Below are 140,606 nucleotides of genomic sequence, written 5' to 3'. Positions count from 1 at the left end.
CCACTCTGCGCTGGCATAAATGCTAGATTCTGGAAATTGGGGGGGGATAGGGGGTGATAGCTGCTGATTTTCTTGTGACCTACCTCTGGGAGGGCTGACAAAACGGAGATCCTGTTAAGTGAACACCGAGTTAATGTTCCAAGGTTCACGGCTGTGACCGATGGCCCTAGGCCCAGGGCAATGAGACTGGCTCTTTAAACAAACACCCTGATGCTTCTACAAACTTAGTGTCCTCAAAGTTCTATACAAACACCCGAAGGCTAAGAACACGAACTTTGGAACCAGGCAGTCTTGGGTGTGATCCTACTAGCAAGTTACTGAACTTCTCTAAGCCTTCCCCTCAAGTGTCAATACGGGTGTACTTATACCCACGTCACACCAAGTAGCTGTGCAATTAAATGAGAGTAAGATTGAAAGTGCCTCTCGCCCAGTGCCCTGGCACGTAGTAGGTACCCAGTAAATGGTCTTCATAATTACCCCATTATCGGTAAACATTAAGTAATGGGAAGAAAGAATCTTCCCATTACTTAATGGCAGAAGGGAGGAAGGGAGGAAGCCGAAGAGTGAAGAAGGAAGTGATAAGAGGCCAAGTCCAAAGCTGGCTTAACGACTTTTGGCTGCCAGGGAGCTTACCTTTAACTGCCTCGGGTGTCGGAACCTGGAACTGAGTCCTGGGAACACGGCTGCTGACAGGGTCCAGACTTTCCTTCTAGGAGAGTCAGTTCTCCACACTCCAGACAGAAGTGGGTTCCTGGACCTTTAGGCTGAACCCTGCTCTCAAGTTTGTTCTGGGGTGACTTCTGCCATTCCAGAAAGCATTTAAAAATATTTGTAAATGATACACAGGAAACTGATGTGAAAACATTTAAGGGAAACAACTCCCACAGTGAATTTAACAGGGTAGTTTAATCCTCCAGCGAAAGTTATGAATGGCAAAACTACATACACTGCCATCAGCTTAGAAAAACTGGTGAGAACGGATCACCTTCTCAGGTTTCATCCATTCAAAGCCCACTCGATTGTTAAACTTACCAAGCACCAGACTCTACCTTAACGCTTAATGCTCCTCTTATTTTCCCCTTCTGTATGTGAACTGTCCATGCCCTTTTACCCTGAGAACATTCCTAATCGCTTCTCAAGATCAGGGTACTGACAGCCTCTAGAAAGACCTAAAGACTAGGTCATTGGGGTAAAAAAGGAAGTACCTAGGATATTTTGAAGACAATTCCTCCAATAATAATAGTCAAAATATTAAGCTCTCATTGGGGTACCGTGTAAGAGTGGAAGGGGAAGGCAGGGCACCCACCAGGACAGCTGGCACAGAGGTTCTTGACCTGAAACTATGGATGAGTTTCCTTATTCACAGCCCTTTCCCCCCAAATCGTACACAAAATTGTCTATCTGTGCATTTTTATGGGCAGAGAAATCGTGCTTTCATCAACCAGTCAAAAGAACTCAGTAATTCAAGAAACGTTAAGAACCACCAAGCTGGGCTTCCCTGGTGGCGCAGTGGTTAAGAGTCCACCTGTCAATGCAGGAGATGCGTGTTCGAGCCCTGGCCCGGGAGGATCCCACACGCCGCGGGGCAACTAAGCCCGTGAGCCACAACTACTGAGCTCACGTGCCACAACTACTGAAGCCCTGGCGCCCAGAGCCCGTGCTCCGCAACAAGAGCAGCCACGACAATGAGAAGCCCGTGCACCGCAACGAAGAGTAGCCCCCGCTCGCCACAACTAGAGAAAGCCCGCGCGCAGCAACGAAGACCCAATGCAGCCAAAATAAATAAATAAATTTATATTAAAAAAAAAAAAAGAACCACCGAGCTGGAAACACCAGCACCGAGCACGGATGTCCCATCTGTAGCGCATACATCGTAGACCCACCCCCACTGCTGTCCACACTCTCCCCCTCCCTAACCCAAACTGAGATGGAATAGAGTCCAATGCCAGCCCTTCAGGTCACTTCTTGAATAACCAATGGCTTAAAGAAAAAAAAAAATCTTTAATGGAATCTGTGCTCAAATGATATGTTACAACAAAAATATACACAATATACACAATATAAAAATATTTCGAAACAAACATTGCAGCTTGTGTTTTTTGTTTCCACTTACTCACGTCCTGGGCAGAGGAAGATCAGTGTTGGGCAGTTTTTTAAGGCAGAGGAGTTTCAGAGCTTTCCAGCCAGCACTGGGAGCAACATGAATGATGTCAGGAAAGGGTTTCCACTGCACCTGGGAATCATCATTATTTGCAAACTAAATTGGACACTGGGGAAAGAAGATCCAGGCTTGGCGAGCAGCAACTCCCCTAATCCTCTGGGCAAGAATGATCCTCATGGAAGTTGAGAATCCCATTAGCTGTCAAAAGCGTCTCATTAGGGAGCTTTTCCTAATTAAAAAAATGAATGATGAATGGTGTCATTAAAACGAAATTTCTCCTCTGAAGGTTTGTTTTCCTTTCCCCAGTTTCCGTGATTCCTCTTGCATTTAGGGAGGGAGGGAGTGAGTCTAGGGCTGCTGTTTGGGGAAGCTCAGCTTTCAATCTCTGGAGCCTGCGGATGAAAGGCAACTGGCCTCCACAGCCTGAAGATTCACTCTACCCTCTGCTTCCCAGCACCCTGGCCAGGTGGCCATACTAGAGGAGGGAGGACGGAGGACGACGGGGACGTGCTGCTGGCAGGTGCTGGGAGCTCGGGAACAGAGGGACTTGCCGGGGAAAAAGCCAGACTCCAAAAGTAAAGCCTTCTTACCGGACAGCTGTCTCCCGGCCCTGGGTTGGAGACCTGAGTGGTGTGGAGTGACTGCCGTCATCACTGGGCAGTCTTGCTTGGAGCGATGGTTGGGAGAGGTGGTGCAGGTGGGCGTTAAGCACAGCAAAGAACTTCAGGGCTGTTTTTGGACAGGGAGCAGCTGGGGCTGGAGGCCTGAGGTGTGGAGGAGGCTCCCTCAGCGCATCCCAGACCTTGCAGGGCAGACTTAACAGGATGGGAGACAGGACCTCCGCCTCAGGCAGTCCGTCTCGGTAACAGGCTTCCATCTGAAACTCTGAAGGAACTGGGTACTTCTCTGAGGGCTTTCTAGACTCTTCTGGTTCACAGTCTTCTTGCCCCTCTCCAGGCCGCACCAAACAAGAAGGCCCCTCTCTGCCCCCTCCACCCACATCCCAGAGCTCTCAGGTGCCAGGGTCTGGAGGGGAAGCCCCTGCCTTGCAGCCAGGCACCAGCAGCTTCTGTCCCTCCAGGAAAGGACAGCGCCACTCAGGGTTAGCAGTGGCGGCAGCCCAGGGCTGAGGCCCCCCACCCCGATCCTCACCCGAGCCTCTTGGCCCCCATTCCAGCTCAGAGTCTCCTAAGAAGCAGACTCTTCCAGCTACACCTGTCTCTCAGGAGGGCAGAGAGTGGCTGGCAGGGCACAGACTGGCACAGCTCAGCCACACCCAGGCTCATCCCCCACCCTGGGGCTGGCAGTCCTCAGCACAGCGTTGGCACAAGTGCAGCAGGACCTCGGGAGCCAGACGCGGGGACCAGAACCATCTATTGTTGGGCAAAGCCAGGGAAGGGCTTGGCATGGCTTGGGGGTGTCCCTGGCTAGGAAGACCCTGACCATTTATGTGCGACCACAATGGCCCAAGACCCCCAAATGCTTGGCTTGGCTGACTCTGGACCTTGGTATATTTAAGGGCTCTGACAGGCATGTGGCTGCCCCATTCCTGCACGAGCGCAGCCTCCTGGGCTGTCAGTGGCTGTGAGTTCCCAGAGCGGTATAAAGGGAATGGCGTAGTTTGTCAAACGCCATCCTCCCCACACCCTCCCCTCAGGGTGGGCACAAGCTTCTATCAGGGGTCGTTGCCTCAGCCTTGTTTTGCCACTTGTGTAATGGGTGGGGGGATGGATTTGATCATCTCCGTATTCCCTCCCAGCTCTGAGCATCTGAGTCTACGGGCTGCCCTCACCTCTGACACTCACCCAAGCACCCTACAGTTCTTCTCCAGTAGTTTTCCATCTGAATTGAGTTCCTTTTATGTAGCCTCCTGTGCCCTCAACTCAAAAGGGCACTTGGCCTCAACATTCCTGCTCCAGCCTCTCCTGCGCCCCCAAGGCTCCTAAGGGAGATACAACAGAACCTTTTCAGATAGGGAGTCTATTCTAGATGGGAATTGGAGCAGAACTTGGCAAAGGCGAGGAAAACCTCAGCATCCTGAGGGTCCCTGGAAAGGCCCGAGGTCTCCCTCCACCACGGCAAGTCTCCCACGGTCAGTGATTCTCAGAGAGGCTCCCGGGAGCCTCTCTGAGAAAGGCAAGAAAGCCCAGTAGCCTCTCTGAGGAAAGCAAGAAAGAAGGGGGCAAGCTTTTTCCCATCTCTCAGCACCCTCCTTCCTCTCATGCAAACTCCCGCCCCATCCCCCTCTGCCCCTCACAGCCTCCTCTGCTGCCTCCAACTGGCCTCACGTTGTCTTTCCCATCCCACGTGCATCCGCCCACCAGACCACACACACACACACACACACACACACTCACGCATGCACACACGTATCAGAACACTGGCTCTATAAACAAAGGACAGGCACATTGGGGGGTCAGGGCAGTGGAAGGGGAGGAAAAGGCCCTGAACTTAAGGGTATGGATGCTGGGGCACTGGTGTGAGATGTCAGCACCCAGGAGACACCCAAAGTGGATACCCTTCCTCGGGGGGGAACTTGGAACAAAGTTTATTCCCTCCCACTTGGGTTCCTCTCGCTGGGTACCTGCAGGGCAAAGGTGGGGCCTGGAGTTACAGAATCGGCCTCCTCTGCCCACCCCAGGCACTAGAGGCCACATCCCAGCACCCACTGACATGCATGGGAGGGCCCCCTGGGCCCCCCAGACCAAAGTCGACATGTCCTCCACCACCAGGCTCCCTTCCACTCTAGAGCTCCAGACCCAACAGCTATGGAGGGAACACTTCCTGGCCCACAGTGACCTCTGGGCTGGACAAGGGCCTGCCTGGCTACTACAGACTCAGGCCCTCCTTACGCGCTTAGGTGTCTCAGGGTGGCGATGAGTGAGAAGGCTGGTGCCCAGTCTATGACAAGGGAGGGGACCCCTGTACACATGGGACACGCCCAGCCCAAGGGGACGGCCACTCTCATCTCACCCCAGGCCTTCACCCTGGCCCGAGGTTTTCAGAACAATCTAGAAAAACTACAGAAGCCACATCCAAACCCTCCAACAGGTGCCTTTCAGAAAAATGCCTCCACTCTGTTCAAACCGGAACACAAATATTGCAGCGGCCCAGCGTCTCTTGTCCTCGCCTCCCTGGCCTCACTGAGCTGGTGATGAGAAAAAGAACACGGCTGCTCCTTGCCCGACTGCTTCTCCCTCCCCTCCCCGACCAAGGTCCTCCAGGCCCTTAGGGGGGCGGCGGCAGCTTTAAGTCCAGCAGGGTGTAGGCAAAGATGTTCCAGAAGACAGCGAACAGCACAAAGACGGTGTACATGGCCACAAAAATCCACCACAGCGACTGGTCCTGCAGCCTCTGCTCGTAGTTCCTCAGGATCACCACGCCCAGGGTGATGCCTACAGCCACGCCACCCAAGTGCGCCACGAAGCTCGGGTGAGGGCACGGGGGATAGGCTGATGGGTGGAATCGCAGCCACACGGCCCGCCCAAACTCCATACTCACTGCAAGGGGAGGAAGCACAAAGAAGTCACAGGAGGGCCACGGGGCGGGGGCTGAGCAGGAAGCCTTGCAGTCCATCCATTCATCCAGCCGTCCACCCACTAATGCATTCACTGCCCATCAGGCCAAGCACTGTTTGCTCTGTGCACTGGAAATATAATCGTGAAGATAACACACAAACCTCTGTCCTCCTAGAGCTTACAGGGTCTGGAGATGGACCAGCATATAGTTACGTATGTAAGATAATTTCAGTAAAAGAAATTCTATGGGGAAAAAAATAGGTGATTTAAAATCAAGGCCACATTTAAGGAGGGGGATTCTTTAGTTTGGGGAATCAGGACAGATCTTCCTAAAGGACTGACATCTGAATATCAAGAGAAGACCCTAAGAAGAGCGTTCCAGGCAGAGGGGACAGCTCTGTGCAGAAGCCCAAAGGCCCTTGCACCCCTGCAGGTGTGAGTCCTGCAGGTTCAGTTTCCCCATCTGTATCAAGTCTCAGCCTCTAGGTACCAGGCTGCACGGCCGGGACATTGATAACAACCTCAATACGTGCTAGCCCTTTACATTTTATAAAGTGTCTTCATGTACTAGTTCAAAACCCTTAAAGAACCCTCAGAACCACTGCTTCTGTGGTTGGAAGGAAGGGATGGAGGGAAAGAAGGGCAAAGAAGGAATGGAAATAAACAATTCCAACAAAGTGCTGGAATTTAACCTTAACGGATTCTAAAACGCCCCCATCCCGCTCTCCAATCCATCGTTCTTGCACGAACTTCTTGGGTTGGCCAGTCCAATGGGGATGTACTCTCTTGAAAGGATAGGTGCTGGGAAATTGTGCCATTTCATTACCTACCACCCAAAAAACACCAAGTGTGGGGATTCTTATCCCCATTTGACAGACTAAAGCCTTTGAGGGGAATTTTCTACTTATTCGTTACCAGTTAATTAACCAGGGCACCTCTCTCCACACTAACCGTCCCAGAGATGCCAGCACCTCGAGGGACGATCCTTCCCCAGGGGAATTGCCCAGCCTCCTGGCCTGGACCCTGCAACTCCAGGGGTGGCCAATAGATGGCGGAAAAGGAGTGGCGAGGGACGCCCACAGTGCCCTCCCACACGCCTCCCCAGGCCCTGGGGCATCTTCCTGCCTTTGCTTCACAGGCCCTGCGGTCCGCAAACGAGGTTTGAATGGCATTGGTTCCAGCTCCAAAACCACATTTCAGTTTTTATGCTGCTTGGAGTTGGATTCTTCTAAACAGCAAGACATCATTCTGTTCCTTTCCTTGCAAACAGACAAACTCAGTCTGAGCAAACTGGAGGCTATGCTCCCCAACTGCTCCCAGCCCACTGCCCCCCCCACGGCCCACCATGGCCCCGGCTCAAAGATTCTGTGAGTTTTAGGGCTGGAAGTTCCTCTCTGGGATTAGAGATCCTCCAACCCCATCCAGGAAACGGAGACCAGAGGGCCCTGAACGCCACGGGTACAAGGGATGTAAAAGTGGATTTAAGTGGAGCCCACCCAGGCCCCTGCTCCTTTGTTCTGGCTCAGTCTTCCTCCTCCCCACACAGCAAGTAGCTGACCCAGGCACAGACAGTCCAGGAGCTCCTGCCCAGCCTGGCTAAAGTGTGGGGCATTAGAGATGACACAGGCTGGCTCTGAACACTGGCTCCACCACCTCTAGGGCGGGTGACCCCAGGCAAGGAACTTCACGCTCTGAGCCTGTAAATTAAGCCTGACAATAATCCACTCTTCATAGCCATGTTCTGGGGACTGAATGAGAGTCTGTGTGTCCCTCTTCTCTCCTCTGTTCAGACTCATCTTTTCCCATCTCACAATGAGCCTCTTGGCCTCTGGTCTCATCCCCCTCACTCAACGTCCTCTTCATCCTGCAGCCTGATGAGTGACTGCAAACTCAAAACTGTCAGTCTCTCTCTTGTTTAAAGGCCTCCAGTGGCCTCCCAGTACATTCAAAATGAAGCCCAATTTTTCTCTTTGCATTTAAATCCCTCCATGATCTGACTCCAATGACCTCTTACATAATCACACACAGTCCTGAACCTCATGGGGCAGTTTTGTTAACTGACTTGCCAGCCATGACCCTTCACCCACCCCTGTCTTTGTCCCTGCTGCGCCTGAAGTGTCCTCTTGCATCCTGTCTATCTGGCAAACACCTGCCTGTCTTTCACACTCAAAATGCAGGTAGGCTGACTTCTCCCAACTAAGGCCCCCATGGCACCTGTTCACGGGGGTTCATGGATTAGCTACAGTTTGTGAACCTGCTGAACTGCGAGTTTTAGAGTGTGTGTATGTGTGTGTGTGCGCGCGCGCGCGTGCATACAGGCACTTTTCTGGAAAGGAATCCTGAGCTTCCAAGGAGATCTCAAAGGATCAACTCCAAGACCCAAAAGGTTAAGAAGTTATTTTTCTCACAAGGAAAAAATATTTTTTTCCATTTCTTTAATTCTTTATCTGTATGAGATGACGGATGTTCGCTAAACTGATTGTACTAGTCATTTCATGATGTATGTAAGTCAGATCATCATGCTGTACACCTGAAACTTACACAGGGCTGTATGTCAATTATATCTCAATAAAGCTGGAAGGAAAAACATTTTTTTAAATAAAAATACTAAAACCAGAAATTTTTTTGAAATAAAAAGAAATAAAAGCCAAAAAAGGTTATTCTTCTTGATCTGACCATCGAGCTGGACACTAATCCTGCATGCCCTTTCTCGTTGGCAGATTATATATCAGTGAAAAGTTGAAGAAAGGTTAGGTAGCAGCATCGTAGGCCAGACCCTCTCGTAACATCCCCACTGTGTTGCACATTGTGGACACGTCTCCCTTTTCTTTTTGACCACAAGTCCCAGAAGGGCAGGGACTGTGCCGTCTCTACATCTCCCAGGCCCAGTACAGGGCTCCCCTCCCCCAGCCTGCCCAGTCAGAACTTACTACAGATCAAGGCCACAGCCATCCGAAGCAGCTTGAATTGACACTTCATGCCTGACCAGTTCTAGGGAAAAAGGAGAGAGAGTTCCATTAGTTCCAGATCAGACCACTCCTCTGCAGAGGTAACCCGCTTAGGAAAATCTGACATTTAAAAAAATCATCTCCATTAAATCCTGAATGAGCCGGTTGTGGTTTTGTCCCAGATCACACCAGCATGGCTTTGAGATTTCAGGCAATGGTAAGTTTACTAGTGTCATAAAAGCTCTCAAGCTGCACGAACAGAGGAAGAGAATCTAGATCCTGGGAGATGACAGTCCTTGTTTCCCTCACACAGATGTCTTGACGGTTGCCTCAACTGCTGGGTCCCACGGTTGCAAGGGGATGCAGGACAGCAAAGCAAGCCAAGTTAAAGCAGAGCCATCAGGATGATAAAAGAACTCAAAATCCTCCATCTGAGGAACGAATGAGGAGACGACTCAGGGGTCAAGTTCATTGCCGTCAAGTATGAAGTGAGTCAACGCGGGAAAGGGCATATTCAGTGTAACCTGTAAGCGGAAGACTCAATGGATGAAAACTTCAGAGACTTTTTTTTTAAGCTCAGGATAAGCTTTCATTTCTAATAAGCTGAGCTGTCCAAACAAAGATGAAGTGATCCATGGGATGGTGAGTTTCCCAACATCGAGGGGTTCAATGGGGGCTTCGCATCACTCAGAGGGGATGCTCAAGAGAATCAGGCATTGGAAATGGGGTGGGCCAGATGGCCTTCAGACAAATCCCTCTTTCCCCTGAGAATCTCTGAAACTCTGAACCTCCAAAGCAGATAATCGAGTACAATTACTCACTTTACAAAAGGACTATTCAATTTACAAAAGACTGCGCCACAGGGCTCCTTTGAGGGGCACTCCTGCAGCGCTTTCAAAGCTCGATTCCATTTACCCAGAAGCAGAAATGAGCCTGGAATCTTCCTGGAACACATCAGTCCTAGGGTAGGAGGCAAGTGGGGACAGCGAGGGCTTCTGTTCCCTCCCACCCACCTCCCCTGCTTCTGCTGCCTGGCCCAGGCCCAGCTCAGGGGCACGTCTTGAACTCCTTTGACATTGGGGGACCCATGCGTGAAACTTGACAGAGGCCCTGAACACTGGCATGTACAATAATGTCTATGGAAGCTTCACTGGACCAAGCAGGATGCCGGGAAGCTGCCAAAAGACAGAGAAATCCTGCCACATTCGGCTTCTTGCCCTTTGCCTCCCTGTTATTCCCTATTATTCCTCAATGACCTGAACCTCACAAAAGGCAAGGTGAGTGACACGCGGCCCCTCTTTAGGTGGGGGAGTCTAACCTCTGCTTGCTGACATGTTCTGTGCTAAAGGAGCAGACGGCAGGACAACACTGTCACCTGCTGGCATCTGCCCCCAGGGGACCCTCGCTGGGAGACAGGCAACAAAACGGGAGTTGGTGCCCTCCACCGGATCTGGCCACCTAACCCGAGCTAGCTCATTTGGCCGAAGGTCAGTGGCCCCTCAGCTCCTCTCCAAGATGAAGCCCAAGGATGGGAGGGTCCTTGGGAGTCACCTGATGGGCCATCTCCACCCAAAGGGACACCCCTGCCAACAAGCTGACAAGATGGCCCTCCAGCCCCTGTGACCGGGAACTCACCACGTCCTGAAGCAGCCCCGTGAAGGAGCTCCACTCACTGAAAAGTTCTTCCTGCTATTGTCCAGGCAGGCTTTGTCTCCCTGTGAGGTCCACCCATGGGTTGTCATTCTCCCTTAAATGTGACACCCATGTTCACAGCAGTGTTATTCACAACAGCCAAAAAAGTGGAAGCCAGCCAAGCGTCCATGGATGGATGAATATAGAAACAGAAGGTGGTGTATCCACACAATGGAATAGTACTCAGCCTTCAAAAGGAAGGAAATCAAGACACATGCTACAACTTGAATGAAACTCGAAGACATTACGCTAAGTGAAATAAGCCACTCACAAAAAGACAAATAGTGTTTGATTCCACTTGTACGAGGTACAGACTACAGAGGTAGTCAAATTCATGGAGACAGAAAGTAGAATAGGGGTTTCCAGGAGCTGGGGGAGGGAGGAATGGAAGTTGTTAAATGGGTACAGAGTTTTTGTTTTGCAAAATAGAAAGAGTTCTGTGGACAGATGGCGATTCATATGGATATGGAACACTTCTAAGATCCCTTTTCCTCATAAAAACCCTCTGAAGGGGCTTCCCTGGTGGTGCAGTGGTTGAGAGTCCGCCTGCCGATGCAGGGAACACGGGTTCGTGCCCCGGTCCGGGAGGATCCCACATGCCGCGGAGCGGCTGGGCCCGTGAGCCATGGCCGCTGAGCCTGCACGTCCGGAGCCTGTGCTCCACAACGGGAGAGGCCGCAACAGTGAGAGGCCCGCGTACCGCAAAAAAAAAAAAAAAAAAAAAAAAAACCCTCTGAATATTTTACCTGAAGTCTCTTTCACTGTGTTCTGAGTGACAGTATCAGGCAGAGTTAAGTCTAGAATGTATTGGCCGCTCTCTCCTTCAGCTGAGGTCCAGGTCCCTCTGGGCCCTATCTGGGATCTGTCTAAAAAAGCACTGTCTGTATTTTTGGTCTGGCAAGACCACTGGTGTTGTGGCTCAGAATTCCTTTTTTCTAGTGTCCTCATTTGTAAATCTGAGATAACAACAGTACCTAACTCATTACCCACCTCATGGTTTGTTGCGAAGGTGAAATGAATTAATATGTGTAAAGAAGAACACTGTCTGGCACGTGGTAAGAGTCATCTATGCCTGATAGTATCTGGACCTGGGGCCAAGATGGTGAGTTTGCCCTGCAGAGCGGCTTCAAAACTTCAGAATCTCTGCTAAGTCAGACAGAGAAAGACAAATACTGTATGATATCACCTACATGTGGAATCTAAAAAAATTCAACAAACTAGTGAATATAACACAGAGAACAAATGAGTGGTTACCAGTGAGGGGGGAGGGGAAATATAGGGATGGGGGAGTGGAAGGTACAAACTATTAGGGGGTAAGACAGGCTCAAGGATGTATTGTATAATATAGCCGATATTTTGTTATAACTGTAAATGGAAAGTAACCTTTAAAAATTGTATAAAAATAAAAGAAGCTTCAGACTCTCAATGACCTTGGAGGAGGCCGGGGGGCTCCAGTTTTGCAACATGGCTCCCAGGACCAGCTTCATCTACCATACCTGCCGAGCCCTGGAAGGCTCTGAAGTTTGCCAAGCTGATCTAGTCATCCCACTCTGATCTGCACTTGAGGGTCCAGGTGGGCAAGTGCAAGGTCACAGTGAGTTAATGTCAAGCTTGACAGGGTTCCCAGTCCAGGGCTCTGTCCGCCCACACTTCCAAGGCAGGGTCACATTCTGTCTGTCCATGCTGGCTGCCCCCAGAGCTGAGCAAACATCAGTAAATGAGCAGCCTCCCAGCAGCTGAGGGGTTAAACTAGAAAGTCACTCCTTTCCACCAGCTGCCTCATCTCCCCCCCTCCTCCCCATTATTCCCTCCAATAAAATAAGCACAGTGAAACAACAGGAGAGAAGGAAAAAAATCTCACACAGAGCCAGCGCTGCTGCTGCTATAAATGTTGAAAAGCCTGCAGGCCCCTGGGGAATATAAACTTTTTTCAGGTCCTTTAATTTCATTCTCTACCAGAGCCTCACAGGGTGAGATGGTAACTCACCAACGACAAACAAGGCAGTAACCAGTCCCCTAGGCATCTTGCTCACCCAGTCAGTCAAGAGCTCAGAGGCTGAAACCCAGGAGAGGTTCTGTTCTCAGACGGCTTTACATAACCCCAGTGGAAACAATTTCTTGTCAAATCACTTCAAGAAAACCCAACACAGGAAACAAGGAAAGCGTGACACAGATAAAAAAGAAAGCACGACACAGATAAAATTACATTTTATTAAGTAAAAATCCTACAGAAGGATTTTTACTTAATAAAATGAACCTTATAACAGAAATCTTCTGTGACTTTTTGACAACAATCTTTCCTTGTGCTTTGACAGTATGGTTCCATTTGCAAAAATTTAGATCTCAAATGTTTTAGAAAAACATCTATCATATGGGGCAAAGTTAAAGAAAATATCTTGTATATTTAAAAATGAGGGCTACCCTGGTGGCACAGTGGTTAAGAATCCGCCTGCCAATGCAGGGGACATGGGTTTGAGCCCTGGTCTGGGAAGATCCCACATACCACGGAGCAACTAAGCCCGTGCGCTACAACTACTGAGCCTGCACTTTAGAGTCTGCGAGCCACAACTACTGAGCCCGTGTGCCGCAACTACTGAAGCCCACGAGCCTAGAGCCCGTGCTCCACAACAAGAGAAGCCACCGCAATGAGAAGCCTGCGCACCACAACGAAGAGTAGCCCCCGCTCGCCGCAACTAGAGAAAGCCCATGCGCAGCAACAAAGACCCAATGCAGCCAAAAATAAATAATAAAATAAAATAAATAAATTTTTAAAAATTAAAAATAAATAAATAAAAATGAAACTCTGTTCTATGGGCCCCAGCAAAAGGCAATTAATAAATTATTCAATTATGTGTGCCTTTACACTGCTAGAATTTAAAATAAGAAGTCCTGATTACAGGTCTTTAATGCCATCCAGATCATTTGCTGAAATATTTTTTAGATTTATTCCCTTGATGTAAACAAGCGTTTTGAAACTCAGAGTGTTTTTTATGAAAAATAAGACATACTTTAATTTAAGGCAGAATCTCTCACTTAAACAGAGTCCTGAGAACAGAAGTGTTCAACATTTTTCTGTTATGTATCTGAAGCATAAAGGACACGTTTTCAGATTATTCTCTGTACAGATATCAGGTGGAATTTATAAAGATAAAGAATTATATGTATAAAAATATATAGGGCTTCCCCTGGTGGCGCAGTGGTTGAGAGTCCGCCTGCCGATGCAGGGGACACGGGTTCGTGCCCCGGTCCGGGAGGATCCCACATGCCGCGGAGCGGCTGGGCCCGTGAACCATGGCCGCTGAGCCTGCGCGTCCGGAGCCTGTGCTCCGCAACGGGAGAGGCCACAACAGTGAGAGGCCCGCATACCGCCAAAAAAAAAAAATATATATATATATATATATAAATACACACATATACATACAGGGTCTCCCAGCTGTCTGGTGATTTGTCACATGAAAAACATTTTCACATCCAATTTTTTCATGTCTTTCTCACAACTACCTTGTGAAGAAGGGATTACAGATGACAGAACAGAGTCCCTGAGAAGTTAAGGGACTCAGAGCTATCAAAATGGTGATACCAGTCCTCAAATCCAGATTTCCTGGATGTCAAGTGCATGTTCTTTTTCCTTTTTGTTCTGATGAGGTGCTTTATTGGGACACACAGACAAGTCTTCATTTTGGAATTAAAAATCAATAGTCTAGGGCTTCCCTGGTGGCGCAGTGGCTGAGAGTCCGCCTGCCGATGCAGGGGACGCGGGTTCGTGCCCCGGTCCGGGAAGATCCCACATGCCGCAGAGCGGCTGGGCCCGTGAGCCATGGCCGCTGAGCCTGCGCGTCCGGAGCCTGTGCTCCACAGTGGGGGAGGCCGCGGCAGTGAGAGGCCAGCGTACCGCAAAAAAAAAAAAACAAAAAACAATAGTCTAAACATATACACACTACTATATATAAAATAGATAATGAACAAGGACCTACTGTATAGCACAGGGAACTCTACTCAATATTTTGTAATAACCTATATGGGAAAAGAAACTGAAAAAGAATAGATATATGTATATGTATAACTAAGTCACTTTGCTATACTCTTTTTTTTGTTTTGGCCGAGTGGAATGTGGGATCTTAATTTCCCGAGCAGGGATCGAACCCCTGGCCCCTGCAGTGGAAGTGCAGAGTCTTAACCACTGGACAGCCAGGGAAGTCCCTGCTGTACTCCTGAAACTAATACAACACTGTAAATCAACTATACTCCAATATAAAATAAAAATTAAAAAAAAAAAAGAACTCTCCCCATACATTTGCTAACATTCTGGGGAAAAACAAATCGATAGTCTATCTATTAGGTTGAACCACATGAAATTGCCAATGCTCAAATGCTTCTGACCCACAGAAACAGCAATTTCATATGGTGTGTCCTAATGTATCTCTGAATTGCTGGGCACTGAGCTAGCTTGGGTAAAGGCAGCCTCTTGATGAATGGAAACTGACCTAAAGAGGAAGTGAGTGTTTTTCACTGTCCAATAAGCACCACACAACTTTCTAAGGGAAAGGCTACCTTATGTCACACTCCAGGGGACCCCAAAGCTCCCCGTTGGTCAGGGAAAGCCACGTCCTTCTGTAAGACTGCTGGGCTCTTGGGTGGGACAGCTCATCTGCACAGCCACAGGCTACTTGCAGAAAGAAACATAAACTGGAAGAAAACTGCTCTCACACCCCCCTCCTCAACCCCATGCCCCAGCCCTCGGTCCGGGTCCTAGAGGTGGTCTGCCCTCACCACAGGAACTTCTGGGGCATCGGGGCTGCTTCCCAGGCGGTGGGAAGGGGTGGAAAAGGTCATCGTTATGAAGTCCTGTTTGCCTCTTCTTTCTTAGTTGTGTTGGCTCATCCCCTTCATACACAGATGCACCTTGGGGGGAAGGGGAAGGGGAGGGTGGCCTTTCCTCCCCCTGCAGAAAGGAATTGGGGCAGGGGGAGGGGGGAGTGGCAGAAGCAGAATTCAGAGGAAAAGCTGTATCTGGGGAAAGCTGTGGCACTGATACAGAATGACCCATTTAAAGAGCCATGTGAGGCGGCCCTGGGCTCCCAGGTGTTTAGCAGACCAAGCCAAGCACCCCGTGTGTAAACATACTGTCACACACCCACCCGCCCCTGCTGTAGCTCTCTTTCTCTCTCAGTGTACAAAGGGGACTTTGGCGCAAAGAAAGGGGATGGTGCTGAGGAGCAGGCTAGGTGACAGTGGCAATAATAATGAAGAAATGGGGGTGGGACTTCCCTGGAGGTCCAGTGGTTAAGACTTGTGTTTCCAAGACCTCCATAAACTGCTGTCACTGAGCATTCACACATCTGCCATGTGGGTGACGACAGTGATGGAGGAGAGAGGTGAGAGCAAGAAGACCCCAAAGAGAAGCTACTCCTTTCCTGACAGTCCCTCTTGCCCTCCCTCCGGTCCTTCTCTCCCTCCTTCCCCCCAATTTAGTGGGCACCCTCTGCCATGTGTCCAGCCCTATTCCAGGCACTGGGGAAAAGATGAGTAAGATCTGGGCTCTGCCTGGAGGCTCCTGGGCAAGTGGGGGCATCAGACAGGGTGAGCCAAGCACTGCCAGTGACTCCTCTTTCAGCCTCCAAACTTCAGACTGCTTCTAAAACAAGGAAGCCGTTTTGACCTCCTCTGAGACTATTAGGTGGCTTCCAATTGCTTGCCTCGAAGACCCTGTCTCTATTCTGAGTGTACCCCGGCCTCTTCCGTGGGGAGTCAGGAATTAAGTTCACACTTACACTGAGTGGTCATTTTCACTTTATGTCATTGATTCCATCTCATCCCATTTCACAGATGTAGACACTGAGGCACAAAGCAGTAAAGTCATTTGCCCAAGGTCACTCTTTAGGAAGTGGGTAGCTGGGATTCAGATCTAGGAGGAATAACAGCTCCTGCTCTTAGCTAGTTACACTAGATTGCTTTTCAGGAAAAGGCAAGGAAGAGCATGAGAAATGGAATGACGGCGTCCAGTCGCTTTGAAGGGCTGGTGGAGGAGAGCGACACTAGAATGACTGCCAGGAGATGTGGGTTCAAGTCCCCATTTTGCCACAGATTTGATTGTGGCTTTGGACAAATCACTTAACCTCTCAGAGCCTTCTTTCCTGTTTGGGACTTTTGATGAGATCATCTCTAAGATCCCTTTACTTTTTTTTTTTAATTTTTGGCTGCGTTGGGTCTTTGTTGCTGCAAGCGGGCTTTCTCTAGTTGTGGTGAGTGGGGGTTACTCTTCGTTGTGGTGCGCGGGCTTCTCATTGCTGTGGCTTCTCTTGTTGTGAAGCATGGGCTCTCGGCGCGCGGGCTTCAGTAGCTGTGGCATGCAGGCTCAGTAGTTGTGGCTCACGGGCTCTAGAGCGCAGGCTCAGTAGTTGTGGCACACGGGCTTAGTTGCTCTGAGGCATGTGGGATCTTCCCGGACCCGGGCTCAAACCCGTGTCCCCTGCATTGGCAGGCGGATTCTTAACCACTGCACCACCAGGGAAGTCCCTAAGATCCCCTTACTTTTAACAGCCAATGACAAACAACAAGTTACAATTACAACGCATGCTAGTGGTCAAGGATTTAAAGTCACTGAGTAGCAAACAGTTGGAATAGGAAGATGGGCAAAGCCATGGCTGGAGAAAATATGAATCATATATGGAAGGGTCCCACTGGAAGTATCCCGGCAGAGGGCGAGGAGTGTCCTTAAACTCAGCTACTGGCCAAGGCCACCTGGTGCTTGCCAAGCCCGGGCTGGAGCGTGAAGGAGGATCTAAACCCCAGCTCCAACAGATTAACGCCAGGCCCAGTAACAGCAGAGGGGAGGCCAAGAGAGGGCTGCTGGGACAGGGGGTGCTCACCATCACGATGTTGGCCAGATGGGCAGAGACAAGCGCATACACCCCTCCAGAGGAGCCCACCACTGGTGCGGTCATGTCAGCCACAGACACCGCCAAGGACCCTGGTACAGAGAGAGATGGAGAACTCAAGGATGCTGGAGTCGGCTCCCCACCCCAGTCCCAGGCCCTCGGATGCTGCAGCCTCGGGGCTGAGACCCCAGAGCAAGAGGCTCGCTCTCTTCCTCCCTTGATCGCATGTCACCTCGGAGCTTCCTAGAAGATTCATTTATGGCTGAAAGAACCATTTGGTTCAAACTTCTCCTTTTACAGCTGGGAAGCAAAGCCTCAAGGAGAGAAGTGACTTGCCCAAAGTAGAACTCTGCCACCCAGATCATCTTGCCTGGCAATCCAGCCTCCCCTTGTGCTATCTCAGGGTTCTGAGCAACGACAAAAATAGTAGCAGTAGTTCTTGCAGAAACAGCCACCCCTTATGGGGCACTGTGTGTCAGACACCGGCCAAGCATTTTACAGACATCCTTCCCTTTGACCCTCAGGCCCACCCTCTGAGGCAGGCACTAGTAGCCTCACTGCAGAGATGAGGCTGAGCCCAGAGTCACCTGGTAGGAAGGGCTGGAGCCAGGATATGAGTCCAGGTCTGCCTGACACAAAGCCCGTGTGCTCTCGGCCTCTCTAGCAGCCACTCCCCAAAATGGGTCAGAGGTCAACCTCCACCCTCTACCCTCCCTCTCCTCAACAGCATCCAAAAACCTGCCTAGCATCACCTCCAACCGAGTGAAATGACAACAGGCCAACAGGATCTCCAGAGCGGGGCTTCTTTGGAGGAAAAACGTCCTTGAGAAGTCCCGGGGAAGAGAGAAAGATGATGTCATACCCTCTGGGGGAAAGGAATGGTAGAGACTCTTGGTCTGGGGGATGATAAACTTTCATCCTGGGAGGGAAGCTGGGCAGAGAAGAAGATGGGAAATGTGTTGTTCTGGTCTCATTTAAGTGTGATCAATGCTTTGGCTTTCAGGGAAGGACACAGGAGACTAAAAATAACTGGGAGTTAGAACCCAGGGCTCAGAGGATGAGAGGTGGCTGGCCTGGGTGAGTGTGCAGAAATCACCACTGGAAAATGCCCGCAGGCTCAGAAGCCAATTAGCTGCTGCCTGGGTGGAGAGAAGAGGGACAGGCAGAAGGCCAAACTCTGCAGGCCCTACAGGGCTGGAGGGTTCACTACTTAGCAGGAGGCAAGGCCCGGCCCGGGAACCAGCGTGCCTGACACCCTGGGCGTGGAGAGGCCCCTGCAACGTCATGTGCCTTCTCCCTGGCTTGCCGTCACCCCCAGACCACTCTCAAGGCTTCTTGTCTCACTGAGATCCTTGGAGGAAGAGATCCCCACAACAGATTCTTAGTCTCAAGGGGAATGTCATCTCTCAGGAAAATACAAACCATCATGAACTAAGGACACCCAAGTCCTTCTCCCCTCCCAGGGCAACTATAAATCTTTCTTCTCCCCTTTCATGCTTTCCCTCTGGCTTTAATTAGGTATTGATCTATTGTCAGATAACTTTCTTTTTTTTTTTTTAACTGCCTAGCCATGGGGTCAGCCCTATATAACAGGAAAAAGAAAAAAAAAAAAAAATCCCAGGGTGGCCAACGGGCAGGCAGTGGGATCTGCATGACAAAGGATTCCCACGCTCTCACTCTCCCTGGCGGCAGGGCTGGCCGCAAAGGCTGCACTGCAGGGCTGCACAGGGCTGGCTGCCCATTAATTACCGTCTGGACAGAGGAAGCCCCAGCCTCCTCGGGGCTGGCCTCTCTCCTCCACGTGAGTCCCCACAAACCGGGCCAGATTCTGCTCCCTCGGCCTCCCTGGTGGGATCCACCAGGACAGGGAGGCGGCAGGGAAGCCCCCAGGGTCCAGCTTCCGTGCACTGACCTTTCCCTCACCCTAAGGATGGATGAGAGTCCTGACCCCAGGACCAGAGGTCAGTCTGGATTGGGGCAGGATTATGGGATGGGGGCGTGACTGGTTACTTGTGTGACCCTGGGCACAGCTCCTGAATTCTTTGGGCTTCAGTTTTCATATCTGTGAAATGAGGAGGTTAGTCTGAGGCTTTCTAAGTTTTGAACAGTGAGACACTGTTTTCAAAGAAACCTGACTCACACCCCTACCCCACGGTGCAGAGAGCTGCTCTGGCTGAATGGGGATGGGACCTTGGGAGTAAAGTCTGCCACCCACTGGAGGGCATCTCAAGGGTTCCTTCCAGATCAGAAATACAATAATCCAAGTCTTGGCCTAAGATCCAGGGTCTGAGGTTCGGATCCTGGTTCTAGAATCTGGAAGGTGACAATCTGGATCCACCTGCCCTCCATTTGTGGTAGAAAGACTTTCCTTGGGCTTCCCTGGTGGCGCAGTGGTTGAGAGTCCGCCTGCCGATGCAGGGGACGCGGGTTCGTGCCCCGGTCCGGGAAGATCCCACGTGCCGCGGAGCGGCTGGGCCCGTGAGCCATGGCCGCTGAGCCTGCGCGTCCGGAGCCTGTGCTCCGCAACGGGAGAGGCCACAACAGTGAGAGGCCCGCGTACCGCAAAAAAAAAAAAGAAAGACTTTCCTTAAGTGACTGCAGATTAGACCTGGACTATAGGGACTAAGAGAGGTCAAGTATAAATGTACGTATGCATATCAATAAAGTAAGACACGTCATCCCAGGACAGAAAGCCAGGGCCAGGCAGGATTCCCGATGAACGGAATGGATCACAGTTCAATAAAGGCCAGTGTGAACTCCTGGAGGTCATGGGGGCAGAGGACGGGGAGAGAAAGGCGAGCCGGAGTGACACGCCACACCTGTACACAGCAGCAAATCAAAGGATCAGCGCTAGTCAGGGCTATGAATTTTCCCCCAAAACCCTGGGTCCATGCCAGCACGGGGATGAATTGGTGACTTTGCCATAATGCACAGCTGCGATAATTTTAGCCTGGAAAATTTAAAGCAGGTGTTCTCCAGCATCTCCCTTAGCCGTTAAAAAAAACCCCAAACAAATCCAAATAAAAACTGGCAGAACATCTACCTTTAAGCAGTACAACTTTATTTATGTATGTACTCTTTCACTTAGTTTACAAATATTTGTTGCTTACCATGTACCAAACCCTGTGCTAGGCTCTGGGGATGCATCCATCGCTTCTGATCTATATAATCTATCATAAAGCTGGGCAGAGCAGCGAAGAGACTGGATCTTAAAGCATTTAAACTCAGCCCTGTAATCATTAGCCAGAAGTGAGATGCACGTTGGCTTTCAAGCATTGGCTAGAAGCACCGGGCGGAGGAAGGGTTTCCACTCCAGTCCTAGGGCTTCTTGGCTGAGCAAATAGAGTCATTTTACCTCTTTGAACTGCCTATAAAATGGGGGTGTCAGCACCTACCTCATAGGATGTTGTGACGAGAAGAGCAGATAACATACGTGTGAACCATTTATCACATACCTGGACTACCAGACACGCTCAGCAGGGGTTAGTTATTATTGTTACAAAATGCGATGGCCTTGGATTTGGAATATTTTCATTGGGCAGGAATTAGAGAGCAGGGGTCAATGTCTATTAAGACCTCCCTTGGTTTCTGACAAATTATGTGCATAAAGGATAAGGCCTGCCTTTTAATTCTCGTAACACTGTGATAGTGTTAGAGCACAGCCTTTGAGGTCAGGTAGCCTGGATTAGAGCCCAGCTCCACCACTTATGACTGTATCTTCTTAGGCAAGTCACTTAGCGTCCCTAAGTCTCGGTTTCTGTATCTGTAACAGATGGAGAGTTAACAGTTCCTGCCTCATGGAGTTGTCGTGGGGATTAAAAACAGCCTGCACAGGACAGGGACCTGATAAGTATTGGCTATCCGGTCAGGGTCTGGCTGTCTGAACAGGACCCCCTCTCTGAGGAGGGATGCACACAGAGCAGAGAGGGAGGAAGGGGTACAGGCAGGTCAATCAACTCAATCCTGGAGATCAGTGACTTGATGTGCGGTGACCAGAATGCCCTCTGCTCTGAATCAATGACTCAGATAGAACAGCACATGTAGTTTGCTTTGCAATACAGCCCCACACCCTCAGGTTTAGTTGGAAAGCCCCCGTCTGCCTTTACACCATCTCCTTCTGCACTGGCATCACTGGGAAGTGATACCTGCACTGTCTTCCCGCTGCGTGTCATCTGGTTTGGGCGAGGACTGAGTCATCTTGAATCTATGTCTGTCTTCTAGGTTACTGGCACTCCCATCTAATTAACTACCAACTGCAAGTGTTACGAGCATCTTTCCTGTTCCTCGCCATTAACCATCTGGGTCTCTGAGTATGTCGGCATGGAAAATGTGGCTCTAAATCCCCAGATGTCGACACTCAGGGGTGTGTCAGTGGCTAAGTAAGTCTGGCACACAGAGATGTTCATCAGACCTTTTTTCAAGGATGCAGACGGTGCTGGATTCTGGGAGAAGCTGGTGTGAGTGCTGTCCAAGGTGGCCAAGTTCTTAACCTCAGCACGGGAGTGAAGGAGACGGCACTGGGCCAATCTCCCAGGCTGAGGGTTCACGAACTAGCAGACCAGCCTCTCATGGGATGGGGGTGTGTGGTGGGACCCTTCCCTCTTTGATTCCTGAAGTCATTCCACTTACTTCCAGGGTCCCTGCCTGACCACTGTTTACAAAGCTGACTCTGCCCTGCTCTCCTGATGACAACTTCAATGCCACTCAGAAAGGATTAAGATCTTACTTAAACGTACACACAAAGCTCCCCTGGGTACAGCTGTCAGGGGGGAAGAGCTGAGGCGGCAAACCTTGTAAAGAGAAAAGCCAGCGATAAAGGTGGAAACATCACGAGGGAGATCCCTCTGTTCAGAGGCCCAGTTGGTGCAGACTTTTCCTGCAGAAATCTGCTCCGCTCTCCCCACCTCATCCCAGTGCACCTCCCCTGCCACTGGGGAGGGGATAGGGGGCTGGCCACTACCCTCAAGCCCACAGTGATTACTATCATCACCAGCCACGTGTGCTGAGCCAGCCAGGGCCCCAGACTCCTCCAGCTGGCACGAGTGCCCACTGCCTCCTAGGCCAGACTCTCTCCGGCCAGCCGTGGGTCAATCAAGGGCCAGCCCGGGCAGAGGCAAGATCCCCCTTAGGGTACAGGTGCTGGCCTGGCCAGGGGAGGTACCTGGCTCCAGCCACTCCTTGGATGTCCCCACAGGGATCTCACCTCCCTTGCACGGTTTATTTCATACTTCACCTCACTCCACCCTCCTCACGCACGCCTGGCAGGCAGATCTCATCAGTTCCCTCTTAAAGCTTAACAGGGCCAAGAGAAGGTAAGGCATGTCCCCAAGTTCACACAGCTGCAACACGGCAGTGTGAAGACTGAAACTCCGGTCAGTCTGCCTGTTCCAAATGCTGTGCTCTCCCCTCCTTTGTCACCACATGCCTCCCTCTCTGGGTGGCAGTTCCCAGTATCCCCAGGGAAGTGGGGAGATTTGCCTGGAGGCCAAGCCTAGTAGTCAGGAGCCTGGATGGTGAGGGTCCTCTGGAAGTTGGGGCTTGCTTGACCTCATGGGGTCTCCTAGCCGCCCTGGGGAGGTTCACCCCTGGGGACACGGGGCCCACCTGCCTACCTGCCACGACACCAGCCACATAGACAAGCGCAATGCGGGTTGCTCCGTGCACCATCTCCAGGGGTACCCCCACCAGGAGCTGCAGCACCACGTTGAGTCCCAGGTGTTCTATCCTGTACAGAGAGATCACATTCATTCATCCATTCATTTAGCATGCCACGATGCTGGGGATCCAGTAGTGAACAAGACCCTATAGCTGGGAGACCTGGTGGTCTAGTGGTTAGGACTCAGTGCTTTCACTGCTGTAGCCCGGGTTCAATCCCTGGTTGGGGAACTGTGATCCCACAAGCCGCGCTGCATGGCCAAAATTAAATTAAAAAAAAAAAAAGACCCTATAGCTGCCTTTGAGGAGCTCACAGTCTAGGGGGTGGAGAGGAAGGAATTACAATGCAGACAGACCATTTTAGAGTGTTCCTTCCACCCTCCCTGCCAGCTGGGACAGGAACACAGGTACAGGGCTGGGGGGTGACTGGCAGTGTCTGCACTTGCCAATGAGGGGCTAACAACCGTCAAGATCCAGCAACTCTAGGGAGGGTGGGAGGGAGGGAGATGCAAGAGGGAAGAGATATGGCAACATATGTATATGTATAACTGATTCACTTTGTTATAAAGCAGAAACTAACACACCATTGTAAAGCAATTATACCCCAATAAAGATGTAAAAAAAAAAAAAAAAAAGATCCAGCAGCTCCATCAGTTGACACAAGAGAAGCTGAGGCTGTGTGACTTAAAGTCACACAGCTGGTTAGTGGTCAGGCTGGGACCACGGCCCTGGTCTCTCATGTGCGGGACCTGGTCCATTATCCAGGCTACTCAGTCGCTCCGGCTCGCTATTGTATTTGTAAGACCTACTGATATTTAAAGAGAAACAGGTTTTCCAAACAAGTGCAAGCACGAAAGACATCTGTTAGAGCTTAGTATATCAAAGTTATCCTCCAGTTCCTGTGGTGTCCAGATCTTCGCTCATGAGGAGACTGAAGCATGAAGTGCCTCCCCGACCCTGCTCCTCAGCCTGTGAAGCTGAAGCTGGGACACAGCAGGCAAGGCATCCATCCGCTCAGGCTCAGAGTGGAGACATCCATCAACAACCATCCAGAAGTCTCCTCACGCCAAAGCACCCTTCCCAGCACGTGCAGCCCGTTAGGGGGTGGCTCTTGTGCCCCCTTTAGCGGCTCAGCAGGAAGGGAGGCTCACAGTGGAGCTTCCTCTTGGCCACTGTGGGTCTTTCTGCCAAGGAAAGAGCCATGGGGGCCGGGATAATCCTCTCCCCATTGGCAATCCCAGGGACAGGCACCCACAGGGCTTTCCCATCACTTCTCTAGAAGAGTCTGTAGAAGACACCGCAGAGGTCTGGTGTCTGGGGACTCTGATTTCCCAACTCCATGCTTCTACTATGTAAAAACAGTCTCCAGCCAAGACCATGCTCTTCAAGGGACTTGGACCTGGGTGGTCGCCTGGTCCTTATCATGGGGTAGGAGGTACCAGTGAGAACTGATTGCACTCCAGGCCCCAAAAAAGGCCACACGGCTCTACAAACAGAAACTTTAAGTATTGCCAGAGTTCCTCAAGAAGACTCATGCCACCATATTGCGAGACCTCCTTTCAATAAATCTGTCCTTTATTTCACTTATGGGGCACTCACACACATGGTTTATGGACAATGAACCTGGCGGCGGACCACATTTCCCTCTTTGCTTTGGCCGCTAGGAAGTTCAGAATAAATTTATAACCCACTTACAGCAAGTACATAGCATCACATGCTGTGTATATGCTGAAAAGCTCTCTGCTGGCTTTTTAGCATTTTCCTCTCTCTATTTTCCCTTTCCCATACACTTTTTTTTTAAATAAATTTATTTACTTTATTTATTTATTTTTTGGCTGCCTTGGGTCTCCGTTGCTGTGCACAAGCTTTCTCTAGTTGCAGCGAGTGGGGGCTGCTCTTCATTGCGGTGCACATGCTTCTCATTGCGGTGGCTTCTCTGGTTGAGGAGCACAGGCTCTAGGCACGCGGGATTCAGTAGTTGTGGCACACGGGCTCAGGAGTTGCAGCTCGCAGGCTCTAGAGAGCAGGCTCAGTAGTAGTGGCGCACGGGCTTAGTTGCTCTGCGGCATGTGGGATCTTCCCAGACTAGGGCTCAAACCTGTGTCCCCTGCATCGGCAGGCGGACTCCCAACCACTGCGCCACCAGGGAAGCCCCTCCCATACACTCTTAATAATTTACTCATACAGTTTGGTATTAGATAAGTTTCAAGAAGCCACCTCAAATCCTGTGTCCAGGTAGATAAAAATAAAAAATATATTTCAATCCAGGCTCTCTGGACCAGTTATTTTCCCACAGGGACTCTTGATAGAGTGTACTCACCCCGCATGCATGAAGATGTAGGTCAGGTAACGCCAAGCCTGTGCTCGGAGCTGTGGATGGTAAACCAGTGAGTTCTTCAGGTATCGTGGATGGGTTACCTGCAGCACAAATTGGTCCAGCGACACCCCATTATAGAGGAAAAAGGCAACCTGGATGAGAGCACAGAATGAAGAGAGCCTGTTACTAGATGTGAAACTGCCCAGGAACCCCTCTTGTGCTGACCTTTGGAATCCCTACGGAAGGAGGGACATCCCTACGACCAGAGCCAAGCTAGCTCTGCACCATCTCTTACCCCACTTCTGTTCGATTATTTTGTTAAATGTTCACAAAATGGTCTCTGCTCACATTTCCTCGGTGTTAAGCAGGAAGGGTTTGTAGGATTTTAAACTTTAATTCAGATAATAACTCACATACCCACTTGGGGGCTGAGGCAATTCCACATAAGTTGATTAAGAAAAAAAAAACTGTGGTAAAATACACATAAGGTAAAATTTACCATCTTAACCATTTTAAGTGTACGGTTCAGTGGTATTACATACATTCATAATGTGCAACCATCACCAACATCCATTTACAGCATTCTTTTCATCTCGTAAAACTGAAAGAAACTCTATACCCATTAAACATTAATTCCCATTCCCTGCCTCCCAGCCCCTGGCAATCACCATTCTGCTTTCTGTTTCTATGAGTTTGACTACTCCAGGGACTGCATATAAGTGGAATCATACAGTATTTGTCTTTTGTGGTTGGTTTATTTCACTCAGCATAACGCCATCAAGGTATAGCCCTGTTGTAACACATGTCAGAATTTCCTTCCTAATAATCCTCTGTATGTATCTACCACATTTTGTTTATCCATTCATCTGTCAATGGACACTTGGGTTGCTTCCACCTTTTAGCTATTGTGAACAATGCTGCTATGAACATGGGTGTACAAATATCTCTTTGAACCCCTGTTTTCAATTCTTTTGGGTATACACCCAGAAGTGGAATTGCTGGACCATGTGATTCTGTTTAATTTTTTTGAGGAACTGCCATACTGTTTCCCACAGTGGCTGTACCATTTTCCATTCCCACCAACAGTACACAAGTGTTTCAATTTCTTTGAATTCTCACCAACACCTCACATAATTGTTCTTTTTTTTTTTTTGGCTGCACTGTGTGTCATGCAGAACTTCCCCGACCAGGGATTGAACCTGTGCCCCCTGCAGTGGAAGCGTGGAGTCTTAACCACTGGACCGCTGGGTAAGTCCCACATAAGTTAATTTTAAAGATGACTGATGTGTACTTGTTTAAGCCCTAAGAGAGTATTTATTTGAACTATTTTTTCCTGGAACTCTTTTTCTTTCTTTAAATATTATTTATTTATTTGGTTGCGCTGGGTCTTAGTTGCAGCAGGTGGGCTCCTTAGTTGCGGCTCGCCAGCTCCTTAGCTGTGGCATGTGAACTCTTAGTTGCGGCATGTATGTGGGATCTAGTTCCCTGACGAGGGATAAAAACCAGACCCCCTTCACTGGGAGCATGCCACCAGGGAAGTCCCCTGGAACTCTTTCTAGAATGCAAAATTCACGTCCCTTAATTTTAAGGATGTCTCAGGTATTGATCTGGGCTATAGAAGTGATGTCTTCTCCAGTAACTGATAGGGGTTTTGCTCCTATACTAAATGGTCCCAAATTCTTGTGTTTCTTTACGACTCAGGTTTGCTTTTACATTTTCTTTTGTCCTCTCCCGCAATGCCTGGGTGTCAGCATGTTGTTGACCAGGTACTACAACAAGGTTCTTACTTCCTATTGTTGGTTGGTAGGGGGACCCTTCTAGTAGCTTCCCACCATGTTCACTCTGTTATGGACTCAGAAAACCAGGTTACTAGAACTGTATGTAAAACAAAAACCTTGGGCTTTAGTATAAGGACTCTGAAACAGTTATTTCATCATTTTCCAGTTTCTTCTAGATTGGTGGCTCGAGATTACACAGCTGAGGTTTCTGAAAATCTGAAACCAATCTGGACACAAGATCTGACTCCTCTGGATGACCTTGGGCAAATTATTTTAATTTACTGGTCCTCAGTTTCCCCATCTGCAAATGGGGATACTAATTCTTACACTTCCACGGTGATCGTGAGGTTTAAAAACGATAAAGTACGTGAGGAGCAGGCATGCACTGAGGGAAGGCAGCTGTAATTAGTGTGTGGCTAAGCCCTCCCAGGCTGAGCCTGGGAATGGCTCAGGCCTCCCAGCAGCTGGACTCCCGGGGCTCTCTGGGAGCCGTTCTGTCCACCTAACACCATGAGTACAGGTGGCCTGGGAGCAAATACAGCTTCCAAGACAGCTTGTTATTATTGGTCCTCAAATAGAAGTTAATAAATAAATAGACCAACACAGTAAGTGCTTGGAAAACAAGTCCAAGAATATCTCAGAAAAATCACAACTTCCACATGTACTTGGATGAAGCCAGAACAACACAGGAGCTCTAGCCTGCAGTCCAGATATTATGACTTAGAAAAAAAGAAGAGCGACGCCATGAAGCTTAATGATCCTGCGGTTTGATTCAGCAGGAACTTTACAAGAACATATGCAGGGGCGGTAAGTAGGCCCCTGGTTCTGGAAGAGAAACGATGGAGATTATAAAACGCCCAAGGGAAGCCAAGCATTGGTTCGTTCAAGACCTGGGGTTGGGAGGCCCGCTGGTTCTTGGGCTGAGGAGCGCAAAGCATTCAGAGCTCCTCATACAGGAGCGCTGATGCAGGTGGTGCTTTGGATTCTGCGGCATAAGCATGAGACTTTTAGAATAACAATAGGTATGGATGATTTCCTAAGGGGAGAATGTTCTTGCAAAATACGTGAAGCCCACATCTACCTGTTCATATAGGCTCCCTCCCATATGTATTTGTGCAATGCTTTTGTGTTCAGAAAGCACCACCTGCCGTTCTCTGGCTCTAAATAGGGGAGTCCTGTGGGAAAAGGAGGGCAGGTCTGGTTATTCCTACTTTACAGGTGTCCCAGGGGAGCACATGACTCGTCCGGGTTACTCACTCCAGGAGGAACTAAAAGAAGGTGTCTTCATGAGTTAGCCTGGCTAAATCCCCCGAATCAATGAACTAGTGACATTGTTTTTGCTGCTGTTGGTGGAGGTGGTCACACGGGGATTTTGCTGCAGGGTAATGATCTCTGTAATCTCTCTATGGTCCAGGGGTTATAACAACACTTGCGTGCCCTGTAACAGGGCCTGACTTGCAGTAACTTGCCCTTCCCCTCGTGATCTCAGATATCCTCTTGACCCTCCGGCAGCCCCTTCCCCACCCTCGTCCTTGCCTCCAGCAGCGTTACTGTGATCATGAACCAGGGCGGTGGGCAGCAGGTGTAGCTGTCGTAGTACCACTTCCGGTCAATCTCCCGGGGCAGGGTCTCGTATGCCACGTGGCGGATCAGTCGCTGGGAGAAGTTCAGCCCCTTCTCCTCCAGCAGGGCCTTGCTGCAGAGCCTGCGGTTGCCCTGCAAGATGGCCTGGCGGAAGCTGTTGGACCGCTTGTTGCTCATCTACACAGGAAACAGGGCAGGGGAGGGGGGTCAGAACCGGAGTCTCAGGGGAGCCCCATCCCGTTTTCCCAGCCAGCACATTCCTTAGACCAACCAGGCCTGATTCTACCTTCCTCTTTCTTCTGTAATAATAGTTAACAAGAAGTTAAATGTAATAGTTAACAAGAAGCAATATTCACTGAGCTCTTATGTGTCAGGGGCTGTTCTAAGCACACCACAGCTTGGCTCATTGATGCAACTAGTCTGCCTGCTAGATAAAGACCATGAATATCCCCATTCCACCAGACAGGAGACCAAAGCACAGAGAGTTTTAGGAATCCATCAAGTTCAAACCCAGTAGGGCTCCAGAGCCTGTATTCATATCCACTATACCTCCCTTCCACCCACTTGTCCATTATCCATCACAATTTCCTGAGCAACTACTAAGCATCAGGTGTTGCCAGATATGGGGATACAGTGGTGCTCAAGACAGATAAGTAACCAGCAATAAGTAACGGTTCAGAGTGAAGGCTGCTGCGGGAGCACACGGGAAAGAGTCCAACCCGGTCCCAAGGTAGTCAGGGAGGGCTTCCTGAAGGAGGTGGCATGAGTGAGAACTGAAGGATAAGTAGGGGTCAGCATCCTTGGTCCCCGGAACCAGAACCCAAAGCTGTGCTTTTGGAAGATCATCAGCCCTGAGTGCCTCCAAGGGAACTGTGATGCTCAGGGAGCCCCAGGACTGGCCCCTCCCCAGGCAGAGTCCTGGCTGCCTCACCCAGCCGTCAGCCTGACCCCCAGAGATCAGAGGCGGTCCTACTGACTTCCAGCCTCCCAAGGCTTCTGTTATCTCCCACCCACCCTCCACGTCCACACTCTAGACCCTTCCTACGGGGAGATGTCCTAAAGACACAGCTCTCCCAACCCCAGAGCTCACAGTGCCACCCAGGGGCTGCTCTGTGGTTGCTGGGTGGGGATTATCAACATATTCCTGGGACTGTGGGCCCAGCAGGGACATCAGGTTAAAACTGAAGCCAGGAGTCCAGACAGGGCTGGGGAGGTGAGCCAGCCCAACCAAGGCACATGGGTTTGAAGCCCTGTCAGGGGGCAGGGAGCTGGGGAGGATCTGGGTTCAGACCAGGCCAGGTGGAACAAGCCTCCATCTGCAGTGCCCCGTCCCCTCTCCTGGGTTCGGCACACACCTGAAAAATCTGGCTTAAGCCTCCCCCATCCAGCAGGCCTTCCTGGATGAACCCCTTCCAACGATGCCCTATTCCCATCCCCTCCACGCCTGCAAAGCTTGGGTCTGGTTCTTACTGGCTTGGCGGTTCTGTAAATGCGGATAGGACTTGGGGCTCCATGATCACTACAAGCCCAAGATAAGACCATGTCATCAAATTAGTTTGTAGCCGTCCTCTCCCCCAATCCCTGGATGTGTACATGCACATGTGCGTGTACCACACATATACTCACAAACAATACATCTGCAAGACCCGTGGTGGGAAGGAGCTCAGCATAAATACAGGAGAAGCAGTGTGTACACACATACACACTCACCATTCAGCTGTGCCCCGATGTGCCTAGAACTGTGCCGGGCACAGCAGCAGCCATGGTCTCTGGCCTCACGGAGCATACAGGAGAGACAGATGCATAAACGGCAGCAAAAGAGGATGTCATCTTCATCATTTGGTGCGTAGTATTATCCCCACGTTATAAAGACGGGGATGAGAGCTCGGAGAGCGTAAGTAATTTCCTCAAGGACCCACAGTTAGTAAATCACAGAGTCAGGATTCAAATCCAGATCTGCCTGACTCTGGAGCCCATGCTGGCTCATGTGGAGCTTTTGTGCCAATTAGATAAGGGAGCCTCTCCTTCCAGGTGGATGTACCCATTCCAGGCCTTGCTGAACAAAGCCCAGGCCAGATTTCAGTCCCCATTCCTCTCTCTGCCCGGCATCCTTGTGCAGTCCACAACCTGCACACCCATACATGACAACCCTGGCCACTCAGCTGTAATGCAATGTGGTCTGTGCTATAAGACAGGCCTGTGCAAAGCACTGCGGGGGCTCTGGGTAAGGTTGGTTCATTCTGCCTGGGTTGGGGTGGGAAAAGGCTCACAAAGGATGCAGAGGAGTTAACCTGGTGGAAGAACATTAGAGGCAACAAAAACTTTCGAACGCTTCTTCTTATTTAATCCTTGCCACAACCCTGAAGAGGGTCTCCTTTGGCTTCATTTTACAAATGGGAAAACCGGGGCTCAGTTTCGCCACTGAGTGGCAAAGGCAGAGCCTGTCGCAGGACCCAGGCCCACCTGACTCCAGCCCCTGAGCTCTCTGCCCTGCCCAGAGCTTCTCCCCTGAGGAACCCCTTCTTAGTCTTGGCCTCCAGGGCAGCCCTGCTCACAAGAATCCAGGCTATGGCTGGCTGCTCCAGCTCAGAATTCAAATAGAGAAATCTCGATGGTAACAAGTAATCTGCTGTTGTGAATTCACACGGACGACTCCACGAACCCCCAGCTGGAGAGAAGCAGCTCCCCTGGCCCAGCCATGCCCTCACTCTGCCCTGGGCTGAGCAGGGCATGCAGCAAACATGCTGGCGCTGGGGCTGTGGACGAGCCGATGCAGGCTCAACTCCGTGGCCTGGTCTTTGCTGGCACTGCTGGGTTCCCAGTCATGGGGCTCACCTCCATGGCCCATCCCATGAATCCCAACTGTCCCCAACTCCCCTGCTTATCTGAGCTCTGCACCCCCGCCCTCTGGGAGATCTGCTCCCTGGGTCCACTCTGAACAGCAGGTTTCTTCACCACTAAAAGCCCTACAGCTGCTCCCTGCAATCACGCTAACCTCTGGGCAAAGGCAGGTCCTTATATCAAGAAGCAATTAAAACAATGCCAAAGCCCACGCATCCACATCAGAGAGCAAACCTGGCACGATGGCAGGTCCTGGCTCCTCCATCACTGATACTTTTGAATTCCAAGAGCCTGGGGACTTCACACCAGTCATTTCATGGGTGACAAGAAGAGGGGCGACTGTTTCCATTTCACCAATAGGGAAACCAAGTGGGGCCTTCCAGCCTCGTGTTCACGCTGCTAGTTCATGCAGCTTCTACTCATGTGCCATCCTCCCCACAGAGGGATCCTTCCTGCTTAACCCCACTGAACCCCACTCCAATCCCGCCATAGTAGCCCCTGGGACAGCACAGCAGTAACCCCAGTGAGGAGGAAGTCCGGACTCCAAGACACCAGACCACTGGGCAGGACTCACGGACCTCCCGTCTCCAGCCCCTCCGACAACCCAGGACAGCTGCCGGCAGGTCTGAGGAGCTCCGGCCTTCACCCATGCGCCCCGTTGCTCCCGAAGGGTCTGCCCTGATCCTCCCAACATCCACTCCCCAGCTCCTCTCCTGCCAACGATAACCTCCCACCTCCCACTCCAAATCCTTCCTTTCCATGGAAATGACCCCACTCCCAGCTCCACGGGTGGACACTGATTGGTTTGATTCAATCAGCACAACCCACTGACCCAATCTAGGCCAACTGGAGGAAGGAAATCCCAGGCCTCACGTGGGAGCTACCACACGAAAAGTCCCTCTCCTCCCCTGCGTGGTGAGGCCTGAGGGCATGAAGGCTGGAACAGCTGCAGCCACTTTGCTGCCACGATGGTAGGGTCTGGAATTGCCTGGGGCTTTTTTGAGTAGTGCTGACACTGCAGAAAGCAGAACTGACAGATAAAGAGAAATTGGGTCTTTGGTGATTTCCTTTCACCTGCTGAAGCCTGGACTTTTTCAGTGCTGCAGACCAACAGATCCCATTAATTATCCAAAAGGATCCTCTAAGCCACACCCCCAAACAGGCCTCTCCCAGTGGCGAGGGGCCCAGAGCGCTCACCAGGTTGACAAAATCCTGGTAGCAGATCTGCCCATCGGCATGGCTGTCGGCGAGAGCCAGCAGCACCTCCCTCTTGTGCGGGTCCAGCTTGGAGCTTTGGCTCTCCAGGAGGCTCCGGAACTTACATGTGCTGATGTAGCCCGTGTTCCCAGGGTCAAACTGAGGGAGAAGCACACACACCAGCGGGGTCAGCAGGGCTCCGTCTCCCTCTCCACACTGCCCCGGGTGCCCCATCACCGTCACCACCCACGGCTCCTGTCTCCGGCCCTCTGCTGACAGAGGGCTAGGCGGCATCTGGGATGTTTCCAAGGCCCCCAGGGGAAACACCCAAATAGGGCGGACAACCACTTACAACCCTAGAAGGCCCTGGAGACCTCTGAGATCGCCCAGCGCAGCCCTGTGGTGCGTGGAGAAGGGAAACGGAGGTTCAGAGAGGTTATTACTCTCTGCCCTTACTCCTGACCCTGGACAAGGGGAAAGAGGGAATGAAAAGGCGATGAGTAGAGGAACATGAGGAAATCTGGGGCCTGGGGCAGAGGGACTGAGCGGGGAAGGCACGAGGCCCCGGGCAGCACAGCCTGCACAGCGCTTCCGCATCTGCCTGCCAGCCCCTCTCCCACGCCTGCACCCACGTACACCCCACACAGGGCTCCCCAAAGACACTGCGCTCTGAGTGTTTGGTTGCTTTTCTTTATTTTGGGGCCATGCCACACAGTATGTGGGATCTTAGTTCCCAGACCAGGGATCGAACCCGCGCTCCCTGCACTGGAAGTGCGGAGTCTTAACCACTGGACCACCAGGGAAGTCCCTGGTTGGATTTTTGACGCTGCCCTTTTCCCTCTGCAGCTTTGCACACGTGGGCACCTCTGCCTAAGACTCCCTCTCTCCCCTTGTCTCCCTGGGAGACTCCGACTCACCCTTCCGACTCCTCAGATGTCCCGCGTCCAGGGAGCCTTCCCCCAACACATGATCTGCATCCCCTGCATGTCAGACAGCCCTCTGGCCTCCACCCTGCACTGGCCTCCATTTTCAACTCCTTGCAGGTTGGTGCACAACTTTCCCCGGGGCTTATAGCACAGAGCCGGGCAGAGTCGGCACTCAGTGAAGATTTGTTGGGTGAACAAGTGGATGTTTGGGTGAAAAGACAGGTACCCATTTTCCAAGGAAAGGCTCACAGGTTCAGTTAGAAAAGGGGGCTTATTCATCTCTCCCAGAGAAGCACATAAGCTTTCTGTCACCCTTCCATCGCCTCTCCTTCCCTGCAGAGCCCAGTGTCCCCACTCAGTACACACTAACGAGCTGCCAGGTTGCCCAGGGAAGTCCTGTTCACAAACCTCGTCCCCACATGAATTCACTGCACACGGAGGTGCTGCTGAGGGTTGCTGAGATATTAAAAGACAGACAGACGTCCGCGTGTGCGTGACAAGGGAGCCCGCAGACCGAACCCACCTTTCCCTCTCTTCTGGATAAGGTCAGTGAAGACTATTTTCGGAAGGCTGATGCTGTGCGCAGGCTGTCTAAGACAATCCAGGAGAAACGGCCAAGAGTCACAAGTCACGACTCCTTCAATTCTCCCCAGAACTCATCGAGAGAGGACATCTCTAATGAGGCCTATTTGAACATCTGCCTGGGTACCCAATCCTCCACCCAAAATGCCAGATTTCAGGGATGACACCTCTTCGGTTCCCACCATCGAGTACTTTAGGAAACTCACCTACCCTCTGTTCCAGAAAGACCTTTACGAGTAAACACGCCTAATATTTGCTGAGTGTTTTCATGGGGCCAAACACCACACCAAGCACTTCATGTAAATATATGATTTCTTTGACCTCCTGCCGCGACCTTGTGAGCGGGTCCTATGGTTATAGCTCCACGTCACAGATGAGGAAGTAGAGACACGGGAAAACGAGCACAGAGAGGTTAAGTGACACGTCTGCAAGTGGCAGAGCCAGGATTCCAGACCCGGGCAGCCCGGCACTGCCTCTAACCACTGGCTGCCGCTGACCGTCAGCCTCTAGGGCCTCTGCTCTGCTGCTCAGAAGCCAGATGTCAAGGGTCAAAGAGGTGAGTGCAGGCCCGGGAGTGGAGGGGCTCCAGGAGCCACACAGGCCCACTCTACACAGATTTTTTAAGCAGGAAAGAGCTCAAACAGGAACAGTTCTGATCTCCTTATAGCTCAGACAGGAAATGACGCCTGGAGTGGCAAAGCGGAGACGGCAGCTAGGGAGGGTCTCCTTCTCTGCCTGGGACCCCTCCCGTCCCCACAGGCTGGCACTGGCTACAGGGACTCACCAGCCTGGCCCCTGCCTGGGCCCACGTGGCCCTCGTACTGGGTGGGCTGACGTGGGGGATGAGAAGCAGCCCCGAGCCCTGGGAAGATCCATCCCCTCCCTAACCCTCCCCTGGTGAGCACGGCAGGGGGCAGTGGGCTGCTCACAGCAGGGAGCCTCTGCTGCCCAGCCCGGGGGCGGGGGGGGGGGGGGGGGAGCCAATCCCCGCCCCGGGGGCCCATCCGCGGCTGGGGTGGGGGGCAGTGGGGTGGAGGCGCTGGGATCAGGCAAGGGCCCCTCTCCCTCATTCCAGCTCCAGACAAAGGACCACCTGCTCCCCTGCTCTCCCTCCCCCTCCAGGGCTCCCTGCTGTCATCCTAGTGACAGGGGCTGCCCTGTGGCTCCTCCTCCTACCCCCCACCAGGGCCTGCCAGGCCTGCCCCTAGCACATTACAGGCTCCAGACCGCAGAGAAGGAGCTGGAAGCCGGCCCAGCCTCCCTTCTCTGCCAAAACTCTACCTTTCGTGCCAGGGCCAGACAGCCCAGACAATGGGGGGGCGGTCATCGCTACGCTAATAATGAGGCCTCAGGGATGAAGGAGGGGGACTGGGGGAAAGGGTGGGAGAGGGAGGGAGGGGCCAGCTGCCTGGGCTCCACAGATGTACACGGGACACCTTCCAACCACCACCCCAAACACCTGGGAAGATGAGGGCAAGAGCCCCAGCTGACAGGGGGCAGGCGGCGCGGGGCGGGGGGTTAGTGCAGAGAGAGGGAGCGAGGGGGAGGCAAAAAGAAACACACAGAGAGGATTCGTGCAGAGGCAGAGAGAGGTGGGCACCACTGCCCTGATGGAGCTTCTAAAGGAGGCTGCGAGCAGCAAGGCAAAATCCCACTCTGGTCTCAGCCACTTACCAGTTTGTGTAATTGAGGGTAAACATCTCGAGCCATAACTGCCTCAGCCTCATTCATCAAGCAGGGGCGAGCGTGCCCTCGGGGTGCGGTGGGTTGAAGCAAACGCAGGGCTGTGCTCTCCAGGGCCCAGGGCCGCCCGGACTCAGTGTCCGGCTCCACTTGCCTCATTCGAAGCGAGGAGGGAGCAGCCCTGCCATGGAGGCTTGGCCGACCCTCCTGGACACCATTCCCGCCTTTGGGCCTCCTCAAGGGCAGCTTTGGGGACAGGATCATACAAGCACCGTGGTTTGGAGCTTTGGGGGAAACAAACCCTACAAATGCAATTTCCTTGTCAATAATGTACTGAAGGTCCCGAAGCTCCCCGTCCTGGGTGCTCCATGACCCAGATTCACCCACTTTGGACTGAAGGGGGGCTCTTGGAATGAGGTCTAGGTTGGGTGGGTTGGAGACAACCTGACTGGGGTTAGTCTGGGGGTGGTGGGGCAGCGGGAGGAATGGGGCTGTGAACAGCCGCAGGCAGAGGCCCCTTGGAGAGCCAGGAGCATCCTTGCAGCTGCCTCCCCAGTGCTGTGCAAGGCCAGGTGTGTGTGTGTGCATGCGTGTGTGTGTGAAGGGGGAGCCCACATTCAGCCTGCGTGGAGGCTGCTGACACAGAAGAGGAGGAAAACACAAAGTGACAAGTGACCCTCCCACAGCTCCCGCCCACCTGCCTTGGCCTTGAAAAGAGCTTCAAGACTCCAGGGGCGCTTAATCCCACCAGCACCCAGCCCTCTGGCCCCTTAATCCTCTAGGTCGCCAGTTCTCCCCACCCCCGGCGCCCCACGCATGCTCTGCCATATATATATCCCATCTCCCGCCCTGGGCCCCCTCCTGGCTCACTTATGACCTTGGATGCAAAAAGGACCCACTGGATTCTCTCTGTACTGTTGCCACCTAGGGCTCTTCCCCTCCTCTGGGGCAAGGAGTTGGGGGAGAGTTCTGGAAGGAACCCTGGCCCCAGCTGCTGTGCCATCTTGGGCAGATCATTAACCACACTGCCTCACTTTCCCCATCCACCATGTAGTAGGAACTCTCCCTTCCTGGGGCGATGTAAGGTGGTCCCGTCCCCAGCCCTGCGTACCTAAGCATACCATACGCAAATGGGGTCTGGGGAAAGAGACATCCACAACCCACACAGCCCACAGGGGCAGCTGATCTTCAATTCTGCATCCTTGCTCAGTCAAAGGGCTGACGGGAAATTTGGAATCAGGATGAGGCAGCTCACATTTGGGGGGGGGAGGGGGGAGGTCTGTGCTGTAGGAAGGACCTGGTGACACTGGAAAGAAGGACAGCAGGTCAGGAAATTATAAGTCATGATCCAGGAGAGCTGAACGGAACCTCAGTGGTTTTCAAACTGCTCTGCAGAGTTCTAGGGGCTGGGGGACTTCCAAAGCCCAGCGAGGTGGGGCGGGGGTTGCCAAGCGGCGCCGTTCTGAGTTGTTTTCTGTGTTGGCCTTCTGCATACTGCCTGGTTGAACAGCAACGATGGTGGCTGTGTATGCAGAATACCTGCCAGGTATCAGGTGCTACCTCACTGAAACCTCAGGTCACCCCCCTATGTCCTGGTTTGTCTGGGACAGTCCTGGCTTCTTACACCTACTGTCTGAGCATGACTTTTTTTTTTTTTTTGGTTGTGCCTGCGCAGCTTGAGGGATCTTAGATCGCTGACCAGGGATCAAACCCATGCCCCCTGCAATGGAAGCACAGAGTCCTAACCACTGGACCACCAGGGAAGTCCCTGGGCATGATTATTAACAGTGTCCCTTTCACCCTCAAAATCATCCCAATTTGGATAATAAATTATGTGTTCTCCCCATTTAAACCTCACAACAACCCTACGAGGTAGGTGCTATTTTACATGGGAGAAAAACGAGGCACCAAGAGCAGAGTTGCCCAAGTTTGAAGAGCTGGTAATTGGTGCAGGTGGACTCACATCCACGTGGACGGGCCCAGAGCTTGCACTCTCCCATCATTAGGATGCTGTGGCTAAAAAGGGTTCGAGAGACCCCAGTTCAGTCCTCCCATTCGTTCATTTAACAAATACCTGCTAAGGATCGACTACGTGTCTGGCATCACACTAGCTTTATGGACAGGGAAACAGGTGCAGAGAGCAAAAGAAACTAGCTCAAGGTCACAGAGCAAGTTAGTGGTCAAGATGGAAATAGCTCAGGGTTCCTCCACAGTGGTTGGCTGGTCCAGCATTGCTCTTCCTTGTTTTTCTCTGTCCTGTCCTGTCATATGAAATATAACTGGCTCAGGGTCTCCCAGTGTGTGTTTTGTGGAACACCAGGCCCAAGGCGGTGCATGAAATAAGGGTGCTGTGGTTCCAGAAGTTTGGGAAACCCTTTTGGAAGGGCGTGATGTATAAAACCATATTAAAGGTTCTTCAAGATCTTACAGTGGAGAATCCTGTCTGATTTTGTTCAGCCCAGCATTTCCCAAACTTACTGGGTCTTTGATCATAATATTTTTTCACAGTAACACTCCATGGGACACAATCTGGGGAAAATGCATGAATCCATAGCAGAGTTACTTTTCCCTTTTGTGAAACCAGGCCCCTTTGTCAGTGGTTCCGAACCAGCCTTTCGCCTCCATCTCATGAGTGGCACAGGCCCTCGAGGCATCTGACACTTTGTCCGGAGTCCTCCAGCCAAGTTAGAAGCCTGCCGGATGCAGGCCCCAGCCAGAGGGTTGAGGAGGGTGCCAGGCCCTGGGAGTGGCCGAGGAGAAAGTGACTGGCCTAATGGGCTGAGCTGAGCTTCCAGGGAACCAAGCCCGCAGGGTCTGGGATCTGCCTGCTCAGCACCCAGGACAGCAGCGCCACTTCTCCCCTCCCTGCTGCAGGCCTAGGAGCCCGGCCAAGGCTTCAGAATCCACCCAGCGGCAGCAAAGCAAAGCAGAAGAGAAAGAAGAAAGGAACACGTCTATTTTATAGCTCTTATGTTATGTGTGATCTGTACCAACTCATTTCCAGGACAATTACATGCCTGGTCCCTTCTCTCTCCCAGGGGGACCTCTCCCTCTCCTTCATCTCAAGAGGTCCATGTCCTCAGTGAGGGGTGTGGGAGCCCAAAGGTAGCACCTGGGGAGCCATCCTTGTGCAGACCTCTCACGCCTGGAAGGTCGGGACCTGGACTCTAAGGAAGCCTCCCATCTCAGGCCCCACTGTCCCCCTCTGTCCACTGAGACAGAATAAGCCCTGGGACAGGACCACATGGTGTGCGTGCCGGGGCAGCAGAGGGTGCAGACAACTGTCCCTCCCCACTTAGGGGGTTACCATGGCTCATCTGCTGGCTCCCTGCATCATCACCCGGCTTCTGAGCAGAGCGGAATTAACGAGGCTGCCCAGGGGTTTCCAGCTCAGCAGAGCAGTCCCCATCCAACAGCCACAGCCCACCAGGGAACTCAGGCCCATTCAGGGATATTTACAGCCCCATAAATTAGGCCCAGGCCTGCAGCTGCTGAGGTCAGGAGGCGAGGTTAGGGGAGCAGCAGCTTTCTCTAGCGCTTCTACCTTGCAAATGAAGATGCTAATTCGCCCCACAGAGAAAACCACCTCACACCATCCCCTGACTTTCCCCCCACACCTGAAATACTCATTGGCACAAATATTTGATTGCTCTTATTCTCACATCAACCCTAGAGTATAAGTGTGATTAGTCCCATTTAACAGATATGGAAACTGAGGCACACAGAGACGAACGACTTGTCCAGAGGCACTTCCGTGAGTAGAACAGGGTACCATCGGGCCTGCTTTCAGCTGAAGCTAGGAGTGGATTTATAAAGACCTCAAGCCTCCCTGGGCAGAAGAGAGACCAGTTCCTTTTAGGCCAGGTTCTGACCCCTCCTGCTCTCCAGTCTCCCCACATGGAGGCACGAGGGGCTCTGGTGCTCCCCTGGGATTTGGCCAGGCATCTGACAGCTGGGGAAGCTTCAGCAATTCGATGATTCCCAGTTACATTATTTCTGTTCTTCCAGCTGCCACCCCAGGGTTCTGGGGGAGGGAGCTCATCCCTCTCAAGGGGCTTCTCCCAGAAGCTCTAAGTCAGGCTCCTGAACATCCCCCCCATAAGTCAAAGAGCTGAGCCCCAGGATCTGAGGTTGGCAGGCTGATTAGGAAGCTAGAACACCCTTCCATCAGCAGAGAAGCGGAGGACATCCTGGCCTGAATCCAGGCTGAGCCGCTGGACAATTGGCAAATTTCCAGAAAACTACCCAGCTCTCTCTCTCTCAACACCTGGGCCGTGAGAAGAAGAGCTCTCAGACTTTCCCCGGAAGGCAGAAAGCTGGGGTCAAGTGGGGGCCGCCTCTTTCCTCCAGGCCTGCCCATCTCCACCCTGAGAGAGAGCCTCCTGGAAGACCCTGCTTCTCCCCCTTCAAACCACAGAAGGCCTTGGAGGCACACAGACTCTGAGGGGGCAGCCGGGGGTTGTGACTCAGAGGCAGGCCCCTTGGGTCGCAGGAGCAGACATAACACCTGTGCTGCCTCGCCCAGGTCCAACCATCAAGGACAACTGGGGACTGAAGCCGAGTCATGGCCATAAAGGTAGGAGTCCCAGGGGAGCTGCGGGCAGGGAGAGGTGGGAGGGCTCGAGCAGGGAGGGGTCTTAATCTGCCCCATCCCACCCCCTTCAGCCTAAACTCATTTCCTCTTGCTGCTTCTCCTGGAATCCACCAAGGGATCCCTCTGGTTCCCCAGAAAAGAGAGATCCAGGGAGAAGGAGGGGAGTGGGTTGTCCACAACTCGAGATACACATCAGCTCACTTCCATAATAGAGAACAGCGCCCTGGGCCCAATCTCACAGTCGATCACCAGGAACTGCCAAATCTGAACACTGGGCAGAGCAGGCCTGCCCTGGGGTCTGGCCACGTGGTGCCCGATGCCTCATTCTCGCCCTCACCCTCTGCCATGCAGGCAGCCAGTGAGCGGAGGGAAAATGCTTGGGCGTCCACATTCCCCCAGGCAGCCTCTATCCAAACACTTCTCTCCTTTCTTTGGAAAGTTCAGGGGGAACGTGGTTTTCCAGCTCCTGCCCTGAAGAAGTCAGTTTGATATGGTGGAAGGAACCCCAGACTGGGGATCTGGACACTTTGATTCAAGACCTAGAACTATTACGTGGCCAGAGGTTATTTTGAAAACAGTGTTAATTTCTTTAAATTCCAGTAACGCGGTAACCACCGCCATATTTATCAGGGGCTCACCACACACTGTGGCACGTGCTATACACACACCATCTCATCAGGCCTCACCACAGCCCTGAGGGCAGGCAGCTTACTGATGAGAAAACCAAGGCTTGGAGAGGTCACCCGGCTTGCCCCTTGTCACACAGCTAGGAGGAAAACTGGGACCCGAGGCAGACTCCGTGTCCTCGCCCCTGCCTGAGTCACTCAGGGTGCCAAGGAAGCAGACGGAAGCCTGCGAGGCCCGGGTGCAGGAACGCCGGTCAGAGAGGGAAAGAAAGCAGAGCCGGGCTCTAGTTCCAGCTCTGACATTACTGCACCAAGTGACCTCAGAAGGTCTCGGACCTCTGCTTCCTCGTCTGCAAAATGAGCAGATCGGACAAGATGCTTCCACCGACCTTCTACTAATCCACAGCCCTTGAGGTGGCGGCAGCCCAGAAGGGCTGACACAGGCGAGGTGGCTGCACAGTCAGGGCCTGCCCCTGGAGAAGACATTAGAACCCAAGACAACATGTGCAGGGACGTAGCTGGACTTGTTCGCTCCAGCATGTGCGTGCCTGTTCCGTGTCAGGCAGGCAGGAAGGCAGCGAGCAACCTCAGCTCCCTTGGCCCCGCTGCTCAACTGCTATCAAATGCATTTCTGGGAGTGGTCAGGGATAAAAGGGTTAATTCAGCATGACTGCTGGGGTCACTGGGCCAGGAGCAGGGTAGGGAAGCTGGCTTTGCGGTAGAAGGAAGTCCACAGACTCTAGGGGCCTGGACGCCACCTGATAAGGGGTTGGAGATGCAGAGCCTGAGTAAGGGAATCCCCCTCTGGTTCATCCTGTGTCCTGGGGGCTGACTCTGGGGCAGGTGCTTTCTGTGCGGCTCTTCACTAATCCATGCAAGCAGTCGCATCTGAACCTCTTTCCACCTCCCAGAACCCTCTTAAGCCAGCCTGCAGGGCTGTAAATGAGGCAGGCTTCAGGGTCAGGCTAAGGGAAGACCCTCAGGCTGGAGGCAAGGAGGCTGGACAGGGGAGACACTTGGGAAAAGCAAGCAGAAAAATCCTCCGGGCGCAGAAGTGGCTCTCTCTCCAGGAGCCGGGATTGGGAAGGAGCTGGTTTAGAGGCTTCGGCCTTTCCTATAGGGGCCTGGATCTCAGAAGCAGCCCTGTGCTTCTTCCAGCAAATTCTGGTTCCTGGTCAAAAGACAGTTGTCAAATGTCCACTGGGGGTTAAGACTCTGCGCTTGCACTGCAGGAGGTGCACAGGTTCGATCCCTGGTCGGGGAACTAAGGTCTCACATGCCACTCGGCGTGGCCAAAAAAAAAAAGTCCACTGGGTATCAGACATCACTAAGAGAGTTTCCACTTCCATTTAACTCCCACAGTCATCCCTGGAGTTAAAGATATCCCTCCCCATTTTAGAGATGAAGAAATTGAGGCTCGGAGAGCTAATGTTGCTTGACCCCAATCACAAAATCAGTAAGGCTTGAACCCAGGACTCTCTGACCCCACTTTCAGGGTTCTCCCCAGCAGCCCACGCAAGCAGCTCCGTGTTGTGTTCGTAGCATGTTTATAATTTTGGAGGGATAGTCAAGACTTGTCTGCTTCCCTTCTGGGAGATTAGCCAAGTTAGGGTCCCTTCTTGAGGTCTGGAAAATGCATGCTCCTAGTCGGGAGGGAAAAAGGGAGACAGGATCAAGTTCCTTTCAATTCTCCCTTTTCCCTCTTGCTTGTTTGAGCTTGGAAAGCAATTGTGCTCTGTTGACTTAACAGAACTCTGCTCCAAACCCTTTTGCTCATTAAACATTTGGAGATCTTGAAGGCATTTGTAAGGGTGAACCTGGAAATGGTTTTCCAACCCTGGAAACCTTTTATGGGTTAACGGGCTCCAGCCCCATACCTGCCAGGGACCTGCTATTTGACCTTGGGTCCTTGAGGGCACCTCCCTGGAGTTCAGGAAGGGACTGGGAGTGAAACTATCAGAGCATAACCTGAAAAAGGGGAGCTTGTGGGAAACCTATGGGAGCAATAACTAAAGGGTACATTACCTGGGCACAACTGTCAATATCAGGGGAGAAGATCAGAAATCAAAAATAAACTTAACCACATATACAAATTTACCAAATGATACAATTTCTCAATATATAAAGGAAGGCTTTCTTGGGACTTCCCTGGCGGTCCAGTGGTTAAGACGCTGTGCCCTCACTGCAGGGGGCATGCATTCAATCCCTGGTTGGGGAACAAAGATCCTGCATGCCTCGTGGAGCAGCCAAAAAGAAAAAAAAAAATTTAACTAATAAGTAAATAAATTAAGCCTTTCTTAATAAGTGATGCTGGTGTAACTGGATAGGAATAGGATCTGGATGGAGTAAAGAGTCAGACAATTTTTTTTTTTAAATCAGAGAAAAAAACAGTAGGAAACAGAAGCACATATTTATGCGATCTGAAGAGGGAAGAAAAGTGTCTCAGCTCCAAAGCAACATAAGGAATCATGAAGAAAAGGCCCAACAGATTCAGCTGTAGAAAAATAAGACATTTTTACCATGATATTACACTATAATGACGGATTAATATTTATGGTAACTTTAAAATCTAGTATTTAGGGAAACCACCCAAGGATATGAAAAGACAGTTTCCTTAAGGAGAAGTTCAAACAGGAAACAAACACCTGGAACACCTGGGGGTCAACGTGATGATCTTCAGGTTTCCTGTCTGTTGTAATTTCTGGGACCTGTGAGGAAACACTGGGGAGGGGGTGAGGTTGGGTGGCGTCTTACACCCCTGCTTGAGCAGACCAGACAAATGTCCAGGATGCCGGGGGTGGGCGGCGGCCAGGTAAACATCCAAGGGACTGGGGTCACCTGTTTTCTGCACCTCCAACTCCCCAAAAGGCATTCTGGCCATTGAGTTGAGGGGTGACCACATAGGACCAAAAGGCCAAGGTCATGGCTTCGAGCCCTTGGATCCAATTAGGGTCATGTTGGGTCAAAGCTACTCTACATGCTGAAGAACCAGACAGCACAGAGGCACCGGTCTAATTCCATTCCTAACACCTGGAAAAAGGTCCCAGCTGATCCTGGTTTGAAACCAGGTGACCACTGGCATCCCCTTGACCCAGGATGGGAAGGAGGACTGACTGGGGCCAGCCTCCCAATCCAGTGACCTCGGGAAGGTGAATTCCAGGGCCACATTAGTTTACAGGGATTCTGACGGATGTCATGTGAATCCTACCCCATTCAGCAGAGTTTGACCCATCAGGGCTATTTCTGTAAGAAATTGTGGGAAGGCTGCCTGCAACCACCAGCCAAACATTCTTTCCTGAGTGCACCAAGTTCACCATCACCAAATTCTTCCTTTAAGTAGGCCCAGAGGAAGAGTCAGAAAGGATAAGACCCCTCAGCTTTCCAAATAACCCGGCGTCCTTCTGAAGTTGTACATCCATTTATGAAGCTTCACACCGGCTTTGCATTCAGCCCTATCAGGGGACTGGTCCAGGTGGGCTGCACAAAGGAGGGGGAACAGACGCAGAGGGACTGGATATCTGCCAGAGGTCAGGCCCCCGCTCAGGAGCAGTTCTTCTCAAACACTAAAGCACCCATAGTAAGGAAAACAACAGAAACAGGCTGTTAAAGCCTCGTGAGGGCTGGGGAGCGGATCTAAGGCAGAATTTATCATGAGAGAAAAAACTGTCCAGAGTTAAGTTTTGGGAGTTTCTTTCTGAGAATTAATTCTGTCTGTCCAGAATGGTTTCTGAGTGGGCCTTCCCAGAAGCAGGTGGATGCTCTTTGTGACACCCAGGATCTCCCTACAGTGGGAAAAATGGGATTTCATAGACCACGCGCTGAAATTAGGTGCTATACATTCTCTCTGCTCCCTCAAGTTCCAGATTCTTTCTCCTGAAAGTTTTCCTCCATTCGCCCAAATAGTTCATTTTACAATGTAAACACACACACGCAGGGATTGGCAAAGGAAATTAATCAAAATGAGAAAGACACAGACAGAGGGAAAAAAAGAATGATACACTTTGTTCTAGGTTTCGATTCTAAATCTGGCAGGAGGTGTGAAGGGCTGGCAGCTTGCTGGTCGTGGTATCTGTGGCAGCAGGCAGCTCCCTCCTGCCTCAGGGCGTCAGGCCAGAAGTTTATGTACTCTTAAGAGCCGGAGGGAGAGATGGTGTACCCCAGAGGGACAGGAGCGGCAGGATGCTCCCCAAGCCACAGCCAGGCCTTGTGTTAAGGTGGATGACAGCCCCCAATCCCCACCCCAGGCCCACCATGCCTTTCCAGCTGAATTCCGTGTTGTCAGTCCCACTTGGCCGTCTGCATTTAGCTGACTCCTCAAACTGAACTGGTCTGAAACCAAAGTTGTCAATTTTACAAACCCCCCTGCCCCCAGCCTGACTTTTCCTTCTCCTCCTAGGTGCGGAACCTCAAAGTTATACATGTGGTTCACCTCATCTATTTGGGTCTAATAAGATCTTCCAATTCTCCCATCACCATGTCCCTCTTCCTTTCCGCTCCCACTGTCATCTCCCAAGTCAAGGGCTTGTCTCCATTCATGGCAGCAGGCTCCTGGCCAGTTCCTCTCATCCCTGCAACCCATCTCACCTCTATCCCACTCTCACACAGGATCTTCCCAAAGCACTGCCTGGATCTGGTAACAAACTTGTCAAAAAAGCTTTCAAAGGCTTCCCCTGCCTCCAACAGGACGAGGTCTGGTCCGTGCTACTTTTTCAGCTTTATCTACCTCTCCAACCCAACACGCTCCCTCTGGCCCAACCAGACTGGTCTCTTAAAGTCACACACACTTCATGGTATAGTCATTTTCACCCCAGGACCACAATGCTCACTATTCCCCCACACTGGGACAGCTCTTGCCGCCTCTCCTTCTGCATCATGAAACGGGGAGGGAGAAGGAAACACATAACAACAGCACACAACAGGAGTACCAAGCAAAGAAGAGATTTCCCCGCTGAAGGTCAAATGTCCATCTCCCGGTTCCAAAGCCAATGCGTGGCACTTCCAACTCCATCCACCACGCCTAGGCTCTAAGCATTGCGAACAATCACATACAAGTTTCCAGCTATGACTCCCCCATCCCTGCAGCAAAATTAGAGTAGAGTCAGCTTTCAGAAGTGCTCATATCGAGTCGCCCTTCAAGGATGGCAGAGATTTGACTTCAGTGGCTCTCTGATGGTGGAGGGGGGAGAGGAAAGGAAACGTTAACCTAAGCCCCTCCCCCTCCTCACCAGCCCCAAAGGTGATCCCCTGGCATACAGAGAACGTCCCAGGCTTTCCATACATATTATCCAGTGTCTCCCTGGTATAAAGCCGGTCCTGGTGAAGTGGCGTTGGGAGGAGGAGGCAGGGAGGGAGGGAGGGATCTCTCAGGGGAGCCCCCCCGCCCCCCAAACCTGGAGAGCAGGACCGTTCATTTCCAGAGCTGCCTTAAGCCACGCCCCCACGTCACCGTCTCAGGAGTGCAGAGCTGGGGAAGCCCACGCAAGCAGGGAGACTGCGGGGAGGGCTGGAAGGAACGGGGTGGGGGGGGGATTTAACTGCTCACATACCTGATCAAACAGGACTTTCCAGTGCTGGTAGAGAGGGAGGCCATGCAGGAGAGGAGGAAGAAGAGAGAGAGAAAGAAAGAAACACACTTATCACCAAGGCCTCTGTAGCCTCCCAGCGGCTGCCCAGGCTCAGGGACCCGCGCGGACAAGAGATCAGGAAAACCTGGGAGAAGCTTCCCAAACGAGTCTACACATAGCGAAGGTGGAGAACTCAGGTTGGGGAGAGACAGCGTCCCTCATTCTGGGACAGGCAGGAGGAGAGATCAGCAGAACAAGGGTGATCCTCAACAATTCCTAAATAAAGTCGTCCAATTCTGTCCGAGGGCCTCTAATAACTTCTGCTGGCTAAAGCTTATCTCCGTGGGAATGCACGCCCAGGTGCAATTCCTGCAATTCCATCAGACCTGCTGCAACGGTCTGCACCTGCTGGGGGCCAATGACCCCCGTCAGGAAAATCCACCCCTGCATAAGCATTAACATTTTGCCTGTAGTTTGGGAGGAGGGGGTTTCCGCCTGCACTGAAACCCACCCCCCGGCCTCTTTCCAGACTGAGTCTAAGTGATGAGCACATGAGAGTCTGCCAGAGTGTTGGGGCCAGAAGCAAGTGAGGGGTTTAATCACAAGAGTTACAGGGGATACAACCCAATTCAGACTTTCCGGCTGAGGTCTGGCAGGTTGAGGGCCTGGCTTCACTTCCCTGTCCCCACCCTGAGAGGGAACGGGCAGGACGTCTGCCCAATTTTTCACCTCTGTTAGCGGGTTAACCTCGGGAGGAAGAAGCTTAAGAAACTCCAGTTCCCAGGACTCCCCAGTGCCGGCTCTGCCCACGGCTCCCAGGACCGGAGGGAGGGAGACACAGGCAGCAGATGGCAGGGAAGCCCTCTAGGGCAGCCCCTCCCTATCCTCGCCCAGGGGACCGTCGCTGGCACCGACGCGGTCTGGGGCTCCTAAGCCCCCCTCTGGGAGCAAAAGCGCTCCCAGCACTCCTTCTCTCCCTCCTCCGGCCGGGCTCAGGGACAGGGGCCAGCTTGAATTTCAATCCCTGTCGCGACAGGGCAGGTGCCGGGCGGGAGCTAATCCGGGAGCGGAGAAGGGGGTCGCCAGACCGGTCTGCGCCGCCGGGTTCCGGGGACTCTGCGGCGCCCGCTCCTTCCCCGGACTCGGAGAGCCCGCAGGTCGCGAGTGGGAGAGGAGGGGAGCCAAGCCACTGCTGTGACGCGGCCGCCTCTGCGGGAAAACGCCGTGTCCCAGGCACTGCACCAGCCGCGAGGAGGGGTCTCCGGCGGCCGACGGGTCCCCAGCACGGCGGCGGGCGCTGCGTTCCGAAGGGAAGCCCGGGGAGCCCAAGCAGGGGGTGGCGCGCGCGTTTCGGGGAGCCCGGTCCCTCCGCCCTCTCTCGCCCGTGGGGACCCGGCCAATCCGGGGCTCTCCCGCGTCACCCTGAAACCTCCCAGTTGCCCCGCGGGGGGCAAGCCGGGGGCAGCTCTCCCCCTGGAGCCCCCCAGAAAGTTTGCCCGGGCGGGGGAGAGGGCACTCACGTCCTCCGGCGCCGCCGGTGGCCGCTCCTCGGCCTCGGGTTCCAGCTCCTCGATGCGCTCCGCCTCGGCGCAGGCGGCCACTGCGGGGCCCGGGCTGGGGTGCTCGCCCATGCCGAGGCGGCGTCCGGGGCCGGGCGCGGCTGCGGGGCTCGTCCCGGGGCTCCAGGCTAACTTTGCGCCGCGGCGGCCGCGCCGCTCGGAGCTCTCAGTGCGCGCCGCGCCGCCTCCGCCTCCGCGCCCGCCCCCATGGTCCCAGCCCCCGCGCCGCCGTCTTGCGACCCCGGGACGCCCGGCCCTCCGCCGCAAACTTCTCGGCTCCCGCGGCCCCGCCGGCCTCCGCCTCCGCCCCGGCCCTACGCCCGGCTCCGAGGCGAGGGCGCCCTTGGGCCGGCCCCGGCCTCCCGGCTCCCCGCGCTGCCTTCCCGCTCCCCGCTCCGCACCCGAGTCTCCTCCTCCCCGCGGACTCTTCGGGGGCGGCGCGCAGGCGGGGGCGGGGCTGCTCCCCGGACCGCCGTCCCCTACCCCCACCCCCCCACCCCGGGCGCCACCACCCGGGCCAAATCGGTCAGAGCGCCGCGGCCCAGGGAGGAGGAGGGCTGCGGCGGGCTTGGCGGGGAAGTGGCTGCAAGGTCCCGGGCGGGGATGGCCCCATCCCCACCTGCCTCCTCCCCGGGTTCAGGTCTGTCTCTCAGGACTGGGTCGGGGGTGGGGGTGCAGCGTCTACTTGCCGGGACCCACCGGGTTAAAGATGACTTGGAGGCAGCAGACGCGTGACGGTGGCAGGGGCGAGGTTTTCACTAAGTTGGCAATGTCGGAGTTAACTGGGAGTGAATTGGGGGCCGGAGGCTGGGAAGACAGGATGCCCTGACCACCCTTCCATCTCTCTTCACTTCGGTCTCAGATCCTGGGAGGTCCAGACAGGCTCAGTAGTTTAGGGATGAGAGAAGTCAGGGGAGTCCCGGACCCCAGACCCTAAATCTTTCCCTCCCCACACCGCAGAACTATGTGACAGTGCCCTGGCTTCATTGGACCAGGTTGACAAAGGTAAGACCAGGGAAGTGCCCCAACTGGGAGAGGGGAGGTAAGGCAACTACAGCGAGTAGGAATCAAGTTAGAGCAGAGGAACAGGGGTTCTAAAGAAAACAACTGGTGCCATTTCCTTGCAGGAAAGACCTCCCAGGAGAGACTGTGTCCCTTAAGCAGAGGCCGTGCCTGTAAATGGTGACAGTGTCCGGCTGGGACAGGTGCCCAGCTCTTCCGGGGGGCTCAGGGATTCACTTCTGGTGATGTCCCACAGTCAGTCCCCAGCTCACACCTCCTTCCACCCCTCTTACCACCACCCACTCACCCACTGGCCTTTGCTCCTCTCCCTCTCAGAAACTGATGCTCTAATCCAGTAGGGAAAGTTGCAATTAATGCTCTCATCTTCGTAAAGCAAACACATGACCCCAGCCCCAGGATCCAACCTGTGACCATCTCACCTGACAATGACTGCTCCCCCTAAACACAGAGAAGGAAATTAACTCCCTTCTAATTAGTTGAGTTTGCTACAGACACCAATTTTCATCTCGGTTTCAGAAAGTGTGATCATTCCAACTATTTTTGTTTCTCACCACCCTCCCCCCAACCCTACTCTACTAAGTCAAGATCCTGCCAAGATTTCCTTGTAAATAAAACTGCATAGGGTGTGATTTTGAAAACAGCCTTCAGCGGACAGAAGAGAGGCCGACACACTTCTTCGTGGAAAGAAGCCCAGAAGGACAAGGTGTGGCTGGGGGCCCTGAGGTCAGTGTCACTACCGTTGACACTACCCGGGTGCTGGATGTGTTACACTTGGATCTTTGGGGCTGGAGAAGTGGGCCAGGAAGTGGGCGGTTCCAGGGGAGGGGGGAGGAGAAGAGCTCAGAGAGGGCTTGGTCTCTGTGAGATGCCCAGCAGCCCTGGGCAGTGTTCTGACCCCAGCTGCCCTTTGGATTCTGCCTTTTCTCCAGCCCAGGAACAGCTCTTATCAACCTATCCAACTCTTTCATCTCCTCCAGTGGAAGGGACCTCAGCAGGCTCAGTTCAGTTCCCTGAACACTCCTTGAGCTCCTACTAAGTGCCAGTGACCGAACTTTGGGAAAGGAGAGGTGGATAGCATCCAGTGACCTTCAGAAACTGTTTAATTGGGGGTGACAGCCAGGGAAGTCCAGGGGGTACAGAAACCCAAAGGAGGGGGGTTCCCGTGGGTCCAAGAGGGCTTCCCAAAGGATATGCCCCAGAACCAGGCAAAGTGGGACATTCCAGGAGGGAACAGCATGGGCAGAGGCTGGGCTTGGGAAGCAGTATGGTTTGGGAGGGGAACTACAAGCAATTTGGCAAGGCTGGAAATGAGAGCAAGGTGCTCAATGTAAAGAACCCAGCCTGGAGTGGAGGGTCTGAAGGGCTGTGAGTTTCCTGAGAAAGGGGCTTGGACTTTACCCTGAGGGCAATGGGGATCCATCGAAAGATTGTGAGCAGGAAAGTAATATTTAAAAAGATCCCTCCAGGGACTTCCCTGGCGGTCCAGTGGTTAGGACTCCAAGCTTTCACTACCGAGAGACCGGGTTAGAACCCTGGTCAGGGAACTAAAAAAAAAAAAAAAAAAAGATCCCCTCTAGAAGGCTGGCCTGAGCATAGGGAGATGAGAATGGGAGGTGCCATCCAAGAGACTTGAGGACAGCAGCGAGACTCTGGAAGTATCCAGAAGGGTATCTTCTTCTTCCTTCTGTCCTAGGAACATTTCACCCCACCTTGGCAGACTGTTCCCAAAAGTCTCCTAGGGAAGAATTCCTGACCTCTAGCCAGAATCCTCCCTTCGGGAGATGGCTTCCCTCTCCCTGGCCCCTGCTGGAAGGAGCATGGCCATCTGGACTTGGAGACGAGCTGTGACATCCATCATCCCCTGTGGACCTGAGGCCACACTCAACCTTTTGCCCTCAGTGTTGCCTCAGCCTCACCAGCCAGCTCATTGCACCCCTCAGCCCCAGGGGAATGTGCAACTGGGAATAACCCACTCCCCAGCAGGCAGTGGCACGTAGAGCCTGGGTCCCGAGGCCCGGAACCTCTGAGGGGTGGGAGTGGCCAGGCTGTCTGATAGCTTTTGTCCCACTCTGACACAACCTGAGGACCAGCACATTCTGAGCCCTGCTGGGGACAGAGGAGAGAAAGGGCACGGTGACCACTCACTTTCACTGAACAGTGCATGGCCAGGCACTCAGAGATGTTCACGGGCTGTGCCCTAGGGAACCCCGGGCCTTCCTGGAGATGAGAGCAAGCAAGGACCTGGAGATGACAGCAAGCAAGGGCTGACTGGCATTTACATCCTACTCTTCATTTTGTAAGAGCTCTACACTCATGACCTCTCTTGAAGTTCCTATCCAGATGCTAAGTCAATGCAGAACAGGATAAGAGCTTCAGAGAGAGCAGTTCACACCCTGAAGGATCAAACTGAGCTCAGAGGGGCAGGAGCGTGCTATTGAGATGAACCTTGAAAGGCGGGCAGCTTTGTGTGGAAGGAGCCACTGCAGTAAAGGCACAGAGACAGGAAAGCCACTGACTGTCCTGGGAACAACTCAGTGGGTGAGCACAAAGTGGGGATGGCCAGGTGGGTGAGAAACTGTCACAAAAGTCTTTGAGTACCAGTCTGAGGAGGCTGGACCTTGCTTAACGGGCGATGGAGAAGCAGTGGTGGCTTCTAACTGGAGCATTTTAGGAAGATTAAGTTGGCAGAAGCCCAAGAGAGCAATTCATCTAACACATTGCGAGTGTCCATTCTTTGCCAGACCCTGGCCGAGGTGCTGAGAATACAAAGGGAATAAGACCCAGGCCCTGGCCTCCTGGGAGAAAATTAGATAATCCTCTAATTACAGCCCAGTGGGATAAGTGAGGAAGAGCTGTCTGGGGGCTGAGTGTCTAAGATGCACCCACCAAGACAGGGAGGGGGATTGCTTTAAGGACCTGATGTTCTGACCTGGGGTGGGGGGAGGGGCTGGAACAATGGGGCTGCCATGGGGAACCAGGAAAGCCAGGAGGAACCACTGGGAGAGGGAAGGCGGGCGGTGAGGGGAGTCCGGAGTTTGTTTGTGGACACGGTGAGCTAATTAGAAGCCAGGGAAGAAACATTAAGGGCTGTAATTACCGCTCAAAGCAAATGGCAGCACCGAGAAGGGGGGTAAACGGGGGTGACTTTCTCTCCAGAACCTCTCGGGCTTCAACAACAGTTTCCCACCCAACAGCACACACCCTTCAAGGTCCTTTCTCTCCCCAAAGCAAACCTAAACTGACCCTCACAGTCCCCCCTGCCCGCGTGGAGCTCCATCTTCTGAGAAACCTGCAAACAGCCCCAAGCTGCCTGAGATGAAGACATGAGTTATTTTTGACTGAGATCCAAGCCCCGGCCCTGAATTCTTTTGTCTTCCAGGAATCCCCCAGTCATGTTTGAAGTCTGCAAGTCCGAACAGCGGGCGCAGCTCAGGGAGGAGACCGCCACTTGGAATCCAACCACCCTCCATCCCCAGCTCCAGCATTCTTCCATTATTGCCCGCTGTCGAGGAGATCAAACGGAACATGACTGCTAAACGGACTTTTTTCTCCCCCGCCTTTCGTCTCTTCCTCTCTCACGCCAGGGCCAATTTTCCAAGGAACTTAAATCATTACTGAAAGACGTCTAGGTCCACAGACACCAAGCCCTTTCAGAGACAGGCGTGGGCACCCAAAAGTGAAGCTCAGAAAAGCAGAGGAAACGTTCCTGGTTCCAAGATTTAGCCAGCCCCACATTCAGGGAAACTCTCAGCTACTTTGCTGGGTCTCCCCTTCCTTCTCTGCCGTCCCCAGGGTCCCATTTCTGGATTCTCTTTGGGCCTCCAACAGTCTGTGTGACCTCTGGTTATGCCATAGGCAGGCCCTGTGTCCTTAGCAAACAGCACGTTCATGTTCAGACGTGTGCCTCTCTGATGAATGCTCTCTCCTCCAGAAGCCTTTCCTCAACCCTCCAAGCCCAAATGGACCACTGCTTCCTCTGGATCACTTTTTTCTTTTGACCTTGCATTAAATTATCTAAGTTTTGTCTTCCTTGTATGAAAATATATTTTCCTTGAAGGAGAGATTATGGCTTATTCAATTTTGCACCCATCACAATACACAACATTGCACACCGTAGGAGCTGAACAAATGTCTGTTTAATGAAAAACAGAGCATGTGTCTTGATCTGACATGGAGTCTAATTGCATAGTTATTACTCTCAGCCCTCAACAAGAAACAAGTTTTATGTTATAGAGAAAAGATTTTTCTGCATAATAAAAATACAATTGTATCCCTGCTGCCTTTATTTCAAAGCACTTACACATTTGTCATTTCATTCCATCCTCAAAAAGCTGGCCTTTTTGAGGTAGCAGAACAGGTACAAATGGGAACAGTAAGATCCCCAGGCCCAGAGAAGGTTCGATTCTCCATTCCTCTCACCAAATTTCATACTTTAAGAGTGAAAGGCCAAAGCCCCGACCACTGCCCGCAGTGACCTTCTCCCAAGGCAAGCGGGTGGGGTTAAGTCAGGGCACTTGGGGGGGCTTGTCCAGCTGCAGGCTAGTAGGAGTCAGAACGGGGGGGTGTCTCTGGCTGTGGAGCAAAGCCATTGGATTGTTTTTCTGCTTTGTTTCTGTTAAGCTACATGTGCAGTGCCCCCAGGAGGGGGACTGCTTTGCTGTCACTCCCCACTGCACAGAGCCAGACATGAGTCTGTGCAGAGTGAAAGGGACAGAGAGTCTGGAGGCAATTTGTCTCAAAGCCCGTGGTGAACGTCCTGCTTGAGGGGCCACTTCACGAGGACAAGGACTTGGTTCTGTCTGCTTACAGCAGACTCTCTGACTCCTAGAACGACTCCTGGCACCTAGAAGATTCACAGCAAGTATGTGCTCAGTGAATGGACCTGTCCTATTCATACTTCTCCAGGCCTGGGGAAGGCCTCCCAGATGTCAGAATTCCTGGGAACTCTGCCCAGCGTTTGGCCTCAGAGGACTTCCTTGGCCTCCTTCGGGGAAGAGTGTCCATTAATCCAGCACCTCCTCTGGTGAGGCGCTATGGGGAAGAATGCCTTGGGGTCCATAGGCAGGCTTGCTTGCTTTCTTTTTTTAAAAAAATTATTTATTTATTTATTTATGGCTGCATTGGGTCTTCGTTGCTGTGTGCAGGCTTTCTCTAGTTGCAGTGAGCGGGGGCTACTCTTCGTTGCGGTGCTTGGACTTCTCATTGCAGTGGCTTCTCTTGGTGTGGAACACGGGCTCTAGAGTGCAGGCTCAGTAGTTGTGGCACGTGGGCCCAGTAGTTGTGGCTCACGGGCTCCAGAGCGCAGGCTCAGTAGTTGCGGCGCACGGGCTTAGTTGCTCCGCGGCATGTGGGATCTTCCCGGACCAGGGCTCGAACCCGTGTCTCCTGCACTGGCAGGCGGATCCTTAACCACTGCGCCACCAGGGAAGCCCCACAGGGAGGCTTTCTGATGATGAGTTCACAGCAGCAGAAGCAGCAGCAAACACCAGGCAGAGGAGTGAGACAGCGGGCACTCAAATCTGTTTCCTCCATCTCTCAGCCACTCAGCCCAAGTGAGGCTGTGTGAGAACTTCTCAGTACACATTGTAAATACCATCTGTCACACTGCCTGCCCAGACGCGGCTTTCCTCCCTGGAAGGGAAGCATTCTTTATTATTTATGCAGAACGCACCCTACTTAAGTGCTGTGCCACCAGGAGAGGGAGAGAAAAGCCCAGAAGAGTCGAAGACTCCAGGGACCCGCCCCTCGGACAGCAGCTGGTCATGGGGGCTCGGTCATCCTTTCTGGGGTGGGGGTGGGAGGTGAGCTCTCAAGTCTCCTGGGAATTAGGAAGCCTGCATTCTCGTCCTAGTTCTGCCACCAGCTGCTGTGCGACCTTGGGCAAAGCCGCTCAACCCCGTGGGCCTCTGATTTCTCATCTATAAATGCAGAGGTCAGTTGAGACGACTCGTGACACCTCTCCCAGCAGCTCTGCAGTTCAGGTGTTCTCACTCCTCCTGCTGTTTGCTCAGAAGCCTGTTCATTTTCAGTCAGCCCTTCCACCCAGGCTGGCCAGGGCAAATACAGATCAGGATGTGATTCCTCAGCACTCGCGAGCAGGCCCGGGAGTCAGCAGACCTGGGTTCTTGTCCAAGCTCTGCCACTATTTAGCCATGTCGCCCTGGGGAAGGCACAGTTTCCTAACCTCAGTTTTGTCTTCTGTGAAACATGTGGGTGGGACTAGGAGACTTCAGTAGGAGAATCCACCTTGAAATTCCGTGATCTCTGATTTCCCCTCCCAAAACACTGCTGATAAACATCTTGACAGCCTGAGGCTCCAGACACAGAGATGAATTAGACCCTCACTGAGGTCTAAGACAGGTGGAGAAGACATGCTAAAATGCTAGAAAAAAAAAAAAAAACTGCAGGTACAATGTGATGGGTACTGAGTAGAGATATATACAAAGCATGTGGCGGCAGAAAGAGGGTCCAAGTAAATGATGCCAGAGCTGAATCTTAAAAGACCAAGTAGGAGTTGGCCAGGTGGATGAGGCTTGATGCGTTCAAGACAGAGGGAACTGCATGTACTAAGGCAGGAAGGTGTGAATCTGCATAGAAACTGCCCGCTTGTTGTTACGGTGATGGAGACATTCTGGGAGTCTTTGCATTGACTGCTTCCTCTCCCACCCCTTTGGAACAATCCAGTACTCCCTGGATGGGGGTGAAGGGGCTTATGGTTGATGGCTCAGCTTGGCCTCCCTGTCCATAAAGCATTATCACCAAGGAGATGAGAGACTCATAAGTCTCCGCTTCCATCTCCTGCCTTTATCAGTTCTCTGAATTAGAATCAGTAAAGGAGGCTGGAAATAGGGGGCTGGCTCCAGGGGCTCCAAGGTGACCCACAGTTCTCCAGCCTTGTACACCATCAGGCTGGGTCAGAGGAGGAACGTGGCTTTGTGCAAAATGGGGGCCAGCGGCTGGCTGGCATGGGCAGTCTGGGTTTGCTGGGCAGCCTCCCACATGCGGCCGGAGCATGTGATCTGTCCTACAGCTGTGGCGGCCTGTTGTGGCTCCCCGGGGAGCTGTCCAAGTCCTCTGCAGAGAGATGGAGTTGACCTGTCCCTTCTCCGTGAAGGACGTCCTGCAACAGAAATGTGCTTCCCCCCCCCCCCCCCCCGGCCTCTCAATCTGGCTGCTGCGGCTCCAGTCTGCAGCTTGTATGCCTGCTCTGCATACTCCCATAGACACAAGAACAGCCGGGAGGAGAAACGCACGCATCCAAGGCATCCATTAGCTGTGAACAGCCTCACAGGCTGTAAGCCATGGGGTTAACCAGGCTCGGGGAAAGCCTGTGAAGCACCAGTAAGCATTCTGCTGGCTTGGCTTGCTGCAACAACTTATATCCAAGAGAAAAGGGCTGCAAGTCAGGGAAATACCAGAACCGCTGAAGGAACGGGCACATTTGCCAGATGGTTCCTGGAGCACAATTGTATCTGCAGAGTGACGGTCTGCAGGGGGTGGGATCCTTCCATTGGAGAGCAAAGACACCGGCTGATGGCTCATTCATTATCCTAGGGCTCATCTGGAGGAGCTCTGATTGCCTGAGGTTGAGGTGGTGATGAGGACTGGGCCTCTCCAAGTACTCCTCGCTCTGTTTCTTTAGATACCTGCCACCTGTATCTTCTTTCCCAGCTTAAGCCACTCAGTCCATTCTCCTAACTGCCAGCTGTCATTCTCTCTCCTTAATGTAACTGTCGGCATTTAGTCAATTATACAGCTTGGGCACCTGTGATGTGAGTTTGGTTGTGCCGCCAGGGCTGAACTGTGAGGTAATGGGGACTTGTCTTCCCCTGCTAACACATGTGTCTGCCTTTGTCTTCCTCTGTGAAACTAGATTGTGAGCGGTATGTGCTATGTCTGTCTTGGCTTTGCTACATATTCCAGGTGGAGTGGTCATAGCCTGAATCCCACAGATGCTCCTGAAAGCCTTGGTTGCTAGGCAGATGGGGGGAGGGTGAGTGGGCAGTCAACACAAAGGCATCCCTACCGCAGAGCCCGGTGTTGCCCTTTTACTTGTGGTCAGTGGCCTCCCCCTGCATAAGGACAGCAGCAAAGCAGCGGCGTCTGTATGTCGTGAGGATGACCACTTATTGGGGAACCTGTAACTGTCCATTCGCTGTAACTTCCGTGCTAGATCATGACCTCCACAATGACAGGATGCCTTTGGAATCAGCTCCCTTTCTCTACCTCTTAGAACAATGCCTGTCGGCGTGGTAACTAGGGGGCTTAGTGGAAACCACATATCTTTATTCATACAGATCTCTGTTTGCCTCCAGCGGGTTAGTTCACTTAGGCTCAATGAGCCTCAGTTTCCGTGGATATGAACGAGGCTAATAAGACACAGCTTGCCATAGTGTGGGTAAAAAGGATGAGACAGTGCTGACACACAGTACCTCTCAGTCAGTACCAGTGCCCCTCCCTGGATACTCAATACGTGGTGCTGGTGCTGAATAAATGAATACATTATTTCAGAGATGAATATACTTTGGTATCTTTCTTGGATACATTCACATTCCAAAAAGCCCATATATTGCAGTTTTTGTTTTTGTTTTTTCCCCCAAACCAACACCAAGGCACCAAATTTGCAGTTTACAGCAGGAGGCAGCCACCTTGTGGAGGTCTAAAGCGGTTTCCAACAGATGGAGAAGTACCTAGGGTCGTTTATTTTTAAAAGAGAATACAAAGAAACTAGCTCGGGAAACAATGCCACAAGACTGTGTTTGACCTCTTCTCACCTTGACACAGGAGGCACACAGTTGGTGCCTAATAAATGCACACCAAAGCCTTGGCCTTCTGAGAGGCATGGGAGTTGCAAGACTGGTGGGGAACCACATGAAGTCCTGGAGTCAGAGTGTCCTCTAGTGGGGAAAAATAGCCAGAGCACCCCGAGACCCAACCGAGACATACAAAGCCCAAGGCTGGTGGTTCCCTAAAGGGCTCCAGATCAGCCCCAGGGTGCAGCCTCCAGGACTTCCAGGGCTGTCTTCATGACTGGGAGATACCAAAGAAACGGACAACACATTTTCCAGGAAATGCCTTTCTGATTGTATTACTCAGAGACAGACATTGCAGCCACGCTTGTTCCTTAAAATGACTAGGCATTAGTCAGTGAATGGGGACTAGGCAATGATTCTAGGCTGCCAACATCACAAAAAGAAACCAGTCATTCGCTGCCTCTGAGGGAAGTACAGAGCACCACCTGTGAAATATTCTTGCCATAGAACTGAACCTGAGTCTGACCCAGTCTCTAGATTTAACCGCCAATTTACAGGAAACAAATTGGTAGTTAACAAATAAATTTACAGAGGAATATGTTGAAAACCACCACGGAGATGCAGTCAGAAAAATTCAGACTGTGGAAAACTCTACAGGACAAATGACCTCCTTTCTTCAGCAATAAATTGCAAAGAAAGAGGGAAAGAGATGAATCTTTTCTTGGATCCTGATTTAAACAAAATGGGAAAAAAACCGCAAAAACTTTAGAAATAAGACTGGCCACACTGATAATTGTTGAAGGTGGCTGATGGGTACATGAGGGTTCATTACGCTGTTTGCTTTATTTCTGTTTTTATTTGAACATTTTCATAATTAATTGTAAGAAAAATCCCTACTAGAAAACGTTTCCACCGTGATTACCCTCAGGAGAGCCCGCAGAAGACTCCTTTAAAGCTTTATTCTCTCCCTCTATGAGGAAACAGGAGCCCACTGTTGGGCAACTTCTGTAGGATGGGGTGTTAGGGATTGCTTTCCCCTGAAACATCAGAAACACGCTCAGAATCAGATGAGCTGCCGTGCTTTACAGCTGTACCATTTGAATGAGCTTCTGTTCTTTTATTTACTCCTGGATAATAGGGTGGGAAGAGGCCAAGAACCAGTGGACACATCTTCTAAGAGACCACTTCGACAATGCTCTGACATGTGGGCCGGGGGGACCGTTGCTCCCATGCTCTCTGCAATCTCCAAATTATCTGCACAACCCTCTCTCCTCAGTGATAACTCTTGACCCCTAACTTCCCCCAAAAAAGGCACTGGGCATCAGAGCATCAGCAAGTGTAGAGGTGGATTCAGCACCTCCTGCCTCCTTTCTAACCCTCACACTCTCCTCTGTCGCTGGCTTACATAAACACAGCTGTATCAGCAGCCCGCCAGTTGCCAGCTCTCCTAGAAGATATTCGGCTTTTTTCCTATTCTGGCTAAAAATAAGTCGCAGGCTCTCCCGGGCACCTGCAGGTGGTGTGCTCACTGTCACGCTGGAGCTCTCTTAGGATGCTGTAACTCAGAAATGTGGTGTTGCTTGTACGAAGCGCATGTCAGAAGCTCTGCTCCTTCTTTTGGGAAATGGTCACACGCAAAATCAAAGCTGAAAGGAGCTTAAGGTCTGTCCCATAAGGCCTTTGCTAACTGGGTACTCATCTCAATCAAGGCATCTGACAGAGGGCATTTGTTCAAGTCCCAGTCCTGCTACTTAACTGGGTCTGTGACTGGTTACCCAAATTCCTTTAGCCACAGTTCTGTTATAGATATATTTTTTCTGTTATATTTTTAATGGGGATGATGATGCCATACCTCTTGGTTTTGAGAATCAAATGATATGTGAAAAGGACTTTGGAAACAGCTCTATAAAATGTGTTAATTTTCCCTCCTTTTTATTACACTCTCCCATCCACCCCCAGCAGGCTCTCTTTATGCATTCACTAAACAAGTATCTGAGTGTTTGCTATGTGCCAGGCACTGTGCTGGAGCTGAGAGTAAAGCAGCGAATAAAACAGACAAAAATTCTGCCCTCACAGAGCTTACAGTGTTGGGGAGACTAACAACTAACAAAATTAATTATAAAAAAAGTACAGTATGGGGGCTTCCCTGGTGGCACAGTGGTTGAGAGTCCGCCTGCCGATGTAGGGGACACGGGTTAGTGCCCCGGTCCGGGAGGATCCCACGTGCCGCTGAGCAGCTGGGCCCGTGAGCCATGGCCACTGAGCCTGCGCGTCCAGAGCCTATGCTCCGCAATGGGAAAGGCCGCAGCAGTGAGAGGCCCGCGTACCGCAAAAAAAAAAAAAAAAAAAGTACAGTATATAAAACGGTGGTAAGAGCTATAGAGAAAAACAAAGCAAGAATTCAGGCTAGGAGAGCTACTATATGATCTAGCAATCCCACCCCTGGGCACATATCCAGAAAAGATGAAAACTCTAATTCAAAAAGATACATGCACCTCAACGTTCACAGCAGCACTATTTACAAGAACCAAGACATGGAAGTAACCTAAGTGCCCATCAACAGATGACTGGCTTAAGAAGATGTGGTGTGTGTGTGTGTGTGTGTGTGTGTGTGTGTGTATGTATATATATATACACACACACACATACAATGGAATATTACTCAGCCATAAAAAAGAATGACATATTGCCATTTGCAGCAATATGGATGGACCTAGAGAAGACTATTCAATAGGAAAAGAATAGTTTTTTCAACAAATGGTGCTGGGACAACTGAATATCCACATGCAAGAGACAGTAGTTGGCTCACTAGCTCACATAATATACAAAATTAGCTCAAAATGGACCAAAGGTCTAAATGTAACAGCTAAAACTCTTAGAAGAAAACATGGGTATAAATTTCGGTCACCTTGGGTTAGGCAACAGTTTCTTCAATATGTTACTGAAAGCACAAAAAACACAATAAATAAATAAATTGGACTTCTTTAAAATGAAAACTTATGTGTTTCAAAGGTCACTATCAAGAAAATGAAAAGACAACTCACAGAATGAGAGAAAATAACAAACTTTTACAACCTGACAATAAAAAGATAAATAACTCAATTTTTAAATAGGCAAAGAACTCAGAGACATTTCTCTAAAGAGGACATACTAATGACCAATAAGCACATGAAAAGATGCTCAATATCACTAGTAGTTAGAGAATGCAAATCAAAACCACAATGACGTATCACTTCACACTCACCAGGACGGCTATAATAAAAAGATGGACAATAACAAGTGTAACGTCAGGAAAGGATGATGGGAATGTAAAAATGTTGCAGCCACTTTGGAAAACAGTCTGGCAGTTACTCAACATGTTAAAAATGAGTTACCGTGGACTTCCCTCGTGGCGCGGTGGTCGAAAAGTCCTCCTGCCAGTGCAGGGGACATGGGTTCGATCCCTGGTCCGGGAAGATCCCACATGCCGCAGAGCAACTAAGCCCTTGTGCCACAACTACTGAGCCTGCGTGCCACAACTACTGAAGCCCATGCGCCTAGAGTCTGTGCTCCGCAACAAGAGAAGCCACCACGATGAGAAGCCTGTGTGCTGCAACGAAGAGTAGCCACTGCTCACTGCAACTAGAGAAAGCCCGCACACAGCAAAGAAGACCCAATGTAGCCAAAAATAAATAAAATTAAAAATAAATTTTAAAAAATTGTTCTGTGAATTCAGAACACCATGATAAAAAAAAAAAAGTTACCATATGATCCAGCAATTCCACGCTTAGGTATATACACAAGAAAACTGAAAACATGTCCATCCAAAAACTTGCATACAAATGTTCATAGCAACATTATTCATAATAACCAAAAGGTGGAAACAACTCCAAAATCCATCAATTAATGAACGGATAAATGAAATGTAGTATATCCATGCAATGGAATATTTTTTGGCCATAAAAAGAAGTGATATACATGCAATAACATGGATGAATCTTGAAAAAAAGAAGTGATATACATGCAATAACATGGATGAATCTTGAAAACATGCTAAGTGAAAGAAGCCAGACACAAAAGGCCACATACTGCATGATCCCATCTATGTGAAAGATCCAGAATAGGCAGATTCATAGACAGAAAGTAGATTAATGTTTGCCAGGGCCTGGAGGGGAAGCGACTGCTAATGTATATGGGGGACGGTCTAATATATATTAGACTGCTAATGTATATGCTAATGGATATGGGGGGCGGTGATGAAATGTTCTTGAATTAGATAGCGGTGATAGTTATACAACTTTGTGAATATATTAAACACCACTGAATCCTACACTTTAAACAGGTGAGTATTATGGTGGGTGAATTATATCTCAAGTTTTTAAGTGACAGAATAGGAGAAGACATTGGAGAAGCTTTCAAGCAATGCTACTGTAAAGGGGAACAGAAGAATGAGGACAAGATAATTTTTTCAGAAGGCAGAAATAACAATATGTTTGTATAAGAACATCCAGGAAGGGGAATTCCCTGGCAGTCCAGTGGTTAGGACTCCATGCTCTTACTGCCAAGGACCCGGGTTCAGTTCCTGGTCAGGAAACTAAGATCCCGAGAGCCGTGGAGTGCGGCCAAAAAAAAAAAACATCCAGCAGAAAGGAAAAAAAAAGTTGATGATGCAGGGGGTGGAGAGAGAGAGAATTGCTGGAAGATGCAGATGAGAGGGGACGGAATCTAACGCTGAAGTAATGGGGCTGCCTTGTGGACAGTTTATCTGTAGTAACAGAAGAGAAAGGACAACAGATACATACAAATGCAGGTACAGGTATATATGGTGTGGGAGCTTGAGGAAGTTCTCTTCCAAGTGCCTTCCTTCAGAGAGCTCAGTCTATTTTCCTTGAACTTCTTGCTTATAACCTCCTGTCTCAACACATGCCTTCAAAGAAAGCAAACTAGCTTCAAAGAAAATTAGCAAGCAAGCAAGCAAACCAATCCCCAGAAATCATCTACCCCAGTAGCTGTTTAAAATTCATTCCACCCAAACTGGTCATTCTTTTACTCTTGCAATGATGTTATTTATTTCTGTTATTTTAATCTATTTTTAAATTAAATTTTATTTTATTATTGAAGAGTAATAGTTGCACAAATAAAATTCAAAAGGTACAGAAGCAAATCTCTCTCCTACCTCGAGGCTAGTTTATTGCATATCCTCTAAGAGATAATCTATGTATATGAGACCATATGTGTGTATATTTGCATATGTATCCCTCATTGCTTTTTTAAACTACAAATGGTATCCAAACTTACTGTTCTGCATCTTGCTGTTTTCACTGAATATATCTTGGAGATTGCCTCATATCAGTACATATAGCACTGCCTCCTTCTTTTGCATAACTACTATGATGTGATGGTTTTAAATTATGTTCACAAGTGTTTGATAGTCCTACCTTCAAGAAGTAGAGCTTGATTCCCTTCCCCTTAAGTGTGGGCTGGATTAGTGACTCACTTCTGATAGATAGAATATGGCAGAAGCAATGTGTGTCCTCTGAGACTAGGTCATGAAAGAAAATGCAGCTTCTCCTTGTTCTCCAGCTCTTCACTCACTTGCGCTGTGGTGAAGCGAGCTGCCAAGTCACTCAAGTAACCTTACAGGAAGAGGCCCATGTGGTGAGGAACTGAGGCCTCCTGCCAACAGCCCCCCTGCCAACAGCGAGCCATCTTGGAAAGGGATCCTCAAGCCCTAGTCAAGCCTTCAGACGACGGCGACTAATTACAGACTCTGAACCAGAACCACCCAACTAAACTGCTCCTAAGTTTCTGACCCATCAAAACAGGGAGACAACAAATATACATGTTTAAAACAAATGTGTCCTGTCTCTTGCATCATCCTATTTCAATCTGAAAATCCCCTGTCCACCATAAAGCCTGCCGTGAATATAAAGCGTAACCCTCTCTCGTCCCACTGCCTCTCGCTGCGTCTCCAACGACAATCAGCACATACATCTGAATTTGCTCAAACCACACTGCTCTGCGGTATAACAGTGCGGCGTGTGGGGCTTTGAACCATGTCTGTGCCGGCCCCTCTCATGTGTTCTCAGGTGATGATTTCCCCCAAGGAAGTCGGTATTTTCATCAGTGCTTCCACCAGCAATTCTCTGGGTCAGTGTGAGAGCCATATAATTTTAAGTTTTTGAAATGGTTCTACTTTGTTCAGAAAGTGAAGTTAGCTAAGAAACAAGTCTGACTTTCTGGGCTTTCCGGTCTCTACCCCTGACCTGGGCAGGCCTCCCTGCAGTGTAGACAGGAACTGTCAACTGTTCTCTGAAGATGAAGAAGGAAAAAAAAGCATCTAGTCTTTTCCCTGGAGTGGGAAAGCAGCTAATAGCATTCAGATATTTTGAGATGAAACTGTTACCATGGGAATGTTTCCATATCTCTCCCTTAACAATGATGGGTAGAAACAATGAACAGTACAGCTCTCAGAGTTCTAGAAATAAAGGAAACAAGGGAAGGAAGATGAAGCTGGAAGAACAGGTTCCAAAGAAAGGACTGATGAGTTCAGTCAAAACTCTGCTCTGGGTGCATTTGAGGAGAATGGGGGGAGTTCATAGGTCAGCATTTTTTCCTCAAGGGTCAGGGTTCCCATACAGGCTAAAGGTGGGTGATCTGGAGGTGGGTGGGGGTGACTGTTCAGTATTGCTGGTAGGGGGGCTAAGCTGCTCTTTCCTTCTGGGGCTTTATGTGGCAGGCAGGGAGTGGGGGAGGAAAACGAGACCTACCAATTCCTGACACTTCTGGCCACTTTTCCATTTCTGTCCTGGCAAGAGGTCAAAGCGCTTTGAGGATCCCTCCATCCCCAGGTCCTCAGACTGGACCCTGAAGGCAGAAGCCTGCTGGTGCACAGACATTCTCATCTTGCAATCCAGAATTTCCTATTCTGTACTGCCCTGTACAAGGGCTCAGGAGTTATTTCTTAACCAAGAAGGGACCGCTACCTCACCGTCCATCCCAAACTACCCACCGCTTGAAGCACATGTAGGGGTCCCAACTAGCTCACAGCCAGCTGAGCTCCTGTTTCTCCAGGACCTTGAGAAGTCAAAGGACAGATGAGTTATTGATGAGCAAAACAGGTTATCTTTTGTGACAGGCATTTTACCCTTGTCTGCTATAACCCCATACCCGCTTCTCCGGATTCGTTGCCTTTTTTGTTGTTTCTATTTTTTTGAGGAGAGGCACCCTAACAGAGCCATCCTACCGACAAGATGAATGGGAATCCAACCTGCTAGTGGGGAATTTAAGAACTCATATCGATGAGTGGGTAAAGATACATGCAGATTGGGTGCCCCCTTAATGTAAGCACCTTTTAAATATCACACAAAGAGGAAAGAAACGGATACCACCCCACCACGCACCCCTGCACATGTGAACTGACCTAAGGTGAGGTGGGATGACAATGAACTGTCTGCTCACCTAAATGCTTATCTGTCAACTCCCCCAGGCCTAGGTTTGCTTAGAGTATCGGAATCTATATTTTCCATTTTTGTTGTTGTTGTTTGTTTGTTTGTCTTTGGCCACGCCGCACCTCACCTCACAGCTTGAGGGATCTTAGTTTCCCCACCCAGGGATTGAACCTGGGCCCTCAGCAGTGAAAGTGCGGAGTCCTAACCACTGGACCACCAGGGAATTCCCTCCATTTTGTTCTTGAGATATTTAGTTAAAATACAACATAAGCAGCACTTGAACTGTCGCTTGGAGGTAGCAGGTAGAAGTTAATCCTTACCAGAATGCAGCATAAAGACCAGAAACCATATTGGGCTGGGTGAACAACCAGAGGACACTGTCTTCCTTCTCTAAACGAGCACCGAGTGAAGCAACACATACAGCTGTCCCTGTTTCTTACACCTTCCAGAACCACACGTTTTCTGTTGCAGAATTTGTTTCACAAAGTGAAAATCAGCTGAAAATTTTGGTTTAGCATAAATATAAGCCGAGCAGAGAGAGTGCAGCAGGGAGCTCTAAAGACAGGTGGCTCCACTGGCACAAAGAAGCCAGCCAGAAGACACCCTAAAGCAGGCTTCCTTGCCCGACTCCCAGAATCCTTGGCTTTGGGAGCTCCATAGTCCTGGCCACATGAGGAGGGCTCTCCCTGGCAGGTGACATGCCTCTCAATTCTTTCCCACTGACTGCTGGGCAGGCAGAGCTTCTTCATTTGGGCTTTGAAGGTCATTTCTGATAAACAGTAACTCTCACTTCCAAAACATGAATCCTAAAATGTGGCAGAATCCTGACTGCAATGTAAGATGCTACATCTGCACCTGGCTTATAACCTGGTCATGTTTCAGCTGCCACTGACACCTAAGAGGTGACCAAAGCTTTCCTGTTGCTTGAGATGAACACCTATTTTGTTTCAAGTGCATTATTATTATTATTTTTTTTGCGGTATGCGAGCCTCTCACTATTGTGGCCTCTCCCGTTGTGGGGCACAGGCTCCGGACGCGCAGGCTCAGCGGCCATGGCTCACGGGCCCAGCCGCTCCGCGGCATGTGGGATCTTCCCGGACCAGGGCACGAACCCGTGTCCCCTGCATCGGCAGGCGGACTCTCAACCACTGCGCCACCAAGGAAGCCCAAGTGCATTATTTTTAAAATGTATTTATTTATTTATATAGTTTTTATTTTGGCTGCTCTGGGTCTTAGTTTCAGCATGTGGGATTTTCGTTGCGGCATGTGGGAGCTTTAGCTGTGGCATGCAGGCTCTTAGTTGCAGCATGCAGACTTCTTAGTTGCAGCACGCAGACTCTTAGTTGTGGCATGCATGCAGGATCTAGTTCCCCGACTAGGGATCGAACCCGGGCCCCCTGCATTGGGAGCACAGAGTCTTACCCACTGGACCCCCCAGGGAAGTCCCTCAAGTGCATTATTATACAGTATATTTTTCAAACTCAGCAGCTACCTTGACATTTTTTAATAGAAATGTGTGTCAAAAATGTTTTTTACATACCACACTGAAGGAAATTCCTTCAAAGAGGTGATTGCTGATCTCCAGCCCCAGAAGCAGGAGGTACACAGGAACTTGAACTCCTTCAGCCTGAGTGAAACTAACTAAATACTTTTTATATATGAATTGTTCAAGGTCCAAATGGAACACGACCTCCTCCATAAAGCTTTTTGGGAGCTCCTCAACTTCAGAAAATTCCCACTTTGCTTGAATCCCCACTGCACTTGATTTTATCTCTTACAGTTCTTATTATTTTTCTACTTGTAGTAGACACTTATTTACATATTACCTCTTGGAAGATAAAAATCGATCTCACTATAGCTATCTCATCTTTAGTTCTCACAACACCCAGCTCAGCACTTTATTCACTCATGCTTCTGAATGAATGAATGACCAAGCAGTATGGAATCCCTTGTGATAAAACTAAGTGCAGGGACTTCCCTGGTGGTCCAATGGTAAAGAATCCACCTTCCAATGCAGAAGACACAGGTTCAATCCCTGTTCAGGGAACTAAGATCCCACATGCCACGGGGCAACTAAGCCCGCGCGCCACAACTACTGAGCTTGCGCGTCTTAACTAACACTTGCATGCCACAACTACAGAGCCTACACGCCCTGGAACCTGTGCTCCACAACTACAGAGTCCATGCGCCCTGGAGCCTGCGCGCCACAGCTAGAGAAGAGAAAACCTGCAGGCCACAACTAGAGAGAAGCCCGCACACCACAATGAAGAGCCCACGTGCTGCAATGAAAGATCCTTCATACCTCAAACGAAGATCCTGCGTGCCTCAACTAAGACCCAATGCAGCCAAACAAACAAACAAAACAAAACAAAAAAACAACACTAAGTGCAGCAGGAGAGACATTGTTGAGCTCAGGCTAAGGAGGACAGTTGACCAGATGACTCGAAGAAAAGCTTAGACCCCAACTCTGAGGCCCATGACCACTATACCTGAGTTATCTGAGTCCCTGTCATTCTGTAGTTGATTTTGCTGAGGCCCCTCCCCCACAGCATCTCAGCTGCCAGAGCTATCTCAGCAGAAAATATTTGGGTTTCCCTTTAGTTTTACTTCCTCACTCAGTCCAATAAGCTGCACTGACTTCTAAAGAGTTTTAAGGCAAGTAACCTTAAGTTCGTTTATTTGCCTGCTCATTCATTCATTCATTCAAAAAATATTTACTGAGGGACTTCCCTGACAGTCCAGTGGTTAAGACTCCGCATTTCCACTGCAGGGGGCACGAGTTCGTGGTCGGGGAACTAAGATCCTGCATGCTGCACAGCATGGCCAAAAAAAAAATTTATTGAGCACCAACTATGTGCCAAGTATTGATTGTTCTAGGCTCTGAGTATACAGTGGTGATTAAGACACCCTGACATCAGTCTTGGTGATGATTTTTTGGATCTGGTTCCAAAAGCAAAACGAACAAGTGGAACTACATCAAACTAAAAAGCTTCTGCACAGCAAAGGAAATCATCAACAAAATGAAAAGGCAACCTACTGAATGGGAGAAAATATTTGCAAGTCACATATTTGATAAGGAATTAATAACCAAAATACATAAAGAACTCGTAAAACTCAACAGCAAAACAACTATTTAAAACTGATTAAAAATGGGCAGAAGATCTGGATAGACATTTTTCCAAAGAAGGTATACAGGTGGTCAACAGGTACCCGGAAAGATGCTCAAAATCACTAATTAGGGAAATGAAAATCAAACCACAGTTAAGATATCACTTCACACCTGTTAGAATATCAAAAACACAAGACATAAGTGTTGGCAAGGATGTGGAGAAAAGGGAATCCTTGTGCACTCTTGGTGGAAATATAAACTGGTGCAGCCACTATGGAAAACAGTATGAAGGTTCCTCAGAAAATTAAAAATAGAACTACCTACAATCCATCAATTCAACTTCTGGGTATCTATCTGAAGAAAACAAAAACACTAACTGGAAAAGAATATGTACCCCCATGTTCATTACATTGTTACTTGCAATAGCCAAGATATGGAAACAACCCAAGTGTCCATCAATGGATGGATAAAGAAGATGTGGTGTGTGTACACACACACACACACACACACACACACACACACACACATAAACAATGGAACATTATTCAGCAATAAAAAAGAATGAAATCTTGCCATTTGTGACAAACATGCATAGAACTTGAGGGAATTATGCTAAGCAAAGTAAGCCAGAGAAAGACAAATATAAAATTTCACTAAAAAACACCCCCCCACCGCCAAGCTCACAGACACAGAACAGGTTGGTAGTTCCCAGAGTTGAGGGGTGGGGGGTTGGGGGTGGGTGAAATGAGGGAAGGGGGTCAAAAGGTACAAACTTCAAGTTGTAAAATAAATAAGTCATAGGGATGTAATGTACAGCATGGTGACAATAGTTAATAATACTGTATTGCATATTTGAAAGTTGCTAAGAGAATAGATCTTAAAAGTCCTCATCACAAGAAAAAAATTTCGTAACTATGTATATGATGGATGTTAACTAGACTTATTGTAATGATCATTTCACAATATATACAGATATTGAATCATGTCGTGCACCTGATACTAATATAATGTTATATGTCACTTTTAAAGAAAGAAAAATCGCTACTCTCAGAAAGTTTATATTCAAGCACAGGGGAGACACTCAACAAATGAAGGAATACACACGAGGAAAAAAAGGGATGAAACACAGATGGTGAGATGCTAAGAATTCGGGGTGATGTTTCTGTGAGCTTTTTTTTTTAGATTAGATGGTCTAGAAAGGTTCCTCTCTGGGGAGGTGACATTTAAACTGAGATATGAGAGAAGAGCATTCCAGGCAGAAAATAGTCAGTGCACAGGCTCTGAAGCAGGTACACAATAGGTCTAGGAACAGGGTAAGGTCAGGAAGCAGGCAAGGAGCAGCTCAGGTAGACTTTATAAGGCAGGGCAAGGAGTCTAGGTTTTATTTAAGTGTGATTAGACATCAAAAGAGCTTAAGCATAGTCATGGCAACATAAGAGAATGGATTTTAGAAGGAAAAGAACGGGAGTGGGAAGCCAACAGTTAGTTAGTGAACTTGCATTTAGTCCAGGTGGGAAGTCACGGCGGCCTGAACTTAGGTGGTCATGGCGGAGATGGAGATAAGAGGACAGTTACGTCTTTTGGAAGCACAGTCAACAGGACTTGTTGACGGATTGCAGGGGTGGGGAGAGCAGAAGATAACTCCCAGATTTTTGCTTTGAGAATGTACTCAGCTAAAGTGGGAAAACTGGGAAGGGGGTGGTTAGTGCTGGATACCAAGGGCTCTGTTTAAGGGGCCTCAGATATCCAAGAGGTAATTACAGGCAAGAAACAACAGAAGCGTGGATTTCTGGAATGAGGTCAAGGCTGGTAATACTGATTTGGGAGTCACTGGATGAATGAATGAATGAATGAATGTATGTATGTATGTATGTATGTATTTGGCAGCACCGTGTGGCTTGTGGGATCTTAGTTCCCCGACAAGGGACTGAACCCGGGCCATCAGCAATGAAAGCACAGAGTCCTAACCACTAGACCGCCAGGGAATTCCCTGGAGGACTGAATTTAAAGTCAAGGGGCTGCTAGTTGCAATGAGCTATACCTAGTTCCGAGATCTTGGTTTCTAAGAAAATAATAAAAGGACCAGTGTTCCTTGGAGAAATGGTTGGTGTCAGCACCAGGACAGGGAAAGTACAGGAAGATGCCTGGGAAGTACGTAAGTACAAAGGTTGCCTGGAACTTCTTACAAGGCCAGAAAGTAAGGAGGGCTCAGAAATAATGGGCACATGTTGAAACGGCACATGAACCAAGCTGAAGGCGCTGCCACTGGCCAAACCTGAGAAAAGAACAATGAGCAACACTGAGCAACGGAATAAATGATAGTAATGGACTATGATGCAAAGAACAAAGTAAATATTCACAAGCCCATATACTGATACACATAAATCACTGAATAAATATATGGGGGAAAGGCACTGTTCTCTCTCACAGTACAATTCCAATTAATAAATGTAGAAGAAATGATAGAAGTAGAAAAGTTGGCAAATATTACAGTAGTAACTGTTCGGGGCAAGATCAGCAATAGTCAAAATCACAACGAAGGTACCACTTCACACTCACTAGAATGGTGACAGTAAAAAGGACAGATAATAACAAGTGTCAGCAAGGATGTGGAGAACAAGAAGCCTTAGATGCTGCTGGTGAGAATGTAAAACGGTGCAGCCACTTTGGGAAACAGTTTGGCAGTTCCTCAAAGTATTAAAACTGAGTTACCAAATGACCCCACAGTTCCACTCCCAGGTATATACCCAAAGGAAATGAAAGCATATGTTCACATAAAAACTTGTACACTGGGAGTTCCCTGGTGGTCCAGTGGTTAGGACCTGGCACTTTCACTGCTGTGGCCCAGGTTTGATCCCTGGGCGGGTAACTAAGATACCTCAAGCTGTGAGATGCAGCAACCACCCCCCCACAAAAAAAAAGAAAACAAAAAAGAAACACCTTGTACACAAACATTCATAGAAGCATTATTCATAATAGTCAAAAAGTAGAAACAGGGGCTTCCCTGGTGGTACAGTGGTTAAGAATCCACCTGCTAATGCAGGGGACACGGGTTCGAGCCCTGGTTCGTGAAGATCCTACATGCCACGGAGCAACTAAGCTCGCAAGCCACAACTACTGAGCCCATGCGCCACAACTACTGAAGTCCACACACCTAGAGCCCGTGCTCCACAACAAGAGAAGCCACCTCAATGAGAAGCCCGTGCACCGCAAGGAAGAGTAGCCCCCGGTGGCCGCAACTAGAGGAAGCCCACGTGCAGCAATGAAGACCCAACGCAGCCAAAAATAAATAAATAAATAATTTATTTATTTTTTTAAAAAGTAGAAACAATGCAAATGTCCATAAACTGATGAATAAACAAAATATGGTACAGACATTTCACGGATACTGCATTTTTTTTTTTTTTTTAACAAACTGAAGGTTTGTGGCAACCCTGTGTTGAGCAAGTCTACCTGTGCCATTTTTCCCAATTGCATTTGCTCACTACGTATCTCTGTGTCACATTTTGGTAATTCTTGCAGTATTTCAAACTTCTTCATTATTATCGTATTTGTTATAGTGATCTGTGATCAGTGATCTTCGATGTTACTATTTTAATTGTTTTGGGGCACCATGAACTGTACCAATATAAGAAAGCAAACACAATCGATAAATGTTGTGTGTTCCGGCTGCTCCACCAACCAGCTGCTCCCATCTCTCCCTCTCTTTAGGCCTCGCTACTCCCGAGACACAACAATATTGAAATTAGGCCAATTAATAACCCTACGCTGGCCTCTAAGTGTTCAAGTGAAAGGAAGAGTCACACGTCTCTCACTTTAAATCAAAAGCTAGACATGATTAAACTCAGTGAGGAAGGCATGTCAAAAGCTGAAACAGGCTTTTGCCAAACCGCCAAGTTGTGAGCGCAAAGGAAAAACTCCTGTAGGAAATTAAAAATGCTACTCCAGTGAACACATGAGTGATAAGAAAGCAAAGCAGCCTATTGCTGACATGGAGAAAGTTTGAGTGGTCTGGATAGAAGATCAAACCAGCCACCACATTCCCTTAAGCCGAAGCCTAATTCAGAGCAAGGCCCTAACTCTCTTCAGTTCTGTGAAGGCTGAGAGAGGTGAGGAAGCTGCAGAAGAAAAGTGTGAAGCCAGCAGAGGTTGGTTCATGAGGTTTAAGGAAAGAAGCCGTCCCCATAACATCAAAGTGCAAGGTGAAGCAGCAAGTGCCGATGGAAAAGCTGCAACAAGTTACTCAGAAGACCCAGCTAAGGTCATTAATGGAGGTGGCTACACTAAACAACAGATTTTCAGTGTAGACGAAACAGTATTTTGGAAGAAGATGCCATCTAGGACTTTCATAGCTAGAGAGTCGTCAATGCCTGGCTTCAAACCATCAAAGGACAAGCTAACTCTCGTTAGGGGCTAATGCAGCTGGTGACTTACAATGAGATTAATGTTGTTTTCATGTCTGCTAATGCAACAGCCATTCTACAGACCATGGATCAAGGAGTAATTCTAGCTTTCAAGTCTTATTATTTAAGAAATCTATCTTGTAAGGCTATAGCTGCCATAGATAGTGATTCCCCTCGTGGATCTGGGCAAATAAATTGAAAACTTTCTGGAAAGGATTCTAGATGCCACTAAGAACATTCATGATTAATGGGAAAGGGTCAAATTATCAACATTAACAGAAACTTAGAAGTTTATTCCAGCCCTTATGGATGACCTTGAGAGGTTCAAGACTTCAGGGGAGGAGGTAACTGCAGAAATGGTAGGAACACCAAGAGAACTAGAATTAGAAGTGGAGCCTGAAGATGTGATGAATTGCTGCAATCCCATGAAAAAACTCTCATGGGTGAGAAGCTGCTTCTCATGGATGAGCAAAGAAACTGGTTTCTTGAGATGGAACCTACTCCTGGTGAAGATGCTGTGAAGACTGTTGAAATGACAACAAAGGATTTAGAATATTACATAAACTTAGTTGATAAAGCAATGGCAGGGTTTGAGAAGATTGATGCCAATTTTGAAAGAAGTCCTATGGTGGGTAAAATGCTATTAAACAGCATTGCCTGCTACAGAGAAATCATTTGTGAAAGGAAAAGTCAACTGATGTGGCAAACATCACTGTTGTTTTGTTTTAAGAAACTGTCACAGCCCCACCCCCTCCACCTTCAGCAGCCAACACCCTGATCAGCCAGCAGCCAGCAGCCATCAACATCAAGTCAAGACCCTCCACCAGCAAAAAGATTACGACTCACTGAAGGCTCAGATGATGGTTAGCATTTTTCAGTAATAAAGTATTTTTAAATTAAGGTACACACATTATTTTTTTAGACATAATGCTATTACACACTTAATGGACTACAGTATAGCTAAAAAGAAGCCAGTCACAAAAGACCACATATTGTATGACCCCATTTATATGAAATGCCCAGAATAGACAAACCCTATTATTTTTACAACTTTTAAAATGTTTCAAATTATTCCAAAATAAAAATTTAGAAAAATAAAATCAGGGCACTCAATGAGATCACCTAGAGACAGTATAGGCAGAGAGGATAAGGAAACTCAGGACAGAACCCTGGGATATGCTAACACTTTAAAGGTTGAAGACAGGTTGAAGAGTCAGCAGGAGACTGAGAAAGAGAAAGTAGCCAGCAAGATAGGCAAGTCAGCTATTTGTGCCGCCTGCCAAGACAACAGGGGTGAGGGACATTTTACTGGCCCCAATACTCAAGAGAGCTTAATCAAGACATTTGTCAGATACACGTAGAAAAAAAAATCTGGCTGCCACCCAAGCGTAGGAGGGGCAGAGCCTTGCCCTCCAGTGGTGCTTGCTGTGGGGATGAAAATCTATTCTCCTGGGGAAGGAGGAAGATGAAATACCACCAGGGACGGATCTTAGTGAATGTGCATAGTGATCCTAATCTTCATTTTAGAGAGAGGAAACAGAACCAGAAAATCAAGTCGTTTGCACAATGAATGTGGCAAAGTTGGGATTCAAAATTTTAGCTCTTAAGTCCATGCTTTTCTACTCCTCCCCCAGCAACCTAGTGAATTGCCAATACCACCTAAAGATTCTTTCGTTTCCAGGGCTGCTAGTCAGTGTTTCCACAAGGGCTACAGTGACTGAGTAAAGTTGCTTCTTAAGAAAGGGTTGCAGGACTTCCCTGGTGGCACAGTTGTTAGGAATCCGCCTGCCAGTGCAGGGGACACGGGTTCGAGCCCTGGTCCGAGAAGATCCCACATGTTGCAGAGCAACTAAGAAATTAAAAAAAAAAAAAGAAAGGGTTGGATAAATCAAGAAAATTAAGTTAGACACAAGCAGATTGACATGTATCCCCCTGGGTACTTTAAGGTTAGGTAGGCACACAATAGTGGGGGGCTGGGAGGGCTGCGGTGCAAAGATTTGGGACTCAGTTCACTGCCAATATGGCAGGACGGAGACAGGTCAGCTACCCCAGGTTCAGTTCCCCGGCAAAGGGGAACAGGCAATTTGTCAAGACCTGCCTAGTACATCACTCCCCTGCTTAAACCCCTTTAATGGAATCTTTAGAGAGGGTAAAAGAGACAGTAACTGGACAAAGCACAGGTGAGGGCAGGGGTGTCAATGCCACGAACAGGAGGATGAAGTGGACACGTATCTTAAACACCAAGACTCAGCTCCTGGACACTGGCATCCTGGCCTTGACCCTCTGGGACCCAAAAGATGAGAAGCTGGGAGGACAGGGTTTTAGATAGAGGGAGCATCTGGCAAAGCACTCCACAGAGAGCAAGGTGCATTCTTAGAACCGAAAGATGATCTCTTTGACTAGAGGGTAGTCACGTGGGACAGTGTACATTTGGCTGCAAAGAAGGTCTGGGGCCAAGTCTTCAGGGCTTTGTAAACTACCTTAGGATTTGAATTTTATCATAAGAGGAAAGGGAAGATGTTAAGTTTATTCCCTTTTTTAATTAAAATTATACTTGCACATAATTAAATTGTCTTTAAAAAAATTTAACCACTGTTAACTTAGTTATCCAAACAGACTATAACCTCTTTGAGGGCAAAGCCACTGGATTGAACTACTTCTACCTCCTCAGTATCTAGTGCAGTGGTTCTCAAACTTTAGCAGAATCATGGGATGGGGCCGTGGGTGGTTAACACAGATTTTGCTGGGCCCCAACCTTCAAGTTTCTGATTCACTAGGTCTGGGGTGGGACCTGATAACTGTATTCCTTACAAGTTCCCAGGTGTTGTGACCGCACTTTAAGAATCTGGGGGGAAAGTAAAAGATCCTAGAGGGAATCAGTAGAAAGAGTAAGAGAGTATATGAAGACACACTGAGTTCCTGATGCTCTTCTAGACCGTATACAAAACAAGCTGGGATAAAAGAGGCTGGAATTATAGAAATCCCAGAGGCAGACTGGAAAAGTAGAGATAAAAACCGTTAATGACAAAACTTTAGCCTAAGGAGGTTTCCCCTCCATTAAAGCCCCTGTTCCAAGATACTCTTCCATTTATAAATAAAAAGCAAAACAGTAATTTTTTCAAAATTAACAATTTTAGAACAATTAAACAAAAACCACAGAGAATGCTCTTAAAAGAGTAGTTACACATCCTTACCTTCCCTCAATTATCTGTACCTGAAATAAACCTAACCGCCAAGCCTGCACTCCTCTAAATAGACATCATCAACTGCCTGGTGACAGCTACAAGAAGGGAAGGCAAAATGCCTCGGAGGAACTGAAAAGCATCCAGAAAATTCGCTTTGCCAACTTTAACCTTTCTTAGTAATAGAAATGTCAAACTCTTTATTGGTTTATTTTTTTCTTTCTCTCTCTCTCCTCTTTTTCTTGGCTGCGTTTTTAAACTGAACATACAGCATATTTACTAAAGGTATAAAATCAAGGCAAGTTGTTAAGGCTGGCTCCTACAGTGGAAGGAGTGCTGAACTGGGAATCAGGACATCTAGTCCTAGCCCAGGCACACACTAATTGTATGGCTTTGTGCTCAGTTTATGCTATAAATGTACAGAGTTGGACAGATGGTCTTTGTGGTCTATTTAAGCTCTGATATTTTGACTTTCAAATCTAAAGAAATAAGAAGCATTATCACACTGTCAGGCACACAAGGGGACAGTCCCCAGATAAGTAGAGTTCAAACGAAACATTCTTGTGGGATTCCTTCACCTTCCACCTATGTCAATTACGCAACTGGACAAAGGGAAAGCAAACATGGATCAAGTATCAAAAGAACAGCTCCAGATGAGTGCTCAGAGGAAGTGGAATTGACGCTCCCTTTACCTTCTGAGTGCCACGCTGCGAGGTGGGTGCCAGCTCAGCCAGAGCACCATGTTCTGGTGAACAACAGGACCATCAGTAAGAGTGAAAGAAATCAAACACTTTCTGCAGGTCCAATCTTGGTTTCCCTATAAATAAAACATGACTACAGTCGTTTTAAGTTCTTCCTAGTACTGTACCTTTTCAAATTCCGAAACAATCAGGTAAATTTTTTTAACCTGCTATGCATTTACTACTAGTACTTTCATCAATTACACCAAGGAGTTGGTCAAATCTGGCCCACAGCCTGTTTTCCTACAGTCCATGAGCCAAGAATAGTTTCTACATTTTTAAGTGGTTACAATAATCAAAGTAAGAATACTTTTTGACAAGTGAAAATTATGCAAAATTCAAATTTCGGTGCCTATAAATAAAGTTTTATTGGGATGCAGTCATGCTCATTTGTTTATGTAATGTCTGTGGCTACTTTCTTGCTATGACATAGTTGAGCAGCTGCAAAAATCTCGAATATTTACTATCTGACCTTTTACAGAAAAAGTTTACGACCTCTAAGTTACACCACAGCCTATATACCCATGTCATTTTAATAACAAACACTTCCAAGGGTTATTTAGATCATAAAAGACATGGGTAAAGTATGAATAGGAAAACACTGAAAGAGGAAAAGTGTTCGTACAGAACTTGAATTTTTCAACAGATGAGGATAATACTGGCAAGGCCTCCTTGTTTGTGTGTATCTGACATGCAGCTTTCAAACCCAGAAGGAATGACAATCTCTCAATTTTACTGTCTTTCTGCAGCTCTCTATGCTAAAGGAGAAGAGAAAACGACAGAGTAAAACATTATCACTGGAAAATACAGCTAGGAACCAGAATGGCACTACGAAGTTAGGAAGTTTCCTAATGATGTCAAAATCTCACCTTCTAGTAAGGTGTCTGTGCTTTCTGAACCAAAAATAACTGAAACAAATGGTATGACAAGTGTAAGCATGCCACGGGAGGCAAGGGGACATAGTTTTTGAATTGGGGATGCACTAGAGAGATCTGAGACACATTAACTGTGATACTCACAGGTCAGAGACTTCCAAAGAGCTGAGAGCCAAACAGGTTAACAGACATTCACTCTTACTGATGGAGCCTTTTGATAAATAGAGTTTAAAAGACAAGAAGTACTTGTAAGATTAGAGGTTTTAACAAATGGGTTATTGGGACTGTGAATCTGGGGATCAAGGTTTTTTGGTTCAGGCTACCTGCATGGAGCATTCTCATACTACAAACATTAAATAAATTTAGAATCTTGACATGGGGTATTTCTCAAGAAGCATCTAGTCCCGAATCAGCTTCCTAAAATCACATGGACTATTAAAAATTTGAGGATGATGCCAAATAAATGTGCTAATGAAAATTAGGTCACATATTCATTTTTAAGATTTGCACATGTATTTTAAAGACACTTTTACACTGATGTTTACTAGTACAATTGAGACAAAAGGGGCATCAAAGTTAACACCAGTTGCATTGTGAGGGTCTGTTTAGGAAAGGTTTATGCCCTATACAGAGTTTGAGCACTTACCTCTGTTTCCCCTCTGCTAGTCATTATTCAGTTGCCTTCCCTCAGGTCAGAAAAGTTCTCCTTTCAATCAGGACCGGCTCAGCAGTATACCTCCTCTTTGGTGCCTTCCTCTGACAGAGGTGATGTACAGATCTGCACAAACAGATATCCACAACCCTCCTACCTCTTCTCACAGGCCATTTCAGAATGGTGATGTGCTTCCCAAACTCCTAACACCAGCTCACTCCTACTATAACACTCATAAGCTCTGCCAGTGTGGGACATGGCCCATTTTTTGGTCAAATGTGAAAGAGAAAGACAGATGAATGGCAAGAAGCAACGGACCATTGATGTGCTAATTAAGGCTAAGTTACCACATTATGCCAAGGGACTACAAACCTTCAAAGTGATGTTTCTTCACGGGACCGCCTCGAAAATTCGTTAAAATACTGTAGCAGTTTCAGAATTGTCCATTTAAAATAGAATGCAGTTGGTGCAAAGTGAAAGGTTTCCTTTCAACCCTCAAAGTCCTATTTTCCTCATTTTTCCTTAGTACTCTTACAGCTTGCACCTTCGAGTAAATTGTAAAAGCCAGAAGAGGCCTATTACTGTATTGATTCACATATTTCCCCACATTAACTAGTCCCTAACGTGGATATGAAACAAGGAGAAAGATCCACATGAGCCTGTAGATTAAAGAGCAGAAAACAGTGAGCATTTCCTCTGCAAACCCACCCTGCCTGGACTGAGAGTGGAGGAAGGCTTCCTCCAGGGAGGGAGACGTGTCAAGAGCAGGTAAAGAAATAGGGCAGGTGCCTTCTTGTGAATCAGACACTTAGGCCTCAAGCGAAAAGATTAAGAGAGAAAAATCTAAATATGTAAACATACTACTTTTCACCTTTGGGCATACTCATTGAAAATAATATTTCAGTCTGAACAGGGAAGAACTTGGAAGGAAAGAATTAACTGTCATTGGAAGCTGTGTAACTGAAATTTATTTGGTAAATGAGAAACTCTCAGAAAATAATGAAAATGAGGAGCCACCAGATTTTTTGCTCAATTTTCCTTTTCCTCAAATTCAGAATGGAAATGGGAGGCGGGAGGGAGACATGGAATTATGAAGTGAACATGACACACATTAGTTTACAAGCTTATAGCTAATAAATCATGTTGTTCCTAGCTGCTCAAGGGGTGTGATCTTAGGGAGAAAACACCCCTCAGAAGAACAGAGGGAAAAAAAATCCATGTTAAAGGAGAAAATAAACATGTAAATCACAGCAAAAACCACATTAGTTAGGTATGTGTAGGGGAAAACAATTGCCTTTTTCTAAGAATAGATTTCCCCACAACTTTAAAATAGGTTTCCTCTGATACATACAAATCATACTTGTCTTCTTTCCTAATAAGTATTATCTTTTTATATAAAAAATAATTTTCAAGACAGGAAAGACAGAAACCAGAGGATTTCATTCACATCTGTACAGAAATATTTACTTTTGTTAGACAAAAAACTCAAGATCACAGTACACAGTGCTTATTTATTTAAATACTTGAAAAGGTCAATGATGGAAAAAATAGGTTCATAATGAGAGTTTTATTCATTAGATTTATTTTACCATTTAAAAAAGTGCTGCTTCTAGGTTATCCTAGCCAGATATAGAACACTTCATGACACATGCAGCTACTGTAATATACTATAATAGACACAGCCATTATAGAATGATTTACACTTTGGGAGGAAACTCAATAGTAGTAATGGTGACTATTTATTTAAACTAAAAACATTGATAATATACAAATCTTTTTTCTCATTTGATTGAAAGGGCTATAAAATTCAACATACTGACAAAGGAAACAAAATAATCACACAGGTGACGCCTTTGCTAATCGCCTTGAGCTTACTCCTTCCTTAAAGGAGAGCATCACACTCAGCTATACAATCTTCTAGACTGAACGATGGCTTCAAGGCTGGCCTACCATGAAGGATGGGACTGAAAGAAAGTCACGTTTTTAAAAACGGAGAGAAAAAGGCAAATTGTGCCTCGTGTACTTAAAGTACCCAAAGATCATTCTGAGTAAATGTGAAATAAATAAGTGACCAATGAGTAAGCAAAGTCTCTGAGCTGACTTCAACCTAGGAGAGTGAGCCAACTGAGCACTAATAATACCATGTAGAAACGTCTAGAAACATCATTTCTTGAACTCAGTCTGGGAGACCATATCTTGCCTGAATATGTACATTATTTACAAAATATTCCCTTTCGGCCTCTGAAAGTTAGTCATTTTAGTTTGGCTGTAAAGCTGTCTCCTTCCATATGCTAGCCAATACTGCAGTTATAACTATCATTAAAATACTCTTACGCATGGATTACAAATATTAACAAAGTAACTCTGCATGTATAAATATCTCAATATTTCTAGCGGAATTTAAAGCATTCAGAATGTACATAAAAGTATTTGTTTTTGGTAGGGCCAGTATTTTTTTTTTTTTAAATCATCGCTGTTTCAATAATGCTTTGTACATAGCAAAGCCCAAAACTGCAAAAACAGTAGCACCAAAACTTGCTCGAAGCCAAAATGTGGAGCTCTTGAGGTCAGCTTGTGTCACGTGCCTGTAGTCAAAAAATATAATTAATGTTTAAAACATGATTAGTATGAAAAAAACAGTTATATGAACAATCTACTTTTAGGGAAGTATTAGCACACTTGTCAGGCTAATTGCATACAGTAATGGTCACCAAAAACATTTATCAATAAAGCCACATGTACATTGCTTAGATAATCATTATCTTAAGACATACTGTAGACATTAATAAAGAAATATCTATAATTAGTTACTATTTGGGAGTAAACAACATCCAAAATGTTATAAATTTTCTTCACATGGGAAACGGAGAACTTAGACAAATCAACCTGCCACTTTTTAAAACCAGTATGGTCCTTCAAAATGGGAGGTAAGACTGAGACCTCACAATTTTAAGAGTCAATTTCATGGAACTTAATGTGCAATCTCCTGTCCCCAGGAACCAAAAGCTATCTTGTAAGCAGTTAAGTGACAAGTGACAATACTTTTCTAAGAGCAATGCTTAAAATCAACTTTGGAAACACTGAGTCCCATAAAAATTTACCCAAAAAACCCCAAAGGGGTGGGGGAAGATTTACAAGTTTGCATTAATTTGGTTACTGCTGATTAAAGAAAGAAGAAGAAAAAAACAAACAGACGAACCAAACCCTGGTATCAGACAGGCAGTGACATTGGTACCAACTAAAGGACATGATGTAACATGATGGACTGAAAGGTAAATGACATAAAAGAAGCCATATTATGCATGACAAGAACAGGGACAGCCTGTATCACAAACTGAGTTTGTGAGCATGCTCAGTTAATAACACTGCTAAGCACCCCCAAGGGTCTCAAGTATGACAGCTTACCATGAAGAGGATACAGCTTTAAAGCAAAGGTTGGAACATTTTATTCAGCGTCACTGAAGTTTTAGTTAAGTGAACACAATTGAGGTGATGCAGAAAACTTACAGAATTAAGAGCTTAGAGAGACTGTCTAGTTTAGGTTATTTCACAACTAAATTAAACAAACAGAGTTGAAGCAAGAGTCAGACATCATTAAAAGACCAAGACACTGACATATGCAAAAGAGTTAAGAGCCAAAAATCTATAAATTATACAAAACTACTGTCTCAGTAATAGTCAAAGAGAGAACAATCAGATTAGTTATCACAAAATGCAATCTGTACATCCCTAAGAAACAAGTTTACAATACAAGCAAAGTGCTCCATGCTTATCACTATGGTAAAACAACACAAAGCACTCCAACTTATCTTACCCAGTTTCTATTAAAAAAAAAAAGTCACTCCTTAAATAATTATTATTTTACAAAGCAAAGTGATAACACAGGTTCATGCCACCTTGCAAGTTAGTTCTTCCAACAGGTGATGTTTCATTTTTTTAAAAAAACAGTTAGGGAAGAAAATACTTAGGTGTTTAGTTTTTCCACTTGGAAAAACTCCAACAAAGGCAACCCGCTGGTTGTGGGAAATGTTACCTGGCTTCAAGAAAAAGTGGACCATGAGATGACTCCACGAAGATGGAATCTTCTACAGAGCTGATGGCATGCACCTGGTGAATAATACTGCCTTCGTCGTCTGCTAACAGCACGGCACCCCACTCAGCTACCCGGGCTCTTAACCTTTTATACACATGCACACAGTTTGCAGTTCACAGCACAGCTCACAAAAGAAGGGGACTGAAAGTAATATCTCTCAATTAAACATCCCACACATAAACTGAGTTGCCACCCTACATGATGCATCTCATGCTTTCTATATTTAAAATAAAGTTATTCTATAGAAAATTGCCAAACTTAAAAAAATCTATCTATATATACTCTTTTAAAACACTCACATACCAGGCAGGAAACCTAAGGCTGTTATATACGTTCTCTATGTATCTCCCAGAGGCTGGTCTTGGTATATCTGAAACACTAAGAGAAGCCCTTGAAACCAATACCATAAGCAGTACCTGACAATATGCGGTGACTATAAGTATTTACCTAAAATGAGGCTAACAACTATTAGTCATGAAGTTTAGAAATGCTTCTAGTTTCTGACTACTAAAAACTACAAACATACATCTGTAAAAAAAAAAAAACAAAAACTGAGTAAAACATCCCAAACTCAGAGGCTGTCATGGCCCTATGATGAGAGTTTCAGAGTTTACAACTCCAAGTCAGCAGGGACGCACAGAACCTAAAGTGAGAACACAGGCTAAAAGTGCATTCGAGGTTTGCTTCAGATTTGGTCTCTCTGTGATTTTCATGCATCTTCACTAATGGAGAATATTTTTACGCTTAGTTTTTAATTTAGGGGAAAAGGGGGTTAGGATTAATATTAGCTATAATGACATTAAAATCAGTCAAAATGATTTCTCATCAATATTCTTCACATATGGAAACTGTTAACACAGCTTAGCTCCCTTTGTTGAATTTTGAGAAAGTATTACCATTCATGAAATAATATATTCTAACTGACTTTATTGCTTAGTTTTCTTTTGCATTTCAAGACAGTAATTATTACTTTCCCTAAGCTATAGTATAGTCTTCAATAGGCAAAACAGTGGTTCATATTTATAGATGGAAAACAATACAGATACATGTTCAATATACAGCTAGTTTAAAACTCAAGGCAACCACAGACTCATAAAATATATTTCAATGACTCTACCGATGTTATAGTAGTTGTTTAACATACTTTTAGACATGGAAAACTACTTTTAGACAGAAAGCTACTTAGAGAATTATTTTATGTCTTTACCATATGCATTTAAAAGCTACAGCACCAGGCTCTATTTACAAAAGAGAACGCATTTATAACAGATGGCACATTTGCAGTGCCTGCCTAACTGACAACACCTGAATGGAGAACAGTGCAATCTTAATTGTAAGTATTAAGAACTGAGCCATGTTTGTCATTTCAGATCTCAAGCAGAAGCAGAGTAACAGTTTCATAAGGCTGCTTCCTAGTTCATGCCTATAAACTCAAGCAAAAGGAATGCTTCCACAATTCAAAAGTTTAATTCTTGCCAAATGATTCACATAAAATACCTCAGAATAAATTTTAATATCTTACTGCATATTTTTTCTTAAGTTTTTTTTGACTATTAAAAAAGTAATACAGGGAGTTCCCTGGTGGCACAGAGGTTAAAATCCCGCTTGCCAATGCAGGGGACACAGGTTCGAGCCCTGGTCTGGAAAGATCCCACATGCTGCGGAGCAACTAAGCCCACAAGCCACAACTACTGAGCCTGAGTGCCACAACTACTGAAGCCCGTGTGCCTAGAGCCCGTGCTCTGCAACAAAGAGAATCCACTGCAATGAAAAGCCTGTGCACCGCAAGGAAGAGTAGCCCCTGCTTGCCGCAACCAGAGATAGCCTGCGTGCAGCAATGAAGACCCAACGCAGCCAAAAATAAATAAATAAATAAATTTATATTAAAAAAGTTATACAAGCACACTATATGAGGAAAATAAAAGAAGGAAGGAACAAAATCACCTAGAATCACCTGAGGCAACTAATTAAAATTTGGGGTATTTCCTTTTAAACTTTTTCTATGTATTTCTAACATAGCTACAAACACAATGTGTATAATTTATATACTTTTATATCTTTTAAAAATATTATATAGGCACTTTTACATAAATTATAGAGACATCATTTTAAATAGCTGCTTTATATTCCTACTGGTGGCTGTCACCATTTACAGGTGACGGTAACTAAAGTGATGAATACCTTTCTACGTTAAGATTTTTCGCTATATTTAAAATAGTTTCCTTAAGATAGACTACCCCAAAATGAATATTACAGGGTCAAAAATGTGTGTGTGTGTATGTATAAAAAGGTTCTTTTTTTCCAATCTACTGATATATCAGAATCACACATTTCCCTACTCTACGCAGAATAAAATAATTTAGGTTCAGCAGTATCTCTTTTTAGAACATAAGAAAGAACGACTAAATGCTAAAATATAACCTTAAAAAATCGTGTGAAGCTTGTCACAGCTTTCGAGTTCTTAGGTAGAAAATTCCTGTGGACTGGATGCTGGCTTCCTGTTTTAGAAGTGCTGAGGGCCCAGATGTCGATTAGATGACAAGTGCTTTTTTTTTTTTTTTGCGGTACGCGGGCCTCTCAGTGTTGTGGCCTCTCCCGTTGCGGAGCACAGGCTCCGGACGCGCAGGCCCAGCGGCCATGGCTCATGGGCCCAGCCGCTCCGCGGCATGTGGGATCTTCCTGGACCAGGGAACGAACCCGTGACCCCTGCATCAGCAGGCGGACTCTCAACCACTGCGCCACCAGGGAAGCCAAACAAGCGCTTTTTGACACAAGTGTGGGAGCAAACCAACAGGTTTGGACCTGGGTATTACTAAGGCTGCTACTTAACAAGGCAGAGAGAAGATAATGTTTCAAAATTCAGGCAATAAAGAGGCACATTAAAAACTTTGTGTGAAGGTCACATAGGCATATAACAACAGACAAAAATTCCTATGTACCTTTGCACAGAATGCCTTAAAGAAGGCATACAAAATGCTTTGATTAACTACAATTTATGGTAAATATAAGAACATGAACTAAAATCTTTATTGGTTCAGTGTATTTAACCAATAATAAAGGGAATGTTATCCTCTCCCTGCTTTTTGTTTCTGCCACCTGGTGAAGTATTTTTTCATATTTACCTCCAATAATAATGCCATTACTGCTAATAATAATTTTAACAATGACAATTCTAATTGAACTAGTAGGCATGAAACATTTTAATAAGCTATTTCTCGAAATAGGTTAAGAAATAAAACCACAGTGTCCAACAAAGATGAACTATAACACAAATCATACGAAAGCTGTTAACTGAGCATGCCTAAACAGTAACATACTTAGGAAAAGGACATAGGTGTGCATCAATGTCAAGAAATGCTTCACCAAGCATTAGAAGAATAAAAATTCATGGATGATTGTAGATACATGGGAAACACATAATGTCTTCTACATGTTAACTACAGATACTTAAAGGTCAGAATAGGCAAACTCCATCCTGTTGTGTCCTTTAATATACTAAACCAAATGGCAAAAATTTTTTAATTTATAAGCAGCAGCAGCTTACTTGAAGAGAATCTATAACACAAGCTCTCATATAATTTTAAACGTATGACTATGTATATGTATCCAAATTCAAAGAAAAGCCTTGTAAGGACCTTTCATATGAACACAGAAGTTTCATATGAAATTAAAACAGAGGATGCACTTCCTTAAAATACAATATTTTACTGTAACGTAATATCCTGAGAACTCTTACATTCCCTACAGAATCTCTATAGCATTAAGATTTCTACGAAACTATCCTCTTCATAAAGCAATCCTGTGAAAAGACAGTTCATTTTAGCGTGACAACAGTGAAGTCCTTTCTTCAAAAACAGGGCTCCTATATTAAGTAACATGATTTCAAACAATGTGAAGGAGGAACTTAGGTGATTATTAAAGTAATATGGGCAAATGAAGTGAGTCGTTAAAGAACAGATTAAAATAAATGTCACATATATCCAATTTTTAAAAATACATTAATAAACAGGATAAAAAATACAATGGGTATGATGACTTGTCCATCATACCTTTGCGTCTCGGTAAATACTCAGTGTGAACTACACATTTTGTTGCTAAAGTAAGATGCTGTTACCAAACTTAAGAAGTAACATGAACAAATAACCTATACGGCTAATCCAAGTACTAAAATGTGGTGAAAGAAATACTAAAACCAAGATATGCATCAGAGAAAACCACACCAAAATAATAAATCGTAAAATAAACAATTTGATTAAATTATAGGTTAGGAAAAATGGGAGGATTATACACTGAAACACAGCTGGGAAACGGCTCAAGAGGAGTTAAAAAATGACTAAGTGGCACAGGCAAACAAATGAAAATGAACACCTAAAGGAAGGGACAAATTAAAGTGCACACACACTACAGTACAGTGACATCCTCATGCAAAGCAGGAGTGTTCTAAAGTCAGAATAATAAATACTTAATAAACTAAAATCCTGGGTAGTTCAAACCAACAATCAAGCCCACTCCTACATAATCATTTTAACACCTTCAGATTTAAGAGGTATTTATAATTAAAATATAATCAAAAGGTACTTTTCTCCAATAACATGATTTTCACTATTTGAAATGAAAGCATTGCCAGAGACTAAAATCACCTGGCCACAGGTTAATAATCTTCCAAATGTATTTAAATTCAAATAATTCCAGCTATTCATAAATTATTCCAAAGAAAAACATAAACCTATCCAGATCTAAAGGCTGAGACCATAATTACCAAAGAACAAAGTCACACGTCAGCTATGTAGTTAAACACTTCTCTCACATGTTGAATATACATTCAATTAAACTGGAAAGAAAAAAATTTTTATTACTACTTTCTACTTAAAATACATAGTGTCAGTAAATAAGCTAAAAAAATAAAGACAATCTTTTCTGGTCAAAAACAGATGGGGAAAAATGGACAATTTCAGAAATGTTGGAACTGTTGAAATTGCGTAAGAATAAATTAATTAATTTGGCATAGATCCTCTCATGATCAGGTTACAGCATTTCCTTTGCTAGCATAGGGCACTAAGGTCACTGAAAATATAACCAAAAGTTAAAAAAAAAATTTAACACAATATTTAGAAAGGTATTTAAACACAGGTCTGTATCTTCTTCATCTTGATATTTTGCCCCAGCTCACAGCAGGATCCTATCTAAAGCAGGTACTTAAGTATTTGGATGAATAAATCAAAGTGGTAGGAGGATGACATAAGGGGAGAACGTGGCACCAAACATGTATTATCTCTGGAAGTAGTTTCTACTTTGGTGATCAAAATTTTTACAAGCATGCTAAAACAATGTACTAATTTGAGACCAACATGTATGTACCAATATTTGTCTATTAATTTCTTTGCAGACATTTTACAAAACTTTTCGGTTAAATAAAAAATTTTAAACTGCTCATTTATACTTCTAAATCAAACGCTAGGCACAGCAGATTTCTAAAATGAGAAGACTTAAGACTTACTGTTGAGTGAGAATCGTCCCTATTGAATTACAGTGAAAAATTCTTATATGACTTTTACTCAATTAGTGAATCCTTTCTCTGTTTATGTAACATTAAGATACACCTAGCACAGCAAACCAGTGGTGACCAACCACCAAAAGGTTGCCAAAACCCAAGACACGGTAGGGAAAGTGGTTCCATTCTCACCCCACCAACCCCATTACTTTTTCAAGTTATTAAAGAGAAAGGAGTAAAACTGTATGTGGAGGTGTTTGTAAGAGACATTTTCCTTCCTCAGGTGCACCTTTTTCTGGCCTGCATTTTCACAACTTTAGGCTATGTCTTAAGACTGAAGGTGCAAACTGGTGGCCTGTAAACATGCTTTCTTTGTTCTGATTAGTACTTCAGATTTTTAAAATTTAATTGCCTTTACTTAAATATCAGGAAATTTTACCTAAAAAATCCTGACTTCTAGTGTCTCAGAGAATCAGAAGTCCTGGCGATACCACGCTTGCACAATAACCAACAGCCAGAGCTGAGTGGTGGCTGCCTCTTGCAGACAGGACCTGTCGTAGCTCCCACCTCTCTTATTTCTTCTCCTTGGCCACCTTCATTCATTAACATTATCCATCCAGACCCTGTAGGTACTTAAGTTTTTGGCCTCCATCCTCACCTACCTCATCTATAATCCTTTTGTGAATTAGAAGAAACTTCAATATAGAGCTCCTAAATTTCCACTGGACTTCTATAAAATAATTTATTGAAATACTACCAGGGAAGAGGAAGGAGTTCTCTGAAAAGTATGCTGGTTTTCCTCCTCATCTTTTTCATTCTTTCCTTCTTGATTACCAGACATCAGTGATGTATGCTGACATTACCATTAAATTATTTCTAGCTTATAATTAGATATGACAAAATGGACTGATTTCTCTTCGAGGATCACTGTACAGAGTAATTTATGATGAGCAATCTCATCCATTAATGCACACCCAACCTATTTCATTGGGAAGCTGACTAAACCAACCTAAAACTAAAATTGGCACTAAAGATGCAGACAACGAATCAATCTGCAATTATGGACGATCAAGAGCTTCTAGAATAAAACTGATGGTTTGCGATCAGCAATTACTAGGAGCCAAGGTGAGTTCACCAAGAATAAGACACCAAATAGATGTCACTTTCTATTTAGATAAAATTAATACATTGGTGGATCAGAGGAATGTGGTAGAAATTATATTGATTTCAAAAGAGCCCTCCAGGAAATCTCTTATAAGACAGTAAGATACAACATGGGCTGGATAATAAAATATTTTTAATTGACAGAATAATCTTTCCCCAAGAATTCTGAATCTGTGTCACTGGGAAGAGTTCTCTAGTGGAGCACTAAAGGGCTTGCTTGCTTGAGCAATCTCGCTCTCTAATCTCTGGGTATTCAACATTATTTTTTAATCAATAACTTGAAAGATAAAGAAGACACAGCTACCAAATTTGCAAATAACACAATGCCGAGAAATATATATAATGGGACAAATGACAGAAATAATGTTTGAAATGACTGAGCTAGAACAATGGATCAAAAAGCAGAATATGACACTCAATAGAGATATATATGTATCCGCATTTAGATACAAAGAGCCAACTAAAACTGTCAAATACACAGAGAGGAGGGGACACTGCCTTAATAGCACTTGTATGAAAAAATCTGATTTCAACCCCAAGATTAATATGCATCAACAGTGGGCTGGGGCTGCTAAAAAGTTAATTCATGCAGTAGACAGGTGCTGTCCTAACTGTGGAATATGACCACCCACCGTTATGGACTAGTCAGATCACACCGGGAGCACTGTTCTCCATTCTCAGTGGCACTTTTTAAGAGGTACTCTGAACAACTAAGGGGCTTTCAGATGAGGAAAACCAGGAATGATGAAGTCACTAAACCATTTAAGAAAAGGCTGAAAGAAATGGGGATGTTCTACCTGGAGAAGAGAAATTTAGGGGAGACATGATGGCCGTCTTCAAATGTCTGAAGGCTATGTTGAAGAGGGAGTAGAATAGTCGTATGTTGTTCTAAAGGGCAGAACTAAAGCTAAAGGAGAGAAAGTTATAGGGAAATAATTTTAGTCCAAAAAAAAAAAAAAAAGGCAAAAGCAAAAACCTTCTCCAATGAGGAAAGCCATCAGCAGATAAACAGTATCTCTAAACTCTATCAGGAAGGCTCACAGGAAGGCAATCTAATGGGAGGTTAGGCCAGATGAATTCTAGAATCTCTTCCAACTCTACCATTTCCAACACCGGAGCTCCTGAATGCTGTCTGGTTTGAACTAGCCTTGCACTTTCTCAGACAGTTGTCATGAGCAAATCTGTCTGTGTTACTCTTTATAAGATGCCATTCAAAAGACAGAGGCAGAACTTCACCACCAAATGAGCGCGGTGATCCCTTCAAAGCAATCACCTATGATGGCTGCATTCTTATTCCAGAGCTACTAGTGCTCAAAGCATCACTGAAACTCTTTTAGAATGCCTTCAGAGTCAGTTTCTGACTCGCATAAGATACAGCCTCACTGTTTAATAGCCGTGTCTACACTGCTGGTGGACACAAACTATCCTACTCATTTGGTACAGTTGGAGCCTAGTCCTCAGTAAGAGTCCAACAGGAACCCAAATAAGATCCATTTCTAACCAAAATCTGTTTAGCTTGATCATCTGTCTTAATCAAGCCCTGGTCCCAATGACATCTGAATGATTTCAAAAACTTAATTCATTCATAGACACATAAAAATTTGACATTAGATACAAATTAATATTACACAGGCTCTTAAATGTTCACAAAATGTAAAATCGATTTGAACAAAGAAAGGTAGCATGACCAGAATAAGAACATAACCTTCCAAGTTTATTGCTCTGAGGGAATGTATACAACCTATTTTTTTGTTGTTGTTTCTCTTTCTTTTTTAAAAGCATATTACTTTCTAGGCATACTTTATGTTTCGGGTTCAACTGTAAAGACCTCAAAAACTAGTACTATAGATCTTTTTCTTTTCCATATTCCTTTGAATCCTTAAAGTTGGTTATGATCTTCATTTCAAAAAAACATTCCAGGTACTTAAAAGTAAAAGTACATTATAACTATAAATAATTTCAATAGAGAAGTTGTTCAAACCCAAGATACCGCTCATATAAGTATGGTTTTAATAAGCTGTACTATTTGAATGCAAGCCGAGTACAGTATAACATGTGGAATCAATGTGTCTTTTCCTTACTAAAGCCCTAATCTATTTCTACAACTCTCAGCCAAAAGATTTTTAATCTCCCTACATATATTATCCCCTAATATAAAAAATACTTTAACTTCCTTAATAAAAAAAAGCTAAAATCTTACTTTATAGTCCCCTAAATATATCTATTAATTTTTAAACATTAAGGATGATTCCAGAACTAAACATTGTCACCATAGTGAGAATTTTAGTGGAAGTTAGTTGGGCATCAGTCAGCTTGTTGTCTTTGTAGTATTTGTATAATAAATAGTTAACCACTTTTTTCTTTTGTATTTTAACAGAATGCCTGGTACCCAGTAAAGAAAGTTAAGAACCTGTTAAGAACTGCAGTGAAGATTTTGTTCTTTACAGATTGCAGCAAGTCTGAGTTGAGGAAGTTCTGACAGATGCAAAATGTACACCTGTTGCAGGTGCACATACAGCGTAACCGGGCATGGCTGCGAAAACACACAGAAGGACAGGAGTTGAGTTCTTACTTACAAATATGGCACAAGTCAGAGTGTGCCAACTTAAAAAAAAAAGATTTAGGCATAAGCAACACTAAGGAAAAGGACAGTGTGGGGCATGCTAAAGTTGTGCAGAATTCCACATTTACCAAAAATATAATGAACAGCAATAGCTCCCTCCTCCCTCCCTATAGAAAATCTAAGGAAAATTAGCTAACACTTTTGCTTTTTTGGAGGGAGGATAGAATTATTAGTACAAGGGTTTTAGTGGAATAAATATGCACAGCAATAGATGGCACCCTCATCTAAATTAATAAAAGAAAAACTGGGTAAGCCACAGCACCCACCAAAAGGTCAGAGTTTGCTAGCATTTAAATAACCATCCCCTCCTCCTCCCTCAGTATATACACATGCCTGAAAACCAGGAAGGAGAAGAGTGACAAATACACAAAAGAGTCAAAAGACGAGTATGTTCAACCCTGAGGAGATATGAACAACATCGTCTTTAATTCATCAAGCACCATGGCTCCCAAAGGAAATCAAAGTGCTTCATAAATTTCTACTTGAACCCAAAATATAGGGTTAATTTCGTCTGCTAGCAAAACACACCAGCTAAGTATGATAATATGAAACTCTGGGTAAGGGTGTAAAAAATCAACAATGGATCCAATTGATATTAGATATGAAATTTAGGGAGGCTTTCTGACTCCTTTCTGGTTGAGTGAGTTGCACTAGTTGGTACAGGCACGTGGGGCAGCCCATTTCACCTCCAATCTAACAACCAAAGTAGGGGGTCTCCAATGACTGCTCAGTGGTCAGAGCCACTCAGACATACATGGCCATCACACCACCCCTGGAGAGGTACTGGCGCAGAACCCACTCAGAAGAGCGCCACCTGAAGAATCAATTACATCACTTCCTGTAACACCTGAACATTTTTTAGAGGCTTCTCAGTCAATGGACTGGCCCAATCTGACTTGGCTTAGCTTGTGAGATCTGATGAGACCACAGCACACGGTGGCATGGTTGTGGAGATTAGCAGCATCCCAATAATGCCTAATTCCCAACATGAAGAAAAACAAGAATTAATTTTTTAAAAGACTCTTACAGGCTCAAGACATTCCATTTTAAAATCTGACTTGTGATGATGAACATATCACTGCTACTAAGTCACTGCCAGCTGTCATACTGGAATCCATCTGTTATTTTATAAGTTGAATCTGACTCTTCAACATATACAGGCTCCACCCACCAAAAAGGAGGGATGCAAAGTATGCTTAGCAACAGGGAGATGCTTCATGAGAAGTAGTTTCGGATTAACCATAAAAACAAGTGTCCATGTATGTACATTTATCATATACACACACACACACTCACACATATTGCAGTAAAATTTTAAAGATGCAGATCTAAAAACACAGTTGCAGTTATTTACAAGATTAAGACAGTGCATTTTACATATTAAAAAGAAAGACACCATAGTATACAGTTAGGCAGTAAGCCTGACCAAGCAGTGCGTTTCTGGATAATTACTAAATGTGAATTATGGAGAAAAAGATTTGGTCATCTATAAGAAAATGTCAACAAAATGCCATAGAAGCCATAAAGAAAAAGTAACTTACAAAGCAGTTTTTAGAAAGACCCAGATTTTTCTCAAATTCTCTATTCTATCAGTGTTGCCCATGTCTCGGGAGAGTCTGTCTCTGTAATGATCCTCTCTGTAGATAACATACACGAAAGTTTTAAAGCAAAGGTAAACATAAAAAGTAAGGTTTTGCTTATCTAACAGTAATAGGAAGGAATGACTTCTCTTCCAATACAAATAGAATTTCAAGGGTTTGCTGCATTTTTTTTAAAGTACTAGTTAATGGAACAGCAATAAAGTCAACTGATTTGAAAAATCCGTACAAATTAACAACCTTTCGAAAAACCTTAGCTTGTAGCAATTTTTGAGTATTACTCTATGCTATACTGTACTTTTCATAAGAAGAAAAATAATTTAGAGAATAACATAATAATAAATAGAATAAACTGTAAAGTCCTGAGAAACGCACTGCCTGAAAAACTATCTTATCACAAAACAGAATTTATACAAACACCGTACTTGAGGAGAATGCCATTAAGAACCATGCAGTTTTAAGGCAGTTAGTAAACTACAAAGATGACCACAGTTATGTGCTTGTGCATATGCATGTAGAGATATACAATAAATGTACATAAAGTTTGTGGCTCATAACACTTAACATAAAACATTTATATAGAAGGAATCCCAATTACAACTACTTTTTATAGCACTAAAAAAAGCCATTATATCCTGAACTCAAACATACCCATAATTTAAACATAAATTCATAAAAGATTTTAGAATCCTTCACATACTCAAGGTCAATTAATCAGCAGAAAAAATATAAAAGTTAACTTTTTGTTCATATGGAAATGCCTTATTAGCATGATGTCAATTCCATTTTACTGCAGTAAGACTATCTTTTTAATGATGGGTGAGAGGCTGAGTGTTATTGCACTATCCTATTAAGATAGTTACAGCCTGCTCAAATATAGTCAAATAGTATCAGAAGCACCATTGATATAATTTTCTTCTGGTACCCAAACCAAACCTGCATTTACTCAAACTTGTCCCTTCTCATTACAAAGTCTCTTTCTGTTGCTGAACAACTTCTACGTGACAGAGATTCCACCCTCATGGCTAATAAAGGCATGCAATGTTACCACAAACCATGCAAAACGAAAATCATGGCAGAGCAGGTACTTACGGGTACATGGCCATTGTTGTCAATTTAACAAAGATGTCTTTACTGGGGGCATCAGCAGTACTGCAAGTGAAGGCTTGTGGTGGAGGCATTTTGTGTTTCCTGCAGAAATCAGTAGGTGAAATGCTATATTCTTGTTTGACTTCATGCAGGTCTGACTTTGCAGCTACGATTAAGCAAGGTATTCTGCTGTCCATAAAGTGTTGCTACAGAATAAAAAGTGAAATCAAAATCTGATGACAAGTTCAAAAATTACTAAACTTAATTAAATGGGCACTAAAAATTTTCTCTAGATAGGCAAAGCATCAGCAGTTTCAGGGAGAAAGTAAACTAAGAGGCAAAGACTGGCAGTTGTCTAGGTCAGTAGCATAAGACGACCAGGGCCACTTTTCTAATGCTGGTAACAATATAACAATTTTTCAAATTCACTACAATTTGAAAAAAAAATTTTTTTTCAAAAAGAAACAATACTTTGAAATAAAAAGAAATCTACCTAAATTCTCCCTCTTAAAGCACACTATTTTCAATTTTTGATATTACCTCTAGTCCTTAAGTACATGCGTATATATATGTTTACATAGTTGTAGTCATGCCGGACATAACCATTTAAAAATATAATACTGAATTTTCCATGTTTTCAGAATTCAAAACCATTATTTTTAATGGCTACATAAATTTCATAGGATCATTTTGTCTCAATTTGGTAAACTATCTTCCCATTGTTAGACATTTGGATTATTTCCAGGTTTTTGCTATTAAAAACAATGCTAGAGTAAATTCCTTCGTACATACAGTTTTTTTACTCTTATTGAATCTTGTTGATAATCTCAAAGTAACTGATAACTTTTCAAGCCTCTGGTTTATCCCCTTGCTCTATTATTATTCTTGGTATAACGGGCAACATATAATCCATGTGCATTCCTAAGACCTTCCATTAATGCAGAGGTTCTTAACCAGTTAACCAGGAACGCACATCAGAGTCACATGTGGAAAAAAGTACTTTTAAAAATACAGATGTCTGCGACTCTACCACCTCAGAATGAAACCAGAACCTTTAGGGATAGGACACAAATGTATGTATTTTTGAAAAGCTCCACAAATAATTTTCTTGCAATTCCCTGGTTAGAAAACACCACATTACAATTCCATTAAACTCCTTATAAAGTTAAACTTGGTTTTAGACCAAAAGAGCAACAAACCTTAAAAATCCTGGCACAGTATTCAAAGGATTTAGGGTTACTGACATCATATACCAGGCACACAACATCACAAAGGATCTCAGCCTCAGTTAGAAATTCCGATTCTGAGATATCATGCAACTTGTAAAAAGAAAAAGACAGAAACATAAGTATCATAACACTGATGTAAAATTAAAGTCATGATGTTTTATTATTTGCTTAGCTTGACTTCCTAATTTAAAAATACTAGTTAAGCATAAATTTTCAGACTATTTTTGGAAGTAAGACATATAGATAAACAAGTAGTTTCTGATTTTTGAAGATGAAAAATGGTGATTAAGGTCCTACAGAAACTAACATTTAGTGAGTGACTAAAGTGTGCTAGGCAGGCCCTTTACATGCATTCTCTATATACTATAGATAAGAAAACAGGCTAAAGAGATTAGGTCAACTGCCAAAGATAGCACAACTAACTAGTCATCAGACCAAAAATTGAACTCAGATATGATTCCCAAGTCTTTTTTCTTTTTACCACACCACCTTTCCTCCCCAATCAAAAACACAAAGCAAAAAAAAAAAAAAAAAAAAAAACCACAAAGCAAAGGACGGTACATTAAGGTTATTTTGTTCTACTTCACTGCCTACTCTTTTTCAATGTTTATTATAAAATCTCTAAAGAAACATCCCATCTGTGATATGATAATGATCCAACAAGCGTAAAATTCAGTATTGAGCTATATAAGATAGTGCTTCTTTGTTGAAGAGAAGAAAAGGGAAGTGTAAAGTCAGAGGTGACTCAATATATTCCAAATAAAACACTATTAGAGCATGGATATTCAGAGACATGAAAGACATCAATTTGCAATGAATGGTTTTAACAATAGAACCGGAAAGTTAACAATCAGCAAGATTTACTGAGTACCCAATATACAGAATTATACTTAGGAGAAGAATGAGAGATAAACAGGTTTAACAAGAAACTGACAAAGAACTTTTATCATAAAGAGCAAAATATGCATAAAATTCAACGTGATTATCTGTCTAGCAGAATAAACTACTTCCAAAAAGAAAAAAAAAAGGGAATGAACTTTCTTTAGTATCTATTATTTGTCAGGAGCTTCTCATATTAGTTAACTTAATAAGAAACTCAGGCTCAGAGAGAATAAGCAATTTGCCTGAGGTCACACAGCTGATTAGTGGTGGACCAGCATTCAAACCAAAATCAGACTGGATCCAAAAAGAACATAAAACCTCTTTTTACTATTTCATATTATCTTTTCAGTCATACCATTCTTTCAATCATTTTTTAGGCTACCACACTTGTTAAATACACTCCTCCCTGCTAAACAGATACAACCTGATTCAATTACAGATTAAACTACCCCACCCCTGCACAAAGGTCTGCAAACTAATTTCTAGTCAACAATAGAGGACATAATTTTTAAAAATAAAAGTGGAAGAAAGAGCAAAGAGGATTTAATTTTTTTTTTTTTACTTTCTTATCGTGGTATAACATACAATTAAGCACACAGATAGATGAATTTTTACTTATATCTACACCCATGTAATCACCACATGGATCAAGGGAATTAAAATTAATTCTAATGAATAAACCAAGTAAAAAAATAAATCACACAAAAACCATTAAATTAAATCTAATTATGTTTTCAAAGAGTCATTTAAAATGTACCCAATAATTAATAATCTTTATATGCCAGAAAATTTCTTACCAACAAGTATTTCTCTTGTCCATATACATAAACAGTGTTAATTGCATAGTATGATTTATGGTCATCACGAATTTTCTTCTGCCTCTGAAAACAACCAAAAACATCTCAGTATTTATAGTAAGAAATTACAGGAACTAGTTTTCATCAACACATGCGCTCTGCATGTATGGTGTGTTACCAAAAAAAGGACATTCTTCCCTACACTATGTATTATTTATCAATACAAAGGGGATATTGATTTTGTTTCTTAGTTCTTAAGGTCTAAAATAAAAGATGCATTTGTTCTGCATACAGGGAAAGCAGTAGCTGAAAAGGAAGTAAACGATATCACTGAAAGTGTATTCCAGAGCCACCTGCTGGCAATTCTTACACTATAATTTGGCCTGCTATTTCATCTACAAATATGTCAATCTCCTTACTCAAGTCAGTAGTCAGAATTAGGTATCAGTATTCGGTTCAAAATATTCACTGTACATTTACTTCATGCCAAGCACTGTGTTTGATGCTTTCATATGTGTATTTATTTAACCCCCATCTAAAAGCTGTTTAAAAAAAAAAAGACAAATGATAGCTAACATCAATGAAGCAAAGATAAAGCTAGTTCAATGAGATTATTGTTACACTTTAGTTGTACCTTACTATTATACATAGGTCACTCAGTTCTACTAATCATCTAAAAGGGTAAATGGTTATGAAAAAATTATGTAAACTCAGTGACTATAAATATCTGTTGAGTATAGTTCTATTTCTTGAGAACTCTCACCATTAAGTTTCTTCCAAGAAGAGCCTGAAGAACTCCACTTTTCCCACAGTTTTTCATCCCAATTACATTACATCTGAACACATTTCTTTGAGTCTGTTTTTTCTGAAGGTCTATCTTTTTATCTCTTGTTACTAAAAAGAAAAAAAAAGCTAATTATGTACTGCTTAGATTTACTGAGCCTTCATTTCACATTCTGCAAAATAGCGTATTGCTATTTATCATTTTTACAAAGTGTTCGATCAATAAACATACTGTACAGTAGTCAAGCGGTATGTGAAATAAAGTACAAAATATAATACAGAAGGGCCCCACTTAGTGAAAAAGATGCATTTCTGAAAGTCGGCTGTAAACTTCTAGTAACCAAATGATATTCATTTCATCATAAAATAAGTAGTACGTTTACATAACAAAATGATATCTGAAAAATGAATGAAAATTACAATGAATACAGCCAATACTATATCCCATCTTTTTTTCTGTTATAAATTATTCTCATAACAAATTATAAACTAAAAGATGCTATCTCAAAACTGCACTCTCTTGGGTCTATAAATGGAAAGAGGATATGCACGCTAGGGTTAACTGGACTTTCTAAGGTAAATCTGTAAAAGAGGCAGCCCTGAAAACAATGTTGTATCAGCAGAGCAATGAGGCATGTCTTCTTTTTTTTTTTTGCGCTACGCGGGCCTCTCACTGTTGTGGCCTCTCCCGTTGCGGAGCACAGGCTCCGGACGCGCAGGCTCAGCGGCCATGGCTCACGGGCCCAGCCACTCCGCGGCATGTGGGATCTTCCCGGACCGGGGCACGAACCCGTGTCCCCTGCATCGGCAGGCGGACTCTCAACCACTGCGCCACCAGGGAAGCCCGAGGCATCTCTTCTTGAGGTAAAGAGACCTCCTTTAACTATACCCAAAGATTCAACTACAAGAAAGCTCACCAAGAGGCACTATTTATAGCAAAAAAACCTGAAAGTGATAAAAAACAGATAATAATTATGGGGTAGCTAAGTTATAGAATATCCATATGATGATACTTTATCTAATATTAAAGATATAATATTATAAATATTATAGATATATTAGTATACTTATTGATTATAGAAATATGGCCACAATATTTTGTTGAGTGAAAGAACCTCATGCTGGCTAATTAGTTCCTTAGTCTTTGGTGCTGCATTAAATACTGTCTAACTGGTTAAGTACTTTGAAGGGTACTTGCTCTGTCAATTTCACAAAGGCTGTCTTCCTGTAATGGGGCTTCCTGTAAGATATGGCATTTTCCCCCGCAAATCAGGATATAAGAACTTCTTGAAATGATCAGTTCCCTAATTTGTTATTTCATATTATATCTATGGGTTTTCTTTAAGTGGAGCACATTGCCTGGCAAGAATGCCTGGTTAACATTACAAGATATGTGAAAGATTTTTTAATGTGGAAAAAGGTTATAAAACTGAGAGATGTACAATCAGTTGAATACCAGGATCATGTGTTATAGGCACTGTTTTTAATGTTTAAAGAAAATTAAAACACAAGATAGACTGGTAAATACTTTTCATGCCCATAGCCCTCCCCGATTTTCATCAATGAAGTACCCTCAGGGGGAGACTAGAGGTAAAACCTCTACTCTTTCCTTTTTGATAAACAATTAAATCAAGCAGCTTACCTCAAAAGTGATTACCAAATCAAGGGAAAACAAATAGTATAGACATGGAAGACTAATGAAGATGCATTTATTTTTACTCTTTTTACATATGAAACTGGAATCCTAAAAAAAATTTTTTTCTAATTAAATAGGATTCAGATACTTACCTGTGATGGCTGAAGCTTGAGACTCTTGCTCAGTCAATATTGAATAGCCTAGATAACCCAAATACTCCAGGCACCGCTGCACATCTAAATAGGTCGTGAGCCTAGGAAAGGGAAGAGTTTAAAATGTGAAAAGTTCCTAAATGAATATTTATTTAAAAAAAAATTACAACAGCTCAAATAATTTTACCACTAGACCCAGATAATTTTTGTCAGACTGCTTTAATTTCCCATGTGCCCAACAATGGCTTTTCCTACAGTGACATCCTTAGGGCAGAAATGAAAGGGAGGAGAATGCAAGATGGGGGGTGGAAGGGGCTCCTGTATCTATTCCACCTGCCCGGAGAGAGCAAGGCCACACAGATGAGCAGTGAGCAGCTGGTAAGATCTAGAGCAGGGATATTTTATATTATTTGCTTCCCAAGTTACATATTGTACTGCAAACACTGGCTAGTTAAGGACTTAATGATAATTAAATCTGAAAAGGTTTGCAAAAGGTGCAAAAAATAACTGAAAGGCTAAAAGACACTTGAAAATAGTTAACCTTTCGTATGATCTGAAAAAAGAACAGATCCTGGTGTTGAGAAAGTTATTTTCGCCAAGGCTAAAGTAATTATGTCATTATGCACAACCAGAGAATTTTTTTAGCACCCTAGACAATAGGTCAACAAGACTGCAGACACCCTCACTAAGTCTAAGAGTTCACTGAAAACAAACAACAACAACAAAAAAACCCTCAAAGTAAGAATTCAGTGTCAAGTAAAATATGCTCTCCCCGTATTCTGAAAATACAAGATTTGTACAATAACAATGATGTTTCCCTTAATCAAAAGTATTAAAACACACTGTAAATCAACTATACTCCAATAAAAAATTTTTAAGTATTAAAATTTACTTCCATTTTTATATGACTTATTACTGTTTCCCTGTACCTCATCCAAAAGCAAACACATCCCTTCCTGATAAATTTATAGAACATCTATAGTTCATCTCAGAGGTAGCAGCAGCACTATAAATCCTGCTCACAGGCAGCTATCATTGAAGCACTTCACAAGATCTGACAAATATACAAAATGATGAATGTAATGCACCATAATTTCAAACTAGCTGTAACTCTAGAGGAAAGAAGTGAGCTCTATACTCACGTCCACTGGGAAAGGAATCCCTGGTAGGTTATCCAGCCTTTTTCATTCGTACAAACTGTGTTATTCACATCTGGCCCCCAAGGTATGTAAGGGAAAACTTTAAACAAGTCTTTAAGCTCATCAGGTGACAAAGCACAGTCTCTATCCTGAAGATACACAAGAAAGTATATGTAACATTTAGATATCTAAGAGGATAATTCCCAACTGCAAGAGCCCCCTAATCAAGTAAAGCTATGTTTCTAAAAACTAACAAATGAGAAGAAATTTTACATTTTATCAAGAAAACTCCTTACACATATATAAGGAAACCTATGCAAGGGTCTATCAGAAACTAGACTTTTTCATCTTGAGAAAATAATAAAGTAAATAATATGAGAAAGTATCTTTGCTAGTTTAAGAAAGTTTGGGTACGTAGTAAGGTAGATAGCTAGGGGGAAGCAGCCGCAAGGCACAGGGATATTAGCTCGGTGCTTTGTGACAGCCTGGAGGGGTGGGATAGGGAGAGTGGGAGGGAGGGAGACGCAAGAGGGAAGACATATGGGAACATATGTATATGTATAACTGATTCACTTTGTTATAAAGCAGAAACTAACACACCATTGTAAAGCAATTATACTCCAATAAAGATGTTTAAAAAAAAAAAAAAAAAAAGAAAGTTTGGGTAATTTTTGGCTATGTGACAGGAATACCCAATAGCTCAGGGATCAGAGTTACATCATTCACAGGAAAATATTTTATCATATATCACGGAAAACTGCAGCTAAAAGCTTACCAAATCATGCTTGTCAAAAGTACTTTGGAGAAACAAATATGCGTGATGATTTAATTCAGTAGTGCAATCAGGAGGTATTTTTAGCCTGTTGATGAAAAAAAAAAAGTAAAATAAATCATTAACCAAATATTAAAATTTAACTGGAGAAATGAACATGAAATTGCAACAAGTATTTTTGTAGGATGACAGCATTTACAGAACATGTTTTCTGTAGCCATTTAGACTTGCCCAGGGAAAGTCACTGCAGTGGTATGGCAATTCTCAGAAGAGTCATAATAGTGCTCATTCCAAGGTGACAGTTTTCTTAACTATCTGAAGGGCAGGTTGTATTAAAAAATTTACAGACAATACTGATCAAACTGTAATGGGTTGTTCTTCCTACAAACCAATTATAAGTCAAAATTATGAGCTTTAAACAATGTCAACATTGTAATGAATTGAAAATGACGTGAAGAGATGTTATTTCTGCCTGATTTGACCTCTGACACACCCTAAATTCGAGTCAATAAACATTTATCAAATGCAGAGAGGTACTGGGGACATAAAAACAAGACAGGCTCCCTACCTCTAAGGAACCACATTCAAGCTGGAGACAGACCACAAGTAGATAACCTCACTATCTCAACAGAATGAGGCAACTGTTGAGTATGGGTAAATTACAGATGCTAGGGGAACCCCTGTGAAAGGGAACACCTTGGCCTGGGGATGGGAAGGTGTCAGCACTGCTGAGACACAATGTCACCTGTATTGAGACTTGAAGGATAACAGACATGAATTAGGTTGGGGGCAGAGGGAGGAAGAGAGTAAAAATACCATGGGCAAAAGCCTGGAGTGGGAAACAATATCTGATTGGTGGACCAGAAATAGTTTAGTATTTACTTCTAGAATGAAGGCAGGGAGTGAGCCGGAGTGAGCAGATCATGAATGACCTCCTACGCCAGGTTAAGAAGCTTAGGCTTTATCCTGTCTTGAAGGGTAAGTGACATGGCAAAATCCATGTTGTATATCTATTAATCTAGCAGCAGTGTGAAGGACAGGGGCAGAGAGTTTAATAAGAAGACTCAAGTGGTGGCTTTGAAGGGGCTCCTTTACAGAAAATTAAACGTAGAGCGCAGAAAGAAATTAAAAGAGATCTTAGTGTAAGTCACAAAGCCATAAAAGATGGAGTTTCCTTATTGTCATACTTTAGAAAGCAATAAGCAACCTCCCGTAGAATTTATCTACCCACATAAATGGCACAGAAAAGAAAACTTGATAAAAAAAAGTCCTGGGACAAATGCATTCATTCAATATATATTTACTGAAAAACCTGGGAAATTACTTGAGCCAAGATTTAATAACTTTGACAAGGGAAGTTTTAACTTAGAACTGATTAATGGACCAGGAATCCAACTAGAAATTTTGCTTCCTTAATGATGGGGAAGGAAAAACAACAACAAAGTTTTTCTGAACCCTTGCATGGATAGCTAGCAGTGCTATGTTAAAATTAAAAAGGAGAACATGAAGATAATGTGCTACTGAAAAAGCGAAGAAAAAAGGCGAAAGGCTCAAAGGCCAGATCTTGGCAAGTCACTTCCCTGAAAAGCCTACTTCCCTTGGGTATGGGAGAGGCATCCTATAGCAAGGCAGTCTCCTATTTCAGGGTGATGCTGGGTTCATCATTAAACATACAAAACTTAAACATATCATTATCTAAAGAAAAACAACCACAAAGAGACTGGTCGTTTAGGAAAAATACTTATTTTATCCTGAGCTGAGAACAGGCTATAAAACTTAGGGAGGAGCAGGACTAAAGAAAAGAAAAATGCTAACCAATATATTTCTGATCCCTTGACTCTAAAAACAAGTTCGTCTAGCATCTTTTATCTCCTTCCTCAATAAAATGAATAAAAAAAGATACTTGTATTCTTCATTAGAAGAAGAGGAAGAGTTTGAGCCATGCTATAAATCAGTGGCTCTCAATTGGGGATGATTTCACTCCTGAGGGGACATTTTTGGCTGTCACGACTGGGGGAAGAGGTGCTACTGGCATCTAAGGATGTGCTAATAAACATCCTATAACTCGTAGAACAGGCTCTACAATAAAGAATTATCTAGTCCAAAATGTCAATAGTGCCGAGTTTGAGAAACCCTGCTATAAACGGCTCTATAAATGTATAAATTATTCCTGAGTAGCTCAGAGCCTACCTACCAATGTGCTAAATAAAACTTTAAAATACTGGCAAGTGAAATCAATTAGAAGCCAAAGGTACATACAAGGGAAATAAATATTCGGGTGTCAAATCCAGATCGTCATCATAACCAAATCGTCGAAGCACAGTCCAAGTAGTTTCATGTCTCCCTCTCTGAATAAAAAGTGTGTGTAAAAAAAGAAAACCTGAAATAAAATAAATTAGTAAATATAGCTGATGTGAAAATGGGTAGAGTCACAAGGAAGAAAAGCATGTAACACATAACGGCAAGAGCTAGACTCCTGAACATATGTGTACTAGTTTTGCATATGGAAGGTCAAACCAAAACAATGTTCACAAGTGTCTCAAAGAGTTGATTTCAGAATCATTTCACAGATACACCCAGGTCAGCAAGAGATGGCACTACATGAAAGGACCAAAAACATATCCCAAGGAATATGTTTCATACTTATATGTTTACTGACATTCACATGGTTATATGATAAAAACAAATGAAATCATTTTAATTTTAAGATAAATTTGTTTCTGAAATCTCTTACCCTCAGATGGACCTCTGCACTCCTGAGATCCAATCAATTTCCCTACCTCTAATTTATACTCACAGTAAAGATAATTATCCCCACCAACGCCTGCCTCTTCCAACTCTTAAACATCCAGGTTAGATTTTAGGTATATTAGTAAATACAAACATTTCCCTAAATATAGATAATACTATAGACTTTTGCCTTCTGCTAAATTTTGAAAGTATTAAATTCAAAAGGGGGAAAAAGCACCATTCACCCACCTTTCAGTGTCAATCCACTATCAGCCACACCATCACTTATATGTTTTCTGACTACATTTTTGACATCTTCTAGAGCTTGAGGAGCTAACGGAGTGTTGAAACAAATTCTCTAGCAAAAAACATAAAAATAAAGTTAAAAACAAATCAGCATTAAAACCACAAATAATACAAATATTAATCCACAAAGCAACATTAAATCAAAGAGTTGCAACCAAAGGAAACATATTCTGAATTAGCAGAGCCTCTATTTTGTATTAAGTAAAACATGTCATACTTAGGACATGTTTTCCCTACTCTCCCCATCATGTTCCTAAAACACAGAGCTCTTTGTGTAGCTATGTTATACAAAACCGAGAAAGAAAAATAATTCAGAGTTCAGACATCAAGTCATCCTTAATAAACCCACTGTACACCATGAAATGACACTCTCAGAGTCCCCTCAATTCCTAAGCATAAGAGAGTTTTATCCCCTAGGTAAAGATTAAATAGCCTGATGTGAAAGAGAGTTTTTACATGAAAGAGATGCATGTTTATCAAAATACCATTGTTCAAGCCAATAAATTTTTTCTCTTCTCAGCAAAAAAAGACCAAGATACACAAATATCTGAAATAAAAGGCTACCTGAAAGAAGTTGAGTTCAGCATCATTGAGAGTACCATCATTATCTTGATCAGATATTTTAAATATACGAGTAAGGGCTTTTATACAGGCTGGTTTCATCTATAAATCATTGAGAAAAGAAACAATCGTTTTAATGTAAATAGCTGGGATTTTAAAATATGATTTTCATAAATATGCTGAGAAGAATTCTGAATGTTTTCACTGCCAAATACATAACATCAAATACAACCAACATGAAAAATGAACTAAAGCAAAGCCATTTCCTTTTATACCCAAGCCACTTTAAGTAAATGAGGCAATATTTACTTGGACCGATCTGGAATGGTTACACTCTCCCTTCATGACCACACACCCTCTGAAGATGGGCAAAAGAGAAATTCATCTTTAGGGAAGATTCATTCTTCCAGTCATATAAAGAAGAAATGCCCTCTCTCATTCCATAAAGAATTTGAGCTGACATAAAACTACAGTAAACGCTTTTCCCCCCCAACTTCTCTGATTTTTGACCTTCTAGCAGCAAAATGGGACTAAATGTTTTGGTCTGTCACGTGTGTGTGTATATATCAAAGCTGGGATATAAAATGTAATGATTCGCAAGCAGGTGACAAAATAGCACTGGTCGATAAGTGTACAAGTCTTTTACTAACTTCCTATTACGAGATAAGAATTACATTTAAAAAATTACATTTTTGACACTACAACTTTTATAAGAAAAGCTGCTGGAAGTGTACTTTGACAACTTTTATTTTAGGATTTGTAATGGATAGAACAAATATTTGACTATTTAAAAATAAGCCCCAGGGGCTTCCCTGGTGGCGCAGTCGTTAAGAGTCCGCCTGCCGATGCAGGGGACACGGGTTCGTGCCCCGGTCTGGGAAGATCCCACATGCCGCAGAGCAGCTAGGCCCGTGAGCCATGGCCGCTAAGCCTGCGCGTCCGGAGCCTGTGCTCCGCAACGGGAGAGGCCACAACAGTGAGAGGCCCGCGTACCGCAAAAAAAAAAAAAAAAAAAGTAATTGAAGAAAAACAGTGATGCATTTTTCATTAAAGCTTGAAATGCATCAGAAGCAAAAGTACTCTAAGGTACTAGCTCAATACAATATTTAAATATTAACCTCTTAAAATATAACACCAAAAAATGACTACTTTTTTAAAGTATTAAAAATTATACTTTAATAAAACTAAAATATTTTGGCAGTAATAAAATAAACTCATTTTGCATATAAAGTAATCTAAACCCTCACACAGATCTTTTTCATTGTTAGGTAAGCAGAGGACTCCATGGGTCATACAGAGTCCGTCATCACTGGAAACATTTCGAATTCAGGCTTTAATTTAGAATATGATCTTTTTGATGATCCTACCTCAAATCTGTGTTAAATGTTGTCTAAATAAAAGATTCTGTTATAAGCTTAGACTCAAGGCTTGTACTTGTATAAATCAAGGCATATAGTCTCTAAAAGTTACAGATTTTACCTTAAGCAGGTCCACCTAAGAAATGACTAACAGATGGTAGTAGGTGTTTTACAGGGAAGGGAGGATTAGCAGATTAGCAGAACTAATAATAGGCCTAAGAAAAAAGTAGCAATTAGAGAATTAAGAACAAACTAACAGTGGGGATTTAATGTACTGCTAGGCTAAGCTGAGAAGTAAATCTCTCAAGTATGAGGCTGTTTCCCAAATTTTCTTAATCATAAGATATAGCACCTGGCTGAATCAGAATGGAATCTGTATTTTTTTTTTTTTGCAGTACGCAGGCCTCTCACCACTGCGGCCTCTCCTGTTGCGGAGCAAAGGCTCCGGACGCACAGGCCCAGCGGCCATGGCCCACGGGCCCAGCCGCTCCGCGGCATGTGGGATCCTCCCGGACCGGGGCACGAATCCACATCCCCTGCATCAGCAGGCGGACTCTCAACTACTGCGCCACCAGGGAAGCCCCTGGAATCTGTATTTTTAACAAGTACACCTTGTGACTATTATGAGGTGAATTTGGGAAATACTGAATTAAGAGCAAGTTAGAAATAAACACTCCAATTAAGGAACAGTAAACCAGGATTAAGGAAGAGTAAATCAGGGTCAGATTAAGGGATAGCTCAGATTAATATTTATACCAGGGGTCAGCACTTTTTTGGTAAAGAGCTACATAGCAAATACTTTAGGCTTTGGGGGTCAACAGGCAAAATCAAGGATATCATGTAGGTACTTACATAGCAAGAGATAATCAATTTTTTATTAATGAAATAATAATTAATAATTTATTAATGAAATTAAATAATAATTTATTAATGAAATTAAAAATATAGTAATAACTGAGTATACCTTTACTATACAGGTCTACTAATGAGAAGGATGGAATTCCTCTTAGAGGGATAACATTTGGCTTAATTAGGGTTCAAAGTTAATGTTCCCTATCTTGTAATAACCTATAATGGAATATAATCTGCAAAAAAACCCCACAAAAACAAAAAACAAATCACTATGCTATACACCCGAAACTAACACAATAGTAAATCAACTATACTTCAATTTAAAAAAAAAGTCAGCATTCCCTATCATGAAAATCAATTGCAAGTGTTCGGCTGTTAATGCTGATCTGTAATGAGATTTTACATATTTCATCTTTGAAAATGTCTTTTTGCACAGATACACACTGCCAATAGTGACACATATCTGTAAACATATCTTTAATTGAGCACATTCATCACTTGGAAGGCATTTACAGAATCATATTTGATTTTTTTCTTGATATTGCCTGTTAACACATCATTACACTGCAGATTGATCAGTTCCAACTGAAGGCTGGGTGGAAGCTCCTCAACTGCATGGTCAAATGGATTAGGAAATTTCCTTTGCGCGTGCATTTAGGTCCAAAAAAACCAATGCTGAAATTAGAGCTCAGAATATATATCTGTTTTGCCATCTGAAAACCCACTTTTTTCTTTTCTTCTTTTGGCATGATAGGTATATACTGATAATAAAAAAATAAAATGCCGCAATACAGAGGTACACATGGTACATGAAATGCTGCCGCATTTGAACCGTGTCAGTCCAGTTAGCAGTGCACTGAGCAGCAGTGTTATGACAGTTACCACATACAAGCTCTGTTGCAACTATGCAACTCTGCCTTTGTAACAGGAAAGTATAGACAAATATAAAGGAATGAAGGTGGTTGTGGTACAATAAAACTTATTTATCAATGGTGAAAATCTGAATGTCATATAACTTTCCCACATCTCAAAATATTATTCCTTTTGATTTTTTCCCCAATCATTAAAGAATGTAAAATGTATCTTAGCTCCTAGGCTGTATAAAAACAGGTGGCAGGCCAAATTTGGCCTGTGGGTCAGTTCTACAACCACTCACCTATACTATAAACTTTTCCTGAAATAAATGCTTTCAGGAAACTTTCTTCCCCCCAGCAAACTTTCATTTCTTAAAAACTCAAATACAACAACAAAAGAAACAAATAACTCCATTAAGAAATGGGCAAAATACTCAAATAGACCTTTCTCCAAATAAGATATACAAATGGCCAATAAGCACAGGAAAAGATGTCCAACATCATTAGCCATCAAAGAAATGCAGTTCAAACAACAATGAGAGCTTCCCTGGTGGCACAGTGGTTGAGAGTCCGCCTGCCGATGCAGGGGACACGGGTCCGTGCCCTGGTCCGGAAAGATCCCACATGCCGCGGAGTGGCTGGGCCCGTGAGCCATGGCTGCTGGGCCTGGGCGTCCGGAGCCTGTGCTCCGCAGCGGAAGAAGGCCGCAGCAGTGAGAGGCCTGCGTACCGCAAAAACAAAAACAAAAACAACAACAACAACAACAACAAAAAAAGAGATACCACTCACATCTACCAGGATAGCTATAAACAGACAAACAGACGTGGGGGCTGGGGAATAACAAGTGTTGGAAAAGGTGTGGAGAAGTTGGGACTTTCATATAGTTTAGTGGTTCCTTGGTAAGTAAAACAAAATTACCATGTGACCTAGCAATTCCACTGCTAAATAGACACTCAAAACAGGGGTTCAAACTTATGTGCGAATGTTCTTAGCAGCTCTTTTATGATAGCCAAAAAGTGGAAGCAACCCAAATATCCAACAACAGATGAATGGATAAACAAAATGTGGTATATCCATAAAATGAAGTATCATTTGACCATAAAAAGGAATGAAGTACTAATAATGCTACAACGTGGATGGATGTACCTTGAAAACGTTACACTAAGTGAAAGAAGCCAGACACAGGGACTTCCCTGGTGGCGCAGTGGTTAAGCATCTGCCTGCCAATGCAGGGGACATGGGTTCAAGCCCTGGTCTAGGAAGATCCCACATGCCACAGAGCAACTAAGCCCGTGCGCCACAGCTACTGAGCCTGTGCTCTACAGCCCACGAGCCACAACTACTGAGCCTGCGTGCCACAACTACCGAAGCCCGCATGCCTAGAGCCCGTACTCCACAAGAGAAGGCACCACCATGAGAAACCCATGCACCACAACAAAGAGTAGCCCCCATTTGCCACAACTAGAGAAAGCCATGCGCAGCAACAAAAACCCAATGCAGCCAAAAATTAATTAATTAATTAATTGATTAAAAAAAATAAATAGGCACAAGACTCTTAGATAGCCTCATCCACCAGAGGGCAGACAGCAGAAGCAAGAAGAACTACAATTTTGCAGCCTGTGGAAGGAAAACCACATTCACAGGAAGACAGACAAAATGAAAAGGCAGAGGACTTTGTACCAGATGAAGGAACAAGATAAAACCCCAGAAAAACAACTAAATGAAGTGGAGCTAGGCAACCTTCCAGAAAAAGAATTCAGAATAATGACAGTGAAGATGATCCAGGACCTCGGAAAAAGAATCGGAGGCAAAGATCGAGAAGATGCAAGAAATGTTTAACAAAGACTGGGAAGAATTAAAGAACAAACACCTAGAAGAATTAAAGAATGAACAAACAGAGATGAACAATACAATAACTGAAATGAAAAATATACTAGAAGCAATCAATAGCAGAATAACTGAGGCAGAAGAACGGATAAGTGACCTGGAAGACAGAATGGTGGAATTCACTGCTGCGGAACAGAACAAAGAAAAAAGAATGAAAAGAAATGAAGACAGCCTAAGAGACTTCTGGGACAACATGAAACACAACAACATTCGCATTATAGGGGTCCCAGAAGGAGAAGAGAGAGAGAAAGGACCAGAGAAAATATTTGAAGAGATTATAGTCAAAAACTTCCCTAACATGGGAAAGGAAATAGCCACCCAAGTGCAGGAAGTGCGGAGAGTCCCAGGCAAGATAAACCCAAGGAGAAACATGCCGAGACACACAGTAATCAAATTGACAAAAATTAAAGACAAAGAAAAATTATTGAAAACGAGGGAAAAATGACAAATAACATACAAGGGAACTGCCATAAGGTTAACAGCTGATTTCTCAGCAGAAACATTACAAGCCAGAAGGGAGTGGCACGATATATTTAAAGTGATGAAAGGGAAGAACCTACAACCAAGATTACTCTACCCAGCAAGGATCTCGTTCAGATTCGATGGAGAAATCAAAAGCTTTACAGACAAGCAAAAGCTAAGAGAATTCAGCACCACCAAACCAGCTCTGCAACAAATGCTAAAGGAACTTCTCTAGGTAGGAAACACAAGAGAAGAAAAGGACCTACAAAAACAAACCCAAAACAATTAAGAAAATGGTAACAGGAACATACATATTGATAATTACCTTAAACGTGAATGGATTAAATGCTCCAACCAAAAGACACAGGCTCGCTGAATGAATACAAAAACAAGACCCATATATATGCTGGCTACCAGAGACCCACTTCAGACCTAGGGACACATACAGACTGAAAGTGAGGGGATGGAAAAAGATATTCCATGCAAATGGAAATCAAAAGAAAGCTGGAGTAGCAATACTCATATCAGATAAAATAGACTTTAAAATAAAGAATGTTACAAGAGACAAGGAAGGACACTACATAATGATAAAGGGATCAATCCAAGAAGAAGATATAACAATTATAAATATATATGCATGCAACAAAGAAGCACCTCAATACATAAAGCTAACAGCTGTAAAAGAGGAAATCAACACTAACACAACAACAGTGGGGGCTTTAAACCTCACTTACGCCAATGGACAGACCATCCAGACAGAAAATTAATAAGGAAACACAAGCTTTAAATGACACAATAGACCAGATAGATTTAATTGATATTTATAGGATATTCCATCCAAAAACAACAGATTACACTTTCTTTTCAAGTGCACACAGAAAATTCTCCAGGATAGATCACATCCTGGGTCACAAATCAAGCCTCAGTAAATTTAAGAAAATTGAAATCATATAAAGCATCTTTTCTGACCACAACGCTATGAGATTAGAAATCAATTGCAGGGAATAAAACGTAAAAAACACAAACACATGGAGGCTAAATAATACGTTACTAAACAACCAAGAGATCACTGAAGAAGTCAAAGGGGAAATCAAAAAATACTTAGAGACAAGCGACAATGAAAACACGATGACCCAAAACCTATGGGATGCAGCAAAAGCAGTTCTAAGAGAGAAGTTTATAGCAATACAAGCCTACCTCAGGAAACAAGAAAAATCTCAAATAATCAATCTAAACTTACACCTAAAGGAACTAGAGAAAGAAGAACAAACAAAACCCCAAGTTAACAGACGGAAAGAAATGATAAAGATCAGAGCAGAAATAAATGAAATGCAAACAAAGAAAACAACAGCAAAGATCAATAAAACTAAAAGCCGGTTCTTTGAGAAGATAAACAAAATGGTAATCCTTTAGCCAGACTCATCAAGAAAAAGAGGGAGAGTACTCAAATCAATAAAATCAGAAATGAGGACTTCCCTGGTGGCGCAGTGGTTGAGAGTCCGCCTGCCAATGCAGGGGACATGGGTTCGTGCCCTGGTCCTGGAATATCCCACATGCCGCGGAGCAGCTAGTCCTGTGAGCCATGGCTGCTGAGCCTGCACATCTGGAGCCTGTGCTCCGCAACAGGAGAGGCCACAACAGTGAGAGGCCAGCGTACCGCAAAAAGAAAAAAAAAAAAAAAAAGAAACGAAAAAGGAGAAGTCACAATGGACACCAGAGAAATACAAAGCATCATAAGAGACTACTACAAGCAACTCTATGCCAATAAAATGGACAACCTGGAAGAAATGCACCAATTCTTAGAAAGGTATAACCTTCTAAGACTGAACCAGGAAGAAATAGAAAATATGAACAGACCAATCACAAGTAATGAAATTGAAACTGTGATTAAAAATCTTCCAACAGGGCTTCCCTGGTGGCGCAGTGGTTGAGAGTCCGCCTGCTGATGCAGGGGACACGGGTTCGTGCCCTGGTTTGGGAAGATCCCACATGCCGCGGAGCGGCTAGGCCCGTGAGCCATGGCCGCTGAGCCTGCGCGTCCGGAGCCTGTGCTCCGCGACGGGAGAGGCCACAACAGTGAGAGGCCCGCGAACTGCAAAAAAAAAAAAAAAAAAAATCTTCCAACAAACAAAAGTCCAGGACCAGGTGGCTTCACAGGTGAATTCTATCAAACTTGTAGAGAAGAGCTAACACCCGACCTTCTCAAACTCTTCCAAGAAATTACAGAGGAAGGAACACTCCAAAACTCATTCTATAAGGCCACCATCACCCTGATACCAAAACCAGACAAAGATACTACAAAAAAAGAAAATTACAGACCAATATCACTGATAAATATACATGCAAAAATCCTCAACAAAATACTCGCAAACAGAATCCATCAACACATTAAAAGGATCATACACCATGATCAAGTGGGATCTATCCCAGGGATGCAAGGATTCTTCAATATATGCAAATCAATCAATGTGATACACCATATTAACAAATTGAAGAATAAAAACCACGTGATCATCTCAATAGATTCAGAAAAAGCTTTTGACAAAATTCAACACCCATTTATGATAAAAACTCTCCAAAAAGTGGGCACACAGGGAACCTACCTCAACATAATAAAGGCCATATACGACAAACCCACAGCAAACATCACTGTCAATGGTGAAAAACTGAAAGCATTTCCTCTAAGAACAGGAACAAAACGAGGATGTCCACTCTCGCCACTATTATTCAACATAGTTTCGGAAGTCCTAGCCACGGCAATCAGAGAAGAAAAAGAAATACAAGGAAACAAATTGGAAAAGAAGAAGTAAAACTGTCACTGTTTGCAGATAACATGATACTATACATAGAGAGTCCTAAAGATGCCACCAGAAAACTACTAGAGCTAATCAATGAATTTGGTAAAGTTGCAGGATACAAAATTAATGCACAGAAATCTCTTGCATTCCTATACACTAACAACGAAAGATCAGAAAAAGAAATTAAGGAAATAATCCCATTCACCATTGCAACAAAAAGAATAAAATACCTAGGAATAAACCTACCTAAGGAGGTAAAAGACCTGTATGCAGAAAACTATAAGACACTGATGAAAGACATCAAAGATGACAAAAACAGATGGAGAGATATACCATGTTCTTGGATTGGAAGAATCAATACTGTGAAAATGACTATACCACCCAAAGCAATCTACAGATTCAATGCAATCCCTATCAAATTACCAGTGGCATTTTCTAAAGAACTAGAACAAAAAATCTTAAAATTTGTATGGAGACACAAAAGACCCCGAATAGCCAAAGTAGTCTTGAGGTAAAAAAAAAAGAGCTGGAGGAATCAGACTCCCAGACTTCAGACTATACTACAAAGCTACAGTAATCAAGACAATAGGGTACTGGCACAAAAACAGAAATATAGGTCAATGTAACAGGATAGAAAGCCCAGAGATAAAGCCACGCACCTATGGTCAATTAATCTATGACAAAGGAGGCAAGGATATACAATGGAGAAGAGACAGTCTCTTCAATAAGTGGTCCTGGGAAAACTGGACAGCTACATGTAAAAGAATGAAATTAGAACACTCTCTAACACCATATACAAAAATAAACTCAAAATGGATTAGAGACCTAAATGTAAGACCAGACACTATAAACCTCTTAGAGGAAAACATAGGAAGAACACTCTTTGACATAAATCACAGCAAGATCTTTTTTGATCCACCTCCTAGAGTAATGGAAATAAAAACAAAAATAAACAAGTGGGACCTAATGAAACTTAAAAGCTTTTGCACAGCAAAGGAAACTACAAACAAGACAAAAAGACAACCCTCAGAATGGGAGAAAATATTTACAAACAAATCAACTGACAAAGGATTAATCTCCAAAATCTATAAACAGCTCATGCAGCTCAATATTAAAAAAACAAACAACCCAATCCAAAAATGGGCAGAAGGCCTAAATAGACATTTCTCCAAAGAAGACATACAGATGGCCAAGAAGCACATGAAAAGCTGCTCAACATCACTAATTATTAGAGAAATGCAAATCAAAACTACTATGAGGTATCACCTCACACCAGTTAGAATGGGCATCATCAGAAAATCTACAAACAACAAATGCTGGAGAGGGTGTGGAGAAAAGGGAACCCTCTTGCACTGTTGGTGGGAATGTAAACTGATACAGCCACTATGGAGAACAGTATGGAGGTTCCTTAAAAAACGAAAAATAGAATTACCATAGGACCCAGCAATCCCACTACTGGGCATATACCCAGAGAAAACCATAATTCAAAAAGACACATGGACCCCAATGTTCATTGCAGCAGTATTTACAATAGCCAGGTCATGGAAGCAACCTAAATGCCCATTGGCAGATGAATGGATACAGAAGATGTGGTACATATATACAATGGAATATTACTCAGCCATAAAAAGGAATGAAATTGGGTCATTTGCAGAGATGTGGATGGATCTAGAGACTGTCATACAGAGTGAAGTAAGTCAGAAAGAGAAAAACAAATATCGTATATTAACGCATACATGTGGAACCTAGAAAAGTGGTACAGATGAACTGGTCTGCAGGGCAGAAATAGAGACACAGATGTAGAGAACAAACGTATGGACACCAAGGGGGGAAGTGGGGGTGGGGGTGGTAGTAGGATGAATTGGGAGATTGGGATTGACATGTACACACTGATGTGTATAAAATGGATGACTAATAAGAACCTGCTGTATAAAAAATAAAATCCAAAAATAAATAAATAAATAAAAGAAGCCAGACACAGAAGACCACATATTGTATGATTCCATTTATATGAAATGTCCAGAATATGCAAATCCATAGAGACAGAAAGAAGATTACTGGTTGCCAAAAGCTGGGGTAAGGAAGAAGGGGGGAATGGGAGTGACTGCTAGTGGGTAAAAGGTTTCTTTTGAAACGCTCTGGAGACAGGCAGTGAGGATGGACACACAATTTTGTGAATACGTTAAAAATCACTGAAGAGGACACTTCAAAAGGGTGAACTTTATGGTATGTGAGTTACATCTCAATTTAAAAATTAATTTTAAAAGTCTATGGTAGGGCCTCCCTGGTGGTGCAGTGGTTGAGAGTCCGCCTGCCGATGCAGGGGACATGGGTTCGTGCCCCAGTCCAGGAGGATCCCACATACCGCGGAGCAACTAAGCCCGTGAGCCATGGCCGCTGAGCCTGCACATTGGAACAGGAGAGGCCACAACAGTGAGAGGCCTGTGTACCGCAAAAAAAAAAAAAAAAAAAGTCTACGGTAAAATATTGTTAAATTTTAAATATTTCATTAAGGAATTACTGTGTTTCTAAGCTATGGAACAAAAGGGATTATTCAAATTGTATTACATATTGTACCCATTTCAAATAATTACACAAGTTTTTTGCTTGTATGTGTTTTTAAGTTTGTGGATTTTTTTTTGATTTGAATATTACTTTATTTATTTATGTTTTATACAGCACTTTCTTATTAGTTATCTATTTTATACATATTAGTGGATATATGTCAATCCCAATCTCCCAATTCATCCCACAGATTTGTGGATTTAATTGTAGCAAAGCAAGTAGACCATTAGTTAAGTCTTTGGACTTTTTGTTGTTACAATTGCCAATTCTCCTGTTTGTTTTAATGGCACTTCCTGAAATAATATTTGATCTGGAATATTATTCTGACTATTTAACATGAATGTCTTTGAAGAAAAGTACCTAGAAAATATAACAGTATAGTAAGCAATAAATTTTAATTTTAGCAGTTTAGATGAATACTTCAGAGTTACTAAAAATCGTTTTCATAACAGAGTTACTACCTACACATTCCAGCCCCTACTAACACAGCCTGATGGGATGGAGGGTTTACCTCTTTCTCCTCTGGGCAGTACAGGGGCCCTGTAGGATGAAGAACAGCTTTCTGTGCATAATAGAAGAGCTCCGATATGTTCTTCAGATTTTTTGCTGAACACTGAAAAGAAAGTTTAAAATTTTTCACTCTGAAAGCAATCATGAGAGCTAAAAATATTTTTTAAACTATAAACATTCCTTGAAGAAACTGAAAAAAGTGCATTTTTCTTACTGGATATCACAATATGACTGTTTACAAAGAGCTCAGAGGCCATCTCCAAGTTCTCTGTTTTATTTGGTTTACAAGACTTCACAAACAAATTTATTCCACCCCACATCTTCCCTCCCTCCTATTCTGAACCTCAATTTAGTGAGAATTCACCAACTGTAAATTTCAAAATCCAATGATAAGGCATACCTCCACACAGGTTTCTATTTCTGTGTACTGGTTCATAATAGGAAGGATGGTCTCCATACTACTGTATTCCACCAGATCAGATTTGTTCCCAACCAATATCAAAGGCAGCCTGAAATAAACAGGGCACATTGTAATAATAAGGAAGGCAAAAGACATTAGATTTATATTTTAATGTACATTGTAACCTAGTCTAACTAATAAGATTTACTTAATCTCCTCAATATGAACCCTCTATCTTAGTCAGCCCAAGCACCCTGGAAAGCATGTTCATAATCAGCAAATATTTACTGAGTTCCTATTATAAGCCAGGGACTGTTCTAAGCATTACAGACACAAGACAGAAAAGGTCCCTGCTCACTCTCATAGTGAAAATCAGAAAATGGACAATAAGCAAATAAACAAACAAGACACTTTCCAATTCTGTAAGTGCAATGAAGGAAATAAACAGGTATATGGGATAAAGTAATGGGAGGGGGCTAACTCTACATGGTAATCACGGAAAATCTCTCTGACAAGGTGGCATTTGAGCCAAGGAGTGAAGGATGAAATGGAATCTGTTATGTGAAAATCCAAGAAAGAGCTGGCTGGGAAGAAGGGACAGCATGTGCAAAAGCCCCAAACTGAAAGAACATTCCCATGAGTCCAAAGAACAGAAAAATGCCAGAGTGGCTGAAGAGTACTGGTCCAAGGGGAAGAGGTATGAAATGGAGTTGGAGAGAGGAGCAAAGGCCAGACACAAAAGGAATTACAGCTGCAGTAAAGAGTGTGTGGTTTATTTTAAGTGTAAAAAGGGAAGCCACAGAAGGGTTATAAGTAGGTGAATGATATGATCCAAATGATATTTTAAAATGCAGTCATTTGTTATCTTTGAGAGATACATACTGAAATATTTACAGTACAATATGGTATCTGATTTGTTCAAAATGATCCCAAGGGGAGGGGTAATAAATGAAACAACACTGGCCATGAGTTGTTAATTACTGAAGCTGGATGACTGATACAGAGGGATTCGTTATACTATTCTCTCTACTTCTGTATATGTTTGATTTTTTTTCAATAATAAAAAAGTTTTTTTGGGCTTCCCTGGTGGCGCAGTGGTTGAGAGTCCGCCTTCCGATGCAGGGGACACGGGTTCGTGCCCCGGTCCGGGAAGATCCCACATGGCCGCGGAGCGGCTGGGCCCGTGAGCCATGGCCGCTGAGCCTGTGCGTCCAGAGCCTGTGCTCCGCAACGGGAGAGGCCACAACAGTGAGAGGCCCGCGTACAGCAAAAAAAAAAAAAAGTTTTTTTATGTGATATCTTGGATTAGGGCAATGAAGGTGAAGAGGAAATATTCAGATTTGAGATATATTTTAGAAGTAGAAGAAACAGGAGCAATGGGTAGATTAGATATGGAGATTGAAGGAAAACAGAAATCAAGAAAAGTAAACAGATTTTTTGTCTGGACAAAATGCGTAGAGCTTCTGAGACAGAAAAGACTTAGAAATCTGCGGAGCGGGCAGTGGGGAGTAGGCAGGGAATTAAGGATTTTGTTTTAAACAAATTAAATCTGACAGGCCTATCAGAAATCTGAATGGGGATTACCAAGGAGTACTAGCCCAGTGGAGAACAATTATTTGTACATCCCACAAGAGAGCTTAAAGGGAAAGCAAATCATCTTGCTGGAACTCCAGATTGCAAAAGAAATACTTGCAAGCATTTATTTAACCACCTAGTGTGGTTATTATGTGTAAAAGGACTGGCCCACTTCATAACCCAAATATAGATTGTTAATAGAGCCAGAAGGGTTTCCAAAAATGTGGTGCTTTACAACCAAACGTGGCTCAGAATAATTTATGGATCTTAAAAAAAAAATACACATGTCCAAGCCCTACTCCAAACCTACTGATTCTAAAACTCAAAGGGTGGAGCAAAGGCATCTATATTGTTTTAAAGTACTCCAGGCGACAGTGATGGGCACATCTGACTAAGGAGCACTGTGATAATGGTACAAGGAAGTCCTAAGTAAGAACATATGTGTAACAAATATAAACTTAAGGTATGAGGCCCACGAAAGAGGGTATTGGGAAAATGTGAAGTCCATACACTAAAGAAATAGATCACCTTGGAACAAATCAACCACAAGAGAAATAAATATGCTCACATGATTCAGGGAGGGGTAAAAGTATAGCCACCCCTGAGAAAGCACAATTAGAGATCTCCAAATACTGAAAGCCACTTTCAGATGGCAAACTAAAAGGGCCACAAGACTAGCCAGCTAGTTTCTAAAGAGCAGTTTAGGAAGCTGTCGTAGTAGAGCCCATTTTAAAAATTCAGTTGTTCAAACTAGTGCTTGATAGATCCTGGCAAAACTGACTCCTCTGAAGAGTCCCTCCTGGAAACAGTTCAAGTAATCAGCAAGAAAAACAAGTGTCAGGAGCATACAGGCATCGTTTCCTCCAAGGCAGTCCTGTCCAATACAACCTTCTGTGATGACAGAAATGATCTTTATTTGTACTGTCCATTCCTGTAACCTCTAGCCACAAGTGGCTATCAAGCACTTGAAATGTGGCTGTGTCCAAGAAACTGAATTTTTCGTTTTATTTCATTTTACTTAAATTGCCACAACTGACTAGAAGCTACTGCCTTGGACAGTATAGCTCTAGAGAGCTCCTTTCAGCTTTGTCAGTAAGTCACTACAAAGTGACTTTAAAACAATGCTAATGATAAAACAATGATAAAGAGAAGCCATCAGAGATGCAAGATGTAGCACATACAATGCCATCTCAGTCACAAAGTAAATACGTGAGAGGGTGAGTCACCATGTTCATCTGTTTAGAAACAGATCTTTAGAGTTTCAAGGCATGAAAATGCCCAACTAAAAAAGAAATCTAAAAAATGAAGTAAAGGGCCAGATGTGAATAATATATAGATATTAGCCTGGTTTTCCTAACATTTAAAAAGACTCAAAGCACAAGACAAGAATGCCCACTCTCCCCACTTTTTTTCAACAAAATATTGGAAGTACTTGCCAGAAAAATTAGGCAAGAAAAAGAAATAAAAGGCACCTAAAACTGTCACTATTTGCAGAGGACATGATTTTATATATAGAAAACCCTAAAGACTTCACCAAAAAACTGTTAGAACAGACAAATTCAGTAAAGTGGTGGGGTACAAAATCAATACACAAAATTTGGTTGCATTTCTATACACTAACAACAAACTATGAGAAAGAGAAATTAGGAAAACAATCCCATTTACAATTGCATCAAAAAGAATGAAATACCTAGGAATAAATTTAACCAAGGAGGTGAAAGACACTGAAAACTGTATGTTATTGATGAAAGAAACTGAAGAAGACACAAAGAAACAGAAAAATATTCTGTGCTCATGAACTGGAAGAATTAATATTGTGAAAATGTCCATATTACCCAAAGCAATATACAGATTCAATGCAATCCTTATCAAAATTCCAATGACATTTTTCACAGAAATACAGCAAATAATCCTATTGGATGAAACTACAAAAGACCCTGAATAGCCAAAGCAATTTTGAAAAAGAACAAAAAATCTGTAGGCACCATGTGCCCTGATTTCAAACTACATAACAAAGCTATAGTAATCAAAACAGTATGGTATTCACATTAAAACAAATACATAGATCAATGGAACCCAAACAATATGGTCAATTAATTTATGACAAAGGAGGCAGGAATATATAATAGGGAAAGGATGGTCTTTTCCACAAATGGTATTGGGAAAAGTGGACAGCCCCATGCAAAAGAATGAAACTAGACCACTATCTTACACCATACACAAAAACTAACTCAAAATGGATGTAAGACCATTTTGATCAAAGACCTGAATGTAAGACCTGAAACCATAAAACTTCAAGAAGAAAATACAGGCATAAGTTACTTGACACTGGTCTTGGTGATGAATTTGTGGATCTGGCAACAAGAGCAAAAATAAACAAGTGGGACTATATCAAACTAAAAATTTCTATTTCTACACAGCAAATGAAATCATCTACAAAATTAAAAGACAACCTACTGAATGGGGGAAAATTATTTGTAAATCATATATCAGATAAGAAGTTACTATCCAAATTATACAAAGAACTCATAAAACTCAACAGCAAAAAACCCCCAAAAATCTGATTTAAAAATGGGCAGAGGATCTGAATACAGATTTTTCCCAAAAAATGTCATACAGATGGCCAAAAGGCACCTGAAAAGATGTTCAACATCACTAATCATCAGGGGAATGCAAATCAAAACTACAATGACATATCACCTCATACCTGGTGGAATGGCTATTATCAAAAAGATAAGAAATAAGAAGTGTTGGTGAGGATGTGGAGAAAACGGAACCCTCATATACCTCTGTGCACTGCTGGTAGGAATGTAAATTGGTGCAATCACTATGGAGGTTCCTCAAAAAATTAAAAATAGAACTACCACACAATCCATCAATTCCATTTCTGGGTATTTATCTAAAGAAAACAAAAACACTAATTTGAAAAGATATATGTACCCCCATGTTCATTTACAGCACTATTTACAATAGCCAAGATATGGAAACAACCTAGGTGTCCATCAATGGATAAATAGATAAAGAAGATGTGGTGAATATATATACAATGGAATATTATTCAGCAATAAAAAAGAATGGAATCTTGCCGTTTTCAACAACATGGATGGACCTTGAGGGAATTAGGCTAAGCACAGTTAAGTCAGACAGCGAAAAACAAATACCGTATGATTTCACTTATATGTGGAATCTAAAAAAAAAACCAAAATCATAGATACAGAGAACAGAATGGTGCTTGCCAGAGAAGTGGGTGGGAGGTGGGAGTCGGTGAAACAGGTGAAGGGGGTCAAGAGGTACAAACTTTCGGTTATAAGATGAATAAGCCACAGGGATGTAAAGCTCAGCATGGTGACTATAGTCAATAATATTGTGGAGCATACTTGAAAGTAGCCAAGAGAGTAAATACTAAAAGTTAACTGTGGGAGCTTCCCTGGTGGCGCAGTGGTCGGGAGTCTGCCTGCCAATGCAGGGGACACAGGTTCGTGCCCCGGTCCGGGAGGATCCCACATGCCACGGAGTGGCTGGGCCCGTGAGCCATGGCCGCTGAGCCTGCGCATCCAGAGCCTGTGCTCCGCAACGGGAGAGGCCACAACAGTGAGATGACCGCGTACCAAAAAAAAAAAAAAAAAAAAAAAAAAATTTAAAAGTTAACTGTGTATGATGACAGATAGTAACTAGATTTATTGTGGTGACCATTTCACAACGTATACAAATACTGAATCATGATGTTATACACCTGAAACCAACATAATTTTATGTCAATTATATCGCAATAAAAATTTTTTTGAAAAAGACTCAAATGCTTCACAAATAACATGTTCAATTAAACAATACCACAAGAATGTTTTGTTTCCATTTAAAGCTCAAAACATTTATACCTAGGACCACCAATCTGCTTAGAAGAAAACAGAATTTGCTTTTTCCCTATCATACATATATCTTCCAAAGAATTTCAAAGAAATCTCCCTGCATGAATTCCTAAATGAAGATCTCTATAAAGATTTTTAGAGAACTTATAAAGCACTTATACATGCATTATATTTCACTGGATTCTCAAAATAACCACATGTAGCCAAGAGAAGTATTACCCACTTACAGATGAGGAAACTAAGGCTCAATGAAGTTTTAGAGCTCATAAGAGGCCAAGCCAGATTTCCAAGGTCACTCATTTTCCTCCAAGTCCTGTGCTCTTACATATACCACATGGTGAGCAATCAATGACTTAGGGTATTGCCAATCCTCAAAAGGGCAACTCAAGAGAGAGGGCACATTATAGTACCAGAGCTCTATTTTCTGCTTTGCTCTCAAATATATGCGCTGCCTCAAATAATTCCTCCCAAAAAAGGTGTGAGTGTGTAAACAGACAGACCTATAAAGCACATATGGCAAACTGTTAACTAGTGGATCTAAGTGAATAGTTTACAGATGTTCATTGTACTATTTCTTGCAACTTTCCTCTAAGTTTGAAAATTTTCAATATACGAAGTTTGAGAGAAAAAAACTACCTGCTGTCTTTGTCTGTTCTTTCATTTATGAGAGGAATCCATCGACTGGTTACCTAAAATGAAAATTAACAAGAAGTAAGCCACGATGAGGATCTTCTTTGAAAAATACTCTACTTTGACCCCTAAAATTCTAAATTGAGGATCAATTATAAAAGTGCCCCCACTGAAATTTAACAAAATATAGTGAAAAAATGTCATACATTCATACCTTATCAATAGAATGCTTGTTGTTAACAGCATAAACTATGCAGATAACATTAGCCTACAAGAAAAATTAAATTGATGTCATTTTAAAATAACACAAAAGTAGCATTTAATTACCAACTAGCTAATATAGTTGGGCCAAAGAAAGAACAAAATTGGAAAACTAAAACACTTAGCATGCCTCTAAGAGGAAAAGGTTCCAAAGGATTTACAGCAAAAATACATTCTCAAAGTCAGCAGTAACAATAAAGAACTGAAAAAGTCCTCTTGGTAAGTGAGAGAATGAAATGGTAGATACAGAATCATCACTGTTTTCCCACAAGAAAACTTAGAACTATTTTTTTTTAACTTACCTGTGATATTTCTTGATGAAGTTGTTCATCACTCTGTTCTGCTTCTACAAATAACAAAGTCAAAAATTTCTTTTCATATTTTAAACACTTTCATAAAAACAAATGGCCAAGCTAAAACCCATATAACACCCATCTAACATCCCACAAAACATCCCTCACCCCTCATGTCATTTACATGGTGTAGTGTCAGACAAGTGGCAAAGACAAGGGCAAGCCAGAGAAAGCAGAGTTGAACTATGATAAGGAAGCTGGCTGGCACTGAGAGACAAGTCTACATGAAGATAACTCAGGCAAGGAAGAGCAGAAGGCATTGTGTGATAAATCTGGGCCGGCATCTGATCTAGAGTTGAGAAGGGACTGGGAAAAGAGATCAGAAACCCAAGTGAGAGTCAGAAGCCCAAAGAGTCTATACACACAGGGTCAAAAAGCCAGGTGAGAATCTGGGCAATATAAGCTTAAGATCTAGACAGCAGATAGAAGTAATCTTAACAAGGCCTCAGAAGCAAAACTGGAGCATGATAATGAGTCAAGAATTCCCTGGGGACTTCCCTGGTGGTCCACTGAGTAAGACTCAGCACTCCCAATGCAGGAGGCCCAGGTTCGATCCCTGGTTGGGGAACTAGATCCCGCATGCATGCCCCAACTAAGAGTTCACCTGCCGCAACTAAGAAGCCCTCATGCCTCAACTAAAAGATCCCAAGTGCCACAACTAAGATCCCAAGTGCCACAACTAAGACCCGGCGCAGCCAAAATAAATTTAAAAAAAAAAACATTCCCTCACTGGCCCATATCTCTGGCTAGAACGGATCTCAATGGATGGATATGCCTATAATCCCACAGGTGCAGGGGATAGGTGCAATATATAGCTAGAATGGAGAAGTAAACAAATGAAGACCAAAGCAATTATTGACATATTAATTTAGATCACTTTACGTTAACTGTTTCCCCCCAAAATGCATGTTATTTCTGACATACAAACTAATATCACAAATGAATACATGGTATTTCAATTTATGCTAAAAAATTGGCCGTATTTTAAATATCTTCTCAAATGTTGAGTAATCAACGGGTTAAGGCCTCAAGTCTAATACTAAAGTGAATCTAAGTATGTGGCTACACATATTGAAAAAGAATAATTCTGTAAATAAAGCTAGTTATGAGACTGATTGTAGCAGAAAACATCCAACTCCCTTCAGCTTCTAGTACAGTGCTGTCCAACAGAAATATGATACAAGCCATACATAAAATTTTTAATTTTCTAGTAGTCACCTTAAACAAAGTAAAAAGGAACAGGTAAAATGACTTTTTAATTTAACCCAAAATAACAAAAATATTAAAATTTCAATATGTAATCAATAGAAAAATTATTAATGAGATATCGTACATTCCTTTTTCCATTTTCTAAATCCACTTATATTTTATACTTAGAGCACATTTCAATTTAGACCAGACACATTTTAAGTGTTCAACAGTCATATGTATCAGACTGCAAAGTATTTCACTTTTGGAATATATGGAATACCAGCTCAGCAAAACGAAGTATTACTAATGTAGTTATACGCATTTTAAAAAATAGATTTCATTTTTTAGAGCAGTTTTAGGTTCACAGCAAAACTGAGTGGAAGGTACAGAGATTTCCCATATACCTCCTGCCTTCATATATAGCTTCCCCCAGTATCAACATCTCTCATCAGAGTGGTACACCTGTTACAACTTCCCTTTCTTCCCAAAAGAAGTCCCAGAACAAAGTAAAATAATTTAATGACTAAAAAGTAAAGTAGTAGTGTGTAGAAAAACTTTACATTATTAAAAGCAATATAGATGTGCTTCCATTATCATATACTGTAAGCAAGATGATAACTGTTTTAGCTTTTTTTTGTTTTTTAAGGACAAAGTCTGACAAATTAAAAAACAAATTTAGAACTCAAAAATTTTTCAAATTAGAACCTTTCTACATCATCAGAGCATGCCTGAATGTCTGATAACAAAATTAACACAGAACTTCTCTCTGCAAACATGCAAATCCAAGGAGGGTATCATTTGTCTGGTCATTTGCCATCCCTCCTTCTTTTTCGTTATTACAGAACCCAACTTGGTAAATTAGGGACAGAGAACTGCTTTTCGTGGGGTGTGGGGTAACACAAAAATAGTAAATGATCACTTACTGCTAGAGAAAAGGAACACCCCTCTTAAAACGTTTTTTAAAGCTCATTTAAGTACCTTTTTAAGGACTATTAAATTAACTCTACAGCTTCACCTACAAGAAGACATTCACTACCTGAGTAATCTACAATGTGCGTTGGAACTCTCTCAGGGGTGACATCAGCTGGAATGGTGATTTCTTCTGCCCGGGGAGGAACCTTCATTTGCAAACAAATATAAAAAAGGAAAAGCCTTTGAATATTATTAATCAAACTTGTTAACAGATTATGTAAATTTATCCATATATTAGCCCCTTTTGCCAATACTTATCTTTACAAGTATTTATTGTTCTTTTAAATGCTTATTTTTATGCTTTACCACAGATGCAAATATATATGAAAACTATATGATAAAACACTTTTTAAAAAAAAATGCACATTTATACCTATGTGGGCACAGGACATATTAAGGATACTTCAGCCCCTAAATTAATTTGGTGTTTAAAAATTAGATTTTTTAAATGTAGTTTTCATTCTATTTTGTTGAAGGCTTAAGATACTCTGCAAATGAAGACTTATGTTAATCTAAAATAATCCTCAAATAAATTAATAAATTATCAAAATTCATTTCTTCTAGAAGATAACTGGCTACACAAGCCTTATGCTTAATGACCCTATTACTTAGAAAAACTCCTTATCCACGCCCCAAAGGACTATGCTAAAATGACAATTCTGGACTTCCTTGGTGGCGCAGTGGTTAAGAATCTGTCTGCCAATGCAGGGGACACGGGTTCAAGCCCTGGTTTGGGAAGATCCCACATGCCATGGAACAACTTAGCCTGTGCACCACAACTACTGAGCCTGAGCTCTAGAACCCGTTAGCCACAACTACTGAGCCTGCGTGCCACACTGCTGAAGCCCGCGTGCCTAGAGCCTGTGCTCCACAACAAGAGAAGCCACCACAATGAGAAACCCACGCATCACAACAAAGAGTAGCCCCCATTGGCCGCAACTAGAGAAAAGCCTGCGCGCAGCAACAAAGACCCAACACAGCCAAAAATACAAATAAATAAACTTATAAAAGAATTAAATAAAATAAATAAAATAAAAAGACAATTTAAACTAAATTAAACTATCATAGAAAACTTTTAGGTATTATAACCTGAGTGATCCTAATTAACGTTACTGATTCCACACACCACATATGAAAATACACTCCATTTTACAAATTAAGCTATGATTTATTTAACTATCTTATTTAAGAGAAAAAAAAGCAAAAGAAACAATGAGTGGGACTTCCCTGGTGGCGCAGTGGTTAAGAATCCGCCTGCCAGTGCAGGGGACACAGGTTCGAGCCCTGATCTGGGAAGATCCCACATGCCGTGGAGCAACTAGGCCCGTGTGCCACAACTACTGAACCTATGCTCTAGAGCCCACGAGCCACAACTACTGAGCCCGACTTCCACAACTACTGAAGCCTGCGTGCCTAGAGCCCATGCTCTGAAACAAGAGAAGCCACCCAATGAGAAGCCCGCGAACCGCAATGAAGAGTAGCCCCTGCTCACCACAACCAGAGAAAGCCCGCACACAGCAACAAAGACCCAAGGCAGCCAAAAATAAAAATAAATTAAAAAAAAAAAAAAGGAAACAATGAGTGGTCACATGGCAGTTGTAATTTTTGAAATAACTACCATGTAATACATCAAATTCCTCTCTAAACAGCAAAATTGAACAGATATTCCTAATTAAACAAGAGTAAAGAAATGATAAATGTAAACCGTGGCACTAATAATACCTACTGTGTGAAGAAAGAAAATAAAAAGAAATAATTTTCATCCCTTTTGCATTGATCCCATTCCTCATAACAATATCTTAACATTACATAAGGCCAACAGTTACAACAACATTACATTAGCCAACAGTCCCCCATACTGGAACTTCCAAAATGTAATAAATAAATACATTGCCAGCAATAACAAAACCACCTAACTTTTGGTGGCACTCTATTATTACTAAGCTTATCTCATTTGAGATCCATAACAATCCTTTGAGGTAGGCAAAGGTGGAATGAATTAGATTTTTTATTTGTAAAATGATGCAGGTGGATAATATTTGAGGTTTTCAAATATGTGTGTCAGAATTCTAGTGGTTCTAATGCCTCAAAGACCGGGGAGTGTCAGATGGAAGGCAAGCGGGGAGCCAGACCTTTTACCCTTACTTCAACTAAAGGAATACTCCATCTGTTCTATATTTTGGGCTTATGAAAAACATTAAGAGAGGATGATACAGCTTAGATATCTCTAACATCCCTTTCAGCTCCCATTTTACAGATGAGACAACTAAGGCACAGAAATGACAAACGTCCTAGCCAAGATCAAAAGTAAGAAACACAAAGGCCTTACTTAGTGAACTCAGAACTAGTTTGACTCTTTCTCCTACACTATATTTCAAAGATGTCTTGTAAAAACTACCACAAGCCTTTCTAAAAGTCATAACTATCAGAAAGAAACCACATGCAAAAATATATTCTATTTAACTCAATTTTGATAAAATTTAAAAAATTTTAAATATAGTTAAGAAATCAAAATGTTTACCTCTTCTGGGAATTCTTCACTGACCAGAGACATAATCAGTGATGTCTTCCCAACTCTAGCTGTGAAAAGAAAGAATTACTTTAATAAAGTATTTAGATTCTATATAACCTCAAATTTAGCAACCACACGGGGAAGTCTGTTATTTGTTACCTAAAATCAGAGGCATCCAAATTAGCATGTTTTAGTACAATACTTAAATTATATCTTTTTCTTCTGCTTAGTAAAGTTACACATATTCATTGTTTAAAACAAAAAATTACCAAAATATATAAAAGTAAAAATCTCCCATAGTATCCCCCATTGTTTAACATATGTAGTCTCCCAGATTTTCCTACACTTATATTTAACATAATAATAATTTACCACAGTAGAATCAGAGTATTTATACTATTTTGCAATCTTCCTTTATCACTTAATTATGTATTTGGACAGTATTCCACGTCAATATTTTTAAATCTCCTGGGACGGGGAAAGGGAAGGTTATTATTTAATAAATATAGCATTTTCGTTGAGGATGAAGAAAAACTTTTAGATGTAGAAAGTGGTGATGGTTATACAACACTGTGAACACATTTAATGCCCCTGAACTTGTACACTTACAAAAGGTTAAAATGTTTAACATTGTCTTGTATAGTTTATCACAATTTTTAAAAATAGCAATAGTGCACTTTATATTAACATTTAAAAAGCTTCCTACATTATTTTTGATAGCTGTATAAGAATCCATTGTATGATGTCATAATTTATTAACGTAATTTCCTAACAATGAACAGTATTCAGATTTTCACTTTTATAGACAATGGTGCAATGAGTATTTTTACAGGATAAATTCCTAGAAGTAGAACTCAAGTTAGCATGCATGATCTTTTTTGTTTTAATAGACATTGTTAAATTAGCTCCAAAACAGAATAAACTAATTTACATCCTCACCAACAGAAGAGCAGAGTGTCTATTTCTTTATATCTTTACCTCATTTCTTTTTTAGGGTATCATATTTAAAGGGTTAGTAAGAGCAAAGATACTTTCCTGTTACATTTTCTAACCTAGAAATTTTTTTTAATGCACAAACTTAAATTCTTAATCTTCTTGCTAAAAATTGACTTTCATCCCCATCATTTTCTGATAATATAATTACTATTGCCAGATATTCAAATGCTTATCAACTAAATCCTCTTGTGATTCTAGAGGAAAACAGTCCACCTGTCTGTTAATCTCTGCCGTAATAGAAAATTATAGATTTCAAAAGTCAAGTCTAGGGTTTCCCTGGTGGCGCAGTGGTTGAGAGTCTGCCTGCCGATGCAGGAGACACGGGTTCGTGCCCCAGTCCGGGAAGATCCCACATGCTGCGGAGTGGCTGGGCCCGTGAGTCATGGCCGCTGAGCCTGTGTGTCCGGAGCCTGTGCTCCGCAACGGGAGAGGCCACAACAGTGAGAGGCCCGCGTACCGCAAAAAAAAAAAAAAAAAAAGTCAAGTCTAAATATAAAAGAACTGGAAAATGTTAAAGTTAAGGAAAGTCACATTCCTTTTCTAAATGACTAAAAGAAAGGGTGACTAAAAATACCAGTCAAAGGACTTCCCTGGTGGCGCAGTGGTTACGAATCCGCCTGCCAATGCAGGGGACATGGGTTTGAGCCCTGGTCCGGGAAGATCCCACATGCTGCGGAGCAACTAAGCCTGTGTGCCACAACTACTGAGCCTGTGCTCTAGAGCTCGCGAGCCACAACTACTGAGCCCGCATGCCACAACTACTGAAGTCCACGCACCTAGAGCCCATACTCTGCAACAAGAGAAGCCACCGCAATGAGAAGCCCGCACACTGCAACGAAGAGTAGCCCCCGATTGCCGCAACTAGAGAAAGCCTGAGCGCAGCAACGAAGACCCAACATAGCCAAAAAATAAATAAATAAAATAAATTTATTAAAAAAAAATACAAGTCAAGTCTCTGGCAAAATGATGACTGGCTAGAAAAGAGAGCACTGGTCAAAACAACTTAGAGGGTGTGCTGCAAACAAGTGGGTGCTGCAGATGGAGGGCAGATCAGATGGTTAACAGGTATCTTCTAGCTCTGACTTCTTCAATCTTTACAATTTACATGTGTAAGAAGGCTTGGGCCTTCTTCAAGTGGCTGACAATAACATAACATCTCCCTGAGTCACGGAATCAGGAGCCCATCATCACAGTACTGCTATAACCTAGTTATTGAAGGCAGCTTATCCAGCTCCCCACAAAAATTTTAGATGAAGAGCTAAGGGACCCAGCCACAGTGATTTTCTCATGGTCTCACTAAGAGAATAACCCATCTCCTGATAGCTAAGCAGTATTCTTTCTCTTTCTTATGCCAGACATTAACAATTATTGTTAACACAAGTTAGTAATACAGAAAAGGAATGGTGACCACAAAAGTCAGGAAGCACCCCATACACAAATACTGCGTAAGTTAATTAAAATATTCAGATTCGGGGCTTCCCTGGTGGCGCGGTGGTTGAGAGTCCGCCTGCTGATGCAGGGGACAGGGGTTCATGCCCCGGTCCGGGAGGATCCCACGTGCCGCGGAGCGGCTGGGCCCGTGAGCCATGGCCGCTGAGCCTGCGCGTCCGCAGCCTGTGCTCCGCAACAGGAGAGGCCACAGCAGTGAGAGGCCCGCGTACCGCAAAAAAAAAAAGAAAAAAAAAAATTCAGATTCATTGGTGACTAATCCAGCAACTCTGGCTCAATTTTTTTTTTAATTTATATTCAGAAAATTTCAGACTTACAGAAAAATTGCAAAAATAATTCAAAAGAGTCAGGTCTATCCTTCAATCAAATTCCCCACACGTTGAACAACACAGGTGTGAACTGTGCAGGTCCACTTTGACACAGATTTTGTTTTATCAATTGCAAATACTACACAATCTGCAGATCTTTGATGTGGCATCACAGATACAGAGGAACACAGTAAACAGTGGGCCAGCTATAAGTTATACAGAGGTTTTCAACTGCACAGAAGGTCAGTACCCCTAACCCCTGCTTTGTTCAAAGGTCAAATGTAGTTATCTTAAAGTGGGCCAAGCCACCGTCCTCTTATTCCAGATACTTAAAACAACAAACCTTTTAGAAGATCCAATGCCTGTACAATACCTGTGACCTTTGACCTTCTGGGCCTTTCTGGCCCTAGGAGAGATGTCTGTTTTTTCCCTGGTTATCTCCAAAATCCTACAACTATCACCAGCACAGATGTTCCCAGAAACTTTTCCATTTCTGAAGAACTCTCCTGGATATCTTATACAGCTGACCCTTGAACAATGAGGGGGTTAGGAGTGCTAACACACGCACAGTTGAAAATCGTGTTACTTATAGTCGGCCTTCTGTATCAGTGATTCATCTGTATCCTCATCCCTGGATTCAAGCAACTGCGGATTGTGTAGTACTGTAGTATCTACTATTGAAAAAGATCAGCAGATAAGTGGACCTGCAAAGTTCCAACCCATGTTGTTCAAAGGTCAACTGTACCTGTCTACAATGTTATCCTTGATCTACTAAGTCCGGAATGGGAAAAAATGAATCAGATACTCAATAATCAGATACTCAGTCGGATACTCAATAACTCAGATGCTCCTTGGTAACTAAAACAAGTCCCATTGTTGGTCCTTGAGAAATGTGCCTACCTTAATACCCTGATTCTTCTTCTGATACCCTGATAATCCCCTTTTTAGAATTACCTTTTAAAAATTTTATTTGTAACCTACCTACCTTTGAATCCTTAACTCAAAAGGTTAAACAAAATCTTCAAAATTAAATCAATCAACAATATCAAAAAGCCTATTAGTTTCCAAGACAGCAAAGGACTTGTTTCTCCTTAATCACCATCACTCAGGATCCCTTAGCAAAATGCAGGTCTTCAACAGGTGTTCTGTGTTACCTTTAAAGTTCCCCCTCACCGTAATCTTTAAAATGCATCCATTCTTCCTCATCTCTCTTCTTAAAACTCATTACGACAACCCTTTTCTTGGTCATAGTCCCTTTTCTGCTTTTCTCATGGACCCTCTGTACCCCCAGTGATCTTTTCAGAAGAGAAAACCAACATTCTGAGGAAATTTAGATTTCTCCGCAGCTCAGCTCCTCAGGGCAGTTCTGGCTACCTGCAGCAACTCCTGCCAAAGCACAGACCTGTCACCATGTCCATTCCAACAGGGCAGGCCTCAGAGACAGGAAAGGAAATGGCTTGGAGACGAGGCACCGTAAAGACGGCAACAATTAAAGAGCTTTACTTATGCTTGATCATACAGACTTACAAGACAGCAATACCAAAGAGCGGGGATAATTAACTTATTTGTATGATACTACCTTTCAAAGTGTGACATTTCTACTCATTTGTATCCTGCCTCATTTGTTAAAGAATCTGAGGCAATTTAGCACTCACTACAATAAAACAATCCCATGTAGTTTCTGAAGTAATTGTATAATAAAAGGCCTTTTAAAAAATCAAAGAACATGAATCTCTCCCACATAAAAATCCAAGAGTGATTTCCTTTTTTAAAGCACGTTCAAAATTAGAGCAAGAGAGAGCGATTACAGTGATTTTGGGAAAAAATGAATGAGCATGTTTTCATTAGTACCATTTTGGGTTTCCTTTTGGAAGAGCAGTGAAATGACAGCTGCTTTAACTAATAAAGGATTATACAGATGTGATTTAGTTTCAAAATGCTTTGGTGAGGAACTTCCCTGGTGGCTCAGTGGTTAAGAATCCACCTGCCAATGCAGGGGACACGGGTTCGAGCCCCTGGTCCAGGAAGATCCCACATGCCGTGGAGCAACTAAGCCCATGCGCCACAACTACTGAGCCTGCGCTCTAGAGCTCGTAAGCCACAACTACTGAGCCTGCGTGCTGCAACTACTGAAGCCCACGCACCCAGAGCCCATGCTCCGCAACAAGAGAAGCCACCGCAATAAGAAGCCCGCGCACTGCAACAAAGAATAGCCCCCTGCTCACCGCAACTAGAGAAAGCCCACGCGCAGCAAGGAAGACCCAACAGATCCAAAAATAAAAAAATAAAAAATAAATAAAAACATTTAACCAAAAAAAAAAAAATGCTTTGGTGAATCCAAAATAGGGCTTTTTTGCTTCTCTTAAGACCTACCCACCTAACCTTGAGTGAGACTATCAAAGAAATAATGAAGCAGCAAGTTTAAAATTAAAGTTAAAATAGGCCACTTTCAAGCTAATTTTAATTGAGAAAATAAATGAATGTCTTGAAGGAAAAAATTTTAGAATATTAAAATTTTAAGACTCTTTAAATAAGCCTATAATCAAAAAGGTTCCTTATGGGAATCCCCTAGCAGTCCAGTGGTTAGGACTCCACGCTTTCACTGCCTAGGGCCCAGGTTCGATCCCTGGTCAGGGAGCTAAGATCCTGAAACCCGCGCAGCACAGCCAAAAAAAAAAATCCCTTATGACAATGGCAGATGAGTATAAACATTGCATATTTTTAACTACTCCAGAAAATAGAAATTATTTCCATAAGGAACAATATGCCAAGCTCTTCTCTAATTATTGTACCAATTAAATTTTATATTTAATATAATATATACTACAAATATTTTATATAGTACAATTTTATGATAAATATAATTAAATATAATTATATATAATATAAACATTTTAATATAAATATTAATATGGAGGACAAAAAAATTATCCTTTGTTAGCCAGACATCTGATGGTCTCTATTTCCTCTATTTTGCCTGAGAAATATTAAAGTGATCTATAAAAATTAAAAGCATGGCCACAATTATCCCCAAGGACAGAAGGCCTTCTGATTCAGTTCAACACAACATGCTACAGTTCTGTCTGAAACCCCATGCTTCTAAGTAGGTCATCCATGGGAAGCATAATTCATCACTATAGAACAAATTATCTAGATTTATCCCGGCTAAAAATTTGTCTTTTCATCACATCTTTTGAACATCTACTTCTAAATGACAGCAAATTCTTAATATTCATGAAGTGGAAGTAATATTCCCTGGTTCCAATTGCCATCCTAACAGCCATATTGACTATTTTTCTTGATAACAAACACCCCATGCTTCAAGTAGCAAAGGGATCTACCTACTCCTCATTTTTATCTGCTTCTTTATTAAGAAGCCTTGCTGGCTCTTCTTAATTTATTGTAATTCGAATACACAGGGAGGAGGAGAGTAGCTATGAAGTTGTATTTTTAACTGGAAAATTTTAGCATTTGGGGAAATAGCTGAGCATTGTTCCAAAGGAAAATTTCATCAACCATATGCAGACAACGTGGGCTGCAGAAGGACAAATGCTATGGTCTATCCCTCTCCTTCAAACTACGTCAACACTAGTGCCCAACTGGTGCCGGCAGAGCAGAAAAGACAGCAGAGAACAGGTCTCAGTACATATGTAAGGATGATGTAGAAGAGACTCTCTATATGAATAGAATAGGCTATGTAGAATGGACTTTCTACGGCCAATCACCCAGGTACTATCACCCAGGTGATAGTAGGTACCATACTGCGTTGTGTTATCACCAGACACAGTATAATTGAAACTGGAGCAGTTTAATCTTCAAATATCATTCTAACAAAGACCAGAATGGAGAGCAATATGGCTTTAAAAAGATCATAGAAAGTTTTTCTCCAAAATAAATGCTAGCTTATTCCTGAAGTGCCTTTGACTCTTATACCTAAAGAATCTTTCTCTAACTCCTTTAAACCTCCAAGATGGCCTCTGGTGGTTCAAGGAGAAGCTGACCTCTTTTGGCAAGGACTATAATTCCTGGCAGCCAAGACATGAACTAGACATGGCATTGCCATTATAAGTCACTGGTCTACTTCATTGCCAGAACACAGGAATCTCCCCAACAAAATAAAGGTAAGAACATGGACAAGAGACTGGATGAATGCTGCCCCTTCAAATCCTAACAATAACCACATCAGACCAGATTTTAAGAAAGGAGAATGATCACATTTTTATGACTAAGAGGAGTGGTTTGGAAAACAAGGAAAGTCTAAATAAACTAAATAAACTAAACTAGCTTGAACTCGTTCATTCTTTCAACAACTATTTGAGTGCCTACTTTGTGCCTGGCCTACTCTAGGCCTGGGGAAATGGCAATAAACAAGACCAATCCCCTACAAAGCTTAGCTTCTAGCCCAAGTAACAACAGAAAAAAGTGAACAAATATGCAGGGAAGTAGGGATAATGCCTGGGTCAGGGCCCTCTTATAGAGAAAGCAAAGTAAAGGAGAGAGTAGTACAAGAACAAAGCAAGGGCCAGATTGTGAAGGACTCTGCAGGACTGCATTAAAAAGTTTAATGGCCTTGGGACTTCCCTGGTGGTTCAGGGGTTAAGACTCTGCACCTCCAGTGCAGGGGGCATGGGTTCGATCCCTGGTTGGGGAACTAAGATCCCGCACGCCTCACTATGCAGCCAAAAGTTAAAAAAAAAAAAAAATTGAATGGTCTTTAAGTGAAAGTAGAAATATCAGAGAATTAAATGGGTAACACGATCTGGGATACTTTTTAAAGATGACTCTGTCTGCTACATGGAGAACGGACGAAATTAGAAGCAGGGATACCAGTTAAGGAGATATTACAAAAGCCTAGGCCAGAGCCAACCAAAGTGTGAGCTAGTTTGGCAGAAGTTTCGATGATAAACCAAGCAGTTAGACAAACTGCGTAAGAGATACCGGACTCATTTAAAAAGAGGATAACAGTTCCACTTTCTTAATTAATTTGACCAGAAGACAAATATATCTTTAATTTAAAAACAAGACTTCACTAAAACTAAGACTATCTTGTGTACTTTTTTTTTTTTTTTTTTGCAGTACGCGGGCCTGTGCCACCAGGGAAGCACCTATCTTGTGTACTTTTAATGCAGCTACAGGATTTAGATAAAAGGTTAATAAGGCTCATTCCTCATATTATAACAAGGACATCTGTTAAGCATACTAATGCAAATCTAGTTAAATGCAAATTCTGGCCAATGAAATTGACCATGGAAAGTTATAACCTGAAGAACTAAGTTTCATGTGGTTGAATTTTTTTAAATTTTTAATTTTGTTTAAAGAATGGTAATTAACTTTTAATTTGGCCTGAATAGCATTCAATATGTTCAATAATTAAGGTAAGGTGAAGAAGATACTTAAAATACTTTGGCTTTCTCTGCAAATAAACACCTTAAAATTTATAGACAGCCTAACTTTTCTGATCTAAGCAGTCAACAGACATTCAGCAACCAGTTAGCATTAAAGCCTGGCTGGCTCAGAATCCAAACTCTGGATGGGTCAAGAAAAGATCCATTTCACCTCCAGAGTACAGTATAGGTTAAGCCAACAGAATGTTGAAACTGCTCACAACTGCTTGGGAGCCTCAGTGAATGAAGCTGCTGCTGTGTGGTTCAGGGACGGACACTAACAGCAATAAAATGTACTGAAGTGATTGAGAAAGAACAGGCTTTACAACAACTCCAGAGACGATGCTCCTTTTTCTTTTCGTTTCCTATTTCCCTTAGTTAACCATCTTAAAACTACAAATGAATTATTATGACTTCTTCCTTAAAAAGTGGTTTTCCTGGGCTTCCCTGGTGGCACTGTGGTTAAGAATCTGCCTGCCAATGCAACGTAAACGGGTTCGAGCCCTGGTCTGGGAAGATCCCACATGCTGCGGAGCAACTAAGCCCGTGTGCCACAACTACTGAGCCTGCGCTCTAGAGCCCGTGAGCCACAACTGCTGAACCCACGTGCCACAACTATTGAAGCCCACGTGCCTAGAGCCCATGCTCCACAACAAGAGAAGCCACCGCAATGAGAAGCCCGCGCACCGCAAGGAAGAGTAGCCCCCGCTCACAGCAACTAGAGAATGCCCACGCGCAGCAACGGAGACGCAATGCAGCCAAAACTAAATAAATAAAATTTTAAAAAGTGGTTTTCCTGATAAATCTGTGTATCAGACCAGTATCAAAATAGTTTGGGTCACACTTATTGTTTACCTGGCATTTAAAGTACTACAGCTAGGCTAAGTAGCTGTCAGATGCTTACATTAAATCTCAAAAAGTAATGCTTCAGTCATTTCCCCCCAGCATACAACCCTTTACTATAACTAATTAAAATTATATATTCCAAGTAAGTGTAGCTCTTTCTCATATATTTTTAAAATTTATTTTATTAATTTATTTATTTTTGGCTGCGTTGTGTCTTCGCTGCTGTGCACGGGCTTTTCTCCAGTTGCGGTGAGTGGGGGCTACTCTTTGTTGAGGTGTGCAGGCTTCTCATTGCAGTGGCTTCTCTTGTTGCGGAGCATGGGCTCTAGGCACACAGGCTTCAGTGGTTGTGGCTCGCGAGCTCTAGAGCACAGGCTCAGTAGTTGCGGCACACGGGCTCAACTGCTCCGCGGCACGTGGGATATTCCCGGACCAGGGCTCGAACCGTGTCCCCTGCATTGGCAGGCAGATTCCCAACCACTGCGCCACCAGAGGAGCCCATTTCTCATACTTTTAAATGTGGAAAAAAAATCACGTATATAAACTTGGCCTAAAGTTTTCGGTACCATCCTCTTTAAGAAAAATGTCTTCCTCAAAAACGAAGGCTTTCTCTTGTGTCAAGTTTCTCCCTATCTAAAAACTCTCACATATACACTCTAACCAATTCTATTATTTGCTTTCAATTCATCAGAATATGGCTCGTAATTTTTCTAACAAATTTTTAAGTCTTTTATGTATTTCAAAATAAGTAATACTGTTAACCTTTTAGCTTAAATGTCCTAAGGCTGACAATATATCTCACATATGTATAGCACTTCAATTCAGATGTTTTACAGACTACTGATTATATGTAATTGCTCCCTATATTCAAAACTAAAACCAAAACAAAGAATTTTTGTTTTAAAAAATTTTTTTTATCCATCAGTTTTTTAAGTGGGACATCTACTCACTTTCCCTACCTTGCTCCAAATGCATCAACAAGAATCATATTCCTGAACTTTGTCAAGAAGTCCATGCAAAACACAGGTTGATACATGTGTTGTTATAAATTAAAACTAAAATTCACAACTGCAAACCAAAAAGTAAACTGCGTCTGGCTAAGCTTACTTCTAAATTCTGATTCTAAAGGAAGATTTCTACAATAGCAGGTGAACAGAGGTTTCCATGAACAGCAAAGAACACTACAGAAGAGGGTAAAAATGTGTTCACTTCCTTCGTTGGGAGTGCATCACAGTGACCTGGAGGGGCTACTCTAGAATGAAACGGGGTTTAGAATAGAAAGGTTCAAAACAGCAAAGTCAGGTCATTAACTAATGTACTTTTAAAACAAACGGTCCAGTCCTCCCCAGCCCACTTTCTTATTTTAGTCCTACCAATTGAGTCATGTAACTTGAACAATATCAAGAAGTCCCTGCTGTTCTGTCCCCAAGTCAGTGAACAGAAGACATGTCTCCCTTATTACATCTTCAAAAAGTGAAATCTAAGAATCTCTGCGGGGGAGGGGGGGTCTCACGTGTGCCCGTCATTTTTAAATTAATTACCAAGTAGTTATGAAATAATGTTTTAAAAGATGGGGGAAACTAGGCTTTAGGATAACAATAATTCTCTCAACTTAAGGACCCTCCCCATTTAAGTATTCATTCATTGAGCACTTGTATAACTTGAAGCTGAGAGTAAATTTTTGAGGAAACATCGAGTGTACCTAGAGTTATTCCAATGCAAAGAGCAAATACCGCTTAAAATGCTCCGTGCCTTACAGTCAATGCCTAGAGCGAGGGAACACCGCGAGCGCAAAAACATGCAGACACCTGACCTTGCCCACAAGTCGAACAGTTCTGCACCCCTCCCCCTAGCTTCCCCGGGAGCCAGTTCACGCCATCCCAATTGGTCAGTCTGCCTGTTCCAGCACCTGCCTGGCAGAGACAAGGGAATCTCCACGGAAGACGAAAGGGTCTGAGAGGAGGCGGCCTCGGAAACGCGGAGGCCCGGGAGGAGAGCATTCCAAGAGAAAAAGGAGAGGACCTTCGGAGGGATGAGGCCGGGCGGTCAGAGGCTAATGGCGACACGGCTTGAGGGTGATGACGGGGGGACAGAGGACGGGAGGGCTCAGGAGGGCCCAGGTGAGGTGAGAGATCGAGGGCCGCCTGCGGGCAGCCGAAAGGGAAGAGCGGAGGGGCTGGGAGGCCTGGGGGCGCGGAGGTAGGGCAGTGGGGCGGCAGGGGCTGCGGTGGCCGCGGCCAGTCCCGGCCAGCCCGGGCGCGCGGACTCACGTTCTCCCACCAGAAGGATCCGCACGTCTTTCTTCATGTCTGCGGCTCGCAGGGGCCGGCCTCGGCCCGCACGCATGGAGCGGACTCCTCTCGCCCGGAGCGCCCAGCCCGCGGCGCCGCTCTCCCCACGCTGCCGGCGCCGCCTGCCAGCCTCTCCCGCCGCCCCGCCCGAACCTCGGCCTCCCGGGCCCGCCGCACCACCTCCTCAGCAGCTACCCTGCTCAAGAGCCGGGACAGCGCCTGCTCCGCCTGCTCCGCCTCCTCCGGCTCCGCGAGTCGCGGCGGCGGCGGGGCGACGGGGCGCCGCGAGGGACAAGCGCTTTCGGAACGCGAACGCTCTCTGTCCCGGACCTACGCCCCCGCCGTCAGGTTCGCCGCAGAGCATCGAGCGGGAGTCTCGCCCGCTCTCCTCCGGGAACAGCGGCCAGGGATACGCTTTGGGCCGGGATTTGAGTGGCAGGGTCGCTAGTCTGACCCCATTTCTTTTACGAAATAGCGGCAGGAGAAGTTTTTCGTCCAAGGTCGTATAGCTAGACCTTGGCAGTGTGACTCAGGGCAAGAATATTCTTACCTGACTGACTATAAACTCCAGAAGAGCAGCGACCTGTCCACCTGGTTTTCAGAAGTATTCCCCACCTTATTGGACAAAGCCCTTAGAAAGCGCTTGATTGAGTAAAGGATGACTACCTCCCAGAATCGAGTCCTTTCCACTACCAAAGCCCACCACCCTATCTGCTTTTTATCTGTGATGCTTATAAAATACGATTCTAAATAATGAGATTAGTTTCTACACTATCTGTGTAAACAGATTCATTTCTTTGTAACCAAACCAAGTGATTTTCCTCTCTCTGTGTGGTTTACTTTAGGCAGGGTCTTCTGGTACATCTCTTTACATAGGTTTGCCCAGCGCAGTGCCGGACACATAGGTGGCACTGAATAATAACCTTGTACTAATTTTTCTAACATTGTCTTAATTTCCTCCTGACTCTCTC

At 44.5% G+C, this 140,606-nt stretch overlaps 2 protein-coding genes and 1 non-coding gene across 11 annotated transcripts; all 3 read right to left on the bottom strand.

Moving 5' to 3' along the window:
• Window positions 1-3,301: 3,301 nt before the first annotated feature.
• On the bottom strand, window positions 3,302-28,708 carry RHBDL3 (rhomboid like 3). The gene is made up of 6 exons (XM_022595891.2): window positions 28,484-28,708; window positions 25,173-25,321; window positions 22,810-22,922; window positions 17,189-17,289; window positions 8,610-8,670; window positions 3,302-5,661 (listed from the first exon to the last, which is right to left on the bottom strand). Exons 1-6 carry the CDS (start codon window positions 28,706-28,708, stop codon window positions 5,390-5,392), a joined length of 921 nt encoding a protein of 306 aa, XP_022451599.2. The 3' UTR covers window positions 3,302-5,389.
• Window positions 28,709-56,306: 27,598 nt separating this feature from the next.
• On the bottom strand, window positions 56,307-139,831 carry RHOT1 (ras homolog family member T1). Of its 9 annotated transcripts, XR_016388909.1 has the most exons (23): window positions 139,615-139,828; window positions 128,371-128,429; window positions 125,914-125,995; window positions 123,636-123,679; window positions 123,287-123,340; window positions 123,079-123,131; window positions 117,002-117,110; window positions 116,603-116,704; window positions 105,319-105,417; window positions 104,698-104,806; window positions 103,978-104,098; window positions 101,722-101,806; window positions 100,950-101,095; window positions 99,808-99,908; window positions 98,000-98,130; window positions 97,237-97,320; window positions 95,528-95,647; window positions 94,332-94,534; window positions 93,183-93,278; window positions 91,429-91,551; window positions 78,265-80,855; window positions 77,763-77,829; window positions 56,307-76,820 (listed from the first exon to the last, which is right to left on the bottom strand). XR_016388909.1 is itself a non-coding variant. In XM_089900785.1 (22 exons), the coding sequence occupies exons 1-22, from the start codon at window positions 139,688-139,690 to the stop codon at window positions 80,738-80,740; spliced, it is 2,259 nt and encodes a 752-aa protein (XP_089756911.1). In that variant the 5' UTR covers window positions 139,691-139,831; the 3' UTR covers window positions 56,307-80,737. The 9 variants fall into 9 exon arrangements, 5 of the variants coding, with proteins under 5 accessions (XP_089756911.1, XP_022451541.1, XP_022451545.1 ...); XR_016388906.1 differs by having other exon boundaries at window positions 56,307-74,670; window positions 76,696-80,855; XR_016388907.1 differs by having other exon boundaries at window positions 77,763-80,855.
• TRNAE-UUC (transfer RNA glutamic acid (anticodon UUC)) lies at window positions 65,460-65,532 on the bottom strand. Its single transcript has one exon. It is a non-coding gene; the product is annotated as a tRNA-Glu (tRNA).
• Window positions 139,832-140,606: the final 775 nt, after the last annotated feature.

Source organism: Delphinapterus leucas, chromosome 19 (genome assembly GCF_059928025.1).
Source record: "Delphinapterus leucas isolate spDelLeu-1000000601 "Yukka" chromosome 19, BTC_Dleu_Yukka2, whole genome shotgun sequence".
In the NCBI taxonomy this organism is placed as follows: domain Eukaryota; kingdom Metazoa; phylum Chordata; class Mammalia; order Artiodactyla; family Monodontidae; genus Delphinapterus; species Delphinapterus leucas.
The sequence above is the reverse complement of the archived record's forward strand: the minus strand, read 5'-3'. Positions and strand labels throughout refer to the sequence as shown.

Excerpts from the sequence above, each read along its gene's own strand:
- RHBDL3 (XM_022595891.2), bottom strand. The coding sequence starts at position 28,708 with ATGAGCAACAAGCGGTCCAACAGCTTCCGCCAGGCCATCTTGCAGGGC. Across the intron at positions 17,290-22,809 it reads TGTGGCTGGTGTCGTGGCAG|GGTCCTTGGCGGTGTCTGTG; the intron begins GTAGGCAGGTGG and ends TCTCTGTACCAG. Across the intron at positions 8,671-17,188 it reads ATCTGGCCAACATCGTGATG|AACTGGTCAGGCATGAAGTG; the intron begins GTGAGCACCCCC and ends CTTTTTCCCTAG.
- RHOT1 (XM_089900785.1), bottom strand. The coding sequence starts at position 139,690 with ATGCGTGCGGGCCGAGGCCGGCCCCTGCGAGCCGCAGACATGAAGAAA. Across the intron at positions 128,430-139,614 it reads GATCCTTCTGGTGGGAGAAC|CTAGAGTTGGGAAGACATCA; the intron begins GTGAGTCCGCGC and ends TTCTTTTCACAG. Across the intron at positions 98,131-99,807 it reads TCAAGCTTCAGCCATCACAG|TAACAAGAGATAAAAAGATA; the intron begins GTAAGTATCTGA and ends TTTTCTTTTTAG.